Raw genomic sequence first — 144,179 nt, 5'->3', positions numbered from 1 at the left:
AAAAGTGCGAGATGTACGAGATGTATCGCACAATCTTACTGGCTTTAAAAATAATAATAATAATAATAATAATGGTGGTCCTCAACTACGTGCCCTCAGACTCAGAGTTGAAATATTAAAAGTTTTTGCTGGTTTCGTTGCCTAGGGGCTGGGATAAGTAGTTGCCGCATTACATGCCAAATACTGATGAGTCTACAGTATACAATATGTATACACACATGAATCGAATGGTAGGAGGTTGCTATCACTCGGCAATTGCGAATTTTGAACGTAACATAGAAATTTATAAATGAAAGATTGCAATTAAATAAAATTTGCAGGTACTATTTTAACGACTTTAATCGATGAGTACGATAGTAGAAGTACCTTTAAGAATGCCATTTATTACTGTAAAACACTTGAAACGTCCCCTTAGAACAATTATACACGACTGTGCTTAACCTGACACACAATATTATTTAGCGCAACGCAATCTGACTATCAAAGATCCCTGCAAAAGAATGGCCCTGAGTAACATTAAACTATACCTTTCACAAATAACTTACCTCACAAAAATTTCCGTTACTCGAACTACTGCAATACGGCGAGCGCCACTACTGCCAGCTAAATAACAGATTCAAACTACGGAAGGCACTAACTACTGATAGGGATAGTTAGCAAACGAAAGATTTTAATAGAGAACAAACACTGTATTTACCTTAATAATCATAATATATATAGCAGTTCAATTTCAAAACTTCCGCCATCTCTCTCCTCACATCCACCACTGCTGGCGGCTCACCTCCAACTGCCCAACAATACAATGGCAGACAACAATGCAAACTAGCCACAGACTGCACACAGCACAGCCAGTGATTTTCATACAGAGCGCTACGTAACGTTGCCAATAAGAAAACATAAACAGCCTACTTACATAAAGAAAACATAAACAGCCTACTTACATAGCCCCCATGCTCCCCACAAAAAATTTTTACAAATGGTGTTGGGCACTGGCCAATACAGATTTGAAAAATTTTTTCACAATTACAGAAACAATGATATAAAATGCACACACTTATTGATACAATGTTGGTCAAAAGCTAAAATTTTCTCACAGTCCATAAAGACAGTCCTGATCATTCATCATAATAGTAATTACAGTTTTTTTCACAAAGTCTCATTAGTAAAAAATATTGCACACAGAAGTAGTGGATTTCCATGCAGTCTTGAAGAAGTAGTGGTGTCCTTCCAACGGAAAGACAGTGCTGACTCTTGACATGCTGACAGGTAATGGGCTACAACAGAGCAAACCCACAGCAGAGTCATTCGACGTTTTGAAGAAGATTGGTAGGTAGGTCATCACAGAGCAGACCCACTGTAGTCCTGGTAGAGAGTATGGTATTGGTGAGTCATCAAAGGTGTAGACCCAGTGCAGTCCTTGTAGAAATTGTGGACAGGCCCACTGTAGTCCTGGTAGAGATTACCAGCCTATTTCTACAAGGACTGCAGTGGGTCTGCACCTCTGGTGGCCCACCAATACAATACTCTCTACCAGGACTACAGTGGGTCTGCTCTGTGACGACCTACCTAACAATCTTCTTCAAAACGTCGAATGACTCTGCTGTGGGTTTGCTCTGTTGTGGCCCATTACCTGTCAGCATGTCAAGAGTCAGCACTGTCTTTCTGTTGGAAGGACAACACTACTTCTTCAAGACTGCATGGACATCGACTACTTCCGTGTGCATTGTCTTTTACTGCTCAGACTTTGATAAAAGACACGGCAGTTTTACTGTGGTGAATGATCAGGACTGTCTTTATGGACTGTGAGAAAATTTTAGCTTTTGACCAACATTGTATTAATCAGTGTGTGCATTTTATATCATTGTTACTGTAATTATGAAAAATTTTTTCAAATCTGTATTGGCCACTGGCCAAAAAAATTTGTAAAATTTTTTGTGGGAAGCATGGGGGCTATGTAAGTAGGCTGTTTATGTTTTCTCTATGTAAGTAGGCTGTTTATGTTTTCTCTATGTAAGTAGGCTGTTTATGTTTTCTTTATGTAAGTTTGCTGTTTATGTTTTCTTATTGGCAACGCCACGTAGCGCTCTCTGTATGAAAATCACTGGCTGTGCTGTGTGCAGTCTGTGGCTAGTTTGCATTGTTGTCTGCCATTGTAGAGCGGCAGCTGGATGTGAACAGCGCGTAGCGTTGCGCAGTTAGAGGTGAGCCGCCAGCAGTGGTGTAAGTAGGCTGTTTATGTTTTCTTTATGTAAGTAGGCTGTTTATGTTTTCTTATTGGCAACGTTACGTAGCGCTCTATATGAAAATCACTGGCTGTGCTGTGTGCAGTCTGTGGCTAGTTTGCATTGTTGTCTGCCATTGTATTGTTGGGCAGTTGGAGGTGAGCCGCCAGCAGTGGTGGATGTGAGGAGAGAGATGGCGGAAGTTTTGAAATTGAACTGCTATATATATTGTGATTATTAAGGTAAATACAGTGTTTGTTCTCTATTAAAATCTTTCATTTGCTAACTATCCCTATCAGTAGTTAGTGCCTTCCGTAGTTTGAATCTGTTATTTAGCTGGCAGTAGTGGCGCTCGCCGTATTGCAGTAGTTCGAGTAACGGAGATTTTTGTGAGGTAAGTTATTTGTGAAAGGTATAGTTTAATGTTACTCAGGGCCATTCTGTTGCAGGTATCTTTGATAGTCAGATTGCGTTGCGCTAAATAATATTGTGTGTCAGGTTAAGCACAGTCGTGTATAATTGTTCTAAGGGGACGTTGAGTGCAAAATTCTACCAGGCGGCTTCCTCTTTCATTTCTTAGCCCCAATCCATATTCACCTACTACGTTTCCTTCTCTCCCTTTTCCTACACTCGAATTCCAGTCACCCATGACTATTAAATTTTCGTCTCCCTTCACTATCTGAATAATTTCTTTTATATCATCATACATTTCTTCAATTTCTTCGTCATCTGCAGAGCTAGTTGGCATATAAACTTGTACTACTGTAGTAGGCGTGGGCTTCGTGTCTATCTTGGCCACAATAATGCGTTCACTATGCTGTTTGTAGTTGCTTACCCGCATTCCTATTTTCCTATTCATTATTAAACCTACTCCTGCATTACCCCTATTTGACTTTGTGTTTATAACCCTGTAGTCACCTGACCAGAAGTCTTGTTCCTCCTGCCACCGAACTTCACTAATTCCCACTATATCTAACTTTAACTTATCCATTTCCCTTTTTAAATTTTCTAACCTACCTGCCCGATTAAGGGATCTGACATTCCACGCTCCGATCCGTAGGACGCCAGTTTTCTTTCTCCTGATAACGACATCCTCTTGAGTAGTCCCCGCCCGGAGATCCGAATGGGGGACTATTTTACCTCTGGAATATTTTACCCAAGAGGACGCCATCATCATTTAATCATACAGTAAAGCTGCATGCCCTCGGGAAAAATTACGGCCGTAGTTTCCCCTTGCTTTCAGCCGTTCGCAGTACCAGCACAGCAATGCCGTTTTGGTTATTGTTACAAGGCCAGATCAGTCAATCATCCAGACTGTTGCCCTTGCAACTACTGAAAAGGCTGCTGCCCCTCTTCAGGAACCACACGTTTGTCTGGCCTCTCAACAGATTCCCTCCGTTGTGGTTGTACCTACGGTACGGCCATCTGTATCGCTGAGGCACGCAAGCCTCCCCACCAACGGCAAGGTCCACGGTTCAATGGGGGGGAGGGGGGGGGGGGTCCCTAGACTTAGAACTGCTTAAACCTAACTACCCTAGGGACATCACTCTCATACATGCCCGAGGCAGGATTCGAACCTGAGACCGTGGAAGCAGAGTGGTTCCGGACTGAAGCGCCTAGAACCGCTCGGCCACAGCGGCCGGCCGGACTTTCTTATGTTTATGTATTCTGGAATATTCGATGTTTATATCAACAGCAGCACTCTCCGTCCAGGAGTTGAATTCTGTTCTAGCTGTACATGCTTCCAGTCCTGAGTATTGTACTTCATTGACGATCCTGTTGTCGAACTTGGACTGTAATGTGGTTACTACGTGTCGATATGACGGACGAAGTAAGGAGGGCATAAAAAGGAGACGAACACATGCATAGAGGGTATTCCTCGTCAGAACAACTCAATTATTATGATAAACTTATCTGCCACACAGCCTGGGTGAACACAACTGCGACCTGCAAGACTGCATCAGTGGCTCTCCATATTCTATCGGCACACATGCGCTACCTAATGTGTTACCAAACGGCGCGCATAACAACGGGACTCTTCCGGGGCTGATACCGCGGATTATATTGGTGATAGGAAGGTAGGGTCAAGTATTTTGGATAGCTCTTAGGCTAGGGACTGTTTGTACACCCAACAGCAGTACTGTTTTTGTGTCACTATCCTACAGTACAGGATAGAAGTGTGAATACTACACACTTTCTCCTGTTTAGGAAATGGAGGAAATCAGTTGGGGCTTAACGGGCTTATGGAAGAACCATTAGTTCGTGTGCAGTTCCCTTTATAAAAAGCTCCAAAAACCGTTTTCTCGTATCTAAACCGAAATGCGGATTCTAAGATGGGTATCTACAGTAAATGCCAGAAATTCTTACGATATATTCCTAACACCCCTATCTCCAACAACCTTGAAAATTTTCTTGATATCTTTCAGAGAGACAGAGGTTCAAAGTTACCCTACGTCTATGCGTAAATAGTTCAAGGTTACCCTACTTGTACACGTAAAGTACAAGATGTTTCAAAAAGAATATACATAGTACAAAGTATTATTTTGTGCAAACTATCGATCACTGCGCCTCGGCTCTGCTATTGGAGAAACGAATACATGGTCTAGTTTATATTAATAGCCGCTAGATGTCAGTTGTCTTCTGTTTTTCTTGGTAACCGTAATATGTTTAAAGTGGCTACTCCGCATCTGAAATCATTTTGTGTTCTCGAGTTTGCAAAGTGCGTTTCCGTGATAACAGTGCAAAGACGTTTCAGGTTGAGGTACCAAATTGATCCTCCGAATCGGTGGAAAATTCGCAGATGGTATTGACAGTTTCTAGATACAGGATGTGTATGGAAAGGAAAGAGTCCTGACCGCCCTCGTAGCCGGCAGCTGTGACCGAGCGGTTGTAGGCGCTTCAGTCCGGAACCGGGCTGCTGCTGCGGTCGCAGGTTCGAATCCTGCCTCGGGCATGGATGTATGTGATGTCCTTAGGTTAGTTAGGTTTAAGTAGTTCTAAGTCTAGGGGACTGATGACTGCAGATGATAAGTCCCAGAGTGCTTAAAGCCATTTGAATCATTTCAGACCCGCCCTCGTATTTCTGAAGGAGATGTTGCACAAATTAAAACTGCTTTCCAGCGTAGTCCTTCAAAATCAATTCGTCGTCGTGCCAATCTGGAGTTACAAGTGCCTACAACAACAATTTGACGTGTTTGGAGACGTCGGTTGGTTATGAAGCCGTGCAAGTTAGAGCTGTTACAAGCTCTGCGTCCTGAAGACAAACGCAAACGTGTGGCATTTTGTAACGAGATTCTTGATGTTATTGACAATGATAACACTTTCGCACAACGCATTGTGTTCAGCGAGGGAGCGACTTTCCATGTTAGTGGTCAGGTAAACAACTATGTTCGAATTTGCGGCCAATGTAACCCACATGCAGCCCTTGAACATGTACGAGATTCGCCTAAAGTCAATGTGTTTTGTCGATATCCCCACCATCTGTTTACGGCCCATTCTTATTTGAAGGAAACACGGTTAACGGTCAGCAGTATCCCGCTATGTTACGAGGTGCATTCAAGTTCTAAGGCCTCCGATTTTTTTTCTAATTAACTACTCACCCGAAATCGATGAAACTGGCGTTACTTCTCGACGTAATCGCCCTGCAGACGTACACATTTTTCACAACGCTGAAACCATGATTCCATGGCAGCGGCGAAGGCTTCTTTAGGAGTCTGTTTTGACCACTGGAAAATCGCTGAGGCAATAGCAGCACGGCTGGTGAATGTGCGGCTACGGAGAGTGTCTTTCATTGTTGGAAAAAGCCAAAAGTCACTAGGAGCCAGGTCAGGTGAGTAGGGAGCATGAGGAATCACTTCAAAGTTGTTATCACGAAGAAACCGTTGCGTAACGTTAGCTCGATGTGCGGGGGCGTTGTCTTGGTGAAACAGCACTCGCACAGCCCTTCCCGGACGTTTTTGTTGCAGTGCAGGAAGGAATTTGTTCTTCAAAACATTTTCGTAGGATGCACCTGTTACCGTAGTGCCCTTTGGAACGCAATGGGTAAGGATTACGCCCTCGCTGTCCCAGAACATGGACACCATCATTTTTTCAGCACTGGCGGTTACCCGAAAGTTTTTTGGTGGCGGTGAATCTGTGTGCTTCCATTGAGCTGACTGGCGCTTTGTTTCTGGATTGAAAAATGGCATCCACGTCTCATCCATTGTCACAACCGACGAAAAGAAAGTCCCATTCATGTTGTCGTTGCGCGTCAACATTGCTTGGCAACATGCCACAAGGGCAGCCATGTGGTCGTCTGTCAGCATTCGTGGCACCCACCTGGATGACACTTTTCGCATTTTCATGTCGTCAGGCAGGATTGTGTGCACAGAACTCACAGAAATGCCAACTCTGGAGGCGATCTGTTCAACAGTCATTCGGCGATCCCCCAAAACAATTCTCTCCACTTTCTCGCTCATGTCGTCAGACCGGCTTGTGCGAGCCCGAGGTTGTTTCGGTTTGTTGTCACACGATGTTCTGCCTTCATTAAACTGTCGCACCCACGAACGCACTTTCGACACATCCATAACTCCATCACCACATGTCTTCTTCAACTGTCGATGAATTTCAATTGGTTTCACACCACGCAAATTCAGAAAACGAATGATTGCACGCTGTTCAAGTAAGGAAAACGTCGCCATTTTAAGTATTTAAAACAGTTCTCATTCTCGCCGCTGGCGGTAAAATTCCATCTGCTGTACGGTGCTACCATCTCTGGGACGTATTGACAATGAACGCGGCCTGATTTTAAAACAATGCGCATGTTTCTATCTCTTTCCAGTCTGGAGAAAAAAAATCGGAGGCCTTAGAACTTGAATGCACCTCGTACAAAACTGTTTTTTTCCGAGGCTGCACGAAGACAACTTCATATTTCAACAAGACAGGGCACCCCCTCACTGGAGCCGCCAAGTGCGTGAATATCTGGATGAAACTCTACCGAAACGTTGGATTGTTCGTCAAAGAGCTGGTGACTTAGCATGTCTCATCTGGGCTCCACGGTCACCGGACTTGACACTTTCTGACTTCTTCCTACGGTGTTTCGTTAAAGACTGCGTTTATGTACCACCACTCCCACAGAACCTGGAAGAGTTAAAGAACTGGATCCGTAGTGCCATAACATCAGTGACGAAGGACATGCTTGCCCGAGTATGGGAGGAATTTGAGTATCGATGTGATACTGTACGTGTCGCTGATGGACGACATATTGATTGACATCTGTAACCTGAACTTGAGAGGTTCGCAAATATGTGTGTGAAGTTTCATATTCGTATGTCTTCAGTTTTAATAAATATATGCATTCGAAATACATATATTCTTTTTGAAACACCCTGTAATTGAAAGTTACTCTACTTGTACACGTAAAATACATAGGTAAAATCCGGTGTGAGGCGAAACCGTAGTTCGTAAAGTGACTTAAAACGGAGAAACATTCTGTAAAGTGTATCAGCTTTCGTAGTAAGGTTTATAGGAACCCTATGTTTTAGTACTGAAGCATATACAAAATTTTTGAGCATGTAAAATCCGGTCTGAGGCGCAAAATTAGTTTTGCGTTATTTCAGTGTCATGTAAGTAAAACGTGAAAATTTTACTGACTCATGAAATTTTTTTCATATGAGTGACACACTTTGCTGTGATAGGTAAAAGAAGTGAACCAGCAGAAAAATGCTCCTATCGGAGGACAAAAGAAAGCGTATATGCTCCTGTTTAAAAGACTGATTGAAAATTGGGGTACCAGCTACCTCATTCTACCTTCCTCAGCACCTTTCAAAATTTTCGCAAAAAGTTTGGCATGCAAACATATTCGGGATTTTTTATGCTGCAAGTGAAGGAGACAGTGACAATGGGAAAGGAACGGAAAATTAATAAATACTAGAATATGGTTGACACTGACTGTGGTATAGAAAAAGCGAAGGAGAGAAACAGAGGCACATGTGGCGTTGGAATGTAGTTGTCAGTGACAGTTCGAGGACAAGAGTGAAGGAATCAGTGCGAATGGGACAGGAATAAAGAGAAGGAGAAAGTAGGTGTGGGCGAGAACCAGTGATGATGAGAGACAGAGTCTATGAGAATGACAGCGAGGAAGAGAGTGATAAGGACAGTGAGTGAGAAGAGACAGCAACAGTGGGAAGGAGTGAATGAACTAGTAGCAGTAAGAGAGAGCAAGAGGGAGATAGTGACAGAGGAGACAATAGTAGTAGGACAGACCGAAGGAGCCTGTGGCTGTGAGACAGTAGGCAGTGACAGTTATAGAAACGCAAAGAGGGAATGACAATGAGTTGGGCTGAATGAGTGAGTGAGAATGAGCAACTGGGAATGGGTGAATATGAGCGGGTTACAGCGATGGACTACTGGGTGTAAGCGAATTACAGCAAGGGGAGGTTGCAGGAATGAGAGGTGATCTCCATATTAAAAAGAGCACGAATATGTTCGCATGCCAAGATTTCGGGGGAAAATTTTAAAAGTGCTAATGAGGTAGAATGAGGTAGCTGGTACCCCATTTTTCAATCAGTCTTTTAAGCAGGAGCATATTCATCTGTCTTGTGCTCCGATAGGAGCATTTTTCCGCTTGTACTTACTTTACACGTGGCAAGGTCCTCATCGACCATACGCCTGCTTTACGAGCTTCTTCCTTCATGCTCTATAAAAATATAAAAAAGTATTTCGTCTTGAGCTTAAGAAGTAACTCGCAACACGCAAGTACTCCCAGTTGTCGATTACAGTGATGGTATTATTCAGTCTTTCACCTCAAGCAGAAGTGTCGACAAACGCTATTGTGCAATGCATTTTTGATATTTGGTTTTATGGCCATTTCACTCCTGCAAAAAATAATTATCACGGCTACACGAAGACTAGCGTAGAGACGATCATACACTATTCTTGTCCTTTTTTTTATTTATCTTCTGTTCGAATGCAGCTGTCTGAACAGTAAGATAAACATAGTCATTCCCTACAAAGCAACATTCTGTTTATACAACTACAGAGAATATGCCAATTAGCTCTGCAGATGATGAAGAAATTGATGAAATGTATTATGAGATAAAAGAAATTATTCAGGTAGTGAAGGAAGACGAAAATTTAATAGTCATGGGTGACTGGAATTCGACAGTAGGAAAAGGAAGAGAAGGAAACGTAGTAGGTGAATATGGATTGGGGCTAAGAAATGAAAGAGGAAGCCGCCTGGTAGAATTTTGCACAGAACATAACTTAATCATAGCTAACACTTGGTTCAGGAATCATGAAAGAAGGTTGTATACATGGAAGAACCCTGGAGATACTAGAAGGTTTCAGATAGATTATATAATGGTAAGACAGAGAATCAGGAACCAGATTTTAAATTGTAAGACATTTCCAGGGGCAGATGTGGACTCTGACCACATTCTATTGGTTATGTACTGTAGATTAAAACTGAAGAAACTGCAAAAAGGTGGGAATTTAAGGAGATGGGACCTGGATAAACTGAAAGAACCAGAGGTTGTACAGAGTTTCAGGGAGAGCATAAGGGAACAATTGACAGGAATGGGGGAAAGAAATACAGTAGAAGAAGAATGGGTAGCTCTGAGGGATGAAGTAGTGAAAGCAGTAGAGGATCAAGTAGGGAAAAAGTCGAGGGCTAGTAGAAATCCTTGGGTAACAGAAGAGATATTGAATTTAATTGATGAAAGGAGAAAATACAAAAATGCATCAGTGAAGCAGGCAAAAAGGAATACAAACGTCTCAAAAATGAGATCGACAGGAAGTGCAAAATGGGTAAGCAGGGATGGCTAGAGGACAAATGTAAGGATGTAAAGGCTTATCTCATGTGGGGTAAGATAGATACTGCCTACAGGAAAATTAAAGAGACGTTTGGAGAAAAGAGAACCACTTGCATGAATATCAAGAGCTCGGATGGAAACCCAGTTCTAAGCAAAGAAGGGAAAGGAGAAACGTGGAAGGAGTACATAGAGGGTCTATACAAGGGCGATGCACTTGAGGACAATATTATGGAAATGGAAGAGGATGTAGATGGAGATGAAATGGGAGATACGATACTGCGTGAAGAGTTTGACAGAGCACTGAAAGACCTAAGTCGAAACAAGGCCCCGGGAGTAGACAACATTCCATTAGAACTGCTGACAGCCTTGGGAGAGCCAGTCCTGACATAACTCTACCATCTGTTGAGCAAGATGTATGAGACAGGCGAAATTCCCTCAGACCTTAAGAAGAATATTATAATTCCAATTCCAAAGAAAGCAGGTGTTGACAGATGTGAAAATTACCGAACTATCAGTTTAATAAGTCACAGCTGCAAAATACTAACGCGAATCCTTTACAGACGAATGGAAAAACTTGTAGAAGCCGACCTCGGGGAAGATCAGTTTGGATTCCGTAGAAATGTTGGAACACGTGAGGCAATACTGACCCTACGACTTATCTTACAGGAAAGATTAAGGAAAGGCAAACCTACGTTTCTAGCTTTTGTAGACTTAGAGAAAGCTTTTGACAATGTAGACTGGAATACTCTCTTTCAAATTCTGAAGGTGGCAGGGGTAAAATACAGGGAACAAAAGGCTATTTACAATTTGTACTGAAACCAGATGGCAGTTATAAGAGTCGAGGGACATGAAAGGTAAGCAGTGGTTAGGAAGGGCGTGAGACAGGGCTGTAGCCTCTCCCCAATGCTATTCAATCTGTATATTGAGCAAGCAGTAAAGTAAACAAAAGAAAAGTTCAGAGTAGGTATTAAAATCCATGGAGAAGAAATAAAAACTTTGAGGTTCGCCGATGACATTGTAATTCTGTCAGAGACAGCAAAGGACTTGGAAGAGCAGTTGAACGGAATGGACAGTGTCTTGAAAGGAGGATATAAGATGAAAATCAACAAAAGCTAAACGAGGATAATGGACTGTAGTCGAATTAAGTCGGGTGATGCTGAGGGGATTAGATTAGGAAATGAGACACTTAAAGTAGTATAGGAGTTTTGCTATTTGGGGAGCAAAATAACTGATGATGGTCGAAGTAGAGAGGATATAAAATGTAGACTGGAAATGGCAAGGAAAGCGTTTCTGGAGAAGAGAAATTTGTTAACAGCAGGTAATGATTTAAGTGTCAGGAAGTCGTTTCTGAAAGTATTGGTATGGAGTGTAGCCATGTATGTAAGTGAAACATGGACGATAAATAGTTTAGACAAGAAGAGAATTGAAGTTTCCGAAGTGGTGCTACAGAAGAATGCTGAAGATTAGATGGGTAGATCACATAACTATTGAGGAGTTATTGAACAGAATTGGGGAGAAGAGGAGGTTGTGGCACAACTTGACTAGAAGAAGGGATCGGTGGGTAGGACATGTTCTGAGAATCAAGGATCACCAATTTAGTACTGGAGGGCAGCGTGGAGGGTAAAAATCGTAGAGGGAGACCAAGAGATGAATACACTAAGCAGATTCAGAAGGATGTAGGTTGCGGTAGGTACTGGGAGATGAAGAGGCTTGTACAGGATATAGTAGCATGGAGAGCTGCATCAAACCAGTCTCAGGACTGAAGACCAAAACAACACAACAACTAAAGAGCATATCCAAATAATCCCAATCCATTCTTGTGTCAAGAACTCGACTTTGGTACCATCTTCTCCCAAAACTCAGAGAAATTACTCATCTTTCCCCCTGCCAAAGACCGTTTACTCAATCTACAGTTCTCTATGGAAACTATCTGCATTATCTTCCATAGAATTTACTATCACTGCTGTCTCGATTTTGTTATACGTGGGTTATTCGGAAAGTAAGGAACATTGAAGTACAGTGAAAATCTGATGAAGCCTTGCACAGATGCTTTGGGCATTGTGTCTAGTACTCCCATCGATCGCATCATGTCGCTCTTTTCAGTTCTGAGCTCACAGTGAGAACGTAAAGATGGCAAGAAATTAGCGTCTCCCGCAAAGTACGAGGGCCTGGTGAAAGATTTCGCCTGAAGCTATGCAATCCACATAACACAACTATCATGTGGTTCGTTCTACACGACAATTCTTGGCCGCCCTCTGCAGGGGCAATGAAGATGCTTCTGCAGCGTTTTCGATGGGAAGTCTTTGATCACCCCCAATACAGCCTGTAATTGGCTACCCCTGAGATTCATCTCTGCTCAAATGAACCGCTGGCTATAAAGACAATATTTTGACACAGACAACGAGCTGTAGTCCAGAATAGAAAATTGTCGAAAAGCACAGGCGGCTGTCTTCTATAACGAGGAAATTGAAAAGTTGGTACAACGCTACGACAGATGTCTGAGCGGCGAATGTGTTGAGAGGTAGCTGGAAGGTGTAGCTAACCGTTGCAAATAAAACAGTTTTGATTTTCACTGTGGTTTCCATTTCGCGACCTATCGTTCCTTACTTTCCGAATAGACCTCGTATATCGTTATCCTACCTGTTTCCCATTCCATTAGGGACAGCTTTGAAAGTGCTAAACTAAATGATATTGTTGTTAGCCCTAATGCCTACTTTTATTAGTATGATTGTTGCTATTCGCTTTTCTTGTTATAGTAATCCCAATAATAGTGGCTGTATACAATTGAAACACAAAACTGAGAAGCTTGGAAAAAAAAAATATTTCGTAGTAGTTTGCAATGCATGTAGTTGCTGCTTCGATGTAAGAGAGGGCCTGAAGACGTTAATTTCATCAAGCTAAATAAAAGAATAAATAAATGAGTAAAAGAAGAACACAAAAACAGAAAAAAATAATTACGTGCTAAATACCCATTTTTACTTCCACTTACCTTACAGCTGCACTTACTTTACACCAATATACACACACACATTAGCAAAGAAAATGTCATCAGAATGCTACAAGCTTAGAGTTCTGTCATCAGCGTGGAGCAGAGAATATCTTACAGTCATATAAATGATATACTCTCTAGTATTACGGGTAACTCTAAAATATTTCTGTTTGCTGATGACACTAGCTCGTTAGTAAAGGATTTTGTGTGCAACATTGGCTCGGTTTCAAATAGTGCAGTTCATGATATAAGTTCATGGCTTGTAGAACATAAAATAACGCTAAATCAGAGTAAGACTCAGATTTTACAGTTTATAACACACACTTCAACAAAACCCGACGTTTTAATTTCACTGAATGGGCACATGATTAGTGAAATTGAACAGTTCAGATTTCTAGGCGTTCAGACAGATAGTAAACTGTCATGGAAAGCCCACGTTCAGGATCCTGTTCAAAGACTCAATGCTGCCATTTTTACTGTACGAACGGTATTTAAAGTGATCGTGCGACAAGAAAATTAGTCTACTTTGCTGATTTTCATTCGCTTATGTGGTATCGTATTATATTTTGGGGAAATTCTTCCGATTGTAAAAGGATACTTTTGGCTTAGAAACGGGCGGTTCGGGCAATAAGTGGTGTAAGTTCGAGAACCTCTTGTCGACCCCTGTTCACGAGTCTGGGTATTTTGACATTGGCCTCTCAAAATATGTATTCTTTACTGCCATTTTTTGTTAAGCATATTAGTTTATTCTCAAGAAGAAGCAGCTTTCACTCAGTTAATACTCGGTAAAAATCAGACCTGCATTTGGATCGGACTTCCTTAACTCTTGTACAGAAAAGTGAGCAGTATACTGCTGCATACATTTTCAATAAGCTGCCACTCGAATTCAAAAATCTTACCAGTAATCCACGCACTTTCAAATCGAACCTGAAGTGTTTCCTCATGGGTCACTCCTTCTATCCTGTCCAAGGTGTTCCTTGAAAAATTAAGCTGATTCTTGTATTTTTGATTGCATTTACTTAAACTTATAGCGACTTGTTTTGGGTTCATAAGCATTTTACTTTTACCTTTTATTACTTTTACGTTGTAATTTCATGTACTGACACGTTCCATGTCTTCGGAGATTTGCTCCTAAATTTGGTCCTATGAAACATACTGTTCCTGTATTCACTCGATCTTCAGCTGTGGAATCATTTTCTGGGTGGCCCACATACAAAATATGGACACAGTCATCAACTACGTAAAAGGGTCATAAGAATAATAACTGAAACTAGCATCGTGCTCCAGGTAGAGATCTTTTTAAACAGCTGGGTATTCCAGCTCCACAGCGTGAGAACATCCACCATTCTTTTATGAAAATCAAGGCATACATCAACAATTTTCTCACAACTTGAAGCATTCACGATCATGGAACAAAAATCAAACTAAACCTACGTCTCCCGAAAGAAAACGAAAAACACAAAGCAGCATTTTCTACAAGGGAATAAAATTGTAGCGAAGGTGATTAAAAAGATAACTGAAACCCAAATAATTAAAAACTTTGTTAAAGCATATTTCGCAAGTGACTCATAGTGCGAAATCAAGGATTATTTAGAGCAGACAGAGTGGAAGATGGTAAAAATTACTATTACTTAATAATACCGTATACGTAAATGAATGATCAGTGGATGATTTATTGTTTTAAATGTTTCTTTTTTCAGTTAAGGTGACATGCCTGATATGGTTTTGTAAACGATCTATGCATTAAAAACCGCTGATTAACTAATAAACAACTATCAATTTACAGTAAACTGTCATCGTCTACATTTAAAACCTCCGGGCTGAGAGGCCGTAGTCGATGTATAAAATTTCCACCTGACGTTTCGTCTCCAGCTGCGGGAGAAATCTTCTGAGGTAGCCGGACGACCTCAGAAGATGTCTCCCGCAGATGGAGACGAAACGTTAGGTGGAAATTTTATACATCGACCACGGCCTCTCAGCCCGGAGGTTTTAACTGAAGACAACACCGCCCGTGGAAGCCTACATTGTATGATTGCCATCGTCTAGTTATTCTTACTGTAAAATTCTGTGACTAGGGTCTTAGCTAGATAATTCGTTTTTCCATTTCCTAGTGCTCAGAGTCTCAAGCATTGTGGTGATGTGCTGACTCAGCATTTTCGGACGGGGCAGGGGACTACACGAAGAACTCAACAGATTGGCGGAATTATCGTCAGAGTCCTGGTGCCAGCCGAAAGTGTGTATGTGTATGTGTGTGTGTGTGTGTGTGTGAGAGAGAGAGAGAGAGAGAGAGAGAGAGAGAGAGAAAATGGTTCAAATGGCTCTGAGCACTATGGGACTCAACATCGCCGACCGGAGTGGCCGTGCGGTTCTGGGCGCTGCAGTCTGGAGCCGAGCCGAGCGACCGCTACGGTGGCAGGTTCGAATCCTGCCTCGGGCATGGATGTGTGTGATGTCCTTAGGTTAGTTAGGTTCAATTAGTTCTAAGTTCTAGGCGACTGATGACCTCAGAAGTTAAGTCGCATAGTGCTCAGAGCAATTTGAACCATTTGACTCAACATCTTAGGTCATAAGCCCCCTAGAACTCAGAACTACTTAAACCTAACTAACCTAAGAACATCACACACACCCATGCCCGAGGCAGGATTCGAACCTGCAACCGTACAGTCCCGTGGTTCCGGACTGCAGCGCCAGAACCGCACGGCCACCGCGGTCGGCAGAGAGAGAGAGAGAGAGAGTGAGTGTGTGTGTGTCATGAATTAGTTAATTATTAAAATATTTTTTTCCTTATTTCCAATTTCGATGACATGTCTGATATTTCGTAAATTTATCTATAGATGAATAAACAGCTAACTGTCTCGTATAGTCGCAACGTTGACGACACGGTGCTGGCTGTGTTACACATCAGTGTATGACGATGTTATTGGGATGAGCGGCCGGTCTGATCGGACATTTTCGCGAATCGTTGTGTGATAACTCCCGCTAGAAGTGTTCACAGAAATATTTGACAGGGGGGTTCCCATCCACTCCAAGCTGTTACTCCCTCTACGCGATTCTGAGCCCCATCGAAAATTATCTTATCGCGGGAGGTTATTATGTGGGTAATGGAGTGGCAGGCTTACCTGACCGTGTCATAACAACGGGCACGATAACACGTATTATCTTGTTTTTCGGTTCCGCCGGCGCTAGCCCGCTGTCCGGAGCCCCACGCAAACAAGTCGCCGACCAGTTACCGCCTCTGGCTGGAGAGCGTCCTTATTATGCAAATGGCCGGGTCATTCAGAAGAGCCGCAGCGTACGCCGCACTCTGGCGTTGATTACGAAGACGCCGTATGACGGAATGTCCATTGATTATTCTTGTCTTTGGCGTGCGTCTGCTTGTGGGGGGATGGGCGGGGGGGGGGGGGAGCGTAACTTGCAGGCGCATCAGACACATCCGAACCATAATCGCTGAACTAGTATCATCACTTGCGTATGTTGAAAAGAAACGAATGTAGCGTCGCTTACGCGCCAAGGAAACGTAATACGACGACTAATGTTCTCAGCATCCACAAACTATTTTGTGGGTTGGAAAAAAATGGTTCAAGTGGCTCTGAGCACTATGCGACTTAACTTCTGAGGTCATCAGTCGCCTAGAACTTAGAACTAATTAAACCTAACTAACCTAAGGACATCACACACATCCATGCCCGAGGCAGGATTCGAACCTGCGACCGTAGCGGTCGCTCGGTTCCAGACTGGAGCGCCTAGAACCGCACGGCCACTCCGGCCGGCTGTGGGTTGGATCAGCATCACTGTAACATAGTTCACAGGCCTCAGTAGAGTATCGTCACTGGGTGATCGTAGTAAAATGCAGAAAGACTTGATCCAAAGTGGTGTAAGTTCACGAACCTCTTGTCGACCCCTGTTCACTATTCTGGGTATTTTGACACTGGCCTCTCAATATACACTCCTGGAAATTGAAATAAGAACACCGTGAATTCATTGTCCCAGGAAGGGGAAACTTTATTGACACATTCCTGGGGTCAGATACATCACATGATCACACTGACAGAACCACAGGCACATAGACACAGGCAACAGAGCATGCACAATGTCGGCACTAGTACAGTGTATATCCACCTTTCGCAGCAATGCAGGCTGCTATTCTCCCATGGAGACGATCGTAGAGATGCTGGATGTAGTCCTGTGGAACGGCTTGCCATGCCATTTCCACCTGGCGCCTCAGTTGGACCAGCGTTCGTGCTGGACGTGCAGACCGCGTGAGACGACGCTTCATCCAGTCCCAAACATGCTCAATGGGGGACAGATCCGGAGATCTTGCTGGCCAGGGTAGTTGACTTACACCTTCTAGAGCACGTTGGGTGGCACGGGATACATGCGGACGTGCATTGTCCTGTTGGAACAGCAAGTTCCCTTGCCGGTCTAGGAATGGTAGAACGATGGGTTCGATGACGGTTTGGATGTACCGTGCACTATTCAGTGTCCCCTCGACGATCACCAGTGGTGTACGGCCAGTGTAGGAGATCGCTCCCCACACCATGATGCCGGGTGTTGGCCCTGTGTGCCTCGGTCATATGCAGTCCTGATTGTGTCGCTCACCTGCACGGCGCCAAACACGCATACGACCATCATTGGCACCAAGGCAGAAGCGACTCTCATCGCTGAAGACGACACGTCTCCATTCGTCCCTCCATTCACGCCTGTCGCGACACCACTGGAGGCGGGCTGCACGATGTTGGGGCGTGAGCGGAAGACGGCCTAACGGTGTGCGGGACCGTAGCCCAGCTTCATGGAGACGGTTGCGAATGGTCCTCGCCGATACCACAGGAGCAACAGTGTCCCTAATTTGCTGGGAAGTGGCGGTGCGGTCCCCTACGGCACTGCGTAGGATCCTACGGTCTTGGCGTGCATCCGTGCGTCGCTGCGGTCCGGTCCCAGGTCGACGGGCACGTGCTCCTTCCGCCGACCACTGGCGACAACATCGATGTACTGTGGAGACCTCACGCCCCACGTGTTGAGCAATTGGGCGGTACGTCCACCCGGCCTCCCGCATGCCCACTATACGCCCTCGCTCAAAGTCCGTCAACTGCACATACGGTTCACGTCCACGCTGTCGCGGCATGCTACCAGTGTTAAAGACTGCGATGGAGCTCCGTATGCCACGGCAAACTGGCTGACACTGACGGCGGCGGTGCACAAATGCTGCGCAGCTAGCGCCATTCGACGGCCAACACCGCGGTTCCTGGTGTGTCCGCTGTGCCGTGCGTGTGATCATTGCTTGTACAGCCCTCTCGCAGTGTCCGGAGCAAGTATGGTGGGTCTGACACACCGGTGTCAATGTGTTCTTTTTTTCATTTCCAGGAGTGTATATATATTCCTTACTGTCATTTCTCGTTACCAATATTAGCTTATTCCCAAGAATATGCAGTTTTCACTGAGTTAGAAATCAAACATGCATTTGGATCGGACTTCCTTAACTCTTGTGCAGAAAGGTGTGCAGTATACTTACTGCTGCATCCATTTTCAACAAGCTACCACTCGAATTCAAAAATCTTAGCAGTAATCCACGCGCTTCCAAATCGAAACTAAAGAGTTTCCTCATGTGTCACTCCTTCTACTCTGTCGAGGAGTTCCTTGAAAAATTAAGTTGATTCTTGTTGTATTGTTGAGTCCGTTAACTTAAACTTATGGACTGACTTTTTTGTGTTCATAAACATTTTATTGTTATCTGTTATTACTTTTATGTTGTAATTCCATGTACTGACACGTTCCATGACCTTGTAAATTTGCTCTTCAGCTTGGTCCTACGGAACTTGGCGTGTAAATAAATAAAATAAATAAAAATTTCCTCTTCTTGTAACGAGTGGAAGCTCTTTTTAAATGAAGGTAAATGTAACATGATGCCTGTAACAATGAGAAACAACCTGACGGTACCCAATTGCAACATTACCAACAAACATCTGGACCGTGTCATACCGTATAAATATTCAGTTATAATAGTAAAGAGCGGTACGAGATAGGACAAAAAGACAAGATTCATATTGAGAAATGGTAATGGAAGAGCTATATTTGTGGGAACGGTTACGGAAAAGAGCAGTGGATTTTAAAAGGAAACTGTATGAAAGATGCAAATTCAATAAAATAGCTTCAAGCGTCACATTGCTACACAGATGAATTAATATGTTAATTATTTGACGTTAAGCATTAAAACTTTTATGGTTGAAAACGTAAAACCCTAATTATGGTACTTTTGTTAGTTTCTTATTACTCACCCTTATATTAGTGAAAAAAATCAATACCAGTATTTATGACGTCGTATCCCCTGAATCAGGCAATGTATAATGCGGTTATTTTACAGGTACGTTACGTGATGTTCGTGGAAACTGTCAGCAAAATGTGATACAAATAGAGTTAGTAGCAAAGAAGTAATAATCGTCATGCCTGATAAGACGTCCTAGCAGACTAAAGTTGTTTCGGACCGAGAATTGAGCTCGGGACTTTCGCCTACTCCTAGCAAATGCTGTAACGCCCTCTTGTCATCTGTTTTCTCATATTTTAGTAACAAAAGAAAGCTAATCATGAGGCGACGTTTTACACATTATACGAGCTTCATTCCTCATCCTTTCGTTTCTTTTTCTCGTTTTGTTGTTTGTTTTACGTGATTAGCAAATGGCTACAATAACAGTGCACATGAAAAAGAAAAACAAATAAGGCTGCAGATGCAGAGCCACCCGTGAATAAACATGTGTAAGAAGACATGTTTGGAAGATGAAGAGGAAAGAGGAAGTTACGGAAAGAAACTAGGAAGACTTGCTGCACCATGCTCCACGTTGTCTCGCCGTCAGAACAACGTCCTTTCTATCGTTGTTGGGGGGGGGGGGGGAATCGTCCTGGCTTGGCTGGCGCGTTTCAAGATTCCAGCGGGGCGGGTTGGAGAAAATACGCTGTAAACAGTTCGCGAAAGTAGCCGTATGTTGTAGATGTCTGTGCAGGGTGTGGTGTTGGAGATGTGTCCGGAAGTCCGCCGGATCGATGATGTCGTCCCGGAAAAGGTAGTTGATTGACATGCCACTTTTCCATGTGTTGGCTTGCCGCTTGACTGAGCTACCTAAGGGCGACTCAAAACCACTCATCATGGCTTTACTTCCCAGGTATCTCATCTCCTGCATTCTAAACTTATGCTTGGGGACCTCAGTCAGTGGGGCACTTGCCCACTATAGTAAAGGTCCTGAGTTCGAGCCTCGGTCCGGGACACAGTTTTGATCTGCCAGGAATTTTCATACAAGCGCACATTCTGCAGAACAATGGAAATTTCACATTCGTCATGGCTGATTCTTAAGTTTTACTGCATGAACAGGAAAATATAGTAAGCGATAAACTTTGTTCCTTTCATTATTATTTATTTCTGTGTGGGAGGGGGGAGGCACAGCAAGAAACAGCTTTGAAAACTTTCATAAAATTTCGAGGGTGCAGCCGTATAAAATCAGCTTCTTCTTCTAATCCTTCGGCTGAATACCGTCCAGCCATCTTGGGAGTGGAGCCGAGGTGACTGACGCTCCAGCACTTGCTCGGTCCTTTTAAAGCCGTGGACTGAACCATTGCGCATGCGGCCAAAGATACACAAGGCGTCAGAAACGTTGATCGGCGGCGAAGAGGTGTAACATATTCATGGAAATTAAATCTATGACTGCGCAGTCGATCCTCACGATGTCTGGAGAGTGCTGCACGAAAACTTGCTGTATCCACACCACGTACAGCGTGTACAGGCATTATCGGCAGTTGATTTTGCTGCGCTTGAGTCTAACTGTGCGGCTCTCGGATGAGGCTTCATCTTAAAGTTATCGGATCGTAAATTTTCATTATCAGCACACATGAGGTGTCGAAAATCCCCACGAAATTGTGCAATCACGTCATAAACAAAGATTTTTCTGGTAATGTTTGGGCCGGAATTGATGGTCACTTTTTCTTAGGCCTCATGTTTTTCCATCCAGGCTCAATGGAGAAACTTAGCACATACCATGCTTTCTGTAGTGACAGGAGCGGGGAGGAAGTGGTAAGGTACAGTGACAGGAGCGGGGAGGAAGTGGTAAGGTACTGGGCCGAAATTACATATTTTACCAAAAAAGTTATTTATCAGACGGAGATTAGTTTTAATATTAAAGCACAAAACTTAATTTACATTCGTAACTAAACGTCACATACCATCTTGCAAGAGCGAAGGATTATCAGTTTGATGATAACGTACACGAAATCAAACTCAAATTACAAATTTTAAACGCTGACGGCTGGCCAAGGAAAAGAAAGTTTCATAACTGACATGAATTTCTTAAAGCTTAGGTAACAACTACACAAGTTACAGCCTCTGTCGAGAGAGGTGGTGTAGTGGTTAGCAAACTGGACTCGCATTCGGAAGGACGACAGTTCTAACCCTCGTCTGGCGATCCACATTTCGGTTTTGCGTGACTTCCTAAATCGCTCCTGGCAAATGCCGGGATGGTTCCTTTGAGAGGGCAAGGACGATTTCCTTCCCCATACTTGACAAAATCTTCCAGAAGAATAATTTTGCAATTACCATACAAATTTTTAAAGTTGGAAAGGCCTCATAGCGAAGTTCACTGCAGTGAAAAGATTTTAAAAAGAGCAATAACAATCACATAACTTCAGCTAGTGAACACTTTAAAATTTAAAGATTAAATACAAAAGTTCTTATTAACTTACGTCTGAGGCACACGGTCTTTTCAAACAGTATCTACCAATAGGAGCCGATGCATGTTGTTAGGAACTATGGCAATTCCAAGAAAACATCAATGACAGCTTAGAATTAAATAGCGATTTTCTGTCACTAAAAGCAAGTAATAATTACCATTGGCTAGCTTACAGATTGATAAATTAAAGCCGGCAAGAGTGGCCGTGCTGTTCTAGGCGCTACAGTCTGGAACCGAGGTGCCGCTACGGTCGCAGGTTCGAATCCTGCCTTGGGCATGGATGTGTGTGATGTCCTTAGGTTAGTTAGGTTTAATTAGTTCTAAGTTCTAGGCGACTGATGACCTCAGAAGTTAAGTCGCATACTGCTCAGAACCATTTGATAAATTAAAACACTGTCTAGCTTACAGCACGACAAGTTGAAACCCAGATTACTTAAGAGCCTGGGTCCATATAATAACACATAGGTACAAGCCCCATTGTCAAATGGCTGCTTCCTGGGGTTTTTAACAAAACATCTTCATCAAGGTGGTCTTTACAACGATTTAACAAAGAACATTTGGGTAGAAACAGCTGAAACATAGATTTGTTACCACAGGCAATTAACACAACTAAAACATAAGGCGTTCCGTTCAATAGCTATTGATCTGAATGTTAACAAAACACAGCCATCTTGAGGTCACGACACTGTTCAACAGTCGACATGAGAACATACATAACACGGCTTTCAGATGTAACAAGGACGCTGGAACAGTATCAGTGGTACAAAAAGTCTCATCATTTTCTGGAGGACTCGGTAGAAGAAAACCACCAGAGTATAGCTTAGCTCTCTAGACCAGCCAGAATTGACACGGTGCAAACAGGGCACCAGAGTAAGAATAATTGACAAGACTCCCACAATAGTCTGCCACAATGTCACAAGCTCATTGCAGGCTCCACAAGAGTCCGTTCGACAGAATTACAACACAACACGCACCTCCTGGCCTGTTCTTCAGGATGCTTCGAGACACACGCGTGTCTAGCAATGCCATTACACAAGTAACAGCCACGGCATAAAAACTGCAGCCGACTGGCCCTGCACCTGGTGTCGTCTTGAACGTAACTCGGGGCAAATCGCGGGGAGCTTCCATAAAGCCCACGGCGTTATTTTGGAAGAGAACGCCACGACAACGCGCACGAGTTGAAATACCCCTCCGCTCACTGCGCAAAATTATACAAGAACTTAGGGGCTCAGCAAAACAGTCGCAAACGATATGTGTCCTCAGTATCTTTTCGCGCCGGCCGCGGTGGCCGTGCGGTTCTGGCGCTGCAGTCCGGAACCGCGGGACTGCTACGGTCGCAGGTTCGAATCCTGCCTCGGGCATGGGTGTGTGTGATGTCCTTAGGTTAGTTAGGTTTAAGTAGTTCTAAGTTCTAGGGGACTTCTGACCGAAGATGTTGAGTCCCATAGTGCTCAGAGCCATTTTTTGTCTTTTCGCGGCGGCAGGGCTGAATAAAATCTTCTTGCAGGATTGTTAGGGCCAAAACTGGGACATTTTGAACACCATGTTGGATACTCGTAGACAGTTGTTGAGCCACTGAAGAAAATAACGCAATGGTTTGTCTGAACCTTAGGTTACTCTTTACGAGGGTGCCAGTACATCTACATCTACATCTACATGACTACCCTGCAATTCACATTTAAGTGCTTGGCAGAGGGTTCGTCGAACCACAATCATACCATCTCTCTACCATTCCACTCCCGAACAGCGCGCGGGAAAAACTAAGACCTAAACCTTTCTGTTCGAGCTCTGATTTCTCTTATTTTATTTTGATGATCATTCCTGCCTATGTAGGTTGGGCTCAACAAAATATTTTCGCATTCGGAAGAGAAAGTTGGTGACTGAAATTTCGTAAATAGATCTCGCCGCGACGAAAAACGTCTTTGCTGTAATGACTTCCATCCCAATTCGCGTATCATATCTGCCACACTCTCTCCCCTACTACGTGAAACGAGCTGCACTCTTTTGCACCCTTTCGATGTCCTCCGTCAATCCCACCTGGTAAGGATCCCACGCCGCGCAGCAATATTCTAACAGAGGACGAACGAGTGTAGTGTAAGCTGTCTCTTTAGTGGACTTGTTGCATCTTCTAAGTGTCCTGCCAATGAAACGCAACCTTTGGATAGCCTTCCCCACAATATTATCTATGTGGTCTTTCCAACTGAAGTTGTTCGTAATTTTAACACCCAGGTACTTAGTTGAATTGACAGCCTCGACAATTGTACTATTTATCGAGTAATCGAATTCCAACGGATTTCTTTTGGAACTCGTGTGGATCACCTCACACTTTTCGTTATTTAGCGTCAACTGCCACCTGCCACACCATACAGCAATCTTTTCTAAATCGCTTTGCAACTGATACTGGTCTTCGGATGACCTTACTAGACATGCTGGATCTTTTGGCCCAATAGTTTCCACCTGGAATCTTCAAATCGTTCCGTCATGATCTAACGACAACGTACTTCTTGTACCGCGACCAATATCATGAAATGACGGATGGCAAAGCGATGGACTCACCACTGCCTCCGGCAGTCGCGAATTTCTTCGTGGAACACTTTGAGGAGCAGGCTCTGAACCCGGCGGCGTTGCGTCCGTCTTGCTTCCTAAAATACGTCCATGACACCTTCCTGATATGGCCTCAGGGTGAAAATACACTGGAGCAATTTGTGGATCACATTAACGGTGTCCAACCCAACATTAAATTTACCATCGGGATGGAGAAGGATGGCAAGTTACCGTTCTTGGACGTTTAGTTGAGCCGGCAAGAGGCAAAACGAGCTGCTTTCTTGCCATGCTGTTGGGCAATGAGCAGCAAATGAGGACTGTGTTGCCTGAAAAATGGCACAAAATACTGTTTGGAAACACGGGAGTCTAGGCTCATGCGTCAACATGCTGGGATTCATTTATAAAAGGGGTGACTGAGATAAGAATGAACAGCAACTATTTTAACAGAGACCAGGGCTATACACTGTGGGGGCGGGCTTTGGATGTCGAAAGGAAGCAACGACGAATGTTTGACGCTTGTGGGGAGGAGGGGCGGCAGTTTCAAATGTGGCGACGGACCCTCGCGCCACCTGACGTCACTCGGTACCCTGGCGGGACGGAGCTGCAGTGAGCTGCCAATCACCTTTAGGCACGAGTAACTCTGAGCCTCTCTGACTGGTGCCAGAGGCCACAATAGTGGCTATGCAGGGTGGTCCACTGATCGTGACCGGGCCAAATATCTCACGAAGTAAGCATCAAACGAAACTCGTACAGCTTGAAGGGGGAAACGAGATGGCGCTATGGCTGGCCCGCTAGATGGCGCTGCCATAGGTCAGACGGATATCAACTGCGTTTATTTAAATAGGAACCCCCATTTTTTATTAAATATTCGTGTAGTACGTAAATAAATATGAATGTTTTAGTTGGACCACGTTTTTCGCTTTGTGATAGATGGCGCTGTAATAATCACAAACATATGGCTCACAATTTTAGACGAACAGTTGGTAACAGGTAGGTTTTTTAAATTAAAATACAGAACGTAGGTACGTTTGAACATTTTATTTCGGTTGTTCCAGTGTGATACATGTACCTTTGTGAACTTATCATTTCTGAGAACGCATGCTGTTACAGCGTGATTACCTGTAAATACAACATTAATGCAATAAATGTTCAAAATGATGTCCGTCAACCTCAATGCGTTTGGCAATACGTGTAACGACATCGAGTAGTTCGCCTTCCGTAATGTTCGCACATGCATTGAAAATGCGCTAACGCATGTTGTCAGGCGTTGTCGGTGGATCACGATACCAAATATCCTTCAACTTTCCCCACAGAAAGAATTCCGGGGACGTCAGAACCGGTGAACGTACGGGCCATGGTATGGTGTTTCGACGACCAATCCACCATTCATGAAATATGCTATTCAATACCGCTTCAACCGCGCGCGAGCTACGTGCCGGACGTCCATCATGTTGGAAGTACATCGCCATTCTGTCATGCAGTGAAACATCTTGTAGTAACATCGGTAGAATATTACGTAGGAAATCAGCATACATTGCACCATTTAGATTGCCATCGATAAAATGGGGGCCAATTATCCTTCCTCCCATAATGCCGCACCATACATTAACCCGCCAAGGTTGCTGATGTACCACTTGTCGCAACCATCGTGGATTTTCCGTTACCCAATAGCACATATTATACCGGTTTACGTTACCGCTGTTGGTGAATGACGCTTCGTCGCTAAATTGAATGCGTGGAAAAAATCTGTCGTCGTCCCGTAATTTCTCTTGTGCCCAGTGACAGTACTGTACGCGACGTTCAAAGTCGTCGCCATGCAATTCCTGGTGCACAGAAATATGGTACGGGTGCAGTCGAGGTTGATGTAGCATTCTCAACACCGACGTTCTTGAGATTCCCGATTCTCGCGCAATTTTTCTGGTACTGATGTGTGGATTAGCCGCGACAGCAGCTAAAACACCTACTTGGGCATCATCATTTGTTGCAGGTCGTGGTTGACGTTTCACATGTGGCTGAACACTTCCTGTTTCCTTAAATAACGTAACTATCCCGCGAACGGTCCGGACACTTGAATGATGTCGTCCAGGATACCGAGCAGCATACATAGCACACGCCCGTTGGCCATTCTGATCACAATAGCCGTACATCAACACGATATCGACCTTTTCCGCAATTGGTAAACGGTCCATTTTAACACGGGTAATGTATCACGAAGCAAATACCGTCCGCACTGATGGAATATTACGTGATACCACGTACTTATACGTTTGTGACTATTACAGCGCCATCTACCACAAAGCGAAAAAAGTGGTACAACTAAAACATTCATATTTCTTTACGTACTACACGAATATGTAATAAAAAATGGTGGCTCCTATTTTAAAAAACGCAGTTGATGTCCGTTTGACCTACGGCAGCGCCATCTAGCGGGCCAACCATAGCGCCATCTGGTTTCCCCCTTCAAGCTAGACGAGTTTCGTTCTTTGTAGTTTTTTCGGTTGATGGTTACTTCGTGAGACATTTGGCCCGGTCACGATCATTGGACCAGCCTGTATAAGCGGAAAGCGTGCCAGCCCCGGTAGTAAGTGGTTTCACTCCTGACGACGGTGGCAGAGGTGGCTATCGAAAGCTCGAAAATTGTATTCGAATTGACGCGGATTGAAAACTGAAAAAATTTTATTCATCGCAAAAGAATTTGATAAAGCCGAGCCGGACGGCTGACTTTCTTAGAGAATACCTATCTGTTCTGCTAGAGCATGGGCCTCTACGAGTGCGACAAAGCATGTACTTCACGCACGTGGAGCTCAATTCGTGTTCGTAGTCTTGTAGATAAATTTCGTGACAGATGGATAGGTAGACGTGGACCAACTCCCTGGACTACACACTGTCCAGAACTAAAACTACTAGACTTTTGTTTGTGGGGGCATTTGGAAGCTCTGTATGTGTATCCTGATATGAATTTGTTTACAAAAGTGTTCATACTGTGCTGATACGTTCTTTTCCTGTTTGATTCGCATGATTAATGTGCTGAGTTGCTGTAGAAAACGAGCTCTAACACGGAAGTAAGCGGTTCCAGACCTACATTTATGTAAGACATTCTTCTTCCTCTACGTGTGAAGAATGTTTTCTGAATATTTAACCATACATTTTTGATTCACCCTGTATAATCAGGGTAACTTGCGTGCAGTGATTTGCTCTTCCTCAAGGCATATTTACGGTTTTTACCTTTAATGCTTGGCTTCTTACGTTAAATCCTTAAGGTAAGATTATGAGTAGATAATGCCTGCATTTTAAATTTTTAAAATCGATAAGCAATTAGGGGTACACATGAAATACGGAAAATCAAAAGTTTGTTGCCCTCGGAAGCCGTTAGACAGCCAACCTACAACTGGGAGCGGGTGCCCAGTTGAGCATTTTAAGCGTTCAGTAGTATAGATTGTTAAAATGGTCGGCACAGTAGCATACACCGACGGGATTCAACAACGTGCTACTTGGATCGTGAAAGGTTGGTATACACCCGTTTGTAAGTCTAACATAGATGTTCGGGAAATATAATCCGGAACACTTGAAAAACAGATGGCGTATTCTTCCGAAACATTGTTGGGCCAATCTGAAGCACCAGTATTGGAGGCAGACTGAGTGGCCACTCTGCTGCCATCATCATACAGAGAGCGCCTATGGATCGTAAGAATAATGTAAGACTATCAGAGCGTGTATGGGGGCATACAGACAGTCGTATTTCCCTCGTACAATACACGAATGGAACTGCACAGAAAATCGATAATACTGGTACCACGCACCCCGTACCAGGCACTGTACACTGGCTTAGGCAATGCACATCAAGGTGACAAAAGTCATGAGATACCTTCAAATATCGTGCAGAACTGCCTTTTGCGAGGCTTACTGAAACAGCTCGATGTGGCATGGACTCCGCATGTCGTTGGAATTCCCCTGCAGAAATACTGAACCATGCTGCCTCAATAGCTGTCCACAACTGCGAATGTGTTGCCGGTGCAGGATTTTGTGGACGAACTGACGTCTCGATTATTTTCCACAAATATTCGAAAGAATTCATGCTGGGAGTACTGGGTGGCCAAATCGTTATCTCGAATTGTCCAGAATGTTCTTCAAACCTACCGCGAACAAATGTGGCCCACTGAAATGCCGCACCGTTGTTTCGGAACTTGACGGCAATAAATGACTGCAGAAGGTGTCCAAGTAGCTGAACATAGCCGTTTCCAGTCAATGATAGTTTCCGTTTGATCGGAGGACCCATACCACTCCATGTAAACACAGCCCACGCCTGTATGGAGCCACCACCAGCTTCCACAGTACCTTGCTGACAACTTGGGTCCATGGCTTCGTGGAGTTTGTGCCACACTCGAACCCTACCATCAGCTCTTACCAACGGAAATCGGTACTAATCTAACCAGGCCACGGTTTTCCAGTCGTCTAGGGTCCAACCGATGTGGTCACGAGCCCAGGAGAGGCGCAGCAAGTGATGTGGTGCTGTTAGCAAAGACACTCGCGTCGATCGCCTCCTGCCATAGTCCATTAACGCCAAATTTGGCCGCACTGTCTTAATAGATACGTTCGCCGTACGTGTCACGTTGATGTGTGCAGTTATTTCACGCAGTGTTGTTTGACTGTTAGCACTGACAACTCGACGAAAACACTGCTGATCTCGGTTGTTAAATGATGGCTGTCGGCCACTGCATTGTCCGTGATGAAAGGTAATGCCTGAAATTTGGTATTCTCAGCACACTCATGAAACTCCGGGTCTCAGAATACTGAATTCTCCGACGGTTGTGAAATGTAATGTTTCTTGTATCTAGTTCCAAGCACCGTTCCGCGATCAAGGTCCGTTAATTCCCGTCGCGCAGCCTTTATCACGACGGAAACCTTTTCACGTGAAACATCTGACCACAAATGACAGCCCCGCCAATGCTCTGCCATTTCATACCTTGAGTACGCCACACAACGGCCATCAGTATATGTGCATATAGTTATCTTACGACTTTTCTCCCCTCCTTGTTGCCGGCCGCTGTGGTCTCGCGGTTCTAGGCGATCAGTCCGGAACCGCGCGACTGCTACGGTCGCAGGTTCGAATCCTGCCTCGGGCATGGATGTGTGTGATGTCTTTAGGTTAGTTAGGTTTAACTTGTTCTGAGTTCTAGGGGACTAATGACCACAGATGTTAAGTCCCATAGTGCTCAGAGCCATTTGAACTATTTTTTCCCCTCCGTGTATACGTAGATGTTGATTAGGCGTAGACTGAGCTCAGGACTTCATATTCAGTAGTGTTAAAAATCTGCGATTCCAATTAATATCGTATTTACGGGAAGTACACTTTCGATTCTGTCCTTTGAAATACTCATCTCTGTTTTTTTTCCTCTTCTGCAATTAGACTACTTGATAACCGCACTGATCATTTCAATGACTGTCAACAGAAGTGTGGGTTTCATAGTACCGAACGATCCATATCTCAACAAGTATATGTTTCTCAACATATGTTTATAGAATTTTTTTTATCTGTGTTTGACAAGTAAGAACATGGGGCATTTTGCTGTCGAATATGCACTGTACACCTTTGCAGCATCTTACAAAATGTGAATCTACGCTATTTTCTTATAAGTACACATTAGCTCCTCTACGCATCACATATGCATGTTCAAGTATGACAATGTAGATTTAGAAGAAGCTTTTGATAATGTTGACTGGAATACATCCTTTGAAATTCTGAAAGGCAGAGATTTACAAAAATGTTCAAATGTGTGTGAAATCTTATGGGACTTAACTGCTAAGGTCATCAGTCCCCAAGCTTATACACTACTTAACCTAAATTATCCTAAGGACAAACACACATATCCATGCCCGAGAGAGGACTCGAACCTCCGACGGGACCAGCCGCACAGGAGATTTACAGAGAATGAAAAGTTATCTCCAACGTATACACGAATCAGTTTGCAGTTAAAGGGTCCAAGGAGATATTGTTTGCATAGGGAAGAGAAGAGTTTTACATTGGACTTGCTAGAGGAATTTAAAGTTTTTAAGCACAATTTCAGTTAAAGGGAATTTATTCTTAATTATGAATTACAGCTTAAAAACAGATACTTTTTCGATTGCTTTCGGTCTATTTTAAGTTGACGAAGCAATTGTATCGGATTTTCCACGCAGTTTCTAGATATTATTGAGAAAATGTGTCATTATCCTACTTTAATGTGCATCGTAGTTTTGTTCATCTTTTCATTGGTTCATATGGTTTATTTATAATTTTTATTATGTTGCTGTTTCTGTAATGTTATTTTAATGTAATTTTATTAACATGTCATGTTTGTGGTTGGCACAGCTTCTGATGCGAGCGCCACCTGCGTGAAAGTTTCTGCTGGCTTGTCCCCTCTGGCCCGTTAGTTGACTGTTTGTGTGTACGATGCACGTATGCCTTAGATTTTACGTGGATCGTTTTATTGTTGGCTAAGGCTTATGGCTTCGTATTTCTTTTCATGCAACATGTATCACGTAAGTTTATTTCATGTTTCCACTGTATGCAATTTTTGATGCTTGTTTTTGGTGATATATATGTCAGGAAGTCTTTTCTGAAGGTACTTTTGCGGAATGAAGTCTTGAAGGCAAGCGTGGATGATAAATAATTCTGAGGAGTAAAAAACAGAGGCTTTTGAAATGTAGTGCTACAGAAGAATGCTGAAAATGGGTAAATCGAATAACTATTGAAGATGTGCTAAATCGAATTGGGGATAAAAGGAATGTATGGCACATCTTGAGTGAAACAAGAGATCAGTTGATAGGACACATCCTGTGGCAGCAACGAATCATCAGTTTGGTAATGAACGAACGTGGGAGGGGGAGGGGGATTCGGGTGGGGGTAAAAACTGCAGAGTGAGACCAAAGCAGCTATAAATCGATACAGGTTGCGGCAGTTTGCAGAGATGAAGAAGCTTCCCAGAGTATACTAGCGTGAACAACTGCATTAAACTAGTGTAGGACGGAAGATCACAACAACAACAAAAATGCAGGGTTATGTTGAGGTTATGTACCGGCTTCCAGCGAAATATCAGGCACACCATTTCCGGGAAAGTCAAGATGTCTCTTTTCTTTCACTACAAGGACCCACTGCTCTAAATTAACGCACAAATGATGGATGGATTGATCGACTTAAAGGGACCAAACTGCAAGATCATCAATCTAGGAATTGTCCCCAGAGAGGGAGGACACAAAAGACAAATCCCAATGGACTCTATTGTGTCAGAGAATCAAGAAAATTAAGAGACAGAAGTAATCAGAAGTGAGAGAGGGGGAAAGTGTAAATATGGGAGAGTTGCACTGCCCAGAAAGCAGTTGGAGGCCCCCGGTATACATTATGTGATCGGAGACATACCTTCTACATTCGAATAGTGCTTCCACACCACAAGAAACTAGCTACACACACACACAAGATAAAATCTCAGGGAAGAAAATAGTGACGACGGCTCTGTCAGTCATCGACAGATGTAAAAGAATAAGAAGAACCAAAAATGTGGGAAGGGCAGGAGCCAGGCCAGACCACCGAGCAATGGCAGCCATGGGGTCGGAGCAGGCGACTGGGTACCCTTTGCTCCAATCTCTCAGGCGGCCGACGAGGCTAACGAGCCCTACGTCACAAAGAGAAGAAGAAGAAAAAAAACAGTTTCATGAGTAAAACTTAAAACGAAATCTGCCGCTTTGGTGTCGCCCGCCGTCACCAGAGGTAGTGTTCCACGGGCGCTACACCGACAGTGTGGTGGACCCTCACGTTGGAGGATGTGGCCGTGGGTTAGCCAAGTGTGGTCACTGCGAAGCCAGACGACAGTAGTTTGCCTGCCAGATTGACCGAAGGTCCGGTTCCGGTACCCCTATCTCCAAAGTGGGCATCCTGGTAGCCAACTTGTCGGCATTTGCATTCCCTGGGATGCTAAACTGACCAGCGTTCCATACGAAGACCAGCGGCCTTCCAGCGTGATAGAGGTCATACAGGAGATCCTAGATAGTAACAACGAATGGGTATCGAGGGCAGCACCGGTCGACAACCGGAAGACTTGTCGACGTGTCACTGCCAGTTAAGAATGACTCGATAGTGTAAGAACGAAGGTGGATGAGGGCTCGAGGTATGTGGACACTTTGCAAAAATTGGAGGGCACCGTCAGGTCCAAACTCCCAGGAACGTTGGTGAACACACCGTATGGTTACAGGATAATGCCCCATGTTGTTTCGATTACGCTGTCTAAGTTTCGCTACGAATCCCTCGTCCGCAGCTTGTGGCCGTGCGGTAGCGTTCTCGCTTCCCACGCCCGGGTTCCCGGGTTCGATTCCCGGCGGGGTCAGGGATTATCTCTGCCTCGTGATGACTGGGTGTTGTGTCCTGTCCTTAGGTTAGTTGGGTTTAAGTAGTTCTAAGTTCTAGGGGACTAATGACCACAGATGTTAAGTCCCATAGTGCTCAGAGACATTTGAACCACTTGAACGAATCCCTCACACATCTAGCACACAGTCTCGATCTCTCCCCAGGCGATTTCCGTATTTTTGGAGTCCTGAAGAAAGACATTCGTGGCCGTCGATTTACTTCGGTAGAATCATGTTTACGTACGCAACCACAAACATTTTTCCATGACGGAATTGACCATCTTGTCTCACAGTGGAATAAATGTATCAACAGCTAAGGCGATTACTTTTGAAATAATAAACACTTTACTTACTGTTTTCTTATCTGTCTCGTTTTATTTCGCTGCCACTTATACCTTAACCACGGTAGATAAACTCCGAACACAAATGAAAGAGGAAGCAGAGCAGATACAAGTTCTAAGCTTCATGAACAATACAGACCTTCTGTGCAGATCTAAGGAAGAGAATTTCTGAAGGGCTACAAATCATTCTTAGAACAGAACATGGTAAATGATTAAAAAAGGCGAAAGCGGTTAACTGATCTGCGCTCCAGAAGATACGGGACACTGCCTACCTAGAAGAGCAGCGAGATGCCTATGACTCAGGCGTTCACGTCACTCGAAATGGGAAGTACGGTGGCAGCAATTATTATATCTTCTGTGGACGATGCCGATGCAGTTGTTACCGTAAGACTCTAAAAATATTTTCGAAAAGATATTTCCGCCATTTGACTTTACATAATATGCTTAGGCGAAGAATATCAATGATATGATTCGCTGATGACACTGCTACCCTGAGTGGAAGTGAAGAATTACATGATCTGCTGAATGGAATGAACAACCTAATGAGTACAGAATATGGACTGAGAGTAAATCGAAGAAAGACGAAAGTAATGAGAAGTAGCAGAAATGTGAACAGCAAGAAACTTAACAACAGGACTGATGGTCACGAAATAGATGAAATTAAGGAATTCTACTACCTAGTCAGTAAAAAGGCGAGCGACGGACGGAGCAAGGACGACATCAAAAGCATACTAGCAGTGGCAAAAAGGGCATTCCTGACCAAGAGAAGGCTACTAATATCAAATACCGGCCTCAATTTGAGGAAGACACTTCTGAGAATGTACAGTCATACTCAAAAGTATCCGAACGACCTGAATTGCATTTCACCTGATTCGCATGCAATCGGCATAACGCAGCTGTCTAACAGATCCTCTAATCGCCACATGGTACAGTCGTTTGACTATTGAAAATGGTTCCAACAAGTCACCACTAGAAAACACTGCTCTGTATCGCAGTAACTCAAGATGTAAAGTAATACCACGATGCTACAAATATCGGGGAACACCCTATCGCAGATAAGACTGTCCTTAAGGCTTGTAAGCTCACATTTATTACAATAAATGACATACCTGAAATGTTACCACCCTCATTATTACGTCAGGTAGGTAATGCACGTAGTAAGTTGGTCGTATTCATGATTTCCTCTTCAAAGTAACATATAGTACTTATTATTTAACACAAAATGACATTAAAAATTTAAGTTATTCACGAGCAGCTAGTTGAGAATATGTATTAACTTCAAGTGACACGACGAACCGTCTCGTTCTGCGTATGGATTCAAACCCAGGTCAGGCAAACTAAGCAAAGATTTCGAGACTGACGCAAACTAACAGTCATTCCTCATTAGGCATACAGAGAGTGTTATACGTCGATTTTACAGAGTATCAGTTAGCAAATATCAACTTTAAATTACATAACGCAAACATTTTTAACGGACGCGAAATCCTCCCCAGAATCTCTTGTCTCTGTCAACGATCTACGAGAGATGTTAAATATTGCTTCTTCACAAGTAACATACTTGATATGCAGTGAGGTAAAGGTTTGTGTTGGACAGCGATTCGAACGCAGAACCTAATCAGATTGATATAGAAGCATAACCAACCGTGACATATCGGATTTTCTCGGCAGTAGCTAGATGTTTTAACTGAAATGACGAGACGAAACATTAATTTTTTCCTTCCCAGGACTCCAACCCGGCACCTATCGCTGTTATATTCTAGAGAAAACGAACGTTAAATATGGGTTTGTTGCACCAGCAGTGACATGTGAGCATGTAAGTAACCTAATGTAGCGAAGACTGTTTGCCAGTGCTCTTTCTCACCCTCATTTGGCTCCGTAAGTACACTGTAACAGTAATTTCTGAGTGTATGCAATGCATACGGATTGTAGAATTTAGTGGTGCTCTCTCTTCCAATTCTGTATACAATATGCCTGACCTAAGCACACCGTTTATCATTACAGGCGCTGGGCAGTGCAACATCATAGTGACAACATAATGTGCTTATACCAACAACCTGACTGTTCTTTTTACCTGATTTTGTAATCATATAAATAAAATATTATGACCTTCCAATGGGAGACATTTCGTCCCCCTTTTCCTTCTGTGAAATTTGTCAGTAAGCATTCTGCCTTCCAACCCGCGAAATACGGCAGAGTACGGCCGGTAAACGATTCACAAACTCCGATTTAGTGCCGTTAAGACGATTTCTCCAAACGTTGTCGTAGCTGAAGGAATTTAGTTCCTTCTTAAATCGTCTTCAGCAGCAACGTTTACAGATATCTCAAAAAGGAAAAAGCTCATTATCCAGGTACGAAAGTTGTAAAACAAACTTCCCACAGTTTGTGTCAGGTTGATCTTTTCGTCTGATAACACTGCGTAAGTATTTTGTCTAAGGGGTATCACAACTGTGTTCCTATAGCTGTGGGAATCATCGGTTGAAAACCTAAACAGGTGTCACTCAGAGCTAGAACTTATGGTCAGCGACTAAGTGTAAGGTCAATAAGTCGGATACGAGTTTTGCAACTGTGAAATACTTTCCTACATTATAGAAGCGAATATTAAATTTAAACTAATACTGCGAAAATTTTGTACTTGGATAGCTTAGAATGAAAATCTTTCTGTTTATTTCAAAGGAAAACAATTGATGTTGTAGAACATTGTCTGTCATACACAACTTGAAACAGGTCATGTCGACCAAATCATATGGAAGAACTGACAGCGACGTATATCGGAAGGCAGTAAGATCTCTTGCCTATTGGTTTGCAGTACTCGATAGCCATTTCTAGGCGCAAGTAAATGAAGAAAGGCAGCGCGTTTTTGTAATCAAGTAACGTCTTCATCAATTACTTTAGTTTTAATGTAATCAACCAGAAACGGCTGATGTTTGATATTAACATGAAAAGGATTCCGTAGACAGGAAGGAACCTGTTCTTGGGAAACTACTTCTATATTGGCCAAAAGGCATTAAATGATCTTCAAGCACGTGTGTTCCAGCAGCGGTATGAATAAAATGATAGTAATAATTACGGTAATAGTCGAATTATCCGGTAACTTCACACTTCACAGTGGATTTTCTCGAACTAAGAAATTTGCTCAATTTGTGAACATTCAAAATGGCTCTACTTCGAGCCTATGATGCCTAGAAGAGTCTTTACATTCTGCTGACATGAGAATAGCATAATCTCCGCGTCAGAAGCTTGCTTCTACTTAACCATTTAATAGACTCACATTTTTTCCACCGTGACTAATTTTGTAAGCTAAGCACATCATCCGTTTCAGCACACTCTTGAGGCTGGGAAATGTGGCCACAATGGTCTGGTGGAACGAATTATCACAGGTGCACTGCGTGGGTTCAGGAATTTACTTTTAAGAGGCAGAAACAGATTTATTTTACCTCTGGTGACCTCAAGAGAAAGACGTTATAATCCATAATTCGCATTAAACATCACGTTCCCTCATTACCAACTGGGCAGAGCCGGTTTACGTTGGGAAATGACATAGCGGAAGTCATGGCAAACAGAAATACAGTCACCAGTAAACTTACTTACATTAGAAAATTTTATTTTATTTGATGAACCGATAGCCATTTAAAGGAACAGGTCTCTTATTTTACTTGTACTTGATTGAACAAGAGACGTTGAAAAATTTGGTGCTGGACTGTGATTCGAATTCGCATCTCCTGTTTCGAGGATCTGAATATCTCAGAACAGTTCCTTTTCCCAAGACTGCAATCTTCTCTAGGTCTCCTCCAAAGGATCCAGTACAAAAATATTCATAATTTCATTTCAAGCCCTATCAAGTGCACACCCACCTGCTAGTGAAAATTAACGTGCATTTTTAATATCTGTTGATGTGTTGCCAAGAATCGCAATAGCTGTCGTTATTTCTGGTCAACCACGCACACATCTTACTGTTGGTGAGTAAGCAACTGATACTTAAGCTATATTCGTCGATGCACGGTAGGTGTGCAGTTCGATTGTCGCTTAGGCACAAACGTTTGTATCCTTATTTTGAATTCAAACATCTAGCAGCTAGTAAGAAAAACTGATTCGCAACATTTTATTTTTCATAGTTAAGAAGTCGATTACGTGTTGGGTTCGTATCTCCGTCACAGAACTTCTCATCATGCACTTCATCTTTAATTGCATGCACACTTTGTTACATCAGAATGGAGGTATATCAGACATCTTTCGTGGTTAGCTAACAGAGACGAAAGGGTTATTAATACGACATTTTGTAATGATGTGGAACGTCATTTTAAATGAAAGATTTCTTTACATACCATGAGTCAACTTCTTAACAACAATTTCTTGCACACTCTCTCTCTCTTTCTTTTTTTAATTCTCTCTTTCTCCCTCTCTCTCTCTCTCTTTCTCTCTCTCTCTCTCTCTCTCTCTCTCTCTCTCTCTCTCTCTCTCTGCCACACACACACTCACACACACACACACACACACACACACACACACAAACTCACACACACACATTCTTTTTTATTTTTATTTGTTTTCTGTGCTGGACTATCGGTGAGGCACGAAAACGCCTGTGAATGAGTTTCTTAGTTTTGAGTACACTTACGAAAGAAATATAAAAACAACTATAAGAGTTACTGATTTATGATGCTTAGTTTGCAGTCAGTTCTGAGTATTTTTAGTAACTACGCTCAAGTCCCTAAACCTAGTTACAGAAATGCGAATCAGACGCATTACGTATTCCAGGCCGTAGGAGCTGCGACTTGGAGACACCAGCTATTGTCACTTCCCAGCCCACTGTAGGATCACATCGGTTCGTCTTCTTCCTGCTGGTATTGTAACTGGGATTTGGCAACAAGGCAACGTATGTTTGGCAACTCTGTGATCGACGTGTTACTTCCTGGCGTGCACGGAATTAAGCCTCAAAGTTCACTTGATTTTACCTGCCATTTCCATTGAATAATCTCAGTTATTATCGCTTGAGGTATAACAAAAGATTGTAAACTTACGGTTTTCAGCCCAGGAAAGTCGTTGCAGGTGGAAATCGCAACTAGTCTCGTCCTTTAAATAGCGGGTTATGATTTCTAGACACTATTGGCCTCGTAAGAGGAAGTTCGTACATATAGCTGCTCGCCAGCTCTGTGGTAACGTACTGGCCTGTGAAAAAGCGTCTCGTGTGGTTCTCAGTTCCAGTCTCACTGAATTCAACGTTTTTACCCCTTCTGTGAAAGAGCTACAAGCAGTCGGATCAAACATCAATAAGGAAATTGTAAGAAAATACTTTAGGCTCATAGTGCAATGGTGAAAAATTTACAATGCTGCACAACAGGTAACGCCTCTTTCCGCTGCTGATAAGCAGATTTTGGGTTTCTAGAAATACATAACTATATTTATGAAATGCCACATTTGCATACCTCTTGAGTATGACACAGCATACCAATTAAACACAGACCCAATCAAAATGAAAGTGAGTAGCATTTTACTAATTCGTGTCGATAGAGGCATGCTTGTGTACAGATACTCAGTTTTATTAAAACAAACAGTCGTCGTAAGGTTATGGTGGGTAGTTTTATTTCGTACAGTGCACAATTTTCGTAAGGTTTCCTTTAGTGTTGTTGAAACAATAGTAAACACGACAGCGAAATTAATCATCAACGACATATGCGAATTCTCTGATGTTATCTATAACAGTCTGACGATGCACATGCAGTTTATCGATTACATGCATGTAGAAAACTTGTTCTGAGTTAAAAGTGTCAAACAATGTTTGAAGAAGAATAAAATGCCACTACCGCACGACAGCTAATGTAGAAAATACTTTTCTGACATATTTGGGCACGATGCGCTCTCCTCATACATAATACAAAAGTTTCGTGATGCATCTGCTGCCTGGCTGTCTATTAAACCTGAAAAGAACAAAATGTCACAGAAATTAGCCCTTTTTCCACTTGCGACTATTTTGGGTTGAGAAGGGAATTATGTTCAACGTTCTATTAGATTGGTAACTTCAGCAGACAGCAGAATTCCATTTTTAAAAAAATTTGCATCTATGGTGCACGACACTTACCATTACGCTAACAGCTGACACACAGCAAGAACAGCTCCAGAGCTGAACAACAAAGCTCCAGAACTTCTGGATACCACAGCGCTGCGAGATAATGTAAATGGCCGTGTCTAGACTTCTGAGAGAAACAGTTACAGCTTTTCTGTTGCGCTGCATGACGCTTTTTACAAACAGATAGCGCAATAGAATACCTCAAGTGGAAAGGAACACTTCCAATTTAAATTTCTGCATCCTACACTGTTGGTAGTCCTGTGTAGGTGGCAGTTACGTGATTTTATTTCGGTGATTACAAAATAGAGTCAAATGTATGCACTGGGTAGCTGAGGCAGCTAGTTCATGGTGATTTGGTCAACCAAGTAAATGAATTTACTGAACATGCTGCAATTTACTATAGGGAGCCTGTGTGTCAGAATTCTCATCCATTGTGGCGCAACGGCGTTACGATAGAAAAATGAGACACAGAGAAGAGGGTTTGTTGGCGTGTTGGACTGATTGTAATTTCTTATACGTATGGTCTGGGTTCGATTCCCACTTCTGTCAACGATTTTAGATAGGGAGAGAAAGATTCCATTTTCTTCTGACTACACCAAGTGAAGAAGATATAATGGCAATGTGGTTTGAAATTCACATTAAAGATGATATTTCTTCTCTGCCAAGTAGACGTTAGGTTGAACCACAATAAAGCCTTGAGTGGCGACATGTAGAAACTCTATCACCAGTAACCTTTCTTATACTAGTTATTTATTTCTAGTGACGAAACAAACGCTATGTAGGGTCACAGGACACTTATTCCATCTTTTATCTGAGCTTCTGTATGTCGATAAAATAGGTTCTGAACTGAGAATGCAACTCAGACCGCCCTTAACGCGGAATTTGATCCCTTCGTGACAATACAGCTCGGCTACAATTTGTTGTTAGTTCAAAACTGCAGATTCCTCAACATCTCCACATATTACGCGGGAATGGGTTCGAATCCTGGCCCAGCACAAAAGATTTCATTATGTATTATCAAGCTCTAGCATGAGAACACCTATATGCTGGTGGATAATAATTTTGATTTTTAATGTTTTTTCATTCGTTGTCAACAGTAACGATATGTGACGTTTTTGACTCCCAGTGGAGGACAGAACTATTTGCGAGATCACTGTAAGTTCAAGATGTTATTCCGAGCTGCTGGTGGAGAAAAATGCGGTAGCTGACGTCTCTCTGTGTGTAGTCAACAACGATATGTGCGGGGCTCTATTCCCAGTGAGCACCGAACTCTTCGACATATTATTCCTAGTTCAAACATGCTCACATGTCGCTGCTGGTGCAACAAACCCATATTTAACTTTCGAGTCCTGGGAAGGAAAGAAATAATGTTTCGTCTCGTCATTTCAGTTAAAACATCTAGCTACTGCCGAGAAAATCCGATATGTCACGGTTGGTTATGCTTCGATATAAATCTGATTAGGTTCTGGGTTCGAATCCCTGTCCAACACAAAGCTTTACCTCACGGCATATCAAGTAAGTTACTTGTGAAGAAGCAATATTCAACATCCCTCGTAGTTCGTTAACAGGGACAATAGATGCTGGGTAAGAATTCGCGTCCGTTAAAAATGTTTGCGTTATGTAATTTAAAGTTGATATTTGCTAACTGATACTGTCTAAAATCGAGGTATATCACTCTCTGTATGCCTAATGAGGAATGACTGTTAGTTTGCGTCAGTCCGAAATCTTTGCTTAGTCTGCCTTATCTGGGTCTGAATCCATATGCAGAACGAGACGGTTCGTCGTGTCATTTGAAGTTCATACATATTCTCAACTTACTGTTCGTGAATAACTTAAATTTTTAATGTCATTTTGTGTTAAATAATAAGTACTGTATGTTACTTTGAAGAAGAAATCATGAATACGACCAACTTACTACGTGCATTACCTACCTGACGTAATAATGAGAGTGGTAACATTTCAGGTATGTCATTTATTGTAACAAATGTGAGCTTACAAGCCTTAAGGACAGTCTTATCTGTGATAAGGTGTTCCCTTATATTTGTAGCCTCGTGGTATTACTTTATATCTTGAGTTACTGCGATACAGAGCAGTGTTTTCTAGTGGTGACTTGTTGGAACCATTTTCAATAGTCAAACGACTGTACCAAGGAGCGATTAGAGGACCTGCTAGACTGCTGCGTTATGCCGGTTGCATGCGAATCAGGCGAAATGAAATTCAGGTCGTTCGGATACTTTTGAGCACGACTGTACATCTGGAGTACCGTATTGATGGTAGTGAAACATGGACTGCGGGAAAACAGAGAGAGAGAGAGAGAGAGAGAGAGAGAGAGAGAGAGAGAATCGAATCGAAGCATTTGAGATATGGTGCTACAGAAGAATGTTGAAAATTAGGTGGACTGTCAAGGTAAGAAATGAGGAGGTTCTGCACAGAATCGGAGAGTAAAAGAAAAATGTGCAAAACACTGACAAGGAGAAGGGACAGGATGATAGTACATCTGTTAAGACATCAGGGAATGACTTCCGTGGTACTAGAGGAAGCTGTAGAGGGCAAAACCTGTAGAGGAAGACAGAGATTGGAATACATCCATCAAATAATTGAGGCGAAGGTCACAAGTGTTACTGTGAGATGAAGAGGTTAGCACAGGAGAGGAATTCGTGGCGGGTCGCATCAAGAAGATTGAGGACCCGAAAAAGAAAAAAAAATGTTCATTTCACTATCTAGACTTCGGCCTTAGGCCACTCTGATGAGTCAGAAGTCACTTGTGTGAAACACATACATGTCTGACATGTCAGACTATAATTTTCGCCGATGACTTGTGTTTCATACAAGTCGGACGATTTTTGACATTGTTAACTCTTCAAAATGGACTAAGGGTGAGATCTAAACAGTGGAATAATCGCATTGTATACAATCCAATAGCGGAAATATCTTTTCGAAAATTTTGCGAATGTGGCTCCAGAGAAAGAAAAAAAATTCATCAACTCTGAAAAGAGTTGGTTGGCTTGTGTTCAGTGCTCCTGCAACGCACCGATTAGTAGAGGCAGGATCACCACCAATCGCGTCTAACACATCGTCATCCATAGTGAGTGTTGTAGCACCCGTCACACAGCCAGTACCTTCCAGTCTAACGTAGGACCAAGTTTCTCGTAGGCGCCTTTGTACAGATGCAAACGTGTTGTGGTATGGTTGCTTTCGGTGCAGGCTTTGCCCAGTGTAAAGTTGGTGTGCTGCTCATACATTCCATTCGTGTAAGGAGGAGAAATGCGTACCATCACGTTTCCGACTTTGATAAAGGTCGGATTGTAGCCTATCGCGATTGCGATTTATAGTATCGCGACATTGTTGCTCGCGTTGGTCGAGATCCAATGACTGTTAGCAGAATATGGAATCGGTGGGTTCAGGAGGGTAATACGGAACGCCGTGCTGGATCCCAACGGCCTTGTATCACTAGCAGTCGAGATGAAGTGGTAGTTATAAGTATCTTGTATCGAACCGTAATCTTCTTCGCGATGGTATGCTTTTTTTTTCAATTCGTACCACTGAATAGGATTAGACTGTGATTCTATTTCATTAAATCACTTCAATAAAATATTTATTCAGCTACATTGCCATTTAATGAAAAAAAACATGAAGTATTCACTTTTGCGAATGCAAAAAACACTAGAGCCTTCAGTAAAAAAACCGACCTCGGATCTGAAATCAGCGACCTTCAATTTGACAAAAGAACTACTACCGGCAATGTTACAAAAATGTTATTGACCAGTGTAATTCTTAGCGTATTCCATCCAACCACAAACAAGTAGAAACACCATTTTACAACACTTATTTACATTGACAGCATTACTTCGCTGAATTTTTATAGAACTTAGATTGTACAGAAGTCAGTACTCGCACTGTATGATATTATTAACAAACAAATACACCAGTCGTTTCCGCAATGAAATTTGGCATTGGAGCAGGAGTTGGCAACCAATACAACCAGTAGGCTGCTCTAAAACTGATCTTTATTAGCCATTTAACTTTTCACAGCTGTTGGTAAAGACCTGAAAATGTGTGTTCGGCAGTAACATGCACCTTTCTGAGCCAACGTAAGTGGCTTTAAATCTTTGAGGAGATTGTTCTCATTTCTAGTACTGATTCCAGGAGCTGATATGTGGGTTGAAAGAGGGATATATATTTTAATGAAAAATTTCATTAAAGAAGAACTATATTGGTAAGCAGTAGATAGTATTCACAGTTCCTTAAACAGGGCTCGGCAGGACGATCTTGTCTTCACACCAAAAATAATTCGTATTACACGTTTTTAGATTTGGAAAACTTCAGCTTGTCTTGATGAAATACTCCCAGAAAATGATCTCGTGTGACATTATGGAATAAAAGTAGGGAAAGTGAGCTAGCTTTTTCACTTGTGTGTCACTTTTGTCTGACAAAATCCGAATTGGAGACAGAGATAAGGTGCTTCATCAGCTCTGCGGTATGCTCCCCTCAGCTGAATATAGTACCAAGCTGTAATACCAAGAATTTAACAGTGTAACAGTGTTCTTCTATCAGCTTGTCGTATTTTAGGCATTAGTGCGGCGAGAGGGAGGGGGGGGGACGCAAAACCTCTTACAATTGTATATTGAGTGTTTCTTTAAAGTTTAGCGCCAAAGTATTGGCATTGCTTAACATCCGTGAAAAATTAACATCCATTAAAAATTTATAAACCGATCTTTCTAAGACTAAATTTGTTATTCATTGTTATTTTCTATATCTGCAACCGAACAAAATCGACATCAGGTAATGTTAGTATGAAGGGTTGTTGATACATACAAGTAGAAGCATGGACCCTATGATGGAACTTTGTGAGACACCAATGGTAATTAGTTCCGAATTGGTTGATGCCTGATACTTTAATATACGTCTCTTGTGTAATGAAGCAAGCAACTGTATTCACCTGAAGACGGGCACAGTTTCCAGAAAGCGCTAATGAAATGAAGACTTTTTAACTGATATTTGTGGCTGCGCGCCCTTGATTGAAACCGACTTCAGAGATCCACAACATCCATCATGGATGACGAAACACAGCGACTGTTCCGTGGTTATATCTGTCTCACTTAGTAGTGTATTATACGGGTTGATAAATTATGTAATATTGAACAAAACGGCACAAAAATGTCGCAGATCGTTTAACGCGTTCAGTTTTTGATGCTTCAGTGTGAGCTAATCTCATGTTTGTCTGGCAGCTCACAAGCTTATGCTTGTAATTGCTCTCGCGATCAGGGGTAATACGTTTAGTGGGCTAGTGACGATCTACCGTTAAAAACTTTCTAGGAATACTACCTGTTTCACTTATAGTTTGAAAACATATCCGAGGACAGCCACGATTATATGCGTTACGCAAACTCTTGAAACATGCATGCCTTGTAATGAATAGTCGTCACATCAAATATTCGTAGACGACACGCAGAAACCTGAGCGACCGCGTTTACAGCAGCAGCAGACGAAGAGAAACATGTGCTGGGGATGAAAAAGTACCCGGACAAATCAGCAACACATTTCGTTCGCACCAGTTAAAACGATGGTCCGGTACTTACCGCTGCTACCTGCTGCTTCTCTCAGACCCGTACAAGCACTGTCAGATAGTGGAAGCAGCCGTCCATTTATAAGCTCGAGTCGCTCGAACTTTCGCGGCTGCCCGATAATGTACAGAGCTGTTTTGGCAAGTCAGTTAATGCTGCAGATCCCACTCCACCCCTATGAAAGTTGTATCTCGTATGTGAAGTAATCTCTGACCTCAAAAATAACTCAATAATTTCTATTACAAAGAAGTCCAGTGATGACGGGCTGTAATATCCCCCCTCCTCCCTTCTTCCACCCGTTGTCCACATTAAACAATGCCCAGTCTTAGTAATTAATAAGTAAAGTCTTTTATGAAGATTGGAGAGGAGCGAAGATTAGAATAAACTTTCAAATTTACTGAGCTTGTCATGCTGAGATGGCTTCAGTTATTGTCTAGGCGTCTGATTCTTGAAGCTAAAAATCTAACATTAGGTCCTCAGGGTTGTTTGAACTAAAAAAATTTAAAGATTGTTATTGCAGTTTTTTTTACGTAAACATATTTTCCACTGATTTTCTCACATTGCAGTATATCATACAGCATTTTGATTTTTCACATTAACAGAGCCGAAATTACATTGTTCGCACTTAATTAACAAAAATATGTCCGATCATATCAGAGGCAGGCTTACGACTCTCACACTCTGCGGAAATAACAATAATCCAAGGGGTTTACAATTTTTCTTAACAAATGAATTCCTACTAGTTTTCTTTACATTATTAATGACGATTATTATTTTATAAATGAATCCAGAAATAAAGTACAGGATTGCGTAATAAACAATAGAAATATTAAGTGTGTAAATAATTCGGAATTTCAAATGTTTCAAAAAAAAGGTAATATTAACTGCACATTCAGAACTAGTACTACCGTTTCATAAATTTTATCTTGAAGTATAACATACTGTGCATAAAATTATATGAAAGTTTTCAGAAAAGTAGCTGAGATAATATTGGCCAGTCCCAACTGCTGTTGGGGAAAAGTAATGCTAGAGGAGGATGTCCCGTTACAAGACGTGAACGTTACCGAAACACCAATGTAATAAGTCGTATTCGCAAGGTACTGACAAGAGTTACGCGTACGTCCGGACGAGTGGGAAAAGTGATAGAAGCCAACATCAGGGTACATTCGGATCGGTTCCACAGGAATATAGGAACACGCGAGGTCACACTGGCCCTACGACTTATCTTAGAAGATATGTTGAAGAAAGTTACAGCATTTGTAGATTTAGAGGAAGCTTCTGACAGTCTTGGTAGATGTCAAAATTCTGAAGGCATAGGGGGTAAAACAGAGGGAGCGAAAGTTTATCTACAACTTGTACATAAGCCTGATTGCAGTTATAAGAATCGAAGAGCGTGAAATGGGAGAAATGGCTGAGAAAGGGAAGCAATGCCTGAGAATGGAGTAAGGAAGGAGTATAGCTTCTCCACATTCTTATTTAACCTCTACACAGAGAAGCGGTAAAGGCACTTAAGGAAACATTTCGAAAGGGCGTTAAAGTTCAGGGAGAAGAAATAACTACCATGCCGTTAGCCGATGACTTTATAATTGCGTCAGAGACGGCAAAGATCTTGCAAGAACGATTGAACGAAATGGATAATGTATTGAAATGAGGACGGCAGTCGGGGCCACTTTACTTTTTTTACTTGAGGGGAGAGGACACCGCTACATAGGGCTAGCCAGTAGAACGGATCAAAAAAACTTGAAAGCTCTGAGTTTGCAGCACGTTACATTACTGGACATCTATGGAAGAGACTATTGACGTTGGTGCTGCTATGCTCTGACGGAATGGAACTTCTATAACCTCCACTGGTACGCCTGAAAGCGCTCACATACACATCCATACCTTACAGAAATTAATCAGGCCTCCCTTGCAACTTTCCTTATAGCGTCAGGTGCAAGTAACGCTACCAGATGCGTTCAGACTCGTGGTGGGCACTGTGATAACATGTGGCTCATTAGTGTACAATCTGCCTGAAAATTGTTGGTGTCTACCGTGCAGGTATAATAAGGGAGATGCCATGACGTCACAAACTTGTGGCCCACGTCCATCATGTTAGCAGGGCCGAACATTAGATTCTGGTGGAAACGTTGCATCATTTACAGGGGTACTAATCATTCTGATTATAGCCTAAAACTGTAAGGGAATCACGTTTCATTCATGAATGCGTTCCTTCAAGCGATATTTTCCATTATATAGTTGAATTTTAGTTGCGCTGTTCACATTTACTGTAATGGTTTTATTTTTGTCATTTGACTTAATATTTCCTATCATATTTTTAAAAAGATGACCTCCGAAGACCAGCATACCAGCCGAAGGAAATTTGCATGAAGTACAACTTTAAAATGTCCAGCAACAAACAAAAATACTGGCATTCAGAGAAAAATATCCAGTCAGATCAAAGACTGTGTTGAATAATTTAGTTTTAGAACAACTGTCTCAAATGTCTTATTTGGGCTGTGCTATAAGTTTTGATATTGACTCTGATACTGAAAACAAAATACACAAATTCCAAGCTGTCTGTGGTACCATTCGCAGAACATTTGCTTTTATAATTATTTTACACATTTTATTAATATTTTAGATTTAATTAAATATTCTTTGTAATAGTGTACAAAGGGAACGGCCTTGCTACAGTGGATACACCGGTTCCCGTGAGATCACGGAAATTAAGCGCTGTCGGGCGTGGTCGGCACTTGGATGGGTGACCATCAAGGCCGCCATGCGCTGTTGCCATTTTTCGGGGTGCACTCAGCCTCGTGATGCCAATTGAGGAGCTACTCGACCGAATAGTAGCGGCTTCGGTCAAGAATACCATCTTACGACTGGGAGAGAGGTGTGCTGACCCCATGCCCCTCCCATCCGCATCCTCCACTGAGGATGACACGGCGGTCGGATAGTCCCGGTAGGCCACTCGTGGCCTGAAGACGGAGTGCTTTTTAATTAGTGTACAAAAAGAAACCATTATGAAATTCTGTGAAGAGAGGCTTGTTCCTGTGTTATCCTATGGAAGCAAAAGCTGGCTTACCACATAAAAAAAGCAGCAGAGATGAGGTTCCTAAGAAGGACGAAGGGCTGCACAAGAAGAGATATGATTAGAAACGAAGATATTAGAACATAATTAAATATTTTCGCCGTGAATGAAAAAATTCAAAAAATCGTGAAGATTGGTGACAACACCTCATGTGGATGTCATGTCACAGAATTCCTAAGAAGTTCTTTAACTACCAGCCGAATGGGAAAAGAGATATTGGAAAACGTCGAAGTTTATTAGTTAGGAATAGACGACAGCCTAATCCTTGAAAGGAAGATAATGATGATGATGATGACGATGAGGAAGAGATTTCGTATAAATACAACTCGAACAGCGTTTTGGTTTAATGCAGTAAGAAGAATATATTGCATATCGTTCAGAGATGTTCTTGGAATTTTCTGGAAGAGAACATAGGCAGAACATATTTACGTATTAAGAAAAACGCTGGATTACGAAATCAGCCTTTTCTCATCACATACTTCGCTTCTTTGTTATTCGAAACGTGTAACAAAAAGGAAGTTACATTAACTAGGCCAAATTCATTGTATTACTGAATGAGTATTCCTTCAAGGCCAGAGAAACGTCTGAAAATGCGTTCCTGACGTTGCGTTATTCACGAAAGTGCTGTAATATTAACCATTTAAAACAACTTTCACGTGGACACGACCGAAATTGAAAAGAAGCAATTGTATGAAGCAGAGCATTTGTCCGCCAAAGGCATAGGTCCCGAGTTCGAGTCTCAGTCCGTCACACAGCTTTCATCTACCAGGAAGGCTTAGTATTCTAATGGCTACCGACTTCAAAGCCTCGTAAGCCTGCACGCTACCATGGTGTCTCCAGGTCAGCCTACTGTTATAGTTCTACTAGATGTGTTACCAACGATTAAAGTCTTCTGTGTGCTACTAGGTGGCGTGACCTTCCATTACTTTCCCCCAGTTCATGTTCTCTATTTTTCCTCCTACACTCTCGTTACAATTAAATTTTCGTCTCGCTTAACGATATGGACAATTTCCTTTACATTTCGGTACATTCTTTCAATCTGTTCATCATCTGCGCCTGGGCGGTATCTTGCCATAATCGGTTTTTGTGTTCAGCTGCCTGAGTTGATTACATTGCCATCTTCAGGATGCGCCTCAGGTACAGGACCGAGCGAGGTGGCGCAGTGGTTAGACACTGGACTCGCATTCGGGAGGACGACGGTTCAATCCCGCGTCCGGCCATCCTGATTTAGGTTTTCCGTGATTTCCCTAAATCGCTCCAGGCAAATGCCGGGATGGTTCCTTTGAAAGGGCACGGCCGACTTCCTTCCCCATCCTTCCCTAATCCGATGAAACCGATGACCTCACTGTCTGGTCTCCTTCCCCAAGCAACCAACAACCAACCTCAGGTACAGGTATAATCGACGTTAGGTATTATGTTCAGGATACCACGCCAAGACGACACTTCACTCCTGGACGACAGACACCGTACACGGGCACAGGGCTCTAATTCCTATGAGAGGTGTGTATATGAGGTTGTACACCATACCGTGTTTTGTTACCAAAAGAGTGGCAACGCAGTGGGGGCCTTTTTACAACATGACTCTCTGGTGATTTAGCGTTCGATATGTCCTGTCTGTCTTTTTTTGGGGATATCCTTGATACTTTCGTATCGTTACAATTGGTACGCTAGAGGCGGTACCTTGACTTGGAGCTTCCATAGACGCTTCGAGGAGTAGGCACTTCCGCATGTGCCGCTATTGAAGACCATGCGTGAGGGAGCTACGAGGGACGGCGGTGTAAGCACGTGGAGGTTTTCCTTTCTGGAGGTGGCTGGGCGATGGGTGGCCACATAAAAAGTCGTCGCCTCCTTCGTGGCATTTCCATGCCTGGTTTTGAGTATTTCCATGTGGATTTCCGAAATGAAGTACTTCATTGAGGTGTACCTGCTGTGGGACCATTGTGGCACTTATTGTTATCACACTGGTGTACTACTTAGTTGGCCCATGGTGCGTGAACAGCGTGCTGGTGCCCTTGTGGGACTAAACTGACACATTATTTATGTTTTCTTTTATTTACGTTCCGAAGGGACTTCCGGCAGTGATTGTGAGTATTTAGATGGTAAATTTATCTGAAACTACTGCACCGCCTGGGCGGTATCTTGCCTTAATCGGTTTTTGTGTTCAGCAGCCTGAGCTGAAACTCTGTTTCAATGTGCGTGTCTCGGCCAAAGGGACCGTGTAGTTAACCATGTAACGCAACATTGATTTTGATAAATGTTTTTTTTTTTTGTGTTAGAGTGTCGTAGAGGTGCAAAACTGACACCTTCTCTCAAGTTTAATGGAACTGTTTTAGATGTTATGATGTAGTGGTAATATTGTTGTTTTTCTTTTTCAGAGCTCTAAAATTTAATTATCATATTTTGCACTTAAATCTTAAACCAAAACAGCTCTCAACTGTGCAAAACTAGAAAAATGCAGGCTATTAGACGTCATAAGGTTTTTTACTCACATAACTATTCATTAGTTGACAAAAATTACATAAATAGTCAGATAATTAATATCACAAGTAAATTTAATACTAGTCAGTATGTAAAAGTCTTTGTTGTTTTCATTATCTGAAACAAAATGTCACGAAAATGTGCAGTCATTTAGTGTCAGTTTTCAAATAATTGTTAGTATAATTACATCAGTCACGATATTCATGAATATAAATGAAAGTTTGCAGAAAATGTAGCTGAAGGTAATAGTCAAATGAACTGATAATATTAAATCACAGTACTTTTGTACAATCGATGTACATCTTTGCACTATATCAAATGAAACTATATGGTTATAAAGGTCATTTCAAGTCTCTAACATCTATGATGTATACATGCAGACTGAACCGACGAATGAAAATTTGTACCAAGGCTGGGCTACTATATTCCTTGTAAATTGGTTGACAACATTTAGTGCACTTGTACGCAGGTTTCCATTTGTTGAATCCAGGACACTTCATACAAATTCTCCTCTTTTGCATTCTATCACTTGGTATGATTCGAACGTATCGGTATCAAATAAGTTCTCCCACATTTGAGATAAATCTTTGGTTCAAAATTCGACTTTTGGCTGTTAGTGCAGGAATTTTTCCTCTCAAAAAGTTACGCTGAGGTATTTTCGTACTCTAACAGGCTCATAAACTTCACACTTTGAATTATTTTTGCTCTTAAAGTACTGTTCTTGTCGTGAGAAGCTATCTGTGATACAGATCACAACAGGCTCTTCTTTCAATAAAGAATTTTTCACTAGTATCACATTCTGTTTCATAGTGATCATCAGTTACCACAAAAACAGTATCAACATCAGAATCGTCAAAAATGTTGTAGTTGTTACCCTTTCGTCTTCATCTATAGCACATAATTGCTCTTTAACCCAAGTTTCAAAATTTGGATCAGCTGCAGAAAGTAGCTCCATTTTGTAGCTGAAAAATTATATAAATTCACACATATAATAAAACGACACAAAAACCGAAAAAGCAATTGAAAGCAAAATATGTGGCACTTAGAAAGATGTAGTCTATTGAACTTAATTGAGTATTATATGTAATGCGAAATATGCGTTCAAGGCACCCAATTTCGCACTACTCAGCTCTAAATGACACACTTGTCGATAGACTGACAAGGTCAAATATATTGCTGAATGTTACTTTACTCGCGACAAGTATTAATACGAAGATACTGAGAAAGGATCACGGCGATTTTTTACAGTTTCCAAACTCGACCTTTAGAATGAACGATGAAAGGCTGATGACTCGGGTCAGGGATTAAGTCTGCTGGGATAGCTGGTTGGAACCTGCACAGAATGTAAGTGCAGTATGCTTATACCAGCTTCTGAACAAAGTTTTCAGGATGAACCCTCGATGTCCGTTGTCGGTTTCTGGCCTGCGATTTCGGGATAAATAACGAGTTTTAATTCGATCGATGTCACTGCTATACTGTCTATATTAAATGTTTCTCATTGGCGCCTGTAAACTATTTTGTAGTAGCGACTGGCGATCAAATTATTCTGATGTTAAACTCTATGCTTTAAACATTGGGGTTTTTAAATAAATGTTGAAGCTTAGTTGATGCTTTAATTAGTGGATTTTAAGTATTTCTTGAGATGTTACACCATTAGATTTTTCATATTTTTTGTAATTTTTGATGTATTGTAGACAGTTTAATAATCATTTACAAGTGCTTGACAGAATAATTAAATACACACATGTTATCAGCGTACGTCTTACATAAATTGTTTGTGTTGCATAAAGTTGTGAAATCTTTCATCTGAGAATGTACGCACTCGCTTACAACTACTAGATCCCCGCATCCTTAATCCATGTCAGTCCTACTATTATGTGGTTCATTTCTTCTTACCCATAATTACAAAGTGCGTTTTCGCGCCAGAAAAAATTACTATTTTAAAAACATATCCGTAACGCAAATCCATTCTCTCTCTTCCATAAATGCTGCGTCTGTAAGTCTTTCCATCAGATTAATAATTCGTAGCAGTTTTCTTCAGCAAAATCCTCCTCCAATGTGCACTACGCCAAAACATCTGCCAGCTTACTCCATGTCCAACACTCGACAACTCTCTGCTCTACAACTGAGCCAAAGATACATAAGTTCAGAGATAATACTGTGACTGCTGTAAGTCGACTATTTCACAGATGTGCTTCGCTCTCTTGACATGAAATTTCCACTCATTCTGAAACTATCAGCAAATAAATATCCAGTCCACCTACATATGTCCACTTTTCGTGTTGTCACCAATTCTGTACAGTACCTCCTCATTAGTTACGTGGTTTACCCATATAATCTTCAGCATTCTTCTCTAGCACAACACTTCGAAAGCTTCTACTGTCTTCTTGTCTAAAAGTATTTATCGTTCACATTTCACTTCTATACGTGGCTACACTCCAAAAATCTTCATTCTATATCTTAAGTCTATATTCGATGTTAACAAATTTCTCTTCTTCAGAGGCGTCTTCCTTAACATTTCCAGCCTACTTTTTATGTCCTCTCTACTTCGTTCATCATCAGTTATTTTTCTGCCCAAATAGTGAAATTCGTCTGTTACTTTCAGTGTCTAGTTTCCTTATCCAATCCCTCAGCATCGCCTCATGTAATTCGACTGCATTCGATTATCCTCGTTTTGCTTTTCTCGGTGTTCTCCTCCTTCCAAGACAATGTCCATTCTGTTCAAGTATTCTTCCAAGTCCTTTGCTGTCTCTGACGGAATTATAATGTAACTCGGAAACATCAAAGTTTTTAGTTCTTTCTATTACGGTATATTGATAATTTATACTTTTGAACCATCTAACTACAACTGAATGAAACACAATTTTCGTGCCATACGCCTTTCGCCTTTATTTTCTGCAAGGCATTTTCAGTGGCCTGGAATATGTACATAGTTTTCGTATTTAGTTTACATTTTGGGACAATGTACCTACAGGTTAGAAACAGTTTTGGTGTTTTTTTTTCTATGACGTAGTAATATATCAAATTCTACTTAGATGCAGCATGGACGATTTTCTACATATTATGTTTCAGTTCCATTTTTAGTGCTGTTCCTCTTTTTATAATTGCCACTTAGAGTTTTTCGTTTCCCACATTTGACAGCAGTAGGAGATGAACACTTGTTTTGATGCAATGTTTTGGTTTGTGTTGCCGACTGTCGGATGTTGTTGTCAAAGATCGTACGTTATTGCCAACTTCCGAGCGTAATTTTTGACAGAGCTGTGTTCTCTTTGTGTATGCATATGTGTGTGTGTGTGTGTGTGTGTGTGTGTGTGTGTGCAGAAGGCGAAAAGGGCGGGGGAGAGAGGGAGAGGGAGAGAGATTTTTTTGTGGTTTCTTGTGTGAGAGGGATGATTTTTGTCTTATCATTTCTTTTATTAAGTGTAGTAGGGAGTCTGTAATGATGTTTGTTTGCTCATTTATCACATGTTTGTTTTCAGCAATGGCTTTCTGGATGTGGAAGTTTTCTTGCATTTTTATAAGGTATTTGTCATGGTTGTTTATTCTCAAATGGTTCTAAGCACTATGGGACTTAACATCTGATGTCACCAGTCCCCTACACTTAGAACTACTTAAACCTAACTAACCTAAGGACATCACACACATCCATGCCCGAGGCAGGATTCGAACCTGCGACCGTAGCAGCAGCGAGGTTCCGAACTGAAGCGCCTAGAACCGTTCGGCCACAGCGGCCGGCGTTTATTCTCATTATTTTCATTTCTTGTACCATGTTTGTAGGAAGATGGTTATGGCGTTTGAAATGTTCTACAAATGTGGACTGGTTTGTTTCGTACATTCAACACTTGATATATTCTTTTTATTGTGTTTTAAAGTTCCTGCATGTCATGCCTAAGTATAATGCATCGCAAATTTGCCATTCAAGTTTATGTATTTCTGATCCCTGGAATTTATCCGTCTTGGTAGTTGGGTGTCTTAGGTGATTTTGGAGGGTTTGCCCAGTCTTATATGCTATTTGGAAGCCCTGTCTCTTTAGTATGTTTGTCACTCTGTTAATTTATGTGTTTAAGTCGTAGTGTATCATCTGCTTCTTTTCTGTGTGGTGTTGTCACTGTGTGAGTTTGTAAGATTGCAGTTTGTGTGTTACCTTGTATTCTGGAACTGTCGCGTTGTTTTGTATTTGTGTTTTTATTGTTTGATTGAGTCTGTGTACTACATGTGTGTCATAGTCATTGTTCCTAGCTATTTGTATGATTGTACTCATTTCTTATCCATATTTTCTCTTGTTGAGTGTGATCGTGTTTAACATGTGTGTTAGAGCTATATTAAATAAAAATCATCTCTCTCACGTAAGCAGCCACAAAAAAAAAAGAAAGAAAAATACATCTCTCTAACTCTCTCTCTCCTTTCGCCTTCTGTACTTACACACACACACACACACACACACACACACACACACACACACGTACATATGCATCACAAACAGAGCACAAGTATCTCAAAAATTAAACTATAAGTTTAATAAGTCGTGGTTGCAACATAATAACATTCAATCTGTCAGTAACATCCGACAGTCGGCAACACAAACCAAAACACTGCATCAAAACAAGTGTCCAGTTCCTACTGCTGCGAAAAGTGGGAAACAAAAAACCGCAAGTGGCAATTAGAAGAAGAGGGACAGCACCAAAAATTGCATAGAAACGTAATATGTAGAAATTCGTCCACGCAACCTGTAAGTAGAATTTAAGATATTACTACATCATAGAAATAAACCACCCACCAGAACTGTTTATAAACTATAGATGGATTGCTCCAAAATGTAAAATAATAATAAAAATACGTACGTATTCCAGGCCACTAAAGATGCGATGCACAAAGTAAAGTCAAAATGCGCATGGGACGAAAATTGTGTTTCATTCAACTGTAGTTAGACGGCCCAAAAGTAAAAATTGTCAATATATCGTAATATTACATGCAACTGAGATACAAGACTACAGAAGTTATAATTTCTTTTCCCTGAAGTTTAATTCCTATTCGGAATTTTTCTTTGGTTTCATTTATTGCTTGCTCAGTCCACATATTGTACACTGAACGTATACATTTGTCATAAGCAATTGTCTACTATTTTCTCCTGTCGCCATACGATAATTGACAGGAAAGAGGACCACGTCCCTGGCCCTGCAGCACAACCCACAAAGGGCACCTTACCTAGATTAACAGCCTGAGATGCTCTGAGAGGGCAGTGTCAGTCAGGCAGCAAGCAGGGATCGTTGCAATTGACTTCCCACGACTGTTGGCCGACGTCCCGTAGCGCTGGCAGCGGCTGAGGCCGCGGCGGAGGCAGCGGCGGCGGCAGAGGCAGGTCCGCAGGTGTCGGCGGCAACGACCTTGCTCCAGATGCCGTGGGAAGCGGCCCAGCCCGTGGGAAACGGGCGGGGCGACAACACGGCCGGCCACGGCGCTCGGCGCGCCGCCAGCGCACGACGCATCAGTCACACTCGCATTTCGGGCAATCGAGCCGTCGCGACGCCTGTCTCCTCTGCTGCTCAGCGTCTGCACTACACGACCAAAAAGTAGCCAGACATCGCTCTGTGAAGCCGAACTGATCACTAAATGCCGCGAGAGGTGGACCCAACAGTACAGAAGTAGGCAGGTAGTATTGTGTTGACAGCAGAGAAGCAGAATGGCTACGTCACTATACTGCGTTCACCGTAAGAATAAACGTGATACAGATAGCCGTACCAGGCGTGAAACCATAACGGAAGAGTATCCATTCAGAGGTCAGACAAACGTGTGGTTAAGAGCATTCTCATTGGTTGCAGAGGCAAAAGTCTGGATGACTGAATGATCTGGCCTTGCAACATCAACCAAAACGGTCTTGCTGTGCTGGTACCACGAACGACTGAAAGCATGGGGGGAACTGCACCTGTAACTCTCCCTGAGAACATGCATCTACAGTATGGTGTCGTTTTGGGTAAAATATTCTGGAGAAAAACAGTCAACCATTCAGATCTCCAAGTGGAGACTACTCAGGAGGAGGTCGGCATCAGGAGAAACAAAATTGGCATTTTGTGGATTGGAGTATGTTTTGTTAGATCCCTTAATCGGGCAGGTAGGTCCGAAAACTTAAAAAGGGAAATGGACAAGTTGAAGTTAGATATAGTAGGAATTAGTGAAGCTATATCTAACTTCAACTTGTCCATTTCCCTTTCTACGTTTTCGAAGCTACCTGCCCAATTAAGGGATCTAACATTACATGCTCCAATCCGTAGAATGCCAGTTTTGTTTCTTCTGATGCCGACCTCAACCTGAGTATTCCCCACCTGGAGTTCTGAATGACTCACTATTTTTTCTCCGGAATATTTTACCCAAAAGGACGCCATTGTCATTTAACCATACAGTACAAGCATGTTCTCAGTTTTGGTTGATGTTGCAGGGCCAGATCAGTCAATCTTCCAGACTGTGAAGAGCATAGTGATCGCTTTATCGTATCCACACTAGGCACAAAGCCCATGCCTACCACAGTAGCACAAGTTTACATGTCAAATAGCTCCGCAGTTGACTAAGAGATTGAAGAAATGCAAGATGAGGTAAATGAAATCATTCAGATAGTCGAAGGAGACGAAAATTTATTGTTATGGGAACTGTAATTTGACAGTGGGAAAAGGAAGAGAAGGAAAAAAATCAGGTGAATATGGACTGGGAAAAACGAATGAAAGAGGAAGCCGCCTGGTAGAATTTTGCAGAGAGCATGTTTCAGTCATCGCTAACATTTGGTTTAAGAAGGTTGTACATGTCGAAGAGACCTGGAGACATCAGAAGGTTTCAGACTGATTGTATAATGGTTTAACAGAGATTAAGGAACCAAATTTCAAATTGTATGACATTTCCGCAGCAGATGTGGACTCTGAGCGCAATTTATTGATTGTGAACTGCAAATTAAAAATGAAGAAGCTGAAAAAAGGGAGGAAATTAAGGAGATGGAATGTGAATAACTTGAATGAAACAGAGGTTGTTGTGAATTTCAGAGGGAGCATTAGGCAACGGTTGACTAGAACAGGGGAAAGGAATGCAGTAGAAAAACAACAGTCAGCTTTAAGAGATATGAAGGCAGCAGAGAATCAAATAGGTTAAAAGACAAGGCCTAACAGAAATCCTTGGATAACACAATAGATGTTGAATTTAATTGATGAAAGGAGAAAATGTAAAAATGCATTACATGAAACAGGCGAAAGGGAATACAAATCTTTAAGAATGAGATTGACAGAATGTTCAAAATTGCTAAGCAGGAATTGCTAGAGGACAAATGTACGGATTTAGAAGCATATTTCACTAGGTGAAAGAAGGAAACTGAATACAGGAAAATTAAAGTGGTCTTTGTGGAAAACAGAATCAGCTGTGCAGCTGTGTGAATTCAAGAGCTCAGGTGGTAAACCAGTCCTAAGCAAAGAAGGGAAAGCTGAAAGATGGAAGGAATATGTATCGAGTCTACGCAAGGGAGATGATATTAAAAGCAATATAAGAGAAAGGACGTAATTCCAAAGAAATCAGTTGCTGACAGGTACTAAACTTGTCAAACTATAAGTTTAATTTAGCATTGGAGGGCAGCGTGGAGGGTAAAAATAGTAGAGGGAGACCAAGAGATGAATACTCTAAGCAGATTCAGAAGGATGTAGGTTGCAGTAAGCACTGGGAGATGAAGAAGCTTGCACGGGATAGAGTAGCTTGGAGAGCTGCATCAAACCAGTCTCAGGACTGAAGACAACAACAACAACAGATATGACAGCTGAAACGCTTTGTCGTTTCTCGCTACAAATCCCGTAACTTTGCTCCAGATTAGTTCTGCTGGGTTCATGTTGATGTGCTACGGTGGCAACTCTAACAGTGCAGCACTTGTATAGTGTGTTAAATGTCGTGAAAATTATTGTTTTCCGTATTTCTATGACGCGTATCGCTCTGGCTCCTGTGGGACCACATCTGTGGTATCAAATAATGGACGTAATCCAAATAAAGAGAATTCGAGTTTTCATTTTTATCCCAAAAATGTAATTTGTTATGTTTCCTTAACTGAAACAACCTTGGATAACCAATAATTTATGGTTGCAAGAAAAACTGGAATTTTGCATGCAATGTGTAATTAGAAACAGGAATACGTGTATATTTATAAAAATGATGAGTAGATATCTGTTAATTATCATACATTTGATGACTTTTGTATTTAAAAGATGCAAGTATTCCACACTGAATGAAGAAAAGACCAACATGAGCTTTGAACCAACGGTCTATGGACTACACCAAAATACAAATCCACAACGCTACCAATTAAGCTATGCATCCCGTTTTCAAACGCCTTATATTTAGTCTTAGGAAAACTTCAAAGGCGGTTTCTTCTGTAAACTTCTGAAAAACTTTGAGAAGAATCTTTTTCTCGTTATTCTTAACGGTGTTATAGATGCGTGGTTCGCTTGGGAACAGGAAGCAGCATCAGGCATTTTCACACTGAGTATCAACAGCAGAGGCTGCGGCTGTATACGATTTTTGAAATCAAAACTACATGACTAAAGTACGGCTAAGAAAAAAGTTAATGGCTGTTTATACATTAGATTATCTTAAATTTCGTTTATGGTAAAATGATAACAAGATATTTACAGTGAAGTGCCAAAGAAAATGGTATAGGCATGTGTATTCGAATACAGAGACATGTAAACAGGCAAATACGGCGCTGCGGTCGGCAACGCCTATATAACAGAACAAATGTCTGGCGCAATTGTTAGATCGGTTACTGTTGCTATAATTGCAGTTTATCAAGATGTAAATGGTTCAGATGGCTCTAAGCACTATGGGACATAAGATCTGAGGTCATCAGTCCCCTACACTTAGAACTACTTAAACCTAACCAACGTAAGGACATCACACACATCCATGCCCGAGGCAGGATTCGAACCTGCGACCGCAGCAGCAGCGCGGTTCCGGAATGAAGCGCCTAGAACCGCTCGTCCACAACGGCCAGCTATCAAGATTTAAATGAGTTTGAACATGGTGCTATAGTCGGCGCACGAGCGATGGGATACAGCATCTCCGAGGTAGCGATGAAGTGGGGATTTCCCCGTACAGCCATTTCACGAGTGTACAGTGATGATCGGGAATCTGGTAAAACATCAAATCTCCGACATCGCTGTGGCCGGAAAAAGATCCTGCAAGAACGGGACCAACGACGACTGAAGAGAATCCTTCACATGACAGAAGTGCAGCCCTTCCGCAAACTGCTGCAGATTTCAATGCAGGGCCATCAACAAGTGTCAGCTTGCGAACCGTTCAACGAAACATCATCGCTATGGGCTTTCGGAGCCGAAGGTCCACTCGTGTACCCTTGATGACTGCACAATACAAAGCTTTACGCTTCGCCTGGGCCCGTTAACACCGGCATTGAACTGTTGATGACTGGAAACGTGTTGCCTGGTTGGACGAGTCTCGTTTCAAATTGAATCAAGCGGATGTAGTTGTAAAGGTATAGAGACAACATCATGAATCCATGGACCCTGCATGTGAGCAAGGGACTGTTCAAGCTGGTGGAGACTGTGTAATGGTGTGGGGCGTGTGCAGCTGGAGTGATATTGGACCCCTGATCATCTAGATACGACTTCGACAGGTGACACTGAAACTTCTTTATTTAATTCTGAAACTGAAACTGGTGAAATAACTGATTAGGTGAAACTACTTCGTTTTTCTAATTAAACTGCTGAACGCCTACTGAATGTTCTGAAACTACTGCTTATTTTTATCATTTCATTTCAACACTGTCCTACAGAATTGTTCCTACCAATACTACGCAAACTTATCCTAAACTTTTATGACCAACAACATACAAACGCAACGCAATTCGACCTCAAATAGTTAACACAAAAGAATGGCCCTGAATTAGAAGAGATCATAACAATAACCCATACATTTCATAAGTCAGTTACCTCACAGAAAATCTTCATGACACGAGCTACAGCAAATACAGCAAGCATACAGCCAGCTAAATAAAAAGATACTAATTACTGTAGGCTCTAACTACTAATAGACATGTGGCGAACAAAGGAAACATTTTGTTGCAGAGCAAACAATGTATTTAGCAGATTTCACCTTAATCATATGGAATCCAGGTCCAAAACTATATAATCGTCAATAATTAGATTTCCCAGACATTAGCAAATACATGAAGCATCATTTTTACAACCCATTTCCAACCAATACTAGATCTCCAAGACGGACACACGTCCAAACCGTCTGCTCGAGCTAACGCTGCTAACCTCCATCACTGCTAACTATTAACATCTAACTCGAAAAATATAGCTGCCGCTAGTAATGTGGGCTGCTGGTAGTCCTGGTCCACCGTACCCAGCTGTCCGCTTGCCCTCGTAGTACTGGTTCCCTCCGCGTTCCGCCCCGCAGGCCGCCGTCGCCGCCGCCACCTACTGGATGCACCGCCAGAGATGTTGCTTCACAAGAAGAACCGATACAAAGAGGCAAATGTGGCGCCACAGACACATACGACTACGGGAGACAGGGAAGAATCCAAAAGGAGTGGTCGCCACGGCTCAGAAGATGGACAGATCGAATAAAAAATGACTAGGTACTGAATGGAAGTGGGCAGAAAAGAAAGTTGTGGCCCAACGTGAGTAAGCATGTGATTAGTTACTGGGACACACCTTAGCCCTCTATGGATCGTCGGTTTTGAAACGTGAGGAAGTGTGAGGGGTTAAAATTGTAGAAGGGGACCAAGGCTTGACTACAGGTCCAGATTTATATAGGTTGCAGCAGTTACGTAGGAATGTAGAGTCTTTAGATTAAAGACCGCAACAACAGTTACTTTCATCCTTCAATGTGACGCATTTTAGAAGGAAAGGAAGGAAAGAAGATTAGAGGTTGTTTTATACTCAGTCACTTATCCAGACAGGGTCCTATTCCAAGTACTACGATATTTCCGAGTACCCCATTGTATTGAAATGAAAAGTAAATACCTTCCTTAACAAAAGCTAATAACTTTTTGGATTAGTAAATTTCATAATTTTTTAGTGGGCCATATGATGGAATACATCCCGTATTTTTCATAAAATGGCAGCTTAAATTTCCCCAAAGTACAATCACAAAGCTTTAATGTATTCAGCTTAAAAATTCTTCTTCTTGAAATCTCAGTTCAGTATAAAAGTTATTATATTGTATTGTATGTTAACCGGGGACCTAGAAACGATGGAGAGGCTCCGTCCCCGCCGCAGCCGTAGTGGCTCACAACCCCACGACGACTACCGCAGTCCACTTCACTCCTCCGCCGCCCCACACCGAACCCAGGGTTATTGAGCGGTTCGGCCCCCGGTGGACCCTCCAGGTAACGTGTCACACCAGACGAGAGTAACCCCTGTGCTTGCGTGGTAGAGTAATGGCGGTGTACGCGTACGTGGAGAATTTGTTTTCGCAGCAATCGCCGACATAGTGTAATTGAGGCGGAATAAGGGGAACCAGCCCGCATTCCCCGAGACAGATGGAAAACCGCATAAAAACCATCCACAGACCGGCCGGTTCACCAAACCTCGACACAAATCCGCCGGGCGGATTCGTGCCGGGGACCAGCCGCTCCTTCCCGCCCGGAAAGCCGTGCGTTAGACCGCACGGCCAACCGGGCGGGCAGTATTAAAGCTACTTGCAAAAACTATGGTGATCCATAACAGTTGCCGGATGTATGAATACTTGTGCATGTTTGGAAATAACAGCACATGTATGTAGCAGCAGGAAATGGTAAACAGCTGTAAGATCCGTTATCAACAGGAAGGTAAGGCAGAGAGTGTGCTATTGTGAACAGTTCAGTGATAGAGTTATTCTCATCAGAATCGACGGCGAACCAACAACGACAGTGATAGTTCAGGTATACATGCCGTCGTCGCAAGCTGAAGATGAAGAGACAGAGGAAGTGTATGAGGATACTGAACGAGTAATTCAGTACGTAAAGGGAGATGAGAATCTAATAGTCATGAGGTGCTGGCAAGCATTTGTAAGGAAAGGGATAGAAGGAAGGCTTAGGGGAGAATATGCTCTTGGCACTACGATTGAGAGAGGAGAAAGACTAACTGAGTTCTGTAATAAATTTCAGCTAATAACAGCGAATACTCTGCTGAAGAATCACAAGAAGACGAGTTATACTTGGTAAAGGCTGGGAGGTACGGGGAGAGTTCAGTTAGATTACGTCATGGTCAGTCAGAGATTCCGAAATCAGATACTGGATTGTAAAGCGTACCCTGTAGCACATATAGACTCGGATCACAATGTAGTAGTGATGAAAAGTAGGTTGAAGTTTAAGATATTAATCAGGTAGAACGAATGTGCAAAGAAGTGGGATACGGAAATTCTAAGGAATGAAGAGATACGCTTGAAGTCTTCTGAGGTTATAGGTTCTGCGATAATAAATAGCTCAGTAAGCAGTTCAGTTGAAGAGGAATGGATATCTCCAACACGAGTAATCATAAAAGTTGGAAGAAAAACGTATGTATAAAGAAGGTAGCTGCGAGGAAACCATGGGTAACAGAAGAAATACTTTATGTGATCGACGAAAGGAGGAAGTAAAAAATATGTTCAGGAAAAATCAAGAACGCAGAAATACAAGTCACTTAGGTATTAAATAAAAAGGAAGTGCAGATAGAGCGAAATGGCTGCATGAAAAACGTGAGGAAATCGAAAAAGAAATGATTGGTGAGAGAACTGACTTAGCATATAGAATGTCGAAACAACCTTCGACGAAATTAAAAGCAAGGGCTGTCATATTAAGAGCCCATTGGAGTTTCCTCTGTTAAATGCATAAGAGAGAGCGAGTAGGTGCAAAGAGTACATTGAAGGCCTCTATAAGCGGGAAATCTTGTCTGATGACGATGATAGAAGAAGAAATGGGAGTCGATATGGAAGAGATAGGAGATCCAGTATTAGAGTCAGACTGAAAAGGTCTGTTGAAGTCTTAAGATCAAGTAAGACCGAAGGGATGGATAATATTACATCGGAATTTCTAAAATCATTGAGGGAACTGGTAGCTACACGACTATTCACGTTGGTTTATAGAATGTATGAGTCTGGCGATATACCATTTGACTTTCGGGAATAACATCTTTCACACAATCCCGAGGACTGCAATAGCTGACAACTGTCGCACAATCAGATTAACAGCCATGCACCCAAGTTGTTGTCAAGAATAATATACAATAGAATAGAAAAGAAAATTGAGGATGTGTTAGATGGCGACTAGTTTGGCTTTAGGAGAGGTAACGACACAAGAGAGGCAGTTCTGACGTTGCGGTTGATAATGGAAGTAAGACTAAAGAAAAATCAAGACACTTTCATAGAATTTGTCGACCTGGAAAAAGCGTTTGACAGTGTAAATGGTGCAAGATGTTAGAAATTCTGAGGAAAATAGAGGTAAGCTATAGAGAGAGATGGTTAATGTACAACGTGTATAAGGGGCAAGAGTGAATAATAGGAATGGAACACCAAGAACTAAGTGTTCAGATTAAAAAGTCTGTGAGACGTGGATATAGTCTTTCGCCCCTACTGATGAATCTATACATCAAAGAAGCAATGATGGAAAAAAAAGAAAGGTTCAGGAGTGTCATTAAAATTCATGGTGAAAGGATATCAATAATACGATTTGTCGATGACATTGCTATCCTCAGTGAAAGTGAAGAAGAATTACTTGCTCTGCTGAATTGAATGAACAGTCTAATGAGTATAGAATATGGACTGAGAGTAAATCGAAAAAAGACGAAAGTAATGAGAAGTAGCAGAAATGAGAACAGCCAGAACCTTAACATCAGGACTAAGGGTCATGATGTAGATGAAGTTAAGGAATTTTGTTACCTAGGCAGCAAAATAGCCAATGAAGGACAGAACAAGGAAGACATAAAAAGCAGACTAGCACAAAAAAAGGTGCATTCCTGGCCAAGAGAAGTCTACTAGTATAAAAAAAAAGGATTTGATGAAGAAATTTCTGAGAAGGTACGTTTGGAGCAGAGAATTGAATGTATGTAATTGAAACATGGGCTGTGGGAAAACCACAACAGAAGAGAATTGAAGAATTTGAGATGTGATGATACAGGTGAAAATTAAATGGACTGGCAAGGTAAGAATTGAGGAGGTTCTGCGCAGAATCGGAAAGGAAAAAATATATGGGAAACACTGACAAGAAGAAGGTACAGGATGATAGGACATCCGTTATGACATGAGAGAATAACTTCATGATACTGGAGGTAGCTCTAGAGTGTTAAAACTGTAAAGGAAGACAGAGACGATGAATACATCCCGAAAATAATTGAAGATATAGGTTGCAAGTGCTACTCATAAGTGGAGAGGTTGGTACAGGAAAGGGCTTCATATTGGGCTGCGTCAAACCAGCCAGAAGACTGACGACTAAACAAAATTAAAAAAAAACTATATAATTAATAGTGCTTCTCGTATTTTGTTGAGACTAAAAGCCGGCCACGATGGCCGAGCAGTTCTCGGCGCTTCAGTCCGGAACCACACGGCTGCTACGGCTGCAGGTTCATATCCTGCCTTGGGCATGGATGTGTGTGATGTTCTTAGGTTAGTTAGGTTTAAGTAGTTCTAAGTTCTAGGGGACTGATGACCTCAGATGTTAAGTCCCATAGTATTCGGAGCCATTTGAACCATTTTTTTGAGACTAAAATGTTCAGCTTGATTTGAGCTTACTGACGAATTAGTTTCTGGGTCACCACGCTAATTGCTGAGCCCTCTTTAAAGTTCGTGTTACAACCACAGCATTAATGAAAAACACGTGCATGTTTCTAACTTTTGTGTGCTATAGTTAGCAACTGGCTACAACTATTCAAACTGTACTAGATACAGATACCACATGTCCCGTTTGATCAAATAGTCTAAGAAAGTGAATGCTCCTTGGTAATACAAATAATAATCAGTGCAAATAATTCAGCTACCTGGAAAGTATTTCAGTGACAGCATTTTCCAATAATCCAACTGATAAAAGAACCCCATGTCCAAGTTATTTGCCCTACCGTTAGTAACCATTTACCTGGAATGATCATTAGCTTTCTGCTTTAATATACCGATAATTAGTGTTACTGAGAGCCAGTTGTTGGTAAAACTTATTAAGAACTCCTGCTGTGTTAATAAAGACAAACCACTGTTATACTGCTTGCGAAAGCATACTACCGTCTCGTGCCCTAAACGCAAAAATAGTATTTCTGTATTACGTAAACAAAATAGCAACAGTTAACTTTCTTTAGGAACAGTGCTAGTTCTTGAGACAACTTTGCCTAACTAGGCTAGCTACCGTTTTCTTTTACGTAATTACTTATTACTTCATTACTGATACAGCCTTGTTTCGATTTTCATTTGTTCTACTATTGCTTCCTTTCAATAGAAATCCTTCGTGGATTGAGGTCGATACCTTATTCATGCCCCTCCCATGAACCATGGACTTTGCCATTGGTGAGGAGGCTTGCGTGCCTCAGCGATACCGATAGCCGTACTTAGGCGCAACCACAACGGAGGAGTATCTGGAGCCGTGGTTGGCTCGAGTCATGCTTCTCTTGGGTTAACCTTGGTTGCAGTCCTGTGCTTTTATTTCTCCTGCGGTTATCGCGATAATGTTGCTGTCTTTCCATTAGTGGCAGCAGCAGCGTGTATCGATACTAGTACTGCTCTACTATCTTTGGTGTGGCGGATATAGTTTCCGACTGGGCGGTGTGTGACCAGTCGTTCGGTTGGCGTGGAGCAGCAAGGAAGTCTCCGTCGCACGTACTCTGACCGAGGCCGCTGGAGGTGTGCACGCGGGGTTGGAGTGTGAGGTGCTGCTTGCGAGTGCTACGAAGTTCGTTGCCCGCCGATCTTGGACATGGAAGTTGAGTCCTCACTTAACCTACTATCGAGCCTCAACTGTTTACATTTCTTCGTTTGATCCTGGTTGCCGCTTTTGGGACATTCCCGCGAGCAATAACGTGTGTGTATTCAAGTCGGCTAAGATTCCAGCCGTCTTCCTGTGGAGTTCAACTTAATTTATTCACTGTTATTGGAGTTGACCAGCGGTATCTTCTGCCGTGTGGCCGTTGACGTTCCGGTTACCTTCCCTGGTCACTGACGTAATTTTTTGCAGTGTATTTTCCTCGTCGTGTTGTTGCTGCCCAGCGCGGCGCGTAGTTCGACAGCTGAGGTGTTGTTGGTCGTTGTGGGCGCCAATATTCTGTGTGTCGTTGTATTGAAATCTTGTGATCGTTTTGCTGGTTGCGTGGAGCGGAACTAGCCTTGTTGATTGGTCGGTCGGCTGTCTGTCGGTTGGGTTGCCTTCAGATTAAGAAGCCGTTGGACAGGCAGCCCGTCTCACCTAAGCGGGCGTTAGTGTTACAATCCCAGGGCGACTCTTGAAAACTTCTGAGCGCCATTCCTTGTGTGTTACATGGTAATTTCCTTGTTTGGGTTTTAGTTATTTGATTGATGTGTGGCCTTCAACCGACTATCAGTACCTCTTAATTAATGTTCTTGTATTGCCCTTAAGGCATGAGATTATTATTCTTTTATATGGGGCCTTCAGCCGAATGGCAATTTGAAACACAAGGTATCCGAAATATCCAAGGAACGTACTTTGTCATTTTTTGTTTCTATGGTTAACTGGATTTTTAGGTTTATATTATTTAGAAAACTAAGGAATTTGTCTAAAACTTTTTTTACCACGTGGCCAGACCACAAACCGATACCAGCGAGATTTTTGCTTTTTTTTAATCCTGTTCCAATTTATCAGCGTATAAATTAGCTATAGCAGCATCTAATGGGTTACCTATTGCTACACCATCCTACAGGAACTGGCTGGAAGAAAGGTAGTGTCTGAAAAGAAAAGACAAATCACCTGGAGAAATATCCGTTACAAATATAACTCCGTTGACTGGGATCATAGTGAACAAGGACACTATGTCGAAACAGACAAGGATATCTCCAGGAGCGAGCATTAGTCCTTCAGTTTTGTCTATAAAATGATGCGAGGCTTTTTTTATATGGGTCAGTTTTCCAAATATATGGCAGTAAATGAATTGAGAAATATCTTCCTATTTCATACATGGGAGAACTGATAGCGCTAACAATGGGTCTCAGAGAAGGATCAATTTTATTAATGTTGGGTAGGTCACAAAGTCTAAAACACAAAGCTTCAAACTTCAATAAAAGATATAGATGACTTTATCAGTATATTTGTTTTTCCTCAGTACGCCTGCTGTAGGATCTATCTTAAGGTTTTGGACTGTCCTCACGTTTAAAGATTCAAAATGTTACTTCTATAATGCTCTTTATTCATAGGAACAGTAGCATTCCCCTTATCAGCAGGAAGAATCACTATCTCTTCATCTGAATATAAAGCTCTAAGAGCCTTTCTTTCTCGTTTCGTTTCATTACTTTCCAAAGGTTTACTGTAGCACAATCTTTGGTGGTTTCAGTCCGAAATGCATCTGTAGTTTCTTTGGGCAGAGTACGTTAGCGACAATACCATCAAATGGTATTTTCGTGGGTGTTATAGCGTTTTTTTGTCCTTTGCCAAGAGCAGAAATCTCATCTTAAGGTAATACTCTTCCTGACTTGTTAATAAAATGAATGTATTATTTTTACTTTCCATATAAGTTTGTTAATTGTGTGCTTCTGGGTGCTCCGCCGAGTAGTTGTTTTCACTTTATGCACAATATTTCGGCTACTGATCCTGTCTTCTTCTTCAGGGCCCGTGAGTTTTGCTGTTGTGTGTACTCGCTGCCTGGAGCCCAAACGGAGTGTGAACTGTTGTTGGTCTCCCCCTGATATTTAAGCCGAGTTCGACTCCGAACACTAACTATACCCTGTGATGATGTTTTGTTTTCCGAGCTCGCACTGATAACCAGAGAAAAAAAAATTTCTTCCTGCATTTTCCAGCTCTAGTGGATATGATACCCGGAGAATTCTTAATAGACTCAGTGCCCGACTGGAAGCCCTGTTTAAATTGATACTACATACAAATTTTATTTAATTTTGACATCTTAATTTTGACACAATCCGTAATTATACTGTTCCGGAAACTTGGCGTTCCCGCTACGATACTGGTCTCATCGTATTTCATTTCGTGATTACATTCCAAGCAGTGCTCGGCGACAGCCGATTTGATTGATCATTTTAGTGAGGTATGTCGCTAATGTTCCTTGACTCTCTCCTTGACTGTTATGGTAGTCCGCCACTCGTAAGACATGCCTCATTCGCATGGAATGCGATGTACACCCATTTCTCGGAGACCTAGATTGTATTTTAACATCTCAGTTGAAGGGAGCAAAATACACTGGATTCTATGTTTCTGGACGCGTCTACCGATCTTTCTAGATATTGGACCAACCTAATGTACATATAAGTTTCTTCAGAGTTATTCCTCGCTCTCAGCCTCGACCTTTTTCTCAGATTTTCTTGATTTTTACTGCATTGCCCATTCAATTTTATGACCTGAGTACACGTTCCTTCAGAACACTATTCGTAGGCACTATAATTCTTTGGTGTTGCTCTCCTTGTCTGCAAGTGTTTAAGCACTGTGGACTAGAGTCTTTAGCACCGAATTAATATGTGACAGGCAGTCATGGCTCGAGGCATGGAGAAAGAGGGCCGTCTGCACAGATTTTCTGTATAGACTGTGACTCAGGGATCGACCCATTCTTTTCTTAAGTATCGATTGGAGGAAAGATAGTTGACCCTAGAGTTCAGCTCACGAGGCATGCCCTTGCTCGAGTACCATAGCACACGCTCTGGCTGCACACTCCCCCCTCCCCCCCACCCCACCTGGCTCAACATGCTGTCTGAGCGGGAGGAGGGCGAAGGGCGTTGAGAAGTAAAAGGTGGAAGTGCCACATTTAAATGGCAATGCAGTCACATTGCGTACGACTTGATTCCATATTTCTTAGTAATGTAGATCGAAACGCAACATATTTTCATTATTATTTAATTATTTATTGTTTGCTGAAGACGTAATGTAATTTTCATCTGGTACATACTGTCGGTGTACAGACAGACACAGTCAGTTTCACAGATTTTCACACTCAGTTTGACACATAATCGGGACTTATTAGCTTCATAATTGAAAAAAGTCTTTCACACACACACGTTAATCGAAATATTTTTGCAACCTCATTATGGACAGGTGGAAACTCCACCTGACGAAAACGTGACAGACTTTCTGGACAGTTTTAACGTAAATGAACTTGACATAAAAATGGGAAGTAGACTTGAGATCAGAAGGTTATATCTACACAGACACAGGTAAACTTTCAACTGAAACGACAAACGTTCTCGAAAACAGGTGTAAGATTGACAGTGTCGTCAAAACGTTTAGAAAACTGTCCCTGTAATTCCCTCTGCGCCGCAACGATTTCTTCAGACCTCGCGTTTTGTTTAACACCAGTGCGGTTATGCACCTGAACTGCCTTTGTCAGAATTCTTCCCTTATACAACGCTACGTTATTTTTAAATGTATTCCCCATCATATCAGAAATAAGTTCATAAACTCGCCCACTGAGCTTTTAAAAAGAAAAGCCGTTCCAGGCATGCCCCTTTTTAAACCAACATATTTATTTGTAATGTATGAGATCTCCACACTCTTCATTCAGTTTCACCGAAAACTGTTACAACTGATAGTGTAATAATGCGTGTGACTTTACAAATTTTACTATTCGTACCACCTATTTCTTCACGAGCTGCATGCTTACGAATTTAGCAGAAAGTGCTTCCTGATGTACAGAACAATGATTTCCGTCTGTCGAGCATACTAATTTTTTGCTCTATGAGTGTGAAGTAAATCTTTAAATTCTTTCTGCGTGGTGTTGTAATGTTTCATAGCAACTTTGCAATAAGCATCGATTATGCGACTGCATAATAGATACTGAGAATTCTCATCCCTCACCTGTGTCATTTTAAAGAACTGTGATGATAGATCACAGGACCCCCCTCTTTTGTGCACCCGGCCACTGGGACTCTCAATGCCCTTCATACCATGAAGAAGTAGTGAAGGGTAGACACCGCTGACACCACGACTATACAAACACAAGGAGAGTCGTGCCGATCAAAAAATCCTGCACCGCGATACTGTAGACTTGGCCACTGTTTCTATGTTTCGATACAGTGTATCGATACCTGGAACTGTTTCAGTGTTTCGGAACGGCTATGGTTCACTGTTTCGAAACAGTGGTGTTTCATTCCGCCCCTGTCTCGGATCTCGAGCCAAACACAGAAACTGTATCGTTGTTTCAAAATAAGACTGTTTCAGTCCACCTGCGCCTGGAACGGACTGATTGTATCGAAACAGTGTTTCATTCCGCTCTGTGCCGGACGAGATTCGGGCTCGGCACAGGTACTGAAACACAACATACCACTTCATGAAACACTTTCAAAGAGTGTCGAAATCTTTTTGACAGGCAATAGCATGAAGCTTAAGATATCCGAAAATAAAGCTTCGTTCCTAGCTGACTGTCCTATTCCGAAATGGCGTAACATCTGCTTTATAAACACTAACCAAACAATAAAACAACGCATACTATTCACATTCAAAATAATAAATATTTGCAAATCATTCAGTTAAATTACACTTTTTTTATAACATACGCTTCTCTGTTCATGTACAGTAATCATATTAAGAAACGCAAGTAAGACTACAACATTTTAAACAAAAAAAGGCGTAGAGTGACAGTTATTAGACATGTACATAAATTTGATGTAGGTATAATTGCAAGCAATCTGTTTGGCATATCACTGATCGTGTAATGGTGAACGGGAAGCATCGTAAATTTATAGTTACGGTTCGAAACACCTTGAAACATAATTTTTTTTCTGTTATATTTTGTTATTTATTCGAATTATTTGGCGTTACTTGTGAGTATATAGTCACTGTGTCTATTATCCACAATGATTCCCTTTGTGTGCATGGAAATTAGCAGGATGGGTATATTAGCCATACTAATGGAATGTGGGAATCCCAGTAGCATATCTGTTGTTTCTGCAGTTTGCTCCCACCTCCAGTTCCGTTCATGGTGGTTCTTCTGTCTTCAGCTAAGGTTTTCCTCAGCCAATTGAAAAGTATGAAACTCACATGACACAAAAGCAGCGCATTTGCTGCAGGAAATACGAAACTGCCAAGACGCCTAAGTGATAGTTTCATACTTTCTGCGATATGATTAGCGCTCTCGCACCTCATTTGTGTTTATATGGACATACTTATACAGTAGACATTAAAGATGATAAAATGTGTAGGTTTATTAGATTACAAAACACAAACTGGTTCACTGTTTCGAAACACCGTATCGAAACATTACATTGTACTGTTTCATTTGTTTCGAAACAGTTACGTGTTTCAGTTTGCCCATCTCTAGTGGCGCGGGACGGGTTGCTTCCGAGAGAGAACGAGCATAGTCGAAGCAGACCGCACGCGACCCACACGTGAGACTCAACGATCGTGGCACGCCGTGACCGACCATGTTCTAGTTGCTCTTCAGGTTTTACCGCTTCCTGTGGCCACACCAGAAACGTGTCGCCCACCTACCAATAAGACTGGTTGGTTTGAACTAGTCAGATTCAAGTGCCTTGGTCCAAGGTGTTCCATGTATAGGTTCGCCACGACACCAACAGACTACCCATAGCCACACCATAGGTTTGTTCAGAATACATCCGTAGAACAGGACACAAGTCGACGTGTTGATTACATACAATCCAGTTACGAAAACCCGGCATTGTCCGGGTATTCATTATGCCATCTTCTATTACAAACGAAAACAGAAAATGAACTGTATTACTAGTGACAGATTGAAAAAATTTCATTTCCATGTATACGTCAAACATTGAAACGGTCGTACAAAGAAATATGTTAATGTACAAAAGTACACGTACAGTGTCCAAATTAAGAAACATGAGCCGGGACAGTTTCTCCGTACTGGGCGCACCTTCTTCGTGTGTCTACAGCGCGATTTCGTAAACGTCTCCATGGCGACGCCTTTCCATTGCTCTATAAACAGCTACTGTTTTCGCCCACAACCGTTTGCGCTTCGCAGTTGAAAGCTGTCAAAATCGCTGCCAGGTGTCAGAGATATCGTTAAGGTGACTCGGCTGTAGTACAAATGGCTCTGAGCACTATGGGACTTAACATCTGAGGTCATCAGTCCCCTAGAACTTAGAACTACTTAAACCTAACTAACCTAAGGGCACCACACACATCCATGCCCGAGGCAGGATTCGAACCTGCGACCGTAGCAGTCGCGCGGTTCCGGACTGAAGCGCCTAGTACCGCTCTCGGCTGTTGGATGTGTCTTAGCATTAAAGAACAAGTATATTAAAACAGCAAGCATGATGTGGCATTTTTTCCACGTATTTCAGTGTTCATGACGCCATATCTCTTCAACTATGTATAGCAGAAAGATATATTTGTGCAAGTACTCTTAGCGGCAAATGTGGATACTCTCAGCGAAGTATGTTACGAATAGAGTTAGTAACAAATGAATAATAAACGTAACGCATGATGTGGCAGTTTTTCATTCATATCCGTGTCTATGACGTCACATTTCTTGATCTCTATGTCATTTATTTTTGAGTCACGGGCGGTCTTCGGACTGGTTTGATGCGGCCCGCCACTAACTCCTCTCCTGTGCCAACCTCTTCATCGCCGAGTAGCACTTGGAAATCTACGTGCTCAATTATTTGCTGGATGTACTCCTCTTTCTGTCCTCCTCTACAGTTTTTGCCCTCTACAGCTTCCGCTAATACCGTGGAAGTCATTTCCTGATGTCTTAACAAATGTCCTATTATCCTATCCCTTCTACTTGTCAGAGTTTTCCACGCATTCCTTTCCACTCCGATTCTGCGCAGAACCTCCTCATTCCTTACTTTACCAGCCCATCTAATTTTTAATATTTGTCCGTAGCACCACATCTCAAATGCTTCGATTCTCTGTTCCGTTTTTCCCACAGTCGCGTTTGACTAGCTTACAATGGTATGCACCAGACGTACATTCTCAGAAATTTCTTCCTAAAATTAAGAACTAAGTTTGACGCTAATTGACTTCTCTTGTCCAAGAATGACCTTTTTACCTGTGCTACTCTCCTACTGATGCTCTCCTTTCTCAGTCCATCATTGGTTATTTTGATCCATAGGTATTAGAATTCCTTAAATTCATCTACTTCGTACCCGTCAGTCCTGATGTTTAGTTTCTCGCTGTTCTCATTTTTGCTAATTCTCACTACTCTCGCCTTTCTTCTAATTACGCTCAATCAGTATTCCGTATTCATTAGATTGTTCATTCCACTAAGCATATCATGCAATTCTTCTTCACTTTCACACAGGAGAGGAGTGACATCATCGAATCGAATCGTTGACATCCTTTCACCTTGAATTTTAATTTCACTCCTAAACCTTTCTTTTATTTCCATCATTGCTTCTTCGATGAACAGATTGAACAGTAGGGGCGAAAGACTACATCCTTGTGAATCTTCAGGTTTTTCGGCGCAGAGAGGATGGCACTTTGGGACATGAAGTGTATAGGAAGCCGACACACACCGATCTGTATTTACGTGCAAATAGCTGCCACCATTCTGCCCAGACAACGAGTGTTCTCCGAACTTTGACTCACAGAGCGCATATTATTTCTGACGAAAGCAGTCTGCAAGATGAACTTTCCCACTTACAAAGAGTGTTTGAAGACAATGAGTACTCTCCACAACAAATACCGAGGGCACTGAAAATGAAACCGAAAGAGGCCACAAAGAAAGCAGAAGAAGATGAAGAAACCTTTAAATCGATGGCCTTCCTGCCATATGTGGGTAGCCTCTCATCAAAAATAGGACGCATTCTCGGCAGACACAAAATAAAAGTGATTTTTCGTCCTACACCTAAGACAGCTGCACTCGTGGGCTCCGTGAAAGATGATTTGCTGCTCCGAAAATCTGTAGTTTACAAAATTCCATGTGAATGTGGCCTCTCTTACATCGGACAAACAACTCGTACTGTCCAAGAAAGATGTACAGAACACCAGAGGTACACACGACTTTTACAACCTAACAAGTCGGCCGTGGCAGAGCACTGTATTGATAATGGTCACAGTATGTTGTACAACGTCGAAATTTTGGCAACTACATCGTCATTTTGGGACTCGATAGTAAAGTAGGCAACTGAAATTCGCTTGACGACGAACTTAATTAATAGAGACAGTGGTTTCAATCTTGATAAATCCTGGAATCCGGCACTTGCTGTAATAAACTCGCAAAGACGTCGTCATAGTGCAGCTCACAATGATATATCGATATGCCAACAAAGATCAACTGCGGAGTCATAGATACAACTCGCGCATTATGCACGTCTCTGCAGCCGACCAACGTCTCTGGCGCATTTGTATCTGTGGCCGCATGCGCAGTCTCGCTGTACAACAGTATACAGGGACGAAGCAAGCACTGGAGCGGCCCCCCACCCCTCTTATGGGTCCTCATCCTCCATCAGCTCCTTTCCCGGTTTCCCCCTTCGCTTTTACTCTCCTTTCCCCCCTTTTTTGTTTTCCCATCTTCTGTCCAGTTTCCCCCCACCTGCTCTCGACTGTGGTATGTCACATTTGCCAACTTTTTTGTGCAGTGTTCCAGTGACTATTCAGTGTTGTTTGTCTTTCTCGTGTTGCGAACAGAAACCATGCTGTCGCTAGGTGCGAATTTTATGTCTTTTGCGAACAGAATCCAGACTGTCGCCGTGTTTTTTAATTGTTTGTCTATTGTTCTCCCTGTCTGCTTCGTATGTATTTTATTAGCGTCATCATCCCTCTGTTGTTTGTTTTAAGTTCCACGATTTCTTTTCGCTGTGTTACTCTTTAAGTCTCCGATTTTATCGCCTTTTTTTATTATTTCTTCTCTTGATCTTTCTCACAAAATCTGTAGGCTGAAGAGCGGAATACTAAGCTGCTGCCAGCCCGCCCCCTTCGGGGGGAATTGAAATTCAATAAAGAAAAAAAAAAAAAAAAAAAACTGGAGCGGCAGTCTTGTGTCTCACTCTGAAGATGGCTGAACGTTTTACAGCCGAAATATTAGGAGATTTCTTGCGGCTGCACACCCGAAACTTAATGGAACAGACTACATCCTTGCTTTACACCCTTTTTAATCCGAGCGCTTCGCTCTTGATGGTCCACTCTTATTATTCCGTCTTGGCTCTTGTACATATATTACCTGTCTCTCCCTATAGCTTACCCCCATTTTACTCAGAATTTCTAACGTCTTGCACCATTTTACATCGTCGAACGCTTTTTCCAGGTCGACAGACCCCATGTACCAGTCTTCATTTTTCTTTAGTCTTGCGTCCATTATCAACCGCAACATTAGAACTGCCTCTGTGGTGCCTTTACCTTTTCTAAAGCCAAATTGCCCGTCATTTAACACATCCTCAGATTTCTTTTCCATTCTTCAGTATATTATTCTTGTCAGCAACTTGGATGCATGAGCTGTTAAGCTGACTGTGCGATAATTCTCGCGCTGGTCAGCTCTTGCAGTCTTCGCAATAGTGTGTACGATATTTTTCCAAAACTCAGATGCTACTCCGCCGGACTCATAAAATCTACCACCAACATGAACAGTCGTTTCTTGACACTTCCCTTAACGATTTTCGAATTTCTGATGCAATGTCATCTATTCCTTCCGCCTTATTTTATTTTAAGTCCTCCAAAGCTCTCTTATATTCCGATTCCAATACTGGATCCCCTATCTCATCTAAATCTACTCTTGTTTCTTCTTCTATTCCATCGCACAAATCTCCCCTCTCATAGAGGCCTTCAATGTACTCTCCACATATCCGCTCTTTCCTCTGCATTTAACAGTGGAATTCCCGTTCCGCTTTTAATGATACCACCCTTGTTTTTAATTTCACCGATAGGCTGTTTTGACTTCCTTATATGCTGAGGCAGTCCTTCCGACAATCATCTCTTTTTTGATTTCTTCACATTTTTCATGCAGCCATTTCGTCTATGTTTCCCTGCACTTCCTATTTATTTCATTCCTCAGCGGTTTGTATTTCTGTATTCCTGAATTTCCCTGAACAACTTCGTACTTCCTTCTTTCGTCGATTAACTGAAGCATTTCTTTGAGTTACCTTCTTTGTACCTATGCTTTTCTTTCCACTTTCTGTGATTGCCCCTTTTAGAGACGTCCATTCCTCTTCAACTGTACTGGCTACTTGACTATTCTTTATTGCTGTATCTACAGCCTTAGTGAAGTTAAAGCGTATCTCGCCATTCCTTAGTGCTTCCTTATCCCACCTGTTTGCGTACTGATACTAACTGACTAATCTCTTAAACTCCAGCCTACTATTCATTCCTACTATATTGTGATCTGAGTCTATATCTGCTCCTGGGTACGCCTTACAACCCAGAACCTGATTCCGGAATTTCTGTCTGACCATGATGTAATCTAACTGAAATCTAGAAACCTACCCGTACCTCCCAGCCTTTCCAAGTATACCTCCACCTCTTATGATTCTTGAACAGAGTATTCGCTATTACAAGCTGAAATTTATTACAGAACTCAATTAGCCTTTCTCTTCTTTCATTCCTTGTCCCAAGCCCATATTCTCCTGCAACGTTTTCTTCTAATTCTTCCACTACAACTGCACTCCAGTCGCCCACGACTATTAGATTTTCATCTGCCTCCATGTACTGTATTACGCTTTGAATACCCTCATATACTTCCCGTATCTCTTCATCTTCAGTTTGCGACGTGCGCATGTATACCTGAACACTCGTTTTTGGTTTGCTGTCGATTCTGCTAAGAACAACCCTATCACTGAACTCTTCCCAGTAACACACTCTCTGCCCCACTTTCCTATTCATAGCGAGTCCTACTCCCGTTATACCATTTTCTGCTTCTGATGATACTATTTTTCCATTTCACTTCACTGACCCCTACTATTTTTAGATGAGCTTTCGCATTTCCCTTTTCAGATTTTCTAGCTTCTCTATGACGTTCAAGCTTGTGCCTTTCCACGTACCGACTCGTACAACGTTATCCTTTCGTTGGTTATGAATCTTTTTCTAATGGTTACCTCTCTCTCGGCAGTCCCCTTCCCGGAGATCCGAATTGTGGACCATTCCGGTATCTTTTTGCCAATGAAGAGATCATCATGACACTTTCTCAATTACCAGCCATATGTCCTCCTGTGGATACACGTTATGTGCCTTTCACGCGTTGGGTTCTGCGGGCTTCTGCATCCTCATCCCGTTGATCATTTCTGATTCTTCCGCCTTTAGGGGCAGTTTTCCACCCCAAGGACAAGAGAGTGCCCTGAACCTCTGTCCACTCCTCCGCCCTGTTTGATAAGGTCTTTGGCAACGAATGTGACTTCTTATGCCGGAAGTCTTCGGTCGCTGATGCTGATTATTAATCAAAGTTTAAGCAGAGGAATGTTTCTAATCTGGGACCGAGGGCGTGTTGATTACTAATCAAACACGGTAGACCACGGTGCAGTCTACTGACTGGTTTGATGCGGCTCGCCACGAATTCCTTTCCTGTGCTAACCTCTTCATCTCAGAGTAGCACTTGCAACCTACGTCCTCAATTATTTGCTTGACGTATTCCAATCTCTGTCTTCCTCTACAGTTTTTGCCCTCTACAGCTCCCTCTAGTACCATGGAAGTCATTCCCTCATGTCTTAGCAGATGTCCTATCATCCTGTCCCTTCTCCTTATCAGTGTTTTCCACATATTCCTTTCCTCTCCGATTCTGCGTAGAACCTCCTCATTCCTTACCTTATCAGTCCACCTAATTTTCAACATTCGTCTATAGCACCACATCTCAAATGCTTCGATTCTCTTCTGTTCCGGTTTTCCCACAGTCCATGTTTCACTACCATACAATGCTGTACTCCAGACGTACAGCCTCAGAAATTTCTTCCTCAAATTAATGCCGGTATTTGATATTAGTAGACTACTCTTGGCCAGAATGCCTTTTTTGCCATAGCGAGTCTGCTTTTGATGTCCTCCTTGCTCCGTCCGTCATTGGTTATTTTACTGCCTAGGTAGCAGAATTCCTTAACTTCATTGACTTCGTGACCATCAATCCTGATGTTAAGTTTCTCGCTGTTCTCATTTCTACTACTTCTCATTACCTTCGTCTTTCTCCGATTTACTCTCAAACCATACGGTGTACTCATTAGACTGTTCATTCCGTTCAGCAGATCATTTAATTCTTCTTCACTTTCACTCAGGATAGCAATGTCATCAGCGAATCGTATCATTGATATCCTTTCACCTTGTATTTTAATTCCACTCCTGAATCTTTCTTTTATTTCCATCATTGCTTCCTCGATGTACAGATTGAAGAGTAGGGGCGAAAGGCTACAGCCTTGTCTTACACCCTTCTTAATACGAGCACTTCGTTCTTGATCGTCCACTCTTATTATTCCCTCTTGATTGTTGTACATATTGTATATGACCCGTCTCTCCCTATACCTTACCCCTACTTTTTTCAGAATCTCGAACAGCTTTCCCCATTTTATATTGTCGAACGCTTTTTCCAGATCGACAAATCCTATGAAAGTGTCTTGCTTTTACTTTAGCTTTGCTTCCATTATTAGCCGTAACGTCAGAATTGCCTCTCTCGTCCCTTTACTTTTCCTAAAGCCAAACTGATCGTCGCCTAGCGCATTCTCAATTTTCTTTTCCATTCTTCTGTATATTATTATTGTAAGCAGATTAGATGCATGAGCTGTTAAGCTGATTGTGCGATAATTCTCGCACTTGTCAGCTCTTGCCGTCTTCGGAATTGTGTGGATGATGCTTTTCCGAAAGTCGGATGGTATATCGCCAGACTCAGATATTCTACACACCAACGTGAATAGTCGTTTTGTTGTCACTTCCCCCAATGATTTTAGAAATTCTGATGGAATGTTATCTATCCCTTCTGCCTTATTTGACCGTAAGTCCTCCAAAGCTTTTAAATTCCGATTCTAATACTGGATCCCCTATCTCTTCTAAATCGACTCCTGTTTCTTCTTCTATCACATCAGACAAATCTTCACCCTCATAGAGGCTTTCAATGTATTCGTTCCACCTATCTGCTCTCTCCTCTGCATTTACAGTGGAATTCCCGTTGCACTCTTAATGTTACCACCGTTGCTTTTAATGTCACCAAAGGTTGTTTTGACTATCCTGTATGCTGAGTCTGTCCTTCCGACAATCATATCTTTATCGATATCTTCACATTTTTCCTGCAGCCATTTCGTCTTAGCTTCCCTGCACTTCCTATTTATTTCATTCCTCAGCGACTTGTATTTCTGTATTCCTGATTTTCCCGGAACATGTTTGTACTTCCTCCTTTCATCAATCAACTGAAGTATTTCTTCTGTTACCCATGGTTTGTTCGCAGCTACCTTCTTTGTACCTATGTTCTCCTTCCCAACTTCTGTGATGGCCCTTTTTAGAGATGTCCATTCCTCTTCAACTGTACTGCCTACTGCGCTATTCCTTATTGCTATATCCATAGCGTTAGAAAACTTCAAACGTATCTCGTCATTCCTTAGTACTTCCGTATCCCACTTCTTTGCGTATTGATTCTTCCTGACTAATGTCTTGAACTTCAGCCTACTCTTCATCACTACTATATTGTGATCTGAGTCTATATCTGCTCCTGGGTACGCCTTACAATCCAGTATCTGATTTCGGAATCTCTGTCTAACCATGATGTAATCTAATTGAAATCTTCCCGTATCTCCCGGCCTTTTCAAAGTATACCTCCTCCTCTTGTGATTCTTGAACAGGGTATTCGCTATTACTACCTTAAACTTGTTACAGAACTCAATAAGTCTTTCTCCTCTTTCATTCCTTGTCCCAAGCCCATACTCTCCTGTAACCTTTTCTTGTACTCCTTCCCCTACAACTGCATTCCAGTCGCCCATGACTATTAGATTTTCGTCCCCCTTTACATACTGCATTACCCTTTCAATATCCTCATACACTTTCTCTATCTGTTCATCTTCAGCTTGCGACGTCGGCATGTTGGTCTGCTGTCGATTCTGATTAGAACAACCCGGTCACTGAACTGTTCACAGTACACACCCTCTGCCCTACCTTCCTATTCATAACGAATCCTACACCTGTTATACCATTTTCTGCTGCTGTTGATATTACCCGATACCCGATACTCATCTGACCAGAAATCCTTGTCTTCCTTCCACTTCACTTCACTAGTAGGGATCCTACTATATCTAGATTGTGCCTTTGCATTTCCCTTTTCAGATTTTCTAGTTTCCCTACCACGTTCAAGCTTATGACATTCCACGCCCCGACTCGTAGAACGTTATCCTTTCGTTGATTATTCAATGTTTTTCTCATGGTAACCTCCCCCTTGGCAGTCCCCTCCCGGAGATCCGAATGGGGGACTATTCCGGAATCTTTTGCCAATGGAGAGATCATCATGACACTTCTTCAATTACAGGCCACATGTCCTGTGGATACACGTTACGTGTCTTTAATGCAGTGGTTTCCATTGCCTTCCGCATCCTCATGTCGTTGATCATTGCTGATTCTTCCGCCTTTAGGGGAAATTTCCCACCCCTACGATAATAGAGTGCCCTGAACCTCTATCCGCTCCTCTGCCCTCTTTGACAAGGCCGTTGGCAGAATGAGGCTGACTTCTTATGCCGGAAGTCTTCGGCCGCCAATGCTGATTATTAATCAAAATTTAGGCAGTGGCGGGGATCGAACCCGGGACCGAAGACGTTTTGATCATGAATCAAAGACGCTACCCCTTTTTTATTGTTTTTTTAACCCCCTTTTTTGTTTTTTTAGACGCTACCCCCTTTTGGACCACTTTTTTCCCTTAAAAAGCCCCTTAGTAAAATGGAACTAAAAAAAAATAAATAAATAAAAAAATAAAAAACCTAAGTGCCCGTCCGCATCTCGTGGTCGTGCGGTAGCGTTCTCGCTTCCCACGCCCGGGTTCCCGGGTTCGATTCCCGGCGGGGTCAGGGATTTTCTCTGCCTCGTGATGGCTGGGTGTTGTGTGCTGTCCTTAGGTTAGTTAGGTTTAAGTAGTTCTAAGTTCTAGGGGACTGATGACCATAGATGTTAAGTCCCATAGTGCTCAGAGCCATTTGAACCTAAGTGCCACCGCCACTTGTCATCCTATAACAAAAAAATCTGATCCACTTCAGGCGTTGGCTCCTGAGTAAACCCACCCCAGAGAGCTGCCTATAGACCAGGGGAAGTATGGGAAATCAAGGTTAGGGCTATCCGTTGCCACTTTTTTTAAATATATGATTACATTTAGGGAGCGTGTACAAATGAGAATTCTAGTAACTAAGTGTAACAAGTAAGTGTTACAACAACAAAGGTGGCATAAAAGAGTAATCAAAAAATAAAAATATAAACCACTGATGTAATCCTAACTAAAAGGTTCTTCAATAATGTAATTGGTTCCATTTGGAGCCTCGCCATCGTTATCTGAAATCTCCAATAGCGCCTTTGAAGGGCATCTGCAACGGAGGCATTCTGCTTCGCTAGTGCCTCAAGGAAAACAGTATCTTTGCAGCAGCTTGTCTCTTCCTTTGGTCATGGCTGACAAGGCAGAACGTTGAGCCGTTAGTGTGATGCGGCGCAGCACATTAACCACAGCCTGGCACTCCCCAGCTGAGTGGGGGGTTAACGAAAACGCTGCGTAAATAATTTGCGAAGAGCGTACGGTATTTCGGTGTGCGTTCGAGGGCATTGTGAGCATTTTGTAGGAACCACCAGTAATCAAGCTGCTCTTTCTCTCCGTCGCTAAAGATGTAGGCGACGGGAAGTGCTTTGAATCATGTAAGCGCATGATATTTTGCAGCCGGAAAGTAAGTTTCATCGGGACAGAGTAGGGTCTGCGGGTCAATCATATCAGGTGTGACCCGGAGGTAACAAGCCAAACTCCGGACGATGATGCGCAAGTAAAACGATGTTCATCGGTATCCAAAAGGTGACAATCTGGGCAATAAGGGGAGTCTGCCAGTCCAATAGTGTGAAGTCGCTGGCGCGTGGCATATTTTTTGTTGGCGATCTGATACCACTTCGAACGCACCGTGGATGACAGAAAGTGGAGGTGTATCGTTTTCCACACTCTTGGCCAGTGAACCGTAGGGTACTTGTTTTCCACCACGTTATGGTGAACAGCCCGCAGAAGGTTGGTATAAAAATCTTTCGCCTTTGGTGGACGTGTGGCGGAGAGGTTCGAGCTGACATAGCTGTAATCAAGAATGAAGGTCGACACAGGGGTGAGCTGTGGTGCGACGTGCGCAACCGAAACCGGCGGGACGTTAGAGGCTGGCATCAGAACCTGTAGTAAACGGCCCGTGAGAGAGGTATATTGACTCTTCCATCGTTTCCTCATGTTGCTCATGTAAAGGGCAGCTGCTCTCGCCCTGACGTTGACCAATCCCAGCCCTCCTTTGTGCACTGGGAGGGTAAGAGTATCGTATTGTACTTTAAAGATATGACCTGCGGAAACGTAGTAACTGAAGGCCGCCTGAAGCCGGCGACCTATCTGCAGCGGTAGTGGGAAGACCTGTGCCACGTGGTTGAGTTTGGATGCTACGTAGAGGTTCAGGTATTCAACACGTTGTAGCTGATTCAAGTCCCGGAGCAGGTTCTGCCCTTAGACCACGGGTACACTGCTTTTTTTGATACTCGATGAAAAGATGTAAAGGCTTTAGAACAAACATTTACTTCAGTGACAGAATTCTCCCCCTTCACTCTTACACGATATGAATAACTGTTGTCACGAAATTAGCTTCATTTTCTGGTTGCATAAGTCTCCTTTTAGATTTACTATTTAAATTAATTAGGCCTGCCAAGTAAGCATTCTGCTCATTCACAGTCATTTTGTTATAACTAGATATAATATACCCACGTTCTGCGTCAGTGGTACTCTGAAAACATTTAAATCTGGAACATTTACAATATGGCCCTAATTTATGGGTGGATGAATGTAGGCCCGTTCTCTTCCTATTCTTCGTTGAATGTGACAGTTGGCTGAAGGTGATACTTTCCTCATCTTCATTTTCCATGTCCACTTCCATAATTCAGTTAAAACGTAAAACAAACCAAACAATTCACACAATACATAAAGCACTAACTTAACCTCTCCTAAAGCACAAAGTCAACACCTGATTATCATATGCAAAATGGCTCTGAGCAGTATGGGACTTAACAGCTGAGGTCATCAGTCCTCTAGAACTTAGAACTACTTAAACCTAACTAACCTAAGGACATTACATACAGCCATGCCCGAGGCAGGATTCGAACCTGCGACCGTAGCATTCGCGCGGTTCCGTACTGAAGCGCCTAGAACCGCTCGGCCACCACGGCCGGCGATTATCATATGCAATGGAACGTAAACAACAGCTGCGACCAGTACTGCCAACTGATTAACCCCCTTTTTTCCTAGTTTCGTATTAACTTACCTCCTTTTTCCTGTCGACGCTATATTTTTAAACCGCTGTAACTTTGAGACTCTCCCCCTTCTTTCCATGAAACAAAAACTGATAAAAGCAGCTTGTTGAAAACTTTATGAAACTGTAATAACCTAAAATTGCGTTGTTTTTACTTAACCCCTTTTTCCCGTGGACCTTTCATATGCATATTAATGGTTATAAAGGATGACAATGCTATTGATAAAGGGTAACTCTGCGTGACGGAACGTCGGATTGGTAATGGTTTCGCGAGATGTCCGTTGACTTACACTTTCGAAACCTTTTCTATTGATATGGTACAAGTAAATCTTTGGCAGCAGTTAATTTACTGTTGCTTGTGTAAATCTGAAAGCCGGCCGGAGTGGCCGAGCGGTTAAAGGCGCTACAGTCTGGAACCGCACGACCGCTACGGTTGCAGGTTCGAATCCTGCCTCGGGCATGGATGTGTGTGATGTCCTTAGGTTAGTTAGGTTTAAGTAGTTCTAGGTTCTAGGGGACTTATGACCACAGCAGTTGAGTCCCATAGTGCTCAGAGCCATTTTTTTAAATCTGAAATTCTGCAAGACACTCCTAACGAATTGTTAGCTGAACTGTTAATTGTTAGATGAACTGTTAAGGTAAGGTATGAGGAGGTTTTGGGTAGAATCATAGAGGTAAAGAATATGTGGAAAATTTCGACAAAAAGAAGGGTAAGAATAAATAAATGTTCAATGGCCCTAAAGTTTTTGCCTGATGCTGCCATGAGAAGAATGACGTACGTTGTAAAGAACAAATTACATCTATGATACTTTTGTTAGGTATGTAGCACGTCTGTTCCAAATTGAGGAAACCTGGAAAGGCTAGTTTTAATCTTGTTGCTATGGCGCGAGTTATGACCTTCAGTTCTGCGCATAACAACGTTAATGGCCAGAAATCAGTTATCTTGCTGTTTCTATGCTTGGAAACGTTGGCGATTATTACGGGTTCTTTTTCAGATCGTAAGCGTTAACAACATTTATCCCTCGCTACCTCCGTGAACACTCTCCTGCTAATCAGTCAAAAGTTTTTATGGTATTCCTACGAGTACTGTCTACCCTGGGGTTCTGCGATATAGCATGATTTTATTATTTTTTCTGCTACCTAGACAGCAAAATAATCGATGACGGGTGAAGCGAAGAGGACACAAAAAGCAGACTAAAACTGGCAAAAAGGGCATTCCTGGCCAACGGAAGCCTACTGGTACTTCTTTTTTTTTTTTTTTTTTTTTGTTTGATGCGGTCCGCAACGAATTCCTCTTCTGTGCTAACCTCTTTACCTCAGAGCAGCACTTGCAACCTACGTCCTCTGTTATTTGTTGGATGTATTCAAATCTGTCTTCCTATACAGTTTTTTCCTTCTGCTGCTCCCTCTAGTACCACAGAAGTCATTTCCTCATGTCTTAACAGATGTCCTTTGATCCTGTCCCTTCTCCTTATCAGTGTTTTCCACATATTCCTTTCCTCTCCGATTCTGCACAGAACCTTATCAGTCCACCTAGTTTGAACATTCGTCTGTAGTACCACATCTCAAATGCTTCGTTTCTATTCTGTTCCTTTCCCAAAGTCCATGTTTCACTACCATACAATACTGATATTAAGTTTCTCACTGTTCTCATTTCTACTACTTCTCATTACCTTCATCTTTCTTCGATTTACTCTCAATCCATACTCTGTACTCATTAGAATGTTCATTCCATTCAGCAGATCATGTAATTCTTCTTCACTTTCACTCAGGATAGCAATGTCATCAGCGAATCGTATCATTGATACCCTTTCTTTTATTTCCATCGTTGCTTACTCGTCTCTCCATATAGCTTAACCCTATTTTCTCAGAATTTCGGACATCTTGCACCATTTTACATTGTAGAACGCCTTTTTCGGGTCAACAGATCCTATGAAAGTGTCTTGACTTTTCTTTAGTCTTGCTTACATTATTAACCGCAACGTCAGAATTGCCTCTCTTGTGCTATTACCTTTCCTAAAGCCCATCCGATCGTCATCTAACGCATCCTCAATTTTCTTTTCCATTCTTCTGTATATTATTCTTGTCAGTAACTAGGATGCATGAGCTGTTAAGCTGATTGTGCGATAATTCTCGCACTTATCAGCGCTTGCCTTCTATACGCCTTCTATAGGCCTAAATTTAAGGAAGAAGATGCTGACAATGTACGCTGGGAGCACAGCGTTGCATATAAACGAAACATGGACTGTGGGAAAACCGGAGTAGAAGAGAACTGAAGCGTTGGAGACGGGGTGCTACAGACGAAAGTTTAAAATTAGATGAACTGTTAAGGTAAGGATTGAGGAGGTTTTCCGTAGAATCGGAGAGGTAAAGAATATGTGGAAAATTTCGACAAAAAGAAGGGTCAGAATAATAGAACATCTGTTAAGACATCAGAGAATAACATCTATAGTACTAGAGGGAGTTGTAGAGGGTAAAAACTGTAGGGGAAGACAGAGATTGGAATACATCCGGCAAATAATTGAGGACGTAGGTTGCCAATGCTACTCTGAGATGCAGAGGATAGCACAGGAGAAAAATTTGTGGAGGGGCTGCATTCTACCAGTCAGAAGATTGCTTCCACCCTTGGTTCGAAAGCCAACAGTCATGCGGTTTTGGACGTCAGATATATCGCTCCGTTTCCGATTTTCGACGACGACTGCACGGTTTTCTACGTGTGTCGTACATTCATTACACGACATCCACTGCTTACGCTGCCACCTGCTGTTTTTATATGGCTACTGCTTGTTGACGTCTAACGTAGGTAGTGGTGACAATAGTGTGACTGGACCGTGAATATCGTTTGTGGACGATTCCGATGCCACGTGGTGTCGGTTGCAAATACCAGCGTGGGCAGGTGGTGGTTTCCTGGACTGGTATTTGCATATACTGACGAACAGAGGCTGTCATAGACATGAGAGGCTCTGACAGCAGTTGACTGTCTCAACAGCACTTCCCCAGAGCAGTAGGGTGCCACGGCGAGATTTGCACTGACTTCAGATACTATTAAATTCGAGACGCCAATTCATAATGTTTTAGTTTGGTTAAAAAATATTGCTCGTCTCTCCTTCCAGTGAAGGTAATTTATTACGGTGTAACTGTTGCAATGAGTTGTCAGTGGACTTTTTCCATGGCTATTTACGGGTCTACTTAATCTCATAGAATCCAACTCCTCTAACGGAGCCGTATAGTGCATCATTGTTTTTTAATACAGTAATAATGCAGTGGCGAGATCCTCATAACTATGGTACGTACTTATTGCAATATGCTATTTGACTGACATTGAATAAGGGTGTTTCTCTTAAAGTATATCACTCTGTGCTAATTGTTAAAGTGAGATATTAGTGTCTTTTTTTAATATAGCAACATGCTAGTTTTTTACTGTGTGATATCTATGTATATGTTTACATAGCCCTGTTTGCTAAAATCGTGGTTTTTCGTATATCTTAGAATGAAAATGTGGGTATTTCGAGAAATACTGTAAAAACTGTAAATTACAGTTGGAGGTGCTAATACTTTAGAATGATCACAGAAAATGTCATGATCACATTAATTTGTATTGATTTAGCAGTGCCCCAGTCACAAACTTTAGTGTCGAAGTGCGTTACATTATAAATTATGTTAATATTATCCGATATTTTGCGTAATAAGCACGACGTCAGTAAAATATAGTAATTCAGCCACACCCCAGTCACAAACTGTACTACCAGACTGTCTTACCTCGTAAAGTATGGTGATATTTACCGCCATTTTTTATGTAGGATGACTCTACTGCCGGTCGTCCTCTCCCTACAGAGTGCAGACCTCGAATGAGGATACTCACTCAACTGGGAGAGTAATAAAAGAGAGGGGTGAAAGGATAACTGATTCCTATTGATCTAGGGAGAAGAGGGGGGAGAGGTTTCCCGCCGTTTTTAAGCCATTCCATCGGTCAAAACCAATGGGGGAGGGTAACCTCGTATAAGATCATTATCTGTGACAGAATTCACACAGTCAGTATTCCCGTCAGTTTTTACGCACGCAATTTCCCAAAATACGTGGGTGATCTGGGGGGGGGGGGGGCGCTTATCTTGAAACATGACATGTATTAGGTTACTTCCCTACTTTTAAGCTATCTCACGAAATTGCCTGACAGATATCAGGGGTGACAGGGTGTTCTTCGCGATCTTGCAATTGGTCTGCTTCACCACTTCTAAGAGAGCTAAAAAATCTCAAAGGCAAATGTAAAAGGCTAAGTCTACATATAGTGGGGGGCAGTGAGATAAAATGGGAAGAAGTTAAGGAATTCTGGCGAGAAGAAGATAGTGAAATATAAACATCAGAAGATAATAATATAAAGGGTGTTGGATTCATTACGAACAATAAAACTGGCAAAGAGTGAGTAACTTTGAACAGTACAGTGATAGGATTATTCTTATCAGGATCGACACAAAACCAACACCGGCAACGGTAGTCCAGGTAAACATGCCAATATTGGAAGCTGAAGATGAAGAGATAAAGAAAGTATATTAGGGAATTGAACGGTTGATTCAGTAAGGAAAAGAGAGATGATAAGCTCATAGCCACGGGGGACAGGAATATGGTTGTGGTGGAGTAAGTAGGAGAAAGGATTACGGGACAGCATGGACTTGGTAGTAGGCGTGAGAGAAAACTGAGTTCTGCAATAAATTTCGACTAGTAATAGTGAATCCTATGGTCAAGATTCGAAAGAGGGGGAGGTATACTTCGAAAAGGCCGGAGACAAGAGAAGATTTCAGTTAGAGTACATCATGGTCAGGCAGAGGTTCTGAAATCAAATACTGGATTGCAAGGTGTACCCAGGTTCAGATATAGACTCAGATGACAATTTAGTAAAGGAAAAAAGTAAACGTAATTTTAAAAGATTAGTCAGGAAGAATCAATGTGCAAAGAAGTGGGATACGGAAATGCTAAGGAATGCCAAGGTACGCTTCAAATTCTCTAAGACTATATATTCTGTATACGGAGTAGTTGAGTAGGCAGTTCCGTTGAAGAGGAATGGACGTCTCTAAAACAAGCAATCACAGAAACTGGAAAGAAAAACTTAAGTACAGAGAAGAAAACTACAAGGAAACCATGGGAAACAAGAAATACTTCGGCTGATCGACGAAAGAAGGAAGTACAAAAATGTTCAGGAAAATTCAGGAATACAGAAATAAAATCACTTAGTAATGAAATAAACAGTAAGTGCAGGGAAGCAAAGGCGACATGGTTGTCTGAGAAATGCAAAGATATCGAAAAAGAAATGACTGTCAGCAGAACTGATTCAGCATGTAGGAATGTCAAAACAACCTTCGGCGGAATTAAAAGCGAAAGTGGCAACATTAAGAGCGCAATCGGAATTCCATTGTTGAATGCAGAGAAGAGAGCGGATACGTGGAAGAGTGCATTGAAGGCCTCTGTGAGGGAGAAGACTTGTCTGGTGTGTTAGAAGAAGAAACCGAAGTCGATATAGAAGAAAAAGAGGATACATTATTAGAATCAGAATTTGAAAGAACTTTGGAAGACTTAGGATCAAATAAAGCAGAAGGGATAGATAACTAAAATCATTGGGGGTAATGGTAACAAAGGACTATTCACGTTGGTGTGTAGAATGTATGAATCTGGCGACATACCAGCAGACTATTGGAAAAACGCCATCCACACAATTCCGAAAATTGCAAGAGCCGGAAATTGCGAGAATTATTGTACAATCACCTTAACAACTCATGCATCAAGTTGCTGTCGACAATAATAGGGGTACAGAAGAATGGGAAAGAAAATCGATGATGTGTTACATGACTACAAGTTTTGCTGTAGGGAAGGTAAAGGCACTAAGTAGGCAATTCTGACGTTGCGCGGTTGATAATGGAAGAAAGACTAAAGAGAAATCAAGAGACGTTCGTAGGATGTCAACCTAGAAAAAGCGTTAGACGTTAGAAAATGATGTAGGATGTTTGAAATTTTGAGAAAAGAGGGGTAAGCTGTAGGGCAAGACGGGTAATATATAATAATATGTACAGGAACCAAGAGGAAAGAGTGGGAGACGAAGAACCAAGTGCGCCGATCAAAACGGATGTAAGACAGAGACGTAGTTTTCACCCGTACTGTTCAATCTATATATCGTAGAAGCAATGACAGGAATAAAAGGAAGTTTCAAGAGTGAAATTAAAATTCAGTTTGAAAGAAAATCAGTCATAAGATTCGCTGATGTTGCTATTCTCAGTGAAAGAAAAGTCACAGTACATGTTGAATGGTACGAACGTCTAATGAGTATAGAATATGGTTTGAGAGTAAATCGAAGATAGTTGAACGTAGTGATAAGTTGCAGAAATGCGAATACTGAGAAAATTAACAAAAGCATTGGTGATCACGAAGCAGATGAAATTTCTAATTCTGCTACATAGGCAGAAAAATAAGAACGCCGACATAAAAATCAGACTAGCTACGGAAAATTGTATTCCTGGCTAAGACTAGCCGACTGTCACTTCTGTAGACCTTAAGTTGAGGAAGAAATTTCTGAGAATATATGTTTGGAGCTCAGAACCGTATGTAGTGAAAAACAGACTGTGAGAAAGACACAACGGATGACTATCGAAGCATTTGAGACTTCTGCTACAGACGAATGTTGAAATTAAATGGACTGGTAAGAGAAGGAATAAGCAGTTTCTGCGCAAAATCGGAGAGGAAAGCAATATGTGTAAAAAACTGACAAGAAGAAGTGACAGTATGCTAGGACATCAGTTAAGACATCAGGGAATAACTTCTTCTATGGTACTGGAGGGTAAGAACTATAGGGAAAGAAGAGATTAGATTACCTCCACCAAATGACTGAGGAAGTAGGTTGCTATTGCTACTCTGAGATGAAGCGGTTGGCACAGGACAGGAATTCGTAGCAAGCACCATGAAACCAGTAAGAACACGGATGACTCAAAAAAGTTCTACTTGTGACGTAAAACCAGTGTTGCATCCTACTGGCCATTTTCCTCTCCGCGAGTCAAAAATCTGACGTGGGAAATTCTTCCTACATCTACATCTACATCGATCCTCTGCAAATCACTCTTAAGTGCCTGGCAGAGGGTTCATCGATTCACCTTCACAATACTTATTTATTATTCAAATCTCAAAAAGCGCGCGGAGAAAACGGATACCTCTATCCTTCCCTGAGATATCTGATTTCCCTTATTTTATTACGACGATCGTTTCTCCCTATGTAGGTCGGCATCAAAAAAATATTTTCGGCTTCAGAGGAGAAAGTTCGTGATAGAAATTTCGTGAAGAGATTCCTCCTTTTTTTTAATGATGGCCACCCTAAATCCTGTATCATACCCGTGACACTGCGAGCCGCTCGAATCTCTCCGATGCCAACCTCTTCATCTCAGAGTACAACTTACAACCTATGTCCTCAATTATTAGCTGGTTGTATTCCAATCTTTTTCTTCCTCTACAGTATTTGCCCACTACAACTCCCTCTAGTACCATTCCCTGATGTCTTAACAGGTGTCCTATCATATTGTCCCTTCTCCTTGTCAGTGTTTTCCACATATTCGTTTCCTCTCCGATTTTGCGCAGGACTTCCTCATTCCTTACCTTATCCGTCAACCTAATTTTTAACATATGTCTGTAGCACCATATCTCAAATGCTTCGCTTCGCTTCGCTTCTCTTCTGTTCTGATCTTCCAACAGTCCATGTTTCACATCCACACGATGCTGTTCTCAAAACGTACATTCCCAGAAATTTCTTCCTCAAATCAAGGCCTATGTTTGACACTAGTAGACCTCTTTTGGCCAAGAATGCCCTTTTTGCCATTGCTATTCTGCTTTTTATGCCAGCCTTCCTCCGTCCGGCATTGGTTGTATTACTGCCTTGGTAGCAGAATTCGTTAACTTTATCTACTTCGTGACCATCAATCCTAATATTAAGTTTCTCGCTGTTGTCATTTCTGCTGCTTCTCGTTACTTTCGTCTTTCTTCGATTTACTCTCAATCCATATTCTGTACTCATTAGACTGTTCATTCCATTCAGCAGATCCTGTAATTCTTCTTTACTTTCACTCAGTATAGAAATGTCATCAGCGAATAATATCAATGATATCCTTTCATCTATAATTTTAATTACACTCCTCAACCCTTCTTTTATTTCCATCATTGTTTCTTCGATGCACAGATGGAACAGTAGTTGCGAAAGACTAAATCCCTGTCTTACACCCTTTTTAATCCGAGCACTTCGTTTTTGGTCGTCCACTCTTATTATTCCCTCTCTCCCTATAGCTTACCCCTGTTTTCCACAGAATTTCGAACATCTTGCACCATTTTACATTGACGAACGCTTTTCATCTTGCACCATTTTACATTGACGAACGCTTTACAGGTCAACAAAACCTATGAATGTGTCTCCATTTTCCTTTAGTCTTGCTTCCATTATCAACCGCAACGTCAGAATTGCCTCTCTCGTGCATTTACCTTTCCTAAAGCCAAACTGATCGTCATCTAACACATCATAAATTTTCTTTTCCATTCTCCTGTATATTATTCTCGCCAGCTACTTGGATACAAGGGCTGTAAAGCTGATTGTGCGATAATTCTCTCGCTTGCCAGCTCTTGCAGTTTTCGGAATTGTGTGGAAAATTATTTTTCCGAAAGTCAGATGGTATGTCGCCACACTCATACATTCTACACACCAACGCGAATAGTCGTTTTTTGCCAATTCCCCCAATGATGCTAGAAATTCTGACGGAATGTTTTCTGTCCCTTCTGCCTCATTTGATCTTAAGTCCTCCAATGCTGTCTTAAATTCTGATTCTAATACTGGATGCCATCTCTCTTCCAAATCGACTCATGTTTCTTCTTCTATCATATTAGACAATTCTTCCTCCTCATAGAGAGCTTCCGTGTACTATTTCCATCTATCGCTCTATCCTCTGCATTCAACAATGGAATTCCCGTTGCACTCGTAATATTACTACTCTTGTTTTTAATTTCATATAAGGTTGTTTTGACTTCTCAATCTGCTGAGTCAGTCCTTCCGACAATCATTTCTTTTTCGATTTCTTCAGATTTTTGGTGCAGCCGTGTCGTCTAAGCTTCCCTGTACTTACTATTTATTTCATTCATAAGCGACTTGAATTTTTGTAATCCTGAATTTCCGTGAATTGTTTTTGTACTTTCTCCTTTCATCGATCGACTGAAGTATTTCTTCTGTTACCCATGGTTTCTTCATAGTTAATTATTTGTACCTATGTTTTACTTTCCAGTTTCTGTGATTGCCCTTTTTAGAGATTTCCACTCCTCTTCAACTGTACTGCCTTGGAGAACATAAAGCGTATTTCGTAATTCCTTAGTACTTCCGAATACCACTTCTTTGTGTTTTGAATCTTCCTGACTAATGTCTTAACTTCAGCCTACTCTTCATAGCTACTTCATAATGATCTGAATCTATATACACTTCTGTGTACACCTTGTACTCCAGTATCTGATTTCGGAATCTCTGTCTGACCATGATGTAATCTAACTGAAATCTTCCCGAATTACCAGGCCTTTTCCAAGTATATCCCCTCCTCTTGTGATTCTTGAACAGAGTATTCGCAATTACTAGCTGACATTTATTACAGTAGTCAATTAGTCTTTCTCCTTTCTCATTCCTTGTCCCAACCTCATATTCTCCTGTAACCTTTTCATCTGCTCCTTCCCCAACAACTGCATTCCAGTCCCCCGTAACTATTAGATTTTCATCTCCCTTTACGTACTGTATTACCCTTTAAGTATCCTCATATATATCTCTTCATCTACAGCTATTTCGGGATTATACAAAACTGCTTTTCTCTGAAGTTTCTCGATGTACTCCGTTAATTCTATCTCTAAGGATCGCAAACCGCGCAGCATACTCCAAAAGAGGGCAGATAAGCGTAGTGTAGGCAGCCTCTTCAGTAGATCTTTTACTATTTGTAAGTGTTTTGGCAATAAAACGCAATCTTTGGTTTGCCTTTCACACAACATTTTCTATTTGTTCGTCCGAATTTAAGTTGTTCGTAATTAGATTTTACTGATTTCTCGTGTTACCGAAGTTTATCGGATTCCTTTTAGCATAGCACTCATGTGTATGACCTCACACTTTTCATTATTTAGGGTCAATTATCAATTTTTACACCATACAGATATCTTTTCCAAATCGTTTTGCAATTTGTTTTTATCTTCTGATGACGTTACTAAACGATAAATGACAGCATCACCCGCTAAGATGGCTTCTCAGATTATATCCTAAATCGTTTAGGCAGGTAAGGAACAACAAAAGGCCTATAACACTACCTCGTGGAACTCCAGAAATCATTTTACTCGATGCCTTTCCGTCAGTTACTACGAACTGTGGCCTCTCTGACAGTGAATCACAAATACAGTCACATAACTGAGACGACGTTCGTAAGGAATCCGTGATCCCACGAACTAGATGCTAGTATCCGACACCCAGGTCGATAGCAGACAGGAGTCGATTGTCGAGCGCTGCAGGAGGCAGTGAGACGAGTGTCGAGTGAGACTGGAGAGACGGGCAAGAATGGTGGTCGAGTGAGTAGTAAACGGTAAACTCATCGGAGTAGAGAAATGAGCGCATCACCCTAATCGTCGTGGGGTTGACCCTCATCGATACCGATTCGCGAGTGATATGAAACTGAAAGTGATAAGTCCCGAATTAAGTGTTTCGCGTCAACCGCGTCGGCCAGCAACAACCATGGATTGCAGTGAGGATTGTTGTGAATGTTAAGCATCATCATTGCGTGTGACGAAGTACTTTAAATCAGCAACCAATAAAAAAATATAACCGTAATTAGACGTGTAAGGCGAAGGTAACAACTGCCTCAGAATTTGTGTGTTATTATAGAAAATACATATCAGTTTGTACATCGCAAGCTTTATGTTTTTTAATAACAGACAAACTTTCTGTCGTTAACTATTCCGTCTCAGAACAGCCGCATTCGGTTGAAATGCCCCCAAAACCACAGCAGAAAAACCGACCTTGCAGCCATTAAGCACACGGTCATGTAATCATATTAATTAACTGTTTGGCGGCTTCGATAAATCACACAAAACCCAATAAAGGATTTTAAACGGGAGTGTTTCACATTCAATAACCACGCAATTTCACTACAAGCTGCTTGTGTGGTAGAGTATCAAAAGCCTTCTGGACATCTAGAAATATGGTATCAATTTGAAATCCCTTGTGTGTGAGTAAAGAACTAGTTGTGTTTCTCAAGAACTATATCTGTGTTGACTGTATGTCAATAGACCGTTTTCTTCGAGCCAATTCATAAAGTTCGAACACAATATATGTTCCAAAATCCTGCTGCATATCGACATAAATGCTATGGGCCTGTAATTTAGTGGATTACTGCTACTACATTTCTTGAATATTGGTGTCACCTGTGCAACTTCGTCTAGCGAGTGGTCGTATATGATTGTTAAGTATGGAACTATTGCATCAGCGTACTTTGAAAGGAACCTAATTGGTATATAGTTTGGACCGGAAAACTTCCTTTTTTTTTTTTTTTTTTTTTAAGTGATTTAAGTTGCTTCACTACTCTGAGGATGTCTACTTCCACGGTGGTAGTGAAACGTCCCCTTAGAACAACTTATACAAGACTGTGCTTAACCTGGCACACAATAATTTTAGCGCAACGCAATCTGACTATCAAAAATCCCTGCAAAAGAATGGCCCTGAGTAACATTAAACTATACCTTTCAGAAATCACTTACCTCACAAAAATCTTCATTACTGGAACTACTGCAATACAGCGAGCGCCACTACTGCCAGCTAAATAAAAGATTCAAACTACAGAAGGCACTAACTACTGATAGGGATAGTTAGCAAATGAAAGATATTAATAGAGAACAAACAATGTATTTACCATAATATTCATAATTGACATCCAGTATTACAAAACTCCGCCATCTCTCTCCCCACATCCACCACTGCTGGCGGCTCACCTCCAACTGCGCAACGCTACGCGCTGTTCACATCCACCTATAGCAGTTCATGACAACAATGGCAGACAACAATGCAAACTAGCCACATACTGCACACAGCACAGCCAGTGATTTTCATATAGAGCGCTACGTGGCATTACCCATATAAAAATCTAAACAGCCTACTTACATAGCCCCCATGCTCCCCACAAAAAATTTTACAAATTTTTTTGGCCAGTGGCCAATACAGATTTGAAAAATTTTTTCATAATTACAGTAAGAAAGATATCAAATGCACACACTGATTAATACAATGTTGGTCAAAAGCTAAAATTTTCTCACAGTCCATAAAGACAGTCCAGATTGTTCATCACAATAGTAATTACAGTTTTTTTTCACAAAGTCTCATTAGTAAAAAAAATTGCACACAGAAGTAGTGGATTTCCATTCAGTCTTGAAGAAGTAGTGTTGTCCTTCCAACGGAAAGACAGTGCTGACTCTTGACATGCAGACAGGTAATGGGCCAGAACAGAGCAAACCCACAGCAGAGTCAGTCGAAATTGATGAATATTGGTAGGTAGGTCATCACAGAGCAGACCCACTGTAGTCCTGGTAGAGATTGTGGTATTGGTGGGCCACCAGAGATGCAGACCCACTGTAGTCCTTGTAGAGACGGCCAGCAGCCATCTGTTGCAACTGTGCAGGTGCACAATCACCATTGAAGAGTCTTGAGGATAATAGAGCAAGTCCATAACCACCACTTGTGCACTCACAAAGTTTTTGGAATTGTCCTTAGAACCAGCAATGCTGTTATCCAGTCCCTTGCTGAATTAGTAACACACGTGCAAACACGAACAGTCCCAACTTCTCACATAGTGTCCATATAGTATGACCAACAGAAAAGTGTGCAGTGAAATGAATGCTTACAAGTTGATAATATGATGAACTGGTGTCAATTACAATTATAGAACATAAGAATACAATTACAAAGATACAAAATACATCATTAAAAACATGACAATACAGATAACATTTGTAGTAATAGGAGCTTTACAAAAGAATAGAAATAAACATATACATCAGTGTTACAGGAATGATGACATGAGTACAAAAATAAAAGATCAGAATCACTTTTGAAACGTCAACTTCACACATGAGCATTAAAACAACACAGAATAAATAATGTCTAAGCATCTTTACAAAGAAAATAACAGAGTATTAGAAAAATTCTACAACATAGCTCTCATCAGCACATAAACACATCAACACATAAAGACAGGAAAAACACAAATACACAAGGGTACACAAACATATAGAGGGATGACACAAAAGGAAAGGACAGGGTTTGTTTTACTGCAGTATTTTGCATGGAGATCTCCCTTCGTTCATCATTATTCCCAAAAGTCCTATTTATACCTCCTTCCTGTATTCTATTCATATTTCTTTCAAACTAATTATTTCTGATTGTACAATACTCATTGGGGCCCAAATCTTTTTCATATAACTTCGCAATGCATTCTTTACCTATTCTCCATAGTCAGTTTTTTTATATAGTCTACCCCCTCTTAAGCTTACTTAAAGCTACTGAGCTCAGATATATATACCAAGGGATGAGGCAATGCAGCATCACATAACACAGTTAATATAAACAGCAATGAAAAAAAAACGCAGATTTGCGAAGCAAGCAGCATTAAGAAATTAGCAAAAGTCAAATTCAATAACACTATGCCTGGCAAACAGCAGCAACTTATACCTAAACATGACATAGCTCAAGCAGAAAAAATATTACACTAAAGACAATAATGCAGACAAGGGAAATGTATATTCACATCTTAATGTCTATGTAATTAAAGTGGTGCACCACAACAACTTATTGTAAAAAGAAATATTACCATGTACTTGAAAAGAAAATTATGTGTCCTGTTACTGTTACTAGTTCCTTCTTATTGTTCTTTTCTTTCCAAGTGCTCCTTTTTTAAAGAAAGTGGATCATAAAATAATTATTTCATAGATCTGTTGACAGAAAGTGTTCACATTAGCAAATGCATTTTATTTTATCAAAGCAATGCTGCAACACAGCTGGAAACCAGATATCAAATGAAATAAGCAATTACGCAAACCAAAGCATAAAAATATCATTCAATAGTCATGTGGCATTTCGTAAGTCAGTAGCACTCAACTCTCGGAGAAAGACACTTGTCATAATCAGGTGTGCAGATGTACGAATATTTCCCATCAATTCATAAGCATTTCAGTCATTAGCACAAAGTGCGAGTAATCATATGTTTTCAAGTAACAAGGGTGTCGCATTAGCGATGAAAGGCACACCCTAATGGCTTGTTCTCCAGGTGTTTGACACAGCTGTGTGCCCACAACGCATTACAAAAATCATATGTTTTCAAGTAACGAGCGTGTCGCATTAGCGATGAAAGGCACACCCTAATGGCTTGTTCTCCAGGCGTCTAACACAGCTGTGTGCCGACGACGCATGTGCAGGTGGTCACTTAACTTTCTTATGGAAATATTTTTCCGCTACAGAGACAGTCTCATATAAACATTTCACAGGTCGAGAATTTACGTTGCAAATGTGTAGAAACAAACTCCTATGAATATAACAGTGTCCAAAAAATTTTCGCCGGCATTGTGATACATTCACGCATTTACACACACATTTCATAACTCTTAAAGTACGATTCTCGGTTTCCAACATCCTTTTTCACAAGTCAAGAGTCCTTAACTTCTATATTCATATACATATAAACACGTAATCACATTCCTCATATATGGTAGCATCATCTTATTGACATAAACATACCTCAACAGCATAATACGCATCGTCGTCGTAAAAATAACATCATAACACCTCAGTCAAATCTCAAAATCGTCGTAGCTTTCTGCAATAATTTCAAAACCTAAAGAAAATTCTCTGCTCATTTCAGTAGTGTCATCTACCTCAAACGTACTTTAAAAATCATGGTCTCATACCAAATACATCATTCAAAGCTCTCATAGTATCACAATGGTTCCGAAAAAATTAAACAGTTCACAAAGTACAGACAAAATACAATTTCATAAGTGTGAAGTTACCCAACGGTGTAATTACGTAAACATGTGTCACTGACGTAGTAAAAAGGTTTGTCTCTCTCAGTTAAATGATCAGATAGCTGTGTAATTTATGTGTTAGAGAAATATGGTACCGATGTGTTAAATTGTATAAGCAAATACCATATTAGCTAGGGCTCCTTGTGCTTGCCAGACACATGGTACACAAAGTAAACGTGTACCCCCCTGAGGATTATTGTAATTATACCCTCAGGTGTTACAGATTACAGCAATGGAATGAAATGTATCACGAAAAACTTTCTTTGTAATTCAAAAATCTTTAAAAATAAATGTTTTAAGTACAAAATTAATCACTCAAATACGTGTCCTGTAGCGCTAAATATGCGTCTTGCTGTAAGATAATCTCTGTGGAAGTGTCGTAGTTATTTTCCTCCGAAAGCTAAGTTCTGCAGAAGTCAATGTACATACCTCATGATACACAAAAGTGAAATGCTTTGCGTATAGATAACTTAGTTATTACGCTTATTGCCGTGATGAAGAAAGTACTGTGCTGTAACGTATTGTTGTGCTACGAAAGAGGCTGTCTCACTGTAGCTATACCACAAAAATTACTACTAAAACATGTTTTACTTTACAGAAGAATTCAGAAAAAACTGTGCAGATATAAAACAGATACACCGCAAAAGCAACATTGTAAATTGTCACGCATTAGCAGCGTCGTGATAAAATCGTGTAGCTGTCACAAACTAACCACTGTGTCATCTGGCATTTCACAGAAAGTACTTTAAATCCAGAATGTATTTTCAAGTAAACCAAAATGTTGCATTAGAATCTCATTAGCAGTGCGGGTATGTGTTCCAAGTATGTGAGTCTCATAGTCGTTACATCATGTTGTATACGTCGGTAAAGAATACTGGAATTTTTCTCAAGGTTAGCGTCTATGTTATTTTTCTCTGAGCCAGCCGGCGCACGCGGGTGCCTGCGGTGCGAGTCATTGTCTGCTACCTCTTTGTTGGCGCGCGCCGTTATTGGGATTAGGAGGCCTAACTTCCACCAATTCGCCTTGCCGAGAGGGCCCAGCTCTTTTAGAAACCCGCCAGTTCTGATGAAATTCACGTCTGTCGTTTTGTCGGTAGTTTACATAGTTTCTTTCTTGTCTGTCACGTGGTGGAGAATTTCCCCCTGAGTCTTAACTGCGTGTTGGACCATTGCGTCCAAAGTTATTCTGTCTCCCTTGATAATAATTGTTTTGGTTCCCATATTGTCTGTTTCTCTGATTGTCTCTGTGATAGTCATTACCGCGGAAAGGTGATCTTTCCCTGTAACTATTACTACTCTGCCAACGGTTGTCATACGGGTGGTGTCTATTTTGGTCACGATTTGTGTGGTGAGAATAGCCTTGTCGCGTCCAGTTATCATTTCTGTCGTCACGGAATTGTGACGGATGTGACCTGTAGTGATTGTTTTCCTGTTTTCGCATCCCGCGACTGTCTGTGTCAATTTCTAATTCTTGTAACAGTCCCTGAAAAGCTTCAATGTCGTCTTTGCAACGTCCTGCTAAAATAATATGTCGTAAATGTTCAGGCAGTTTGATTAAGCAAATGCGGATGAGTTTTGAGGGGCTGTATGGGTTTGACAGGTATTGATTCTTGTGCAACATGTCTTCAAAATATTTCACAAGACTGGAAAATTCAGATTGTTCAAAGTGTTTCATCATCATGATGCTATGTTTTACGCGGTCTTGTGTGGCTTGAGACCAATATGCTGAGAGGAAGGCATGGTAAAATTCTCCTTCACTGTGGCAATCGTGAATGACCGATCGCATTCTTACAGCTGGTTCATTCTCTAAGTAGCCACACATAAATTCTAACCTGTGCTCCAATGACCAGTTGGGAGGGAAACAATGAGAGAATTGATGAAGCCACGCTTGTGGATGAATGTCGTTGGCAGAATTCTTAAACGTTTTGAATTTACGTGTAGTAATGAACAGCTTATAGTCAAAATCATCGTGTCGGCGAGTAGCATGTCGGTCATTGTTACGTCGTGTCGGCGATTCCGTCTCAAAATTCGGTGCACATTGCCAATTTCTTTCATAACTTCCGAAATGCCCTGTGTTATTATTTTGTGGCTTTTCCGTATTTCTATGTCCCTCTTCCCGTGTTGGAGCGCGAGTGTCCTCTGAAATACGTAATTCTTGTATTACCTGTGTCAGCTGATCTTGTACTTCCCGGATTTCTCTTTGGTGTTGCGTATTAATTTGATTCTGATTTTGTTTGAATTTCCTAATTTGTTCGCACTCTTCTGTGTCATTAAAGACTACTGGTTTTGTGTCATTCAGATTATCATCTACCTTCGTAGATAAGTTAGTGACCTGATCCGAAAGTTCGGCTACTTTCTCTGATAATGAACTAATTTCCTCCATGTGTCTTTCTGAACCAATTTTCAGAGTATCTACTGTGTCCTTTAAGTTTTCCTGAGTTTTTGCAAGTTGCGTAACCGAATCGGTAGATGCAACTGAGTCCATTTTAGCTTGCAAGGTCTCATGATTTTCATGAACAATAGTTTGCAGTTCTTTTATGGCTGCTTCGTGATTCTGTAATGCATTTTCATGACGCGAAAAAATAGGTTGGAAATGCTCACAAATTTGTGTTTTTACGTCATTACAGATTTTTTGACATTTCGATTCGATGTTATGTAACTCAGTAGTTAAATCTTCACGTGTTTGTTCAAGTGTGGTGTCTAACTTTTGAAGATTTTGTTCCATTGTGTCTAACTTTTTAAGATTTTGTTCCACTGTGTCTAACTTTTGCTGTGTTTGTCTCTGGTATTGTTCCATTGTGTCTAACTTTTGAAGATTTTGTCCCATTTGTTTCTGATTTTGTTCAAGCGTTGTGTCTAACTTTTGTAGCCTTTGTCCCATTTGTTGCATTAACTGTAATAACAGTGCACTGGTGTCTGAAACATGTTCCTCAGTGCTTTTCGGCAGTGAATTTGCACCGGCAACATTCACATTTTGACAAGCGGAAAATGTGTCTTGACTCATTTGAGAAAACGGTGAGGACGCAAAACCTGAATCTACAGTATTTGCAAAATTGTGTCCTATCATTTCGGATTCCTGAGGCGAGCTGTTGCCGACCGATCGATCGATAATGCTTCCCTGTTCACTACCTGTTTCACTGCCTACGCCATTGTTTGACGCCCGCTCCATTTCCCTATGCACAGTTACCAAATTACTACTTTGAATATTAGTTAATTCATTACATGGTGGGGCCAACACACTGCTTTCGCCTTCACTGTCATTTCTCAGCTTACTTTGGAGCCGAGTGTTACGTTTTTCACACGCCATTATTGTCACAATATTTCACACGATAACACAGAAAAGCACAATTTGAATAGCAAAAATAAGAGAACAAATTAACATAGCATTGAAAATAATATGTAGTTAATTACAAGCGCAGCTGCGAAATACTTGGTGCAAATCTACATGCATGCCACAACTGTTTTACAGTACAACAATGAAAGACTGCAACTACAAAGGAGATTCTCTCTACAATTACGCGCTAGCAATAAACAAAAGCTACACTAAATACACAAACTACAAGAAAAAATCAGAAGATTCCAGTGAGGTATCCTCGGCTAAGGGTCGACATATGAAACGTCCCCTTAGAACAACTTATACAAGACTGTGCTTAACCTGGCACACAATAATTTTAGCGCAACGCAATCTGACTATCAAAAATCCCTGCAAAAGAATGGCCCTGAGTAACATTAAACTATACCTTTCAGAAATCACTTACCTCACAAAAATCTTCATTACTGGAACTACTGCAATACAGCGAGCGCCACTACTGCCAGCTAAATAAAAGATTCAAACTACAGAAGGCACTAACTACTGATAGGGATAGTTAGCAAATGAAAGATATTAATAGAGAACAAACAATGTATTTACCTTAATATTCATAATTGACATCCAGTATTACAAAACTCCGCCATCTCTCTCCCCACATCCACCACTGCTGGCGGCTCACCTCCAACTGCGCAACGCTATGCGCTGTTCACATCCAGCTATAGCAGTTCATGACAACAATGGCAGACAACAATGCAAACTACCCACATACTGCACACAGCACAGCCAGTGATTTTCATATAGAGCGCTACGTGGCATTACCCATATAAAAATCTAAACAGCCTACTTACAGTAGCTGTTCTTGACTCTGGAATATTTACCTCGTGTTCTTTGATGAAGAAATTTCGGAAGTCTGTGCTTAGTAATTCTGCTTTAGCTGCGCTGTCGCCGATAGTATTTCCATTGTTATCGCGCAGAGAAGGCATCAATTGTATCTTGCCACTAGCATGCTTTACATTTGACCAGAATCCCTTTGGGTTTCCACCAGGTTTCGATGCAAAGTTTCATTGTGGAAAATTCTATACGCATCTCGCATTGAAGTTCGCACTTATTTTCGAGCTTCTTTGATAAAAAAAAATCTTGAAGATTTTAGGTTCGTTTAAATTTTGCATACTTTTTCCGCTGTTTCCGCAAAAATGTTCTGACCAGTTCTGTGTAGCAAGGCTGATCATCTTCGTCATTTGTTAAATTATTTGGTATATATCTCTCAACTGCTGTCGGTACTAATTCTTTGAATTACAGCCACATCTGGTCTCCACTTGTTGTTGATGTTGTTGTTGTTGTTGTGGTTTTCAGTCCAGAGACTGGTTTGATGCAGATCTCCATGCTACTCTATCCTCTGTAAGCCTCTTCATCCCCGAGTAACTACTGCAACCTACATCCCTCTGAATCTGCTAACTGTATTCATCTCTTGGTCTGCATCTAGGATTTTTACCCAACACGCTTCCCTCCAGTACTAAATTGGTGATCCCTTGATGCTACAGAATGTGTCCTATCAGCCGATCCCTTCTTTTGCTCAGGTTGTACCACGAAATCTGCTTCTCCCCAATTCTGTTCAGTACCTCCTCATTAGTTACGCGATCTACCCATCTAATCTTCGGCAGTATTCTGTAGCACCTTGTCTAAAATGTTTATCGTCGATGTTTGACTTACGCTACATGCAAATACTTTCAGAAAGGACTTGCTGACACTTAAATCTATACTAGATGTTAACAAATTTCTCTTCTTCAGAAACACTTTCTTTGCCATTGCCAGTCTGCATTTTATATCCTCCCTAATTCTACCGTCATCAGTTGTTTTGCTGCCCAAATAGCAAAACTGATCTACTACTTCAAGTGTCTCATTTCCTAATCTAATTCCCTCAGCATTACCTGATTTAATACGACTACATTTCCTTATCGTCATTTTGCTTTTATTGATGTTCGTCTTTTATTCTCCTTTCAAGATATGTCCAGCCCGTTCAACTGCTCTTCCGAGTCCTTGGGTGTCTCGACAGAATTCAATCGTCATCGGCAAACCTCAAAGTTTTTATTTCTTCTCCCTGGATTTTAATTCCTACTCCAAATTTTTATTTTGTTTCCTTTAGTGCTTGCTCAATATGCAGATCGAATAACATCAGGGATAGGTTACAACACTGTCTCACTCCCTTCCCAACCACTGCTTCCCTTTTGTGCCCCTTTCCTCTTCTAACTGCCACCTGGTTTCTGTACAAATTGTAAATAGCCCCTACCAACTTGAGATTTTGAAACAGAGTGTTCTTGTGAACACTGTCAAAAGACTTCTCTAAGTCTACAAATGCTAGAAACGTAGGTTTACCTTTCCTTAATTTATTTTCTAAGACAGGTTGTAGGGTAAGTACTGCCTCGCGTGTTTCTACATTTCTCCGGAATCAAAACTGATCTTCCCCTAGGTCGGCTTCTATCAGTCTTCCCATTCTTCTGTAAAGGATTCCTGTTAGCACTTTGAAGCCGTGACTAATTAAACTGATAATTCGGTAACTTCCACACCAGTCAGCACCAACTATCTTTGGAATTGGGATTATTACATTTTTCTTGAAGTCTGAGGGTATTTCGCCTGTCTCATACGTCTTGTTCATTAGATGGAAGAGTTTCGTCATGGCCAGGTCTCCAAAGGCTGTCTGTACTTCTGACGGAATATCATCTGCTTTCGCAGCCCTCCCTTCTCATCTTCCTCTACATCCTCTTCCACTTCCATAATATTGCACTCAAGTTCATCTCCCTTATTTAGACCCTCTAGATACTCCTTCCAACTTTTTGCTTTCCCTTGATTGCTTAGGACTGGTTTTCCATCTGAGCTCTTGATATTCATAGAGGTGTTTTTCTTTTTTCCAAATGTCTCTTTAGTTTTCCTGTAGGCAGCATATATCTTACCCGTATGATATATGCTTATTCGTCCTTACATTTGTCCTCTGGCGATCCCTGGTTAGTCATTTTGCACTTCCTGTCAGTCTCATTTTTAGACGTTTGTATTCCATTTCACCTGCTTCCTTTATTGCATTTTTTATATTTTGTCCTTTCATCGATTAAATTCGATATACACTATGTGATCAAAAGTATCCAGACACCTCTCTGAAAATGACTTACAAGTTCGTGGCGTCCTCCATCGGCAGTGCTGAAATTCAGTAAGGTTGGCCCACCCTTAGCCGTGATGACAGCTTCCACTCTTGCAACCATACGTTCAATCGGGTGCTGGGTGGTTTCAGGGGGAATGGCAGCCCATTCTTCACGGAGTGTTGCACTGAGGAGAGGTATCGATGTCGGTCGCTGAGACCTGGCACGAAGTCGGCGTTCCACAACATCCCAAAGGTGTTCTGTAGGATTCAGGTCAGGACTATGTGCAGGGCAATCCATTACAGAGATATTATCGTCTTGTAACCACTCCGCCACAGGCGGTGCATTGTGAATAGCTGCTCGATCGTGTTGAAAGATGCAGTCGCCATCGCCGAATTGCTCTTCAACAGTCGGAAGGAAGAAGTTGCTTAAAACATCAATGCATGCCTGTGCTGTGATAATGTCACGCAAAACAACAAGGGGTCCGAGCCCCCTCCATGAAAAACACGACCACGCCATAAACCACCGCCTACGAGTTTTGCTGTTGGCGCTACGCACGCTGGCAGATGACGTTCACCGGGCATTCGCCATACCCACACCCTGCCATCGGATCGCCACATTGTATACTGTGATTGGTCACTCCAAGCAACATTCTTCCACTGTTCAATCGTTCAATGTTTACGCTCCTTCCACCAAGCGAGGCGTCATTTAGAATTTCCGGCGTGATGTGTGGCTTATGAGCAGCCGCTCGACCACTAAATCCAAGGTTCTCACCTCCCGCCTAAGTGTCATAGTACTTGCAGTGGATCCTGATGCAGTTTGGAATTCCTGTTGATGGTCTGGCTAAATGTCTGCCTGTTACACATTACGACCCTCTTCAACTGACGGCGGTCTCTGTCTGTTAGCAAAAGAGGTTGGCCTGTACGCTTTTGTGCTGTTTGTGTCCCTTCACGTTTCCACTTCACCATCACATCGGAAACAGCGGTCTTAGGAATGTATAGGAGTGTGGAAATCTCACGTACAAGCGTATGACACAAGTGACACCCAATCACCAGACCACGTTCAAAGTCCATGAGTTCCGCAGAGCGCCCCATTCTGCTCTCTCACGATGACTACTGAGGTCTCTGATACTGATGTAGCAGTACAATACACCTAATATGAAAAACGTACATTCCTGTGGGTGTCCGCATACTTTTGATCACATAGTGGATCTGATATGGAGTACCTGGCAATAGGTGGCAGTACAATGCACCTACTATGAAAAACGTATGTTCTTGTAGGTGTCCGGATACTTTTGATCACATAGTGCATCTTGTGTTACCCAAGGATTCCTACTTACACTCATCTTTTTACCTACTTGATCCTCTGCTGTCGTCACTATTTCACCGCTCAGAGCTACACATTTTTTTTCTTTTGTATTTCTTTCCCTACTGCTCCTCTGAAACCCTCTATAACCTCTGGTCCTTTCAGTTTATCCAGGTCCCATCTCCTTAAATTCCTGCATTTTGCAGTTTCTTCGTTTCTAATCTGCAGTTAATAACCAATAAATTGTGGTCAGAATCCACATCTACCGCTGGAAAAGTCTTACAATTTAAAATCTATTTCATAAACCTCTGTCTAATCATTGTATAATCACTCTGAAACCTTCCAGTGTCTCCAGGTCTCTTCCACGTATACAACCTTATCTCATGATTCTAAACCAAATTTTAGCTATGATTAAATTATTCTATGTGAAAAATTTTACCAGATGGCTTCCCCTTTCGTTCCTTTCCTCCAATCCATATTCACCTACTACTTTTCCTTCTCTTTCTTTTCCTACTATCGAATTCCAGTCCCCCGTGACTATTAAATTTTCGGCTCCCTTAACTGTCTAAATAATTTCTTTTATCTCATAATACATTTCCTTAATCTCCTCCTCATCTGCAGATCTAGTTGAGATATAAACTTGTGCTAATGTGGTAGGTTTCGGATTGGCGTCTATCTTGACTACAATTTTGCGTTCTTTCGTTAACGCATATTTGAATCTACTGCTGCATTAACCCTATTTAATATCTTATTTATAACTCTGTAGTCTTCGGTCCAGAAGTCATGTTCCTCGTGTCACCAAACTGTACTAATTCCCACTATATCTAACTTTAACCTATCTATCTCCCTTTCTAAATTTTCTTACCTACCTGTCCGATTAAGAGATCTGACATTCCACGCTCCGAACCGTAGCATATTTGTGTCTCCTGATGACAACGTCCTCCTGAATACTCCCCGCCTGGAGATACAAATATGGGACTACTTTACCTTCGGAATATTTTACTCAAGAGGATGCCATCATCACTTAACTGTACAGTATAGCTGCACGTCATAGGGGAAAATTACGGCTGTAGTTTCCCTTTGCTTTCAGCCGTTCGCAGTACCAGCACAGCAAGGCCGTTTTGGTAGATGTTAGTATATTACAAGGCCAGATCAGTCAATCATCCAGGCTGTTGCCTGCTGCCGCCCCTCTTCAGACACCTCTCAAAAGACACCCCTCTGTTGTCGTTGGACCTACGGTACGGCTATCTGTATTGCTGAGACACGCAAACCTCCCCACCAACGACAAGGACCATGGTTCAGAGGGAGGGGGTCCACCCTTACATCGTTAATTTGGAAGGAGTGGAGATATTCTCTCAGGAAGGCGTGAAGTGAATCTTTATCTGCTTTTATGAATAGGTACATTTTTCGTTTACTTTTGGAGGATTTGGGGGTTACAATATTCAGTCTCGCTACGACAACTCAGTGTTCGCTAATCCCTGTACTCCTTTTGATGCTCTCTGTTACATCAGATTCTTTCTTTCACGCAGGCGATAATTGAGAAGGTCGTGTTCGTGTCCCCGTCCGGGACAAATTTTCATTGCGGTCATACCATTGTACACCTCATGGTTGTCCATATTCGGAAATGAGAATACATTTCAAGTATTCCACAACGGTTGTAGTCGTCCAGTGTCTTTGTACCGTACTTATGAGCGACACAGGCTGTAATATCGTATTTATCCGCCGACATCGGGCAACAATTCTCAATTAAAAATGTCTGCCCTGTACGGGAACATGCGCTGATGAACCAAGACATTATGAACACTGTCCACCGCGACGATTGATCCTCCTGGTGGCGTTGCGGGCAGGTGACGCGATAACAAACATACACTCCTGGAAATGGAAAAAAGAACACATTGACACCGGTGTGTCAGACCCACCATACTTGCTCCGGACACTGCGAGAGGGCTGTACAAGCAATGATCACACGCACGGCACAGCGAACACACCAGGAACCGCGGTGTTGGCCGTCGAATGGCGCTAGCTGCGCAGCATTTGTGCACCGCCGCCGTCAGTGTCAGCCAGTTTGCCGTGGCATACGGAGCTCCATCGCAGTCTTTAACACTGGTAGCATGCCGACACAGCGTGGACGTGAACCGTATGTGCAGCTGACGGACTTTGAGCGAGGGCGTATGGTGGGCATGCGGGAGGCCGGGTGGACGTACCGCCGAATTGCTCAACATGTGGGGCGTGAGGTCTCCACAGTACATCGATGTTGTCGCCAGTGGTCGGCGGAAGGTGCACGTGCCCGTCGACCTGGGACCGGACCGCAGCGACGCACGGATGCACGCCAAGACCGTAGGAGTCTACGCAGTGCCGTAGGGGACCGCACCGCCACTTCCCAGCAAATTAGGAACACTGTTGCTCCTGGGGTATCGGCGAGGACCATTCGCAACCGTCTCCATGAAGCTGGGCTACGGTCCCGCACACCGTTAGGCCGTCTTCCGCTCACGCCCCAACATCGTGCAGCCCGCCTCCAGTGGTGTCGCGACAGGCGTGAATGGAGGGACGAATGGAGACGTGTCGTCTTCAGCGATGAGAGTCGCTTCTGCCTTGGTGCCAATGATGGTCGTATGCGTGTTTGGCGCCGTGCAGGTGAGCGCCACAATCAGGACTGCATACGACCGAGGCACACAGGGCCAACACCCGGCATCATGGTGTGGGGAGCGATCTCCTACACTGGCCGTACACCACTGGTGATCGTCGAGGGGACACTGAATAGTGCACGGTACATCCAAACCGTCATCGAACCCATCGTTCTACCATTCCTAGACCGGCAAGGGAACTTGCTGTTCCAACAGGACAATGCACGTCTGCATGTATCCCGTGCCACCCAACGTGCTCTAGAAGGTGTAAGTCAACTACCCTGGCCAGCAAGATCTCCGGATCTGTCCCCCATTGAGCATGTTTGGGACTGGATGAAGCGTCGTCTCACGCGGTCTGCACGTCCAGCACGAACGCTGGTCCAACTGAGGCGCCAGGTGGAAATGACATGGCAAGCCGTTCCACAGGACTACATCCAGCATCTCTACGATCGTCTCCATGGGAGAATAGCAGCCTGCATTGCTGCGAAAGGTGGATATACACTGTACTAGTGCCGACATTGTGCATGCTCTGTTGCCTGTGCCTATGTGCCTGTGATTCTGTCAGTGTGATCATGTGATGTATCTGACCCCAGGAATGTATCAATAAAGTTTCCCCTTCCTGGGACAATGAATTCACGGTGTTCTTATTTCAATTTCCAGGAGTGTATGTAAGCGGAGTAGCCGGCCAGGGTGGCCGAGTGGTTCTAGGCGCTACAGTCTGGAACCGCGCGACCGCTACGGTCGCAGGTTCGAATCCTGCCTCGGGCATGGATGTGTGTGACGTTCTTACGTTAGTTAGGTTTAAGTAGTTCTAAGTTCTAGGGGACTGATGACCTAGGCAGTTAAGTCCCATAGTGCTCAGAGCCATTTTTTGTAAGCGGAGTAGATACGGACGTGAAATCACCCGAGAGAAGATACAGGCTGCGAGTGGGGAAATCCATTGAGACAGACGACATTGACAAAGGGAAGATTGTTATTACGCAGAGCCCGTGAACGAGTATCTCGGAAACGGCGAAACTGTTAGAATATTCATCTTCTACCGTCGTAAAGAGGTAGGAGGATAGTGAAACTACCGATAGGGGCTAAATGGTTAGACGTCGACGACTCTTCACAGAACTTTGAGATCGGAGTCCAGTCTGCTCTGTATAGTAGGAAAGATGGTGATCTGTGGCATCTCTACAGAAAGAACACAATGCTGGTGCACGCACAAGTATTTCGGAGGACACCGTTCATCGGACGTTGTTGAACGTGGAGCGCCGCAGTAGACCTCCCTCACGTGTTCAATTGTTAACCCAACGACATCGTCAGTTACCATTGCAACGGGAACGGGACCATCGAGATTCGACCGTCGATCATTGGAAACGTCTCAGCTCTCCAAGCGAATCACATTTTTGTTATGCTAGCTCTATGGTCGTTTCCAAAAACGCCGTCACCGAGGTGAACGGCGGCTCGAAACGTACAGCGTGCAACCGGCGCAGGCTGGTGGGAGCTGCTCTGTGGTGGTAATCGAAGGCACGCTGACAGGTGAGCACCACCTGCATCGCTTAATGCTTGGTACCTTCCCCGATGGCGATTTCATCTTTCAGCGGTTTAACTGTCCGTGTCTCGGAGCCAGAACCGTGCTACATTTTGTTTGAGGAGCACTGTAGTGAACTGACGTTGTTGTCTCGGCGATGTCAATACTATGTAAATACACTCCTGGAAATTGAAATAAGAACACCGTGAATTCATTGTCCCAGGAAGGGGAAACTTTATTGACACATTCCTGGGGTCAGATACATCATATGATCACACTGACAGAACCACAGGCACATAGACACAGACAACAGAGCATGCACAATGTCGGCACTAGTACAGTGTATATCCACCTTTCGCAGCAATGCAGGCAGCTATTCTCCCATGGAGACGATCGTAGAGATGCTGGATGTAGTCCTGTGGAACGGCTTGCCATGCAATTTCCACCTGGCGCCTCAGTTGGACCAGCGTTCGTGCTGGACGTGCAGACCGCGTGAGACGACGCTTCATCCAGTCCCAAACATGCTCAATGGGGGACAGATCCGGAGATCTTGCTGGCCAGGGTAGTTGACTTACACCTTCTAGAGCACGTTGGGTGGCACGGGATACATGCGGACGTGCATTGTCCTGTTGGAACAGCAAGTTCCCTTGCCGGTCTAGGAATGGTAGAAAGATGGGTTCGATGACGGTTTGGATGTACCGTGCACTATTCAGTGTCCCCTCGACGATCACCAGTGGTGTACGGCCAGTGTAGGAGATCGCTTCCCACACCATGATGCCGGGTGTTGGCCCTGTGTGCCTCGGTCGTATGCAGTCCTGATTGTGGCGCTCACCTGCACGGCGCCAAACACGCATACGACCATCATTGGCACCAAGGCAGAAGCGACTCTCATCGCTGAAGACGACACGTCTCCATTCGTCCCTCCATTCACGCCTGTCGCGACACCACTGGAGGCGGGCTGCACGATGTTGGGGCGTGAGCGGAAGACGGCCTAACGGTGTGCGGGACCGTAGCCCAGCTTCATGGAGACGGTTGCGAATGGTCCTCGCCGATACCCCAGGAGCAACAGTGTCCCTAATTTGCTGGGAAGTGGCGGTGCGGTCCCCTATGGCACTGCGTAGGATCCTACGGTCTTGGCGTGCATCCGTGCGTCGCTGCGGTCCGGTCCCAGGTCGATGGGCACGTGCACCTTCCGCCGACCACTGGCGACAACATCGATGTACTGTGGAGACGTCACGCCCCACGTGTTGAGCAATTCGGCGGTACGTCCACCCGGCCTCCCGCATGCCCACCATACGCCCTCGCTCAAAGTCCGTCAACTGCACATACGGTTCACGTCCACGCTGTCGCGGCATGCTACCAGTGTTAAAGACTGCGATGGAGCTCCGTATGCCACGGCAAACTGGCTGACACTGACGGCGGCGGTGCACAAATGCTGCGCAGCTAGCGCCATTCGACGGCCAACACCGCGGTTCCTGGTGTGTCCGCTGAGCCGTGCGTGTGATCATTGCTTGTACAGCCCTCTCGCAGTGTCCAGAGCAAGTATGGTGGGTCTGACACACCGGTGTCAATGTGTTCTTTTTTCCATTTCCAGGAGTGTACTATGGAGCCTATCTTGGTCGTTATCGGGCGCCATCAAAGCGTACGTAAATCCACGGCCCGTTATTTACGCAATTACATGACCTCTGCGTAGTTGTGTTATACCACATACCTCCAAAAACCTACAAACAAACTTTCGGATCCCTGATATGCAGAATCAGTGGTGTATTTCGTTCCAAAGACGGACAAACACACTATTAAACAGGTGGTCATAATGTTTTGACTCATCAGTGTACGTGATGACCATACGAGTGCAGGTTGTAGACACATGGTTAAAGACATACGGACTTTTGGATCTGGTCGTGAGTCGTGTTCAGATATATGTCGGAATCCCCCAACGTCAGTGCCACAAATGACCATGTCCTAGCTCTGAGTCGTCCAACTGTTGAGAGCTACAGTTCCAGACTCTAAGTCTGATAGTTAATGCCACTACCTCATGATATCGGAATATCATCGTCGCCCCTACATTCACCGATGCCGATAGGTCAGCTTCTGCAGCCCCTGTCACCACACGTCACTACGGCAACCAAGCCATCAAATTGAGCAGATGGCCCGAAACCGAACAGCTGCAGTCTACACAACACTGTCTGCTTCCTCCCCTTCTCTACTATATCGCAGCACTTCCTTGCATGAATGCCCGAAGTTTCAACAGACATTTGCTTGGTACCGATACATCAGGTGAAAGTTACTTTCGTCCCACAGTTTCACACACCAAAGTATTTCTGTACGTTTGAGACTCTCAACCTCTCTTTTTAAGAAATTATTTTGTGTTTTATGTATACATCACATTTCATACACAGTAATATAATTTATCTTACACTGTAATCTGGTTAAAATAATTTATATTATACTAACAGTTTCCTATTAAAATGCTTTGAGACATATTTTGAAAATATTCATATTGTTTCTCTCTCAAGTTTGAATGGAATGTTTCTTAGGCTGTTGGTCCTGCATAGTACGACTTTTATTTGAATTTCATGGAACAAGTTTCGTTTCTTTGTGGCGTAGTTGTGTTCTGTCTTGATATCTTGAGTGTCGAGAACATATCTGAATTCTGTCCAGCGTAAGAATTCATATACGTATAAGCTTGATAGTGTTTTAAGTGCTTTAAATGCTGGTCAACATGATTCTCTCAATTTAAGGCTGGCTGTCGTTCTTATTGTCCTTTTTTGGTACATTTTTAATACTGTACCAGTGTTTGATTCGGTGGTATAGCTCCCAAAAATTATGTCGTAATTTAATGTCGAATGAAATATAGTAATATTTACGTTTTGTAGGTAGTGATCTGAATTTACATATACGAGGTGTGTGAGAAAAGTAATGAGACAGACAACACTCCCAGCGACCTGACAACACTGTGTGGTTCTGCTTGTGCGGTCCGGTGTGTTCATCCTTGACAGATGCTCAGTCAGAGTTTCAGCTGCGTACACCCATCACTTGACGTTTGAAAGCGCCATCACTGAAGTTGTGTTTTTCTTGCGTGTTTTCGAAATGGAACAGTGAAATTTAGAGCATCATTATGCCATCAACTTTTGTGTTAAACTTGGGCAATCCGCGATGTCACCTTTGGAAAGTTGAACAGGCCTGTGATAAAAGTTCTTCATCACGAGCATACGTTTTTCGCTGGCACAAATAATTTTTGGAAAGCGGAGATCACGTTGAAGATGAACCTCGCTCAGGAGACCTTCAACTTCAAAAACCGACGAAAACATTGATCGTATGCGTTCTCTTTTGAGACCAGACCGACGTTTAGCAATAAGGATGAGGGATGACCTGTTAAACTTTAACACATTCACCGTGCACCAAATTTTGACCGACGTTTTGCGTATGCGAAGCGTTTGTGCCAAAATGGTGCCGAAAAACCTCACAGGTAGGCAGGTGGAAAAACGAAGAAACGTGGCCGGCCGGTGTGGCCGAGCGGTTCTAGGCGCTTCAGTCCGGAACCGTGCGGCCGTTACGGTCGCAGGTTCGAATCCTGCTTCGGACAGGGATGTGTGTGCTGTCCATAGGTTAGTTAGGTTTAAGTAGTTCTAAGTTTTAGGGGACTGATGACCTCAGATGTTAAGTCCCATAGTGCTCAGAGCCATTTGAACAATTTTGAAGAAACGTGTGCCTTGATCTTCTTGAGAGGATTAAAAACGAACACGAATGGTTCAGCCGTGTGACTACTGACGACGAGTAATGGATTTTTGGGTACGATCCTGAGACAAAGCGGCGATGTGAGGAGTGGCACACCGACACTCTCCTCACCGAAAAAATCTCGAACGAACAGATAAAAAATCAAAACAATGCTGATTTCCATTTGTGACTGTAAAGTAAAGAATTTGTTCCTCCAGGGCAAACTGTCAACCAAGTATCCTACCACAGGCTCAGCAAAAGGGTGAATCGAGTGAGGTCAGACATTGCAGAAAAGTGGATGATACATCATGACAACGCTCTGTCACGAGGTCACCTCCATCACTGAAATGAAATGCATTCCTGTTTTTCCACAGTCGTCTTCCTCACCGGATGCTTTTCCGAAATTGAAAAGGAGCTACCAGTTGAAGCCTTTCAGCCCTGCTACCAAGATTGGGAACAATTACTCCACAGCTGTATAGCTCCCAAAGAGAACTAATTTGAAGGGGATCATATGGTAGTTTGAAAAAAAATTAAAACTTCGTTAGATAAAACATTAGTCTCATTACTTTTCGCACACACCTCGTATATTCTATGTGCTTATGGCAATTTGCATTTTCATCGATTATTATTTTTTTATTCCGTGTCATGTTCTGTAGGACTAAACTAAGGAGCGAGGAAGTCTCCAAGGTCATGGAACGAGTCAGTACATGAAATTATAACACTAGAGTAATAACAGATAGAATAAAACCTATACGAATCCTACATAGACGACAAACCGCAAGTTCGGAACACAGGAATCACCTTAACTTTTTTTAATTTTTCCATGAATTCTTCGACAGAATAGGAGTGAGCCATGAGCAAACTCTTCAGTTTGGATATGAAAGTACTGGATTACAGCTAAGACGTTTGAATTCTTGTGGCAGCTTATTGAAAATGGATGCAGCAGTATACTGCACGGCTTTCTGCGCAAGAGTCAAGGAAGTGCGTTCCAAATGTAGATTGTACGAGGGTTGGAACTTTAAAATAGTGGCAGCTATTTATTTACAGCTCGTACAAAATAGATACGTGTTTCAAAGTTTTACTTACCTTCAAAGTAGTCACCAGCATTGTGTATAACCCGTTGAAAGCGATGTGGAAGTCGTAGGATACTCTTAGCAGTGCCAGCTGTGCTGACAGTTCGAGCGGCGCGGTCTATTGCCCGATAAATAGTTTGCACTATTAAAGTTCCAACCCTCGTATTTCTGCCTGGTATGAATTGAGTGAAAGCTCTTCTAACTCTTGGGAATGAGCTGATATTGTCAACAACAAACGACATTATAGAAAATATGCATTGAGAGGCCAGTGTCAGAAATCCCAGACTACTGAACAGAGGCCGACGAAATGTCCGCGAACGTACACAACATACTGCTCGAACCGCCTGTTTCTGAGCAAAACATGCCCTTTCTGAATCAGAACAGTTACCTCAAAAAATAATACCATACGTCATAAGTGGATGAAAATAAGCAAATTAGACTATTTTACTACTTTTCTTGTTGAAGTATCACTGATTTCACATACTGTTCTAATCGTAAATAAAGCAGCATTTACTTTTTGAATAGCTTCCTGAACATGTGCTTCCCATTGACAGCTAACTATCTATCTGAACCACTGGTAATTTAAACAGTTCAGTCTCACTAATCATATGCCCACTTTGTGTAATCAAAGTGTCTGTTTTTATGACTTGTGCGTTATAAATTGCAAAAAGTGAGTATTACTGTGGTTTAGCATCAACTTATTTTGTACTTATGTCATGAAGTGCGTTATTTGATACTGTGTCAATCCTTGAATTCGAAGATGGTGGCATTAGCAAACAGAATTTTAGGATTACATGTAGTACTAGAAGGCGTGTCACTTACATAAATAAGAAACAGTAGCGTCCTCACCACTCACCAGAACAAACCCCTGGGGCATCCCCCACCCCACCCCCTTCAGTGAAGTGAGCTCCATCGGGACTGCATGTCGTAGCCATTCTCAGTACTACAGAGAGTTACCTTATGCTGCTGCTCGTAAAGTCAAAGGTGAACCTATTGTGAACTCGTCCGCGTATTCTATAAAAGTCCAACTTCTGCAGTAATAGTTTGTGATCAACTCAATCGAACACCTTAGTTAAACAAAAGAAGATGCTTAGAGTTCGCAACATTTTATTTAATCCCTGCAGAGCCTAACAGAAAAAAACGCTTCTAAAACCAAAAGGTTCATTTGCTAGCAAGTTATGAATTGAAACGATCAGATACCTTTGTATATACAGCATTTCCAATAACTTTAGCTAACATATATGGCTACATTATCCCTTTCTCCTTTTTATAAAGTAGCTTCACTACTACAAGTAGCTTTATTTCTGTGAAGTATCTGGGAGTATGCGTGCGGAACGATTTGAAGTGGAATGATCATACAAAATTAATTGTTGGTAAGGCGGGTACCAGGTTGAGATTCATTGGGAGAGTCCTTACAAAATGTAGTCCATCAACAAAGGAGGTGGCTTACAAAACACTCGTTCGACCTATGCATGAGTATTGCTCATCAGCGTGGGATCCGTACCAGATCGGGTTGACGGAGGAGATAGAGAAGATCAAAAGAAGAGCGGCGCGTTTCGTCACAGGGTTATTTGGTAAGCGTGATAGCGTTACGGAGATGTTTAGCATTCTCAAGTGGCAGTCTCTGCAAGAGAGGCGCTCTGCGTCGCGAAGTAGCTTGCTGTCCAGGTTTCGAGAGGGTGCGTTTCTGTTGACATGCGACTCATTGGTCTACAGTACTAGCATCAAGCACATCAGTACGTAGCATCAACAGGTTAGTGTTCATCACGAACGTGGTTTTGCAGTCAGTGCGATGTTTACAAATGCGGAGTTGGCAGATGCCCATTTGATGTATGGATTAGCACGGGGCAATAGCCTTGGCACGGTACGTTTGTATCGAGACAGATTTCCAGAACCAAGGTGTCCCGACAGGAAGACGTTCGAAGCAATTGATCGGCGTCTTAGGGAGCGCGGAACATTCCACCCTATGACTCGGAACTGGGGAAGATCTAGAACGACGAGGACACCTACAATGGACGAGGGAATTCTTCGTGCAGTTGACGATAACCCTAATGTCAGCGTCAGAGAAGTTGCTGCTGTACAAGGTAACGTTGACCACGTCACTGTATGGAGAGTGCTACGGGAGAACCAGTTGTTTCCGTACCATGTACAGCGTGTGCAGGCACTATCAGTAGCTGATTGGCCTCCACGGGTACACTTCTGCGGATGGTTCATCCAACAATGTGTCAATCCTCATTTCAGTGCAAATGTTCTCTTTACGGATGAGGCTTCATTCCAACGTGATCAAATTGTAAACTTTCACAATCAACATGTGTGGGCTGACGAGAATCCGCACGCAATTGTGCAATCACGTCATCAACACAGATTTTCTGTGAACGTTTGGGCAGGCATTGTTGGTGATGTCTTGATTGGGCCCCATGTTCTTCCACCTACGCTCAATGGAGCACGTTATCATGATTTCATACGGGATACTCTACCTGTGCTGCTAGAACATGTGCCTTTACAAGTACGTCACAATATGTGGTTCATGCACGATGTAGCTCCTGCACATTTCAGTCGAAGTGTTCGTACGATTCTCAACAACAGATTCGGTGACCGATGGATTGGTAGAGGCGGACCAATTCCATGGCCTCCACACTCTCCTGACCTCAACCCTCTTGACTTTCGTTTATGGGGGCATTTGAAAGCTCTTGTCTACGCAACTCCGGTACCAAATGAAGAGACTCTTCGTGCTCGTATTGTGGACGGCTGTGATACAATACGCCGTTCTCCAGGGCTGCATCAGCGCGTCAGGGATTCCATGCGACGGAGGGTGGATGCATGTATCCTCGCTAACGGTGGACATTTTGAACATTTCCTGTAATAAAGTATTTGAAGTCACGCCGGTACGTTCTGTTGCTGTGTGTTTCCATTCCATGATTAATGTGATTTGAAGAGAAGTAATAAAATGAGCTGTAACATGGAAAGTAAGCGTTTGCGGACACATGTCCACATAACACGTTTTCTTTCTTTGTGTGTGAGGAATGTTTCCTGAAAGTTTGGCCGTACCTTTTTGTAACACCCTGTATTGCTTCCCCCTACTTATACCTCCCGAGGAGATCACGAATGTGAAATTAGAGAGATTCGAGCGCGCACGGAGGCCTTCCGGCAGTCGTTCTTCCCGCGAACCATACGCGACTGGAACAGGAAAGGGAGGTAGTGACAGTGGCACGTAAAGTGCCCTCCGCCACAGACCGTTGGTTGGCTTGCGGAGTATAAATGTAGATGTAGATGTAGATGTACTGATACTGTAATCGGTTAGGAAACTGCCCATTTCGAAAGGAAAAGTTACAGACACGGCTAAGTATTGGGCTAACATACGCAGAGCAGCAGTACCAAGGAATTCTGTATATTTGGAAGGTTCTGTTGCAGTATCTTTTCCCATATTAGTAGAGAACCGGAGGTGAAAGTCCGAACACTGTGCGAGTACTCTCGCAGGCTTCATCAGAATGTGATTTATTTTGCGGAGCATCGTGTCGGGATCATGTATCGAACCGGCGGCCTTCCCAGTGCATTCCTGCAGCGGGCGTGCCTGTGGCGGGCTCCGCCAGAGCGAGACGGAGCGACGCCAGCGCAGGAGACGACTGGACTGCTCCCGTTTCCCTCGGGGGCGGAGTCCCGCGCTGGCCTTGCCGACTGTGGGATTTACTTGAAATTTAGCGCCCCGGGCGCCGTGTCCTTGGACAGATGTGGCCGGGCGCGGCCTGCATTACCCATGAGGCGCCGCGACGTGACGGATCGCGGGCACTCGCCTGCCTCCTGCAGCCAGCGCGCCGTGACTGCGCTCCGTATGGGGCGGGGGGGGGGGGGGGGCGGGCGCCCGCTCTGTTTACATTATGCCCGCGCCGCTCCACGCCAAATATCCCGGCCTGCGGGAACAGTGTGGCGGCCGTCACACGATACCAGTTCGTGGTTCAAAAATGGTTCAAATGGCTCTGAGCACTATGGGACTTAACATCTTAGGTCATCAGTCCCCTAGAACTTAGAACTACTTAAACCTAACTAACCTAAGGACATCACACAACACCCAGCCATCACGAGGCAGAGAAAATCCCTGACCCCGCCGGGAATCGAACCCGGGAACCCGGGCGTGGGAAGCGAGAACGCTACCGCACGACCACGAGATGCGGGGTACCAGTTCGTGTTTTTGCGCTTATTTGGCCTCTGCTTGCCAACTGCATCGGTAAGCATGAGACAGCATACGCTACCTAATAAGTTCCAAAATGCAGCGAGTAAAAATGGGATTTTCTGGAGCTGATATCTCGGGTACCCTTGATGATAGAAAGGCAGAGTCAGGTGTTCTGAGCAGCCCTTGAGCTGGGGACCACTTGTGTACCCAGCAGAAGCATCGTTTTAGTGACGCTGTCCTACAGCAAAGGGTCAAAGTATGAATCGCTCCAAGCGCTATGGGACTTAACATCTGAAGTCATCAGTCCCCTAGAACTTGGAACTACTTGAACTGTAAGTAGGCTGTTTAGGTTTTATATTGCTAACGCCACGTAGCGCTCTGTATGAAAATCACTGGATGTGCTATGTGCACTCTGTAGCTGGTTGTCATTGTTGTAATATTCGCTATTGTAGTGTTGGGCAGTTGGCTGTTAACAGCGCGTACCGTTGCGCAGTAGGGAGGTCAACCGCCAGCAGTGGTGGGTGGGGGAGAGAAATGGCGGAGTTTTGAGAGCGCATGATCTGGACGTGTGTCCATCAGAGACAGTAAATTTGTAAGACTGGATGACATGAACTGCTATATACATTATGACTTTTGAACACTATTAAGGTAAATAAATTGTTTGTTCTCTATCAAAATCTTTCATTTGCTAACTATGCCTATCAGTAGTTAGTGCCTTCAGTAGTTTGAATCTTTTATTTAGCTGGCAGTAGTGGCGCTCGCTGTATTGCAGTAGTTCGAGTAACGAAGATTTTTGTGAGGCAAGTGATTTGTGAAAGGTATAGGTTAATGTTAGTCAGGGACATTCTTTTGTAGGGATTATTGAAAGTCAGATTGCGTTGCGCTAAAAATATTGTGTGTCAGTTTAGTGTTGATCAGAGTAAGTAAAGAGAGTAATGTCTCAGTACGTTCAGTTTTTCTCAGCCGTTCAAAAAGCAGATAATGTAAGAGGTTTATCAGCACAGTCATTCATTAATTTTTCTAAGGGGAAGTTTCAAAACCTAACTCACCGAAGGACATCACACACATCCATGTCCGAGGCAGGATTCGAACCTGAGACCGTAGCAGCAGCGCGGTTCCGGACTGAAGCGCCGAACCGCTCGGCCACAACGGCCGGCTAAAGTATGAATACTGCACACTTCCTCTTGCTTACGCAAATGGAGAAAATGTGCTGGTTGTTTCGCATCCAATGTGGTCTACTGCGGCCCTTAAGGGTCTCATAGAGGTATCATTAGTTCATGGGCAGTTTTACCATTTTTTCGTTCCAAAACTGAGCCACTGATTCTAAGACGGCTATGCACAGACAATGCCTGATTTTTCAATATATTCCTTACACTATATTGCAAATTTTCTTCGTATCTTTAACCCTTTCCGAAATACAGAGAGGTTCAAAATTTTTAGATCACGCGTCGTTCCTTAGAGAACCTCAAGAATGCGTTATTTACCATTTTTTCATACCAAATCGGGCCGCGGATTCTAAGACGGTAATGTGCATCAAATGGCTGAAACTGCTTCGCTGTTCTCGTAAGATTCCGATCTCGAGAAATCTTGAAAATTTTATCGATATCTTTATCCGTTTCCGAGACACAGAGGTTCAAAGTTAGGTTACGAGTACAGGTAAAATTCGGTGTCAGGTGAAATAATAAATAATGGCAGAAAATTGCTCAAATTTTAACTTCATACCTGGAATTTTTGGAAATATTGTGGTAATGTTCTATGGGACGAAACTGCTGAGGTCATCGATTCCTAGTCTTACACACTTATTAATCTAACTTAAGCTAACTTACGCTACGGACAACGCACACACACCCATGCCCGAGGGAGGACTCGAACCTCCGACGGGAGGCGCTGTCACGAACCGTGGCAAGGCGCCCAAGACCGCGCGGCTACCCCACGTGGCTAACTTTATGTTCTCTAGGCATTTATGTAGATGTGCCATCTTCCCGTTCTCAAAAGTCTTTTTCCTTATTGACAAACACCCCAAAAACGTGCTTTTTGAGTACTAAAATCCAGTCACAGATTCCAAGGCACCTATGCTCAGTAAATGGGCGTAATTTTTACGATGTATTCCTAAGAACGTTGAAGATTTTCTTGATATCTTCATCCATTTTCAAGATACATAGGTTCGAATTTACCCTACTTCTGCATGTAAAATACGAACGTAAAATCCGGTGTGAGGCGAAAACGTATTTTACAAAAAGTCGTAGCACGAAGAAATATCCTGTAAATTGTCCCTGTTATAATGAGAAGGGTTCTGGGAACCCATTGTTGCAAAGCTGCAGCACATGCAAAATTGTTGTGGACACGAAATCCGGTGTGAGATGTAAAATTAGTCTTGCGTTATTTCAATTTCACGTAAGTAAACTAGCAAAATTTTACTGACCCATAATGTTCTTTTCATATGAGTGACATGTCCCGCCGTGGGACGGGAAAAGAAGCGAACAGCTCCTATTGGAGCACGAAAGAAGTGAATTCGCTCCTGTTTAAAAGACTGACTGAAGAATGAGGTACCAGTTGTCTTATTCTACCTCCCGCAGTACCATTAAATATTTTCCCAAAAAGTTCGGCATGCGAACGTATTCGATTCTTTATATGCTGAGAGAGAGGGAGAGCCCGCATCTCGTGGTCGTGCGGTAGCGTTCTCGCTTCCCACGCCCGGGTTCCCGGGTTCGATTCCCGGCGGGGTCAGGGATTTTCTCTGCCTCGTGATGGCTGGGTGTTGTGTGCTGTCCTTAGGTTAGTTAGGTTTAAGTAGTTCTAAGTTCTAGTGGACTGATGACCTTAGATGATAAGTCCCATAGTGCTCAGAGCCATTTGAACCATTTTTTTTAGAGAGGGAGACAGAATAGGTAATAAATACTGGAAGATGGACGGTGATTGGCGTATAGAAACAATGAAGGAGACAATTGCAGCGTAAGAGAAACAAAGGGACACAGTGGCAGTGGAACATAATTGATAGTGACAGAGAAGTGTTAGGAAAAGCATGAAGGGGTCAAGAGCCAGTGGGAGAGGAATGAAGAAAGTGGAAGTGGGTGAGAGGCTAGTGTTAATGAAAAACATTATGATCATCACAACGAGGAAGAGAGAGATAGTGACAGAAGAGACAGCTGCAGTGGGAATTAATCGATGAAACGGTAGCAGTAAGAGAGAACAAGGAGATAATGACAATAAGAGGCAGTAGTAGTAGAACATGGTAGTAGTAAGAAAGAGCAAGAGGGAACAATGGCCGGCCGGTGTGGCCGAGCGGTTCTAGGCGCTTCAGTCCGAAACCACGCGACCGCTACGGTCGCAGGTTCGAATCCTGCCTCGGGCATGGATGTGTGTGAAGTCCTTAGGTTAGTTAGGTTTAAGTAGTTCTAAGTTCTAGGGGACTGATGACCTCAGATGTTAAGTCCCATAGTACTCAGAGCCATTTGAACCATTTTGAGGGAACAATGACAGTGAGAAGAGACGGTAGTAGTATGACAGTTCGAAGGAAATTGTGGTTATGACATAGGAGACAGTGACGGTCAGAGATACACAAAGAAATAATGGCAATGAATTGAGCTGAATGAGTGAGAATGGACACGTGAGAGTGGATAGGTGTGAAAGACTTACAGCGATGTACTAGTGGCTGCAAACGAGTAACAGTTAGAGGAGCTTTTGGGAGTGAGAGGTGAAATGCATGTCAAAAAGAGAGCGAACATGTTCGCACAGCAAACTTTTTGAGCAAATTTTTTAACGTGCTGAGGATGGTTGAATGAGGCAGCTGGTACTCCACTTTTCAATCAGAGACTTTCAATAAAGAGGTACCATATTGCCGTTTTTTGTGCTGCGATAGAGTTTTTTTCTGCTGCTCTGTATTATTAACGGATAAAAGCACCAAGTGCAATTCCATGCGCTGCCCCTCCCTCCGGAGGTTCAAGTCCGCCCTCGGGCATGGGTGTGTGTGTTGTTCTTAGCGTAAGTTACTTTAAGTTAGTTTAAGTAGTGTGTAAGGATAGGGACGGGTGACCTAAGCAGTTTGGTCCCTTAGGAATCCACACACACATTTGCAATTCCATGTTGCCTCTGTCACAGCTTCCAGGGGCAACAAAAATTTGATTTACGGTATTTCTTCTAATTATTGATCGGATTTAAAAATCTGGGATGCTGTCATAATCTACTGTTTAAGAGGTATAATGTAATGTTATGTTAAAGGTTCAACGGGATAATCCAAGTATTAAAGCTATAAACCGTGTGAACGTATTGAGGAAGCGAAACAAACGGCGCGCAAATGACCAAGTATTTGAAAATAAGAGCGCTTACAAGACTTCTGGTCAGGTGACTACAGGGTTATAAACACACAGTCAAATAGGGGTAATGCAGGAGTAGGTTTAATAATGAATAGGAAAATAGCAATGCGGGTAAGCTACTACAAACAGCATAGTGAACGCATTATTGTGGCCAAGATAGATACGAAGCCCACACCTACTACAGTAGTACAAGTTTATATGCCAACTATCTCTGCAGATGACGAATAAATTGAAGAAATGTATAATGACATAAAAGAAATTATTCAGATAGTGAAGGGAGACGAAAATTTAATAGTGATGGGTGACTGGAATTCGAGTGTAGGAAAAGGGAGAGAAGGAAACATAGTAGGTGAATATGGATTGGGGCTAAGAAATGAAAGAGGAAGCCGCGTGGTAGAATTTTGCACAGAGCACAACTAACACTTGGTTTAAGAATCATGATAGAAGGTTGTATACATGGAAGAACTCTGGAGATACTAAAAGGTATCAGATAGATTATATAATGGTAAGACAAAGATTTAGGAACAAGGTTTTAAATTGTAAGACATTTCCAGGGGCAGATGTGGACTCTGACCACAATCTATTGGTTATGACCTGTAGATTAAAACTGAAGAAACTGCAAAAAGATGGGAATTTAAGGAGATGGGACCTGGATAAACTGACTAAACCAGAGGTTGTACAGAGTTTCAGGGAGAGCATAAGGGAACAATTGACAGGAACGGGGGAAAGAAATACAGTAGAAGAAGAATGGGTAGCTTTGAGGGATGAAGTAGTGAAGGCAGCAGAGGATCAAGTAGGTAAAAAGACGAGGGCTAGTAGAAATCCTTGGGTAACAGAAGAAATATTGAATTTAATTGATGAAAGGAGAAAATATAAAAATGCAGTAAATGAAGCAGGCAAAAAGGAATACAAACGTCTCAAAAATGAGATCGACAAGAAGTGCAAAATGGCTAAGGAGGGATGGATAGAGGACAAATGTAAGGATGTAGAGGCTTATCTCACTAGGGGTAAGATAGATACTGCCTACAGGAAAATTAAAGAGAGCTTTGGAGATAAGAGAACCACTTGTATGAACATCAAGAGCTCAGATGGAAACCCAGTTCTAAGCAAAGAAGGGAAAGCAGAAAGGTGGAAGGAGTATATAGAGGGTCTATACAAGGGTGATGTACTTGAGGACAATATTATGGAAATGGAAGAGGATGTAGATGAAGATGAAATGGGAGATACGATACTGCGTGAAGAGTTTGATAGAGCACTGAAAGACCTGAGTCGAAACAAGGCCCCCGGAGTAGACAACATTCCATTGGAACTACTGACGGCCTTGGGAGAGCCAGTCCTGACAAAACTCTACCATCTGGTGAGCAAGATGTATGAAACAGGCGAAATACCGTCAGACTTCAAGAAGAGTATAATAATTCCAATCCCAAAGAAAGCAGGTGTTGACAGATGTGAAAATTACCGAACAATCAGTTTAATAAGCCACAGCTGCAAAATACTAACACGAATTCTTTACAGACGAATGGAAAAACTAGTAGAAGCTGACCTCGGGGATGATGAGTTTGGATTCCGTAGAAATGTTGGAACACGTGAGGCAATACTGACCTTACGACTTATCTTAGAAGAAAGATTAAGGAAAGGCAAACCTACGTTTCTAGCATTTGTAGACTTAGAGAAAGCTTTTGACAATGTTGATTGGAATACTCTCTTTCAAATTCTAAAGGTGGCAGGGGTAAAATACAGGGAGCGAAAGGCTATTTACAATTTGTACAGAAACCAGATGGCAGTTATAATAGTCGAGGGACATGAAAGGGGAGCAGTGGTTGGGAAGGGAGTAAGACAGGTTTGTAGCCTATCCACGATGTTATTCAATCTGTATATTGAGCAAGCAGTAAAGGAAACAAAAGAAAAATTCGGAGTAGGTATTAAAATCCATGGAGAAGAAATAAAAACTTTGAGGTTCGCCGATGACATTGTAATTCTATCAGAGACAGCAAAGGACTTGGAAGAGCAGTTGAACGGAATGGATGGTGTCTTGAAGGGAGGATATAAGATGAACATCAACAAACGCAAAGCTAGGATAATGGAATGTAGTCGAATTAAGTCGGGTGATGTTGAGGGTATTAGATTAGGAAATGAGACACTTAAAGTAGTAAAGGAGTTTTGCTATTTGGGGAGCAAAATAACTGATGATGGTCGAAGTAGAGAGGATATAAAATGTAGACTGGCAATGGCAAGGAAAGCCTTTCTGAAGAAGAGAAATTTGCTAACATCGAGTATAGATTTAAGTGTCAGGAAGTCGTTTCTGAAAGTATTTGTATGGAGTGTAGCCATGTATGGAAGTGAAACATGGATGATAAGTAGTTTGGACAAGAAGAGAATAGAAGCTTTCGAAATGTGGTGCTACAGAAGAATGCTGAAGATTAGATGGGTAGACCACATAACTAATGAGGAAGTATTGAATATGATTGGGGAGAAGAGAAATTTGTGGCACAACTTGACCAGAAGAAGGGATCGGTTGGTAGGACAAGTTCTGAGGCATCAAGGGATCATCAATTTAGTATTGGAGGGCAGCGTGGAGGGTAAAAATCGTAGGGGGAGACCAAGAGATGAATACACTAAGCAGATTCAGAAGAATGTAGGTTGCAGTAGGTACTGGGAGATGAAGAATCTTGCACAGGATAGAATAGCATGGAGAGCTGCATCAAACCAGTCTCAGGACTGAAGACCACAACAACAACTGTCATCCAGCAAACTTTACACACAATTTTGACCCTTTTCGAAACTTTTTCTAGCTGACCTTCCCCCCAAAAGGATGAAAGGGGAGAAATTCATCGCTTCCTACATTTTTGTTGTTCATCAGTAAAACTTCAGCATCATGCAACATTATTACTTTACTATCAACTCTACTTGTAACACATTTTTCACAAAGTACACAAATACGTATATCACTGAGTGCATCTGAAAAATTACATCATGGTACGACTCATAGTTCATGAAATACGTCGTCATAAAAATTGAGATGCATGAGAAACTACGAGAGTGGATAAAAAATTAATACCTCCTGTATCATAAAGCATTTAATATTGAACATATAACAGCATAATTAGTACAGATCACAGCAAACTGTCCTCTACACAACAATACCGTTCAACATAGTCACCACGTACTTGTACACATTTGCGACGCCGTTGAACCCAGACAACAAAACTAGTCTGAAAAAATTGTGTGTTTCTTAAGTGCGTTACAAAATGGCTCTGAGCACTATGGGACTTAACATCTGTGGTCATCAGTCCCCTAGAACGTAGAACTACTTAAACCTAACTAACCTAAGGACATCACAGACATCCATGCCCGAGGCAGGATTCGAACCTGCGACCGCAGCGGTCACGCGGTTCCAAACTGAAGCGCTTAGAACCGCACGGCCACAACGCCCGGCTAAAGTGCGTTACATAGCTTTCGCTGTTGACTGTGAGCTCTAATGCGTCTGTCTCCTCGAATCACTTCACCAGCGCGTCCTCGATTGGCATTTGTGAGAGATGTCTTCAGCTGGCCCCTGCATGGTTTATTTGCAATGTCTTTTTCTCCATTACCATTACCATTTTCGTACCGGAAAATCCCCACATAATCGCTATCTCGGAGATGCTGTGTACCATCACTCGTGCGCTGACTTTAACAGCACGTTCAGACTCACTTAAATCTTGATAACCTGCCATTTTAGCTGCAGTAAACCATCTAACAACTGCGCCAGGCACTTGTTGTGGTCTTTTATAGGCGTTGCCGACCGCAGCGCCGTATTCTGCCTGTTTAAATATTTCTGTATTAGAATACACATGCCTATACCAGTTTCTCTGGCGCTGCAGTGTAACATTTTAAACGATTTTAAAGTATACCACGTTGTTAGTAAGAGTGTGTGACGCGACTGTAATAACTTTTGAATGTGAAATGTTTTCGGAAAGAATACGCACACGCGCGGATAGCGAAGCACGCTGAAGTGCCGCTTCCGGTCTTCTGAGAGGCGAGCCTGCCCCGGGGTTTGGCTGTTTCCAGTATCCAACTAGGTAAGTACCGGACTAGCACGCCTTTCCCGCCACAGGGACAAGCTACACAAGCAATTATAAAACATTCTCATACTTGAACACGAGATTTACTCCAGGCGCAGACAGATGGGTCAGATTTCTAGTGAGCTGGTGAGGCGCATGAGCCTAATTAAGTATTGGTTGGGAATTAGATTTATTTTGGTGTTCATCAGTATGAGACTTAGAAATATTTTGAACTCCAGGTGCTAGAATGGCTAGTAGTAGCTTAAATATTGTCAAAGTGAATTTGTTACTGTTAACTGTCTTAAATGAACCTTTGAACTTTAGGAATTTAATTCAGTTTAACTGATCTGGTGCATGGTTCAAAGCCTTTGGTTTATATTTCATTACTGCCTGCAATTGCTTTGCTAGCCAATCATCGATTTCTTGTTTCCTTACTGTCTTGAAATAACAACCTCCATGACGCAATCATCCGGAGTAAATGCGAGTCTGGTTTGAATAAACTGATAGTGTATATTTATTCTGTGACTCTAGCCTACATCATTTCCTACATAATTTTCCAGGGGATCAAAAATTTAATATCCCCTTTATTCCATAAATCCAATCATTAACGTGTTAAAAATTTTTCACTTAATTCTATTTGCTAAATTAATGTGCCTCGTGACAGATAGAGGCTTTTTTAATGCTTAAGGTAACAGTGCATTGCACAGACGCTGCGTAAACAAATTTAAAGTCGTGCACTCGCCCTGTGGTGGTCACATAGCAACAAACTAATCCCAACTGGCGGTTAATTTCTCATCATTTAATATTATCGAGCCCGCAGTAGCGTTTCAGGATGTTATAATAATTTTTTTGGTGGCTGAAACACGCACAATATTGCAGAAACTGAAATATTGTGGGATGATAAGACAGTGAGACGTAGGAAACATTAAACAAGGAATTGAAAACATATCTGAATATATCGTCTGAGGTTATCAGTACAATGAGAACACATACACTTCAGCATCTCAAAAATACCCAAGGCTCAAAGAGAAAGGTACGACACTGAAAGGCAGGAATAGTGAAGAAACAGTGTGATTGTATAACAGGCTTAATAATGAATAACGAAGAGAAGTTGAAGTGAAATGGAAGAAAATTAAGGAATCTAAAAGAAAGACAACGTTTGAAGCCGTAAGAAATACTATATGGTATAAAATGGGATGTGGAAATTTTTACTATCGAAATTCATAGCGAAGGCAAGAGGACAATGTCCAAATATCTTAAACCCTACAATATGATAAAGGGCATGTACCCGGAATTCTAGTAGGGCTGTTGATAAAATGTCGAAATATGTACAACTTTTCCAAAAAATATCGATGTATATCGGCGATATATTTCCCCTGATATAGCGATATCAAAATTGTAATATTGAGTACCGATATTTTTATTTTTTATTATATTTTTTCACAATTTTCGGTAAATATTTGAAGTTGTTCGTTTGAAATTGTCGTGGAACATAATTTTACTTTCACTGGGCGAAACAGTCTTACTACTTTTTGAGCTTTCTCTTTGACTGTGCGAAGCAAGTATATGTGGCACAAAAGAAGTACAGTAGAGTCCCGTTAATCCGAACTAATTGGGACCGGACCTTGTTCGGATTACCGATTTGTTTGGATTAGCCGGAATTACGGTGACGAGTTTCTAGAATGAAGTATACCGAGCAGATCAGTAGGTACACCATGGTAACAAATGGTAACAAGTGTGGGAACAATGGCTCACTGTCACTCCCTGCCTTGTTGTGCATTGTTGAGGCCTTTGTAGTGTCTGCAGTCAGTGCACTGCCAGATGTCTCGCAAAACGTTTGCTTATGTTAGTTATCGATCGCTGGCACGCGTAACAGTTGTATTGTATTCGTTCAGGTGTAGTGGTGTACGTATTTTCGTCATGAGTAAACGGAAACATACAACGTTAACTCTCAAAGAAAAACTGAACGCTTTGAAGCAGATAGACAATTGTGAGAATGTATCTAAACTGGCAACGGAACTGGGTGTTGGTAAAGTAACCATTTGTGATTGGAAGAAGAACCGAGTGAAGCTTGAACAGTCCTGTGCAACGTCTTCGGGAAAAACACTTGAAATTCGGCAGACTTTGAAACAGTTCCAGTACGATAAAGTGGATGAAGCACTTTTCTTTGATTTAAGGAGGAAGGAGAAAGGGGAACTGCTTTGTGTGGAGCACTGGTTCAGGAGAAGGCTGTTACCTGAACAAGTTAACGAATGGTGCTGAGTCTTTTATTCCTAGTACAGGTTGGTTGGACAGATTCAAAAAACTTCAGGGAATCCGTCAGCTAACAATTGCTGCAGAGGAGCTTTCTTCTGACCGTGATGCAGCGAAGGAATACTTGGATGAGTTAGAAAAAATGATAAGAGAGAAAAAGTATTCTCCCCAACAAACTTATAACGCTGACGGGACTGACCTTAATTTTAGGGCATTGCCAACAAAAAGCCTGGCATCAAAAGCAGAAGATCATGCTCCTGGTTTTAAAATGTGCAAAGATTATGTGACTTTATTAGAGTGCAGCAAGGCTGCTGGTGGTCACAAGCTGCCTTTAATGCTGATCGGCAAATCTGCTAGGCCAAGAGCTTTTAAAAACTGCAACATGAAGTCCCTCCCGTATATTATCGCAACCAGAAAACAAAAAAATGGTTCAAATGGCTCTGAGCACTATGGGACTTAACGTCTATGGTCATCAGTCCCCTAGAACTTAGAACTACTTAAACCTAACTAACCTAAGGACATCACACAACACCCAGTCATCACGAGGCAGAGAAAATCCCTGACCCCGCCGGGAATCGAACCCGGGCGCGGGAAAACCAGAAAAAAGCTTTGATGGATAATAAGTTGTTCAGAGAATGGTTTGACGGCCAGTTTGTTCCCTCTCTTCGACGGTTTTCTAAGGAAAATCATTTGTCTGCCCGTGCAATCCTTTTGACTGATAGCGCGCCATCTCACCCCAGCACTGAGGGATTATGTGATGGAGAAATTGTGGTGAAGTTTTTGCCGCCGAATGTTATGCCACTTCTACAGCCGATAGACCAGGGTGTACTGCAAGCATTAAAACTGATTTACAGAAAACAACTTTTAAGAATACTGATCCTTTAGTAGACAAAATAAAAAAGACCAGTGTGAAGGATGTTGTTTATTGGGCCGCTGGGGCATGGCAGAATATTTCGTGAAATACTCTGAGAAAATCGTGGAGAAGACTGTGGACGTCTCTTGAATTTCAGGACAACCTAGTTGAAAATGAAGAGGAAAATCTACAAATGGTACAGACAATCCCTGGATGTGAAGAAGCTAGTGAAGGAGACCTAGATGAGTGGATGGTAGCGGATGGGCCATGTGTGGAGAACCTTACTGACGCTGATTTAGTTGCTGCTGGGACTCAAGACCAGGAAGTAGTGGACTGACAATGAGCCTGAAAGCGACAGAGGAGAGCTGGTGCCACGCTGTGGCGCAGCAGGAGACCTTGACCTCGCTCTGCGTTGTTTGGAGCCCACTGCTACACCTGCTGCTTTGATGTTTATGAGACGATGGGGCAACTATGCGTCATATAACAGACTGTCTTCATCACGCCAAAAAACAATGACTGAGTTTTTGTCATCTACAAAGTAGGGATAAAACGTCCGCTGTATTTTAGTAAGTTTGACAGCTTTTCTTTAATTGTTATGCATTGTTTAAACCTCATGTTTTCTTGCCAGTTTTTCTAATACATGTTTACTGTATTGTGTAAATTAAAATAGTGTGTATGTACAGCAGTTTACCGCACAGTTTACCAGACTTAGACTATGGTTTTTCATGTTCGGATTAACCGATCGTTCGGATTACCGGGGTTCGGATTAGCGGGACTCTGCTGTTTTCCGATTGCACTGTGGGTAGCGTTGTGAGTGGAATAACAAGACTTCCGATGTGAAGAAACACCACACAAACTGGGTTAAAAACCAATTTTTAACACAACCAGTGCGCTATTTCTTCACATCAGCATTTTTCAAAAACAGTAGCTGAAAATGGTGAACAAAAATCTAAATGACAAGATTGGTCTTTACGGTGGGCAGAGGCGTGTGAGGGGAAATGCTGACGTAATCTTCGCTCAGCGCTAACAACAGAGACTGCAACATTTAGCTTCACCACGAAATTTTGACACTGTAGCTGCTAGGTTGCTAGCGTCGGCAGAAATGAAAAAAAAAAAAAAAAATGGGGAAGTCGACATGAAGTGTTCCGGACAAATTCGATACGTGACGAAACCGAACGTTGGGCTCATTGGACACCATTTATTCTGCCACTTTACAGCTGTTGACATTGTGGATCTCGCAAAGCGTGAACGTGCATCGTTTTCCCTTCATTTCTTGTTGTAAGGGGCTGCTAGCTTGTTGATGTACAGAATATTTAATAATAAATCATTACTTAAATATACAGCACTAAAACCGGCAATATATTTACAATCTTCAGCTGATATTTTTACAGGCAGGTACGTCGAAACTTTTCTGACGGAACATCGATATATCGATATTTTCCACAATATTGCGTTCCGTTAACTACATCTTTTAAATATCGATATACAGGATTCTCGACATTTTTACAAATATCAGCAGTGCTAAGTTCTAGAGCTCGAGTCTTTGGATGACAAGCACAATGATGACACAGGATCATCAATACCACTACAGGAAGTAATGAATGCATTATTTTCTGTAAAGAATGGAAAAGGGATGAGAGAGGATATGATCCTAGCACTGAAATGCTCGAATGAAGAAGGATTTAGAAACTTTCTGGGACTACACAATATAAATAAGTGGAAGATATGATCTCATTAGAAAGACACATGGTAGCGGAAAGTCTGGGGACCTCAAGCTATCAAAATAACAAGTGTAGTAAACCAAATGCTGAAAAAAATCGAAAAATGAAATGGATGAGAAACAGTTTCTAACATTCTGCGTGGTGTCTGTTCTAAGTCGTGCCTCCCTACCACTTTCGCGCAACGACGCCCTGAGCGTGTTATTTTAGGGAATTGACTAGTTTGAACCTGGGACCTGTTGCTGGTAAGGAGACGCCAGACCACACATGACATGTAGAATTAAGAAGAGTTCATTGAGACTAGTGATGATAAAATCAAATACTTAATGATTTCAGCGTGAGCTCCACTGTGCTCCCTGTAAAAGAATCTTAATACTAACTAAATTTAGTGGAAGGGGTTCAAGGCTTTCCTATTTTTAGTTAGATGGTAACATAACGTCGAAAAAGCAGTTAAGTTTACCATTGGAATTTTTATTCTACTCACAAAATATTGTTTATAAATTGCGCTATGATGAAAGGAAATATTTTAATACAGGATAATAAAAACCAACTGCGTTCAACAAAAATGCGAACGAATATTCCCTGAATGGGTTTCCAAGTTCTACAATCGATTGAAGGTTGACCTATGCCATACCACATCTACAATCTAGGTTTAAATTAAGTTTCATAAAAGAGAAAATTATCAAAATGGTCTACAGTGACCCTCAATTATCTTTAATTACTTATTCAACTTGTCGTAAATTACAGTGGCTAATGTGGCTTCTCAATAATTATATAATAGAAAAATCATCGCGTTCAAAATTTTAATTTCAGGTAGCAAATGTGAATACCACGAAGTTTAATTGACGATCGACACTAGTATTACGTAAAAATGGGATGCAACAGATGAGACTTCTGCAGTTCTGAGTGAAGCCTTATGTGCTCTTATGCGGCACCACGTGCGTTCATTACCTTGTCGTTGGTTAGGCAGCGTCAGGGTTGGCGTGCAGTGCAGCTCCACACACCTCGCCATCTCGGTAGCAACTCTCTAACTTCTCTTTACTACAATTTACCGAATTTGGTTTAAGAAGAAGGTATCTGGCTGTGTTTTCAAATGACCAATCAGGGTCTCAATGTTAACCTTAAGCTCCGCCTACAAAAATTCTGTCTATCCAATGAGAAACGTTATACTTTTCGTGGTGGGGCAATGTTTTTAATGTTTGCTACGTATCAGAGACGCGTATAGTCTCACGTTAAAACTTGCAGCTGGTGTAGCCCTTTTAGAGTTATCGTACGATCTATACTGTTCTTCTGGAGGGCTCTATCTCTTAACATGGGCTGGGGGCTGCTCTTGGCGATCGTCCGGCGATGTGGGTGTCCGCCCATTATCGTAGGACCTTCTAGCCTACACAGCTCTGCTATCGGCTTCTTTTCTCGTTTCTCCTCTCGAACTGCGTCTGTTTCACGGTGGGAAGGTATGACATGCATTTAGGCGTTCTTGTGTTAGTCTGTGGTATTCCATTTGCTCACTCGTTGATCGTATTACTTTGGTTAATTTAATGTCAGGATTTAATCGGAGCTATGTGACATACTGCCGGATTTCCTATCATGTCAGGGTTTTCATGAATGGTGTTGGATTTGCCTGACACCTTACAAATTTGGATTTTGAATAAACTTAAGAACAAGTCATGCAATAGGACACATATTAGCAGAGAGAGTTACTGCGCAGGGAAAGTGCTTACATGTGTTTGTAGAATGAAGGCTTTCACGACCGGTTGACATGGCTGTCGATATACTTTCCGGGATGTGAGGTCGTGGTCCAAGAACTTTGCTCCTTACGTTTCGTCCAGGACTGCAAGACTGTAAGACTCAGCGGAGCAGCGCCTCTGAGGAAGTCCAGCGCAGTCCTGGACGAAACGTAAGGAGCAGAAAAGTTCTTGGACCACGACCTCACATCCCGGAAAGTATATCGACAGCTTACATGTGTGTTCTGTAGACTTAGTAATAATTTTTACAATTTGAATTGGGAAAAAAGTGTATGAATATCTCCAAGGAAAATTAAAACAAAAGACGGCTTATAAACTCAATAAATCTTAACGAAAAGGCTTCTGTGAGACTGCAAGGACAGAATATCAGCTGGATAGAATTTGGGTAAGATGTAAGATAAAGATATTGTTTTCCTACTTCCGCTGGTATAATTTTTGTTATATAGGAGTACAAAATTTGATTAATGTGTCGCAGTGAATAATTTGCTAAACGAGTTTCTTTCCTACCCCTCCCTTCAGATTTTCGTATCTATGTGAGACTCCTGTAATTCTGCTGAAAGAAGCCATAGTACTGCATATACATAGGGACTGCTTCTAGGTAAAATGGTAAAAAGGGGATATGGGTTATGTTTCAATAATTTATGTTTCGAACAAGCTTGTATACTCGGTTTATTAATAGGTTTTCGTCTTAATATAATCAGGATTAGTTATAATTCAGTTGTATTATTACAGTTCACATTTTTAGCGCATTTCCGTAAATTTGTAGAACACGTTCCGCCTGTGGCATTGCGGGGACTTGAAGCGGTGATAAAAGGATGTAAGCGGAGCAGACAAGGACGGGGGTTTACCATAGCGAAGATATGGGCTGTAAATGGGGAAATCCGTTGAGATAAGCGACTTTGACAAAGGGCAAATTGTTATCACGCATGCGGACGAGTATCTCAAAAACGGTTAAACTGAATGTGCACGTGCTACTGTCGTGAGCATCTACGGAAAGGGGTAGAAGGACAGTGACACTACCACTAGGAGCTAAATGATTGGACGTCCACTGCCATTCACAGAACGTCGGGTTCGGAGGTTCGTCGCCGGCCGTAGTGGCCGAGCGGTTAAAGGCGCTGCAGTCTGGAACCGCACGACCGCTACGGTCGCAGGTTCGAATCCTGCCTCGGGCATGGATGTGTGTGATGTCCTTAGGTTAGTTAGGTTTAAGTAGTTCTAAGTTCTAGGGGACTTATGACCACAGCAGTTGAGTCCCATAGTGCTCAGAGCCATTTGAACCATTCGGAGGTTCGTCTGCTCTATAAAGTAGAACAGATGGTGATACGTGGCATCTCTGACGAAAGAGCACAATGCTGGCGAACGCACCAGTGTTTCGGAGCACACCGTTCGTCATACATTGTTGAACATGGAGCTTCACAGCGTAGCACCCCAACGTGTTCACATGTTGACCCAACGGCATCCATCGGGATTCGACCGTCGATCAGTGGAAACGTGTCGGCCCTTCGCGTGAATCACATTTTAGCTGCACTGAGTAGCTGGTCGTTTCCATGAATGCCGTTATCGAGGTAAACAGCGGCTCGAAACGTGCAGGACACCACTGACGCAGGCTGGGGAGGGGGTGGGGGGTGGTGGGGAGCAGTATTATGCTGAGTGAGACATTCTGCTGCGCTCGCATGGGACGTGTGATAGTAATCGGAGACACGCTGGCAGCTGCGAACAATGTGTATCCCTTCGTGCTTGATGTCTTCCCCGATGGCGACGTCGTCTTTCAGCAGTATAATTGTCTGTGTCTAGGAGCCGGAACCGTGATACACTGGTCTGTGGAGCATTGTAGTGAACTCACGTTGATGCCTCGGTGACCAAATTCGCCTGATGTAAATCGTACGGAACCTATCTGGATTCGCTATCGGACGCCCTCGTCGCGTACGCAAATCAGCGACCCGTTACGTGATTTACAAGATCTGTGCACGGACATCTGACGCCACATACCCCCACAAACCCGCCAGCAAACTGTCGGATCCCTGACACGCAGAATCAGTGACGTATTTCGTTCCAAAGATGGACAAAGAAGCTATTAAGCATGTGGTCATAATTTTCCGGCTCATCAGTGTATGTAGAACATCATCATTAATAAGTGTAACGCTGATCATACTTTGTAAGTAATATACCTGAAGGTAATGTTGACCATAGCACTATCATTACTAAATTGAAATCAAATCATGCTTATTAAAGAAATTGTACATAAGTACAATGTCTACTGCATCATCTTTAGTAACTGAAACACGTCAGTAGTAAAAAGTTGGGTAAAGCATGGCTGTTAACCGATAGTCAACACAAGACGATAGTTTTATGCCCAACCGCGTACTTAAGAACTGGTTCTTTAATAATAATAGTCTGACATACACTTACAAAGAGTGATGTTGTAGCCAACATTTTACATAGAAACTGATTCTTTAGTAAGCAAAGTTTAAAGGTGGTTGTTAATCAACGGAAAGCGGTTTTTAGCAAGATACACTACTGGCCATTAAAACTGCTACACCAACGCAGATGATAAACCGGTATTCATTGGACAAATATATTACACAAGAACTGACACGTGATTACATTTTCATGCAATTTGGGTGCATAGATCCTGAGAAATCAGTACCCAGAACAACCACCTCTGGCCGTAATAACGGCCTTGATACGCCTGGGCACTGAGTCAAACAGAGCCTGGATGGCGTGTACAGGTACAGCTGCCCATGCAGCTTCAACACGATACCACAGTTCATCAAGAGTAGTGACTGGCGTATTGTGACGAGCCAGTTGCTCGGCCACCATTGACCAGACGTTTTCAATTCGTGAGATATCTGGAGAATGTGCTGTCCAGGGCAGCAGTCGAACATTTTCTGTATCCAGAAAGGCCCGTACAGGACTTGCAACATGCGGTCGTGCATTATCCTGCTGAAATGTGGGGTTTCGCATGGATCGAATGAAGGGTAGAGCCACGGGTCGTAACACATCTGAAATGTAACGTCCACTGTTCAAAGTGCTGTCAATGCGAACAAGAGATGACCGAGACGTGTAACCAATGTCACCCCATACCATCACGCCGGGAGATACGCCAGTATGGCGATGACGAATACACGCTTCCAATGTGCGTTCACTGCGATGTCGCCAAACACGGATGCGACCGTCATGATGCTGTAAACAGAACCTTGATTCATCCGAAAAAAATGACGTTTTGTCATTCGTGCACCCAGGTTCGTCGTTGAGTATACCATGGCAGGCGCTCCTGTCTGTGATGCAGCGTCGAGAGTAACCGCAGCCATGGTCTCCGAGCTGATAGTCCATGCTGCTGCAAACGTCGTCGAACTGTTCGTGCAGATGGTTGTTGTCTTGCAAACGTTCCCATCCGTTGACTCAGGGATCCAGACGTGGCTGCACGATCCGTTACAGCCATGCGGATAAGATGCCTGTCATCTCGACTGCTAATGATAAGAGGCCGTTGGGATCCAGCACGGCGTTCCGTATTACCCTCCTGAACCCACCGATTCCATATTCTGCTAACAGTCATTGGATCTCGACCAATGCGAGCAGCAATGTCGCGATACGATACACCGCAATCGCGATAGGCTACAATGCGACCTTTATCAAAGTCGAAAACGTGATGGTACGCATTTCTCCTCCTTACACGAGGCATCTCAACAACGTTTCATCAGGCAATGCCGGTCAACTGCTGTTTGTGTATGAGAAATCGGTTGGAAACTATCCTCATATCAGCACGTTGTAGGTGTCGCCACCGGCGCCAACCTTGTGTGAATGCTCTGAAAAGCTAATCACTTGCATATCACAGCATCTTCTTCCTGTCGGTTAAATTTGGCGGCTGTAGCACGTCATCTTCGTGGTGTAGCAATTTTAATGGCCAGTAGTGTATAATTTAATTTTTATAGCGATCAAGATTATTAAAATTTTTAATAAATGTAAATGTGGCTGTAATTCCTTCACCCGACAATGTCACTTCTTACAAGTAAGCATCGTGACTGAGATTGAACCGAATGTCGGGAACAGCTCTAGAGAGACAGGATGGACTGGTCTGGAAGAGTCAATAGCGAATCTCTGATCGGGAGTAGAAAAGACAACAACAGTGAAACGGAACGGTGGAGACAGCACTAAGGATAACGAAATCCATCAAATAATCCGTGGCCAGTAGCATCTCCCGCCAGAATTTCGCCCCTCCTTGGAACTTATAAGGCGCCGCTCGAAGTCAACATCTCAACCGGGACCGGAATCCACTTGATAACACCAGCTCCACCCCAGACAGCATGCCAAGACGCTCCTAATCCCACGACGAATGTCGGCCGGCTCCTGCTTTTCACGAGCCCCCAAACCGTTCGGAGAAATAGTTTTTAAAATCCCTGTCTTTCACGCAAACAGACTCGGTAGCCAGAAGAAGGCAGTTTCATCGCCCACTTCCTGCTCGCTCTAATAACTCTCAACTCCAAAATGTCACTTCCTGCCAGAACGACTCAAAAGTTGATTCGAACAGGTATTTACGACGCCAGCTCCTCCTGATCAACTACGCCATCATTATCAACAAGCACCCAGAATGCCATTGATAATCCACTCTGTTCCAAAATAAAAGGATGTAGCTGCTTACTGTAATATCTCATCCCATTGATTACGCAACAAAGTTAAACGTCCGACAAAGTATGTGCATTTTATGTACAAGCATTCACCATTTTGCATTAAGTAATCATCACTGGGAGGAAATAACTATTACAAACAAAATACGCTTTATGTATAGCTGTTGCTTTCTGTTCGTTGTCTAAGGTACAGTTTCTTAAGTCATGACTGAAAATTTTGGGAATTTGTGGTAAGGTCTTATGGGACCAAACTGCTGAAGTCATCGATCCCTAAGCTTACGCACTACTTAATCTAACTTAAACTACCTTACGCTAAGGACAACACACACACCCATGCCCGAGGGAGGACTTGAACCTTCGACGTGGTGAGCCGTCACAAGGCGCCGTAGACCGCGTGGCTACCCCGCGCAGCGTCACGATTGAAGCACATGTCTACGCCTTTTTCGATTTATTAACATCACATCAGCTGCTCACGACGCAGGACAAGCGAGACGAATGACAGACACCTTCAGACGAACGGCACTGTATATTTCAGGTAGTAAGATAACCGCTGACTGGCCTAGAATCTTTGAAGGTCAAAAACTAAACAAAGACTCACAGAATTTGCGCGCAATCCCCATATGTATAAGCTTGTATTTCCCGCGAAAATTTTCTCGAAAGAAAAGTTTTTAATTTCAATAATTTTATAGTTGTCACATTAAATTTGACGAAATTACGTATTTTTAGAAACCTGAGGGTTAAGGCCACAAGAATATACTATTGGTTATTCAAATATTACTCAACATTACGAAAGAATGCTCTATAATGCGAAAGCTTTTCTCATAAATAACTTTTCAAACAAAATACTTTTGGAAAAAGAGAACTATTCTTTGAAAAGTGGAGAAAAGAGACATCAGTAGACAGTTGAGAAAGCTGATGTAAATAAAAAAAAAATTAAAAAACCTGTGTAGAAATTTTAGGACTAACAAAGTTTTTAGGTGTCAAAATTTTATAGTGTTTATTTAAATAAAATGTTTTTAATAAAATTAACTACACCGTTACATTCATGAGATTGATATCTAAATACTGAACAATAAAGTTTAATGTAGACTGTAAAAAAGAAATGTAAAGTTTTATTTGCATCATTAGTTTCCTTCTTGTTTTTAATTACTTCTTTTATTTTAAAATGCGTGATGTCATGACGAACCTTTAGTACTACATGTTGAAGATACGTGTCGTACTAGACTATAGTTCAAAAGAAATGCTTTCACTGGTTACAACACATGCTGAATGACATAATTACTTGTCTATGATCGCGCGTGTAGCCATAATTCAAATATAAGTTAATAATCAAAAATGGTTGAAATGGCTCTGAGCACTGTGGGACTTAACTTCTGAGGTCATCAGTCCCCTAGAACTTAGAATTACTTAAACCTAACTAACCTAAGGACATCACACACATCCATGCCCGAGGCAGGATTCGAAGCTGCGACCGGAGCGGTCGTGCGGTTCCAGACTAAAGCGCCTAGAACCGCTCGGCCTCTCCGGCCGGCAGTTAATAATCGAGAACTTTTATAAACATTAGTATCGGATATTACAGTAATGGAAATTTACCTACCACCCACCCTAAACTTTCAGATACATTTCAAAACGAACCGCCTCCGGAAAGGACGACTAGCTGCAGTACCATTTGAGGGAGGACCTATATGGGAATCCCAGGCAATGAACTTGCCGGCAGACCCGCCAAGGACGCAACCTCAGTGGAAACAATACCACTGAGGGCCCCAAACACTGACTTTCGGTCACATCTGAGACATCGTGTTGTAATATTTCTGGCTTTACAGTCATCATATTCATGTACAAGAAGCTGTTCTTGGAGCAGTTGGAAAGGTAGAACTGCCGAAATGACATAATGTGGTATGAGATACCGATGACAGATGGTTTGTTCGGTACGGGTATGGTGAGAAAGACAGCCTAAATTGTGGTCCTTTTCCGCGATTGGTTGCTGCATTCTGAAGTTGCGCACCAAAATGATAATCATCTATTACTAATATTAGACAAACTAAATAGCTATTTGCTTGCATTCCTTATTGAAGCATGTCTCAATAGCATGCTCTCATTACATTATCTCACAAGTATTAATAACCAGAAGAATAATAAGGAACTGCTAAACGAGAAGGCAGACAAAGCACTTCGGAGATCTCCGGATCGCGCCTAAAGATGGAGGAGTAAGTGGATCGTCTGTAAGGTCAGAGGTGGTTCGGCAGTAGTTGTTGAGAACAGTTGTGGAAATACGCAGTTCATTATTTTGTCGAAGAATCGAAATTAATTGTGACACTAAAGTGGAATGTAACAGTGCAGTTCCTCGTGTTCTGCGAATAAAAAGACTGTGGCATCCCACATAAACAAACCAATTGGAAATTTAATTATTCACATAACATCAGTTTTCGCTAAGAGTTTCTTACAGCCTCAAGATAACGGATTCAGGACCTCGTGCTGTTTTCTGCGCAGGTGTCAACAACTAAGGAAGACTGCAGGTTGTGATCATTTATTAGAACTTACGCATTCAGGGCGGTGGAAGCAAATACGCACTTCGCGTAGTACAAATGAGATCAGTGACACGTCATATGTGGTAACACAGAGGAGGTATGAATGAGAGAAATTTTGGAGAGAAAGGGTTTATCATATGCACGTATATATCACACACCCTCTCCAACTCTCTTTTTCAACTTGCCGTAATACCTTCAGGGATTCGGACACGGAATGAATACTGCACACGCCAACAAATTCCGAATGGTTAAAGACACTACTAAAGAGTAACTAGACAAGCTTTTCGCAAACAGCAATCGAATTTTGCCGTTTACGTATTTATCGCACAAACTCACAGACGAATATCTATAGCAACAAGAAGATCCCTTTCCTCTCACTGTCCCTCCTCCCCTCCTTCCTCTCCCACCAAAACACATGTGGACCACGTATGACACTTTGTATACTCAAAGTGTACAACATTCTCACTGACCTACGATGTAAATTCAACTGGACCTCAAATGATAGCTTATGACAATACACCTGCTGTTTTCCATTTTTTAAACAGAGATTGAATACTACAGAAGAACCTGAAACCTCTATTCATCCTGCGTGCGTGTGAGTGCGTAGACAGTGTGACTCACTAAGATCCTGACTCCTTCAACCTGAGATGTAGCTATTGTCTGTTGTAAGTGGCATTAAATCGAGTCCCCACTTCTAATGTAGTATCCAAAATCCACAACTTCTACAGATACACTTAGTTTGCAGTCGTTTGTTGCACAGAGTGCAGGTCCGCGGCTTCATACACTGAAGCCCCAAAGAAACTGATATACGCATGTATATTCAAATACAGAGATATGTAAACAGGCAGAATACGACGCTGCGGTCGGTAACGCCTATATAAGACAACAAGTGTCTGGCGCCATTGTTAGATCGGTTACTGCTGTTACAATGGCAGGTTATCAAAATTTAAGTGTGTTTGAACGTGGTGTTATAGTCGGCGCACGAGCCATGGGACACAGCATCTCCGAGGTAGCGATGAAGTGGGGATTTTTCCCGTACTACCATTTCACGAGAGTAACGTGAAAATCAGGAACCCGGTAAAACATCAAATCTCCGACATCGCTACCGCCGGAAAAATATGGTGCAAGAATGGGACCAACGACGACTGAAGAGAACGTTCAACGTGACAGAAGTGCAACCCTTCGGCAGACTGCTGCAGATTTCAACTCTGGGCCATCAACAAGTATCAGCGTGCGAGCCATTCAACGAAACATCATCGATACGGGCTTTCGGAGCAGAAGGCCCACTCGCATACCCTTGATGACTGTACGACACAAAGCTTTACGCCTCGTCTGGGTCCGTCAACACCGACATTGCACTGCTGATGACTCGAAACATGTTGTCCAGTCAGACGAGTCTCGTTTCAAATTGTTTCGAGCGGATGGACGTGTACGAGTACGGAGACAACCTCATGAATCCATGGACCCTGCGTGTCAGCAGGTGACTGTTCATGCTGGTGGAGGCTCTGTAACGTCGTGGGGCGTGTGCAGTTTGATTGATATGGGACCGCTGACACGTCTAGATACGACTCTGACAGGTGACATGTACCTAAGCATCGTATCTCATCACCTCCATCCATTCACGTCCACTGTGCATTCCGACGGACTTGGGAAATTCCAGCATGACAATGGGACACCCCACACGTCCAGAATTGCTACATAGTGGCTCCAGGTACACTCTTCTGACCTTAAACACTTCCGCTGGCCATCGAACTCCGCAGACATGAACGCTATTGAGCATATCTGGGATGCTTTGCAACGTTCTGTTCGGAAGATATCTCCAGCCCCTCGTACACTTACGAATTTATGGACAGCCCTGCAAGATTCATGGTGTCAATTTACTCCAGCACTACTTCAGACATCAGTCGAGTCCATGCCACGTCGTGTTGCGGCACTTCTACGTGCTCGCGGGGCCCTGCACCAGTTTCTATGGTTCTTCAGCTTATGAATGTCTGAAGCGGTTTTTCACACTTCATAAATGACACACAAGTACATCGAATTAGCTTGTTTTTTTCTGTTCTGTTTATAAACAACGTGACATCAATACTCTGAACTGTTTGTGAGTCAGTATTGCATCTTTCACCATACTAAAAACATTTCAGCGTGGTCTTGTCAACATACGCACACCAGTCATCTGACCGCAACCACTTCTCACGCAAGTGCTACTTCCGAAAACGATCGCCCTTCAGTCGAGGCTGTTGCGGTTTTTCTACCGCCAAGTGACGTCAGAAGCGCCCGATGTCAGAATTACATGTACAAGGATACAGAATAAGTTTTTTGTAATGAGAAGAAGGAAGGCTTCTTCAGTGACCTACGGGAAGTGGTTGACGAATGTCGAGATGGATGTTAATTTTTAATAATGGGAAACTTAAATGGGAGAAGTGGAAGAAGATTAAATGATGACAATCTACGACCACGGTTGAGAATGCAGACAGCCGTAACGAAGGAAGTTGATTAACTTCTGTAAGGGTCAGAAATGCACTGTTATAAACGGCCAGTTCCAGCACGAATAGGTATGTAAATACATAT

The sequence above is a fragment of the Schistocerca cancellata genome, chromosome 2 (assembly GCF_023864275.1).
Source record: "Schistocerca cancellata isolate TAMUIC-IGC-003103 chromosome 2, iqSchCanc2.1, whole genome shotgun sequence".
NCBI lineage: Eukaryota > Metazoa > Arthropoda > Insecta > Orthoptera > Acrididae > Schistocerca > Schistocerca cancellata.
The sequence above is the reverse complement of the archived record's forward strand: the minus strand, read 5'-3'. Positions refer to the sequence as shown.